The following is a 139,498-nucleotide window of genomic DNA, read 5'->3' on the forward strand; positions in this document are numbered from 1 at the left end:
CATTTTGCCCTATTTTCTGCATCTCCCCTTGTTAACCCCATTGCCCGCATTTCTTCTTCGACCACCTTTAGCCAAGTCTTTCTCGGTCTTCCCCGTCCTCTACTTCCTTCTACATTCATTTCCATCACTCTTCCCAACCAGTCACTTTCATCCTTCCTCAACACATGACCAAACCATCTCAACCTGTTTCTCTTCACAGCATCCATCACAGGCTCTATTCCCATCACCTTTCGCAAATCGTCATTTGTCTTCCTCTCTCTCAACGATACTCCACACATCCACCGAACCATTCGCATTTCCACCCTTTCCAGCCTTCGTTGCTGCTCTACGTTCATTACCCATGTCTCGCTCCCATAAATCATAACACTTCTCACACATGCAGCATACACCTTTCCCTTCAGCTTCAACGACACTCCCCTACTCGTCAGCACGCCACTCAGTTCCCGAAACTTCTTCCATGCACATCTCACTCTCGCAAACGTTGCCGAGTCTGATCCACCTTCTCCATTCAGCATGTCTCCTAGGTAACAAAATGTTTTCACACCTTCCAGCTTCACGCCCTCTCCAAGATCCAACTCAACATTTCCTCCATCTGCAGCTCCCTTTGTGCACACTTTACACTTGAATGTAGCTGCCACACTGGTTAATGACTCTCTCAAACCACTACATTTTTGATGAACCCACTCAGCGCACATTGTACATTGAATGGAATTCACTCCGACACCCTTCCTGCACACAGCACATGGCCACTTCCCAGTTCTTTCTACCTCACCACATGCTTTACCACTTGCCATCACCTTCGTTTTTCTGATAATCACCTTCAGACCTTTTGTCTCCATACATTCCTTCCACTTGTTCATCTTCTCCTTCAGTCCATCCATACTTTCTGCAATCAACACCAGATCATCTGCACACAACAACTCCCAAGGTAAACCCTCCTTTACGTTCCGAGCCAGCACCTCCATCACAGCTACAAATAGTAGTGGACTTACTACCGACCCCTGATGCACTCCCACCTTCACCTCAAGCTCACCACTGTTCCCGTCCTTCGTCCTTACAGCTGTGCGCGTCTTTTGTAGATTGCCATCACTACTCTGATCAACCATTCCTCCACTCCTAACATCCTCAATGCCCATGTCACTACTTCACGTGGAACCCTATCGAATGCTTTCTCCAGATCAACAAACCCAAGAAACAACTTCCTCCTATTCTCCATGTACTTCTCCTGCAACTCACAATAAAAAGTGCGTCTGTCGTTCTTCTTCCTGGCATAAATCCAAACTGCATTTCGTCAATCTTCACTTTCTTCCTTATCCTCCTCTCCAACACCCTTTCCAATACCTTCATTCCATGCTCCAATAACTTTATAGCTCGATACGAGCCACACTCCAGAGGGTCGCCTTTCCCCTTGTATAGAGGGACGAGGGTACTCAGTTCCCAATCCACTGGAATGCGGCCTTCTTTCACAACCAGATTGCAGGTCTCTGTCATTCTCTTCACACCCCAATTTCCCGCTGCCTTCAACATGTCTCCCACAACTTCCGTCGGCCCTCCCGCTTTTCTACTCTTCATTGCTTTTATCGCTTCCTCAACTTCCTTCTCGGTTATCTTCTCTGCCGGTCCTAAAACTGGGTTATTCTCTATGTTGCCATCCCATTCATTCTCTGCATTCAACAGTATTTCCATATATCTCTTCCATCTTCCTTTAATTCCATCTGGGTCCACAACGATTTGTCCCACTTCATCCTTCAAGCAACTCACCCCCATCACATCCCACCTCTCTTTCGCTATCTGCTTTGCAATCCTGAATACTGCTCTCTGACCCTCTTCCAAATCCAACCGTTCTCCGAACATTTTCCTACATGCCTCCTGCGCCTTTGCAACCTCTTTCTTTGCAGCCTTCTTGGCTGCCTCATAACTTTCATGCTCTGCCTTTTCTGCTGCCATACCCTTTGCCTTCTGCCACTCCTTGAACTTCTTCCTCTTCTCGTCAATCTTCTTTCCAACTTCATCATCCCACCACCACGTTTCCGAGTGCCTTGGTGGTCCTTTTGTCCATCCACATACCTCACCAACGGCTCCCAACAGATTATCTTTCAATGACATCCAACCACTTTCAAGCTCAACCACATCATCCTCTACCATACTCCGCCTCTCTTTTAATGCCTTCCTCACTGTCACCTCCTTCAACCTCCACACCTTCATTCTCGGTTGGTACTTCACCCGCCGAGCCCTCCTCGCACCTTTCACCCTTGTGTCGCAAACAACCAAGTGGTGCTGTGAAACAACCTCCTACCCCGGGATCACCTTTGTGTCCCGGAGGTGCCCCCTATCTCGCCTACGCACCATCAGGTAATCAACGGTTGTCGTCGACCCACCTGACGTGTATGTAACAAGCTTATTATCCTCTTTCTGGAACTGAGTATTACAAATCAACAAACCAGCTCCATCAGCAAACTTCAAAATCCTTTCACCTTCTCCATTTCTCACACCATATCCGTAACCCCCATGAAATCCGTAACCTTATATTTCACGTTTTCCATCAGCTTCTCTATAGCACATCAGAACTTGTCCCTCACTTCATCGCTCCGACCGACCTGCGGAGCATATCCCGAGATGACGTTCACCAAGAGCTTTCCAATCATCATTTTCACCATCATCAACCTTTCACTCACTCTTGTCACACTCACCACACTGTCTACAAACTCCTCAGAAAACAGGACTCCAACACCATTCACGCCCTCTGGGCACCCTTGCCACACAAACTTTTATTTCTGTCCCTGCCTACCCTTCACCATTCTCACACCACTTCCCTTCCATCTCATCTCCTGCACACAACATATGTCCACTCTTCTTCTGACTACAATATCGATTATGTACAATAATAGTTTACCAATATCGATTATGTACAATAATAAATTACCAATATCAATTGTGCACAATAATAGATTATCAATATCGATTATGTGCAATAATAGATTACCAATGTCGATTGTGCACAAGAATAGATTACCAATATCGATTATGTACAATAATAGATTACCAATATCGATTGTGCACAAGAATAGATTACCAATATCGATTGTGCACAATAATAGATTACCAATATCGATTATGTACAATAATAGTTTACCAATATCGATTATGTACAATAATAGATTACCAATATCGATTATGTACAATAATATATTACCAATATCGATTATGTACAATAATAGATTACCAATATCGATTACATACAATAATAGATTACCAATATCGATTATGTACAATAATAGTTTACCAATATCGATTATGTGCAATAATAGGTTACCAATATCGATTATGTACAATAATAGATTACCAATATCGATTGTGCACAAGAATAGATTACAAATATCGATTATGTGCAATAATAGATTACCAATAGATATTGTGCACAATAATAGATTATCAATATAGATTATGTACAATAAAAGATTACCAATATCGATTAGGTGCAATAATAGATTACCAATATCGATTGTGCACAAGAATAGATTACCAATATCGATTGTGCACAATAATAAATTACCAATATCGATTATGTACAATAACAGTTTACCAATATCGATTATGTACAATAATAGATTACCAATATCGATTATATACAATAATAGATTACCAATATCGATTATGTACAATAATAGATCACCAATATCGATTACGTACAATAATAGATTACCAATATCGATTATGTACAATAATAGTTTACCAATATCGATTATGTACAATAATAGTTTACCAATATCGATTATGTACAATAATAGATTACTAATATCGGTTGTGCACAAGAATAGATTGCCAATATCGATTATGTACAAGAATAGATTGCCAATATCGATTGTGCACAAGAATAGATTACCAATATCGATTATGTACAATAATAGATTACCAATATAGATTGTGCACAATAATAGATTACCAATATCGATTGTGCACAAGAATAGATTACCAATATCTTTTATCCACAATAATAGATTACCAATATCTATCAAATACATATTTGAGGTTCCAGGCAGTGGTGAGCTTCCATACTGCTGTGGTGTTTATTTTAACACTATTAAAGGTAAACACCTAAAGGTAACTTGACGTTCTCCTGACAGCTGCGTATATCTGAACATGACCAATTATGAAGCCACTTCCAACCAGTCATTGTGACAATGAGTGACACCCATGGGCCTTGGCCAATTAATAGCAGAACTTATTGTAATTACCTTTCTAATTATAAAATAACCCCAATAAAAGTGGGTGGGAGACCTTTTGGACTCCACTTCATCATGATGGCGGGTTTTAGAGTGGTAATGGCATCTCGGCTCGACTGCTTGTGATGGAAAAGTTTTGTTTCTAGATTACTCAAGTTGGGTTGCATCAAAGTGTTAGTGGTCCTTGAGGGTGTCTGGGGAAACAATAACACAACGAAGCCTGTGTTTGGGGGTCACCATGTTTATGGTGTTCGTAGGCAATACATCAACCTTAACAACCTGGCTGGTCGTAGTTGGAGGTGTGGGAGGGTTAGTTGGGGCTCGTTGAGGGGCAGAGGGGGAAATGGTTGATAGGGATATCCATGGATGAATTGCAGGCGTTATCCTGAGATGAAACATCATTTTGCTCGTTCTCGTGTTGTTAGGTAAGAGTACTCTCCCAGAATGTGGCAGCCAGCTTGCTAACCTGTGACATGTCCTCATAACCTATAACATGTCCACAGTCAAGTACATATGGGAGATGAGTTGAAGAGCTTGCTCGACGACATTGCTCATCATACATGTAAACTCATCATTTTGCCCTTACTCATATCTCTTACAAACCATTTTTTTTTTGTATACAACATCGAGGCTCGTGTAAGAGCTAACATCAATCACAAAAAACAACAACAAACGGACACACAAAACATACAAAAAAGGGAGCGGGAGAAAAGATGGGGAGAGAGAGGGAAGCACACAAGTACAACATTTGAGAGCAGGGACATCGGGAGATCTGTGGGAGGGAGAGGGCTTGGGGGGAGGAGGCACGGGAAGGGGGAGGGTCTGCTTTCTATCTCCTCGTCCTATCATCCTCCTTTTTCTCAATTATCATTTTTCTCAGTTTAGTCGTAAATTACCATCTTACATAAGAACTGAATATTTGTACTTGAATGGCCTGTCTTGCTTAACATTTTTTCGTTGCTCTATTTAATTATTCCTGCTCAATAATAATAAATCTTATTCAGTAAAAACATTAGTCATTGTCACATTTGCTCCTTTATAGGCATGCCTGTAATAATGATGTCCCTCGTAAGAGTTTGAACAAAGATTGATTGATATAAAATAGAAATGGCCATTGAAACCTACAACCAAGCATTTACTCGTATTTCTTCTTTCTAACCACAGATTAATAATAACCAGGTTCATGACTGCTTGGTCCCACAATACTTAATCTATACTTGGAATGGTTATGATTGTAAGATAAACGGTTTGCCATAAAATGGATACCGAAATATCTGGATGTCAATAAAGCTGATTTCTAAAAGTCATGTGATCGTGGGTAAACAATAATACATCATTGTAGCAATGGCAATGGACAGCAGAAGGCAAAGCATGTGAAAAAAGCAAAATACCAAAGAGTGGGTTTTGACAAGTCAAGCACACAAAGAAGTATTGGACCATGTAATCTTTTAGAGCTGGGCAATGCAGTCCACACCAGTCAGGCCATTGTGTAAGGCTACTAAAGGGATCACAAATCAGTGCAGTTCAATATGAGATGATGGCAGGGGAAAGTCACCTTGAAGGAATTCAGGCGAGGATCAGGAAGAACAGAGATAAGCAGGTGATTCAATAAAGATAATAAATGAGTGCAAAAGTGATGGGACACTTAGACTTATGAATATCTACTTAATTTTAACAAAGAGCGATTATGTATATGCAAGACTGCATGAAGTGGAATCTATACTATAAGGGAGCCGTTTGTCTGTGTGTCGCCATTTTCTCGGAGATGGCTAAACGGATCTTCATCAAACTTTCAGAGGTTCATCAGTGAGTGCCGGGGAGTGTTTTAGACCAATTTTTTTTTTAAGTTCGTTTTTCTTTTGGATTTTAAAAAATCGTTCCATAGTGCCTGAGCTTTTGTATCTATGTGAAAGGTAATATTAAATTATCCCCAATGTGTGTGTGTGTGTTTGTGTATTTGTGTGTGTATAATATTATAATATTAAATATATACTTTCCTTAGTGGGTGTGGGAAAGTGTTTTAGGCCCCCACAAAAAGATAGAAAAAACACACAAATTGATTTCTTCAAAATGCCAACTGGATAGAACATCACCGGGCAATGCCGGGTACCCCTACTAGTAGTAAATAAGAATTTAAAAGCAGGTGGCCATGCAAGACCAATGGATACTTGACACTATTTAAGCAGATCTGTATTTGCTTGAGTGGAAAAGTAGCAAGGTTATATCATTTGGTCACTGAAGGAAAGAGTATAACGATTATATGATTACTACTTTTACCTCTACTACTTCTAGGTACTTTTTAAATTGCATCGATTATAATAGTAAATATTCCCACCTTCTTGTGTGGCCAGCTGTGAGGGAAGTTTGGCCAAGTCTTTCACAAACCAACTGGCTGTTTTGGTGGGAATTTGTTATTTGGTCAGGGTGCGGGCGATAACTCAACTACTCTTCGTGAAAAACAATGTGCCATGTTTAACAACAAGAAAGACACCAAGAGATCTTTAAACTTTTCAACATCTATCGTTTTTGTCCATTAACGTAAAGGCCCTTGTGCACAAAGATTGATACTAAAATGGGAATTACTTGCGAGAGAATTGCACAGACAGATCATTTTACTATAATTGTATATGGACATTGCCTATTACTACTTTGTTTAATGGCCTCACCTTCTCGTGGGGTTGACCAGCAAACTTTTTTGGACTAGTCTTTCACGAAGATCTCACGTTCAATTGAAGATGATTTGGGCATGCATTTAGTAATTAGTTCAGGGTGCCGGAGTTAAGTTGCCTACTCCTTGCAAAGAGTAATTAGTTCAGGGTGCCGGAGTTAAGTTGCCTACTCCTTGCAAAGAGTAATTAGTTCAGGGTGCTGGAGTTAAGTTGCCTACTCCTTGCAAAGAGTAATTAGTTCAGGGTGCCGAAGTTAAGTTGCCCACTCCTTGCAAAGAGTAATTAGTTCAGGGTGCCGGAGTTAAGTTGTCTACTCCTTGCAAAGAGTAATTAGTTCAGGGTGCCAGAGTTAAGTTGCCTACTCCTTGCAAAGAGTAATTAGTTCAGGGTGCCGGAGTTAAGTTGCCCACTCCTTGCAAAGAGTAATTAGTTCAGGGTGCCGGAGTTAAGTTGCCTACTCCTTGCAAAGAGTAATTAGTTCAGGGTGCCGGAGTTAAGTTGCCTACTCCTTGCAAAGAGTAATTAGTTCAGGGTGCCGGAGTTAGTTGCCTACTCCTTGCAAAGAGTAATTAGTTCAGGGTGCCGGAGTTAAGTTGCCCACTCCTTGCAAAGAGTAATTAGTTCAGGGTGCCGGAGTTAAGTTGCCTACTCCTTGCAAAGAGTAATTAGTTCAGGGTGCCGGAGTTAAGTTGCCTACTCCTTGCAAAGAGTAATTAGTTCAGGGTGCCGGAGTTAAGTTGCCCACTCCTTGCAAAGAGTAATTAGTTCAGGGTGCCGGAGTTAAGTTGCCTACTCCTTGCAAAGAGTAATTAGTTCTGGGTGCCGGAGTTAAGTTGCCCACTCCTTGCAAAGAGTAATTAGTACAGGGTGCCGGAGTTAAGTTCCCACTCCTTGCAAAGAGTAATTAGTTCAGGGTGCCAGAGATAAGTTGCCTACTCCTTGCAAAGAGTAATTAGTTCAGGGTGCCGGAGTTAAGTTGCCCACTCCTTGCAAAGAGTAATTAGTTCAGGGTGCCAGAGTTAAGTTGCCTTCTCCTTGCAAAGAGTAATTAGTTCAGGGTGCCGGAGTTAAGTTGCCTACTCCTTGCAAAGAGTAATTAGTTCAGGGTGCCGGAGTTAAGTTGCCCACTCCTTGCAAAGAGTAATTAGTTCAGGGTGCTGGAGTTAAGTTGCCCACTCCTTGCAAAGAGTAATTAGTTCAGGGTGCCAGAGTTAAGTTGCCTTCTCCTTGCAAAGAGTAATTAGTTCAGGGTGCCGGAGTTAAGTTGCCCACTCCTTGCAAAGAGTAATTAGTTCAGGGTGCCGGAGTTAAGTTGCCCACTCCTTGCAAAGAGTAATTAGTTCAGGGTGGGGAAGTTAAGTTGCCCACTCCTTGCAAAGAGTAATTAGTTCAGGGTGCCGGAGTTAAGTTGCCCACTCCTTGCAAAGATTAATTAGTTCAGGGTGCCGGAGTTAAGTTGCCCACTCCATGCAAAGAGTAATTAGTTCAGGGTGCCGGAGTTAAGTTGCCCACTCCATGCAAAGAGTAATTAGTTCAGGGTGCCGGAGTTAAGTTGCCTACTCCTTGCAAAGAGTAATTAGTTCAGGGTGCCGGAGTTAAGTTGCCCACTCCTTGCAAAGAGTAATTAGTTCAGGGTGCCGGAGTTAAGTTGTCTACTCCTTGCAAAGAGTAATTAGTTCAGGGTGCCGGAGTTAAGTTGCCTACTCCTTGCAAAGAGTAATTAGTTCAGGGTGCCGGAGTTAAGTTGCCCACTCCTTGCAAAGAGTAATTAGTTCAGGGTGCCGGAGTTAAGTTGCCTACTCCTTGCAAAGAGTAATTAGTTCAGGGTGCCGGAGTTAAGTTGCCTACTCCTTGCAAAGAGTAATTAGTTCAGGGTGCCGGAGTTAAGTTGCCTACTCCTTGCAAAGAGTAATTAGTTCAGGGTGCCGGAGTTAAGTTGCCCACTCCTTGCAAAGAGTAATTAGTTCAGGGTGCCGGAGTTAATTTGCCTACTCCTTGCAAAGAGTAATTAGTTCAGGGTGCCGGAGTTAAGTTGCCTACTCCTTGCAAAGAGTAATTAGTTCAGGATGCCGGAGCTAAGTTGCCTACTCCTTGCAAAGAGTAATTAGTTCAGGGTGCCGGAGTTAAGTTGCCCACTCCTTGCAAAGAGTAATTAGTTCAGGGTGCCGGAGTTAAGTTGCCTACTCCTTGCAAAGAGTAATTAGTTCAGGGTGCCGGAGTTAAGTTGCCCACTCCTTGCAAAGAGTAATTAGTACAGGGTGCCGGAGTTAAGTTCCCACTCCTTGCAAAGAATAATTAGTTCAGGGTGCCGGAGATAAGTTGCCCACTCCTTGCAAAGAGTAATTAGTTCAGGGTGCCGGAGTTAAGTTGCCTACTCCTTGCAAAGAGTAATTAGTTCAGGGTGCCGGAGTTAAGTTGCCCACTCCTTGCAAAGGACACCGGGGGATCTTTAATGTCAACCAACTAAAGTGAGCAGACGGGACACCTGACTTAAGGACTGTTTGATTAATTCTGAGGGACGACGTACTTTGTGATGCAGCGCCCTTTCCGGGAAGCACCAATCCGAAGATTTATAGTCAGGTCTGGGATCAAACCCACGATATACATCTCAAATGTAATGCACTAGCTTCATACCATCTTATCGGACTGACAAATGGACTTTTGTTGATATAAAAAAAGGATGCTGGCTATCAAAAAATGACTGCAAGCTCCTGAAAACCATATGCATGTAGCACAACATGGCTCATGATGATTTGATCCCAGATTCAAATCTCATATGTTGCACTGCACGATCTGATTAATGTACAAGTTCCATTTGATAAGCCTTAAATAAAACCTTTCATGATAAAACTAAAACTAGACAATTTATCTCAAATTAGCTCATAGTTGATTGACTTTCTTTCAAACATCTCATTATTTTGCATTGTCATGATCTAATAGCTAACAAAGATGTTTACTATGAGCGTATGGGCCAAGATGTCCCTGACAAGTAAGTTGGGGCAAGCTGCCCATCTGGATGTAAAAACACATCCTCCCTAGTCCTCTTGTTCGGTATACCGAGCATTTTTCATTTTTTGATTGTCGTTATACCCTGATCCATATAAAGCCCTCTAGAGCAAACATTCAGGTTACTGGACATGTGACCAGGACCGAGGAGGCGAGGAGGGGTGAGACTTGCCTCATCTTACTCTATTGATTTCCAGTTAATGATGAGGTTCGTATTTTTTCCAATCTATGTATGTAGGACGTTGCATTATATTATATAGGAATGTATATATATATATATATTTACTCCCGCTAGGGAGTAATGCATTCGCTCGTGACCGTGTGTGTGTGTGTGTGTGCGTGTGTGTTCGTGTATTTGTGAACAAGATATCTGGAAAAGTTCTGAACGGATTAGAATGAAAGTTGGTGGGATGATTGCACTTGGGATAAGCAAGAATTGATTAGTTTTTGGTGAAGCTCAGGAAATTATTCCGGATCCAGGAAGTTTTTTGGGGAAGTTTTTGGGATTTTTTTTTTCTGTTTTCCTTTAAAAACCATTTTCTCTGCAATAATTGGACCGATTGAGAGCAAATTTTTACCATAGGAGGGACTCGGTCTGCAGAATATTTTAATGGTAATTATGACGTCACAGGTCACGTGGTTCGGCCGCCATATTGTTTTGAGTGAAAAACACTAAAATCCAATTTTCTCCAAAACGCCTGAACAGATCGAGGCCAAACTTTGCAGGCAGAATCGCATACCCATGATGAACAAAAAAGTCAGCGAGCATGACGTCATGCATCACATGGTTTCAGAGTTATTATGTTGTTAAGCACAAACATTTAAAACCTAGCTCCTCCCTCATTTGTGATCCAATCGAGGGGAAACTTCACAAATCTGTTCAGCATATCAGTCTACTAAAATGCATTTTTGGAATTTTCGATAGGTCACGTGGTTTGGCAGATATCGTTAATTAAACGCAAATAATAACATTTATATCCCTTGAACCCTTTATTGATCGACGTGAAACTTCATACTGTAGTAGAAGTCATGAAGAGTAACAAGTGTGCAAAATTTGAAGATGATTGGATGTACGGTCTGGAAGCTGGAAGTTGTTATTGCATGAAGAAGAAGAAGAGTCTTCGCCTGTGGACGATTAATTATTTATCACATGTACAGACTTGCAGGCATCGTTTGACACAATGTCCCGGGCTAATTTGAACCTCAAATAAAATTACAATTCCAGATTTGTCAATGGCTGAGGTATATTAACAAACGAATGAAACAGATTTGGCAAAATTCGAACTTTTAAAAAAAAGATCGCATATTCACCCAGGGTTAAGGGAGGCTGAAGAAGAAGAAACCCCACACGGGCTTCCCAGACCAAAAAATAATTCTGGGTCTGCGATTTTCAGGTTTATTTATCTATATATCTACATATCTGGGCAATGTCTGTTGTCACTGAACTACTCCCTGAAACTTTTGTTTCTGTGGTTGTCAAGTGTTTTTAATAACGTGGTGGTGGTTTTGAATCACGTGGTGGTGAGGTATTTTGAATTATGTGGTGGTGAGGTGTAAAATGACGTGGTGGTGAGGTGTTTTTAAATCACGTGGCTGAGGTGTTTTTAATTCCGTGGTTGTGAGGTGTTTTTAATTTCGTGTTTTGTGGCTGTGAGGTGTTTTTAATTTCGTGTTTTGTGGCTGTGAGGTGTTTTTAATTCCGTGGTTGTGAGGCGTTTTTAATTTCGTGTTTTGTGGTTGTGAGGTGTTTTTAATTTCGTGTTTTGTGGCTGTGAGGTGTTTTTAATTCCGTGGTTGTGAGGCGTTTTTAATTTCGTGTTTTGTGGTTGTGAGGTGTTTTTAATTTCGTGTTTTGTGGTTGTGAGGTGTTTTTAATTTCGTGTTTTGTGGCTGTGAGGTGTTTTTAATCTTCTATATATTCTGTGTGTATATATATATATATATATTCACGTGAAAAGGTATGTACACCCCATGTAAAGTTTTGTCTTTTTCAACATATTTCAACATACAGCTATTTGATCTTCATTTCAACAATATTGATAGATAAAGGTGATATAATATAACAAATATCATGAAACATTTACATTTTGTAATGTAAATTTGTAAGATTTATATATTTGCAAGACCCTGGTGTTGGGCTAGCGGCTAGGGTGTCGGCTTAGGATTAAACCTACGATCCTGGGTTCGAATCCCGGTCGATCACTGAACTTAACGACCAGGGGGGTTGACTCAGCCTGTCATCCTTCCGAGGTCGGCAAATTGAGTACCAGTTCACTGGTAATTCCCTGCTTGTCGTTAAAGGTGGCAAAAAGGGTTGGTGAAGGGTTGGTGAAGGGTTGGTGGCAGGAAGGGCATCCGGCTGTAAAACATTGCTTCAAAAAGGGGACCGAAAAACAACAACAACCACGGTTCCTGAAAAAGGCCAACCCCCACTTTGCGGGGAAAAATGGCCTCTAAAGGTGGCTATATTTACATTTTGTAGTCCATTGTATAATTTAAATAAACATAAATGCAAATTTCACATGTGGAAAAAGTAAGTACACCCCTACATTTATCACTACTTCAAATACATAAAATTAGAATCAGGTGCACCAGCTCAGGTGCAAATGATTAGAACATCGTTAGAGAGGATCTTGGAGGAACCTGGCTTATTTAAACCTCAGACATTTCGATTGGTTTGCTCTTTGTTGTTGAAGTGTGCGGCATCACCATGCCAAGATCAAAAGAGCTCTCTGAGTCAAAGGTAGAGCTATTTGGCCACAGTACCAGAAGACATGTTTGGCGTAAATCAAAGACAGCATTTGACCACTGGAACCTGATACCAACTGTAAAGCATGGTGGTGGAAATATTATGGTTTGTGGCAGCTTTGCTGCATCAGGGCCTGGGCAGCTCACCATCATAGAATCCACTATGAATTCTTCATTGTACCAGAGGGTGCTTGAGGATAATGTGAGGCCATCTGTCGGAAAGTTGAAGCTCAAGCGAAGGTGGACCTTACAACATGACAGTGACCCTAAACATACCAGTAAATCCACCAAGGAATGGCTGAAAAGAAAGAAATGGAGGGTTCTTGGAATGGCCAAGTCAAAGCCCGGGTCTAAATCCCATTGAGATGTTGTGGGGGGATTTGAAACGAGCTGTGCATGCAAGAAACCCCTCAAACATCGCACAGCTGAAATAATTCTGCATGGAGGAGTGGGCAAAAATTTATCCCAGTCGATGTCAGAGACTGGTAGACAGTTATAAGAAACGCCTACCTGAGGTTGTTTCTGCCAAAGGGGGCAATACCACCGATTAGAGCCAAGGGTGTACTTACTTTTTCCACATGCGAAATTTGCATTTATGTTTATTTAAATTATACAATGGACTACAAAATGTAAATGTTTCATGATATTTGTTATATTATATCACCTTTATCTATCAATATTGTTGAAATGAAGATCAAATAGCTGTATGTTGAAATGTGTTGAAAAAGTCAAAACTTTACATGGGGTGTACTTACTTTTTCACGTGACTTTATAATTATATGTATATATATATATATATCTATCTATCTGTGCAGTGTCTGTCTTGTGTTGTCTTGTCTTGTGTTGTCACTGAATTACTCCCTCAAACTTTTGTGAAATCGTACTATTCCAACTTGACCCACGGCGGGAGTATGCGCTCTACTGAGTGGCGTTCTAGTTATTTATTTATTTATATAGGAAGTATTTAAATAATAACAAGCATTCTGAGTATTGCGCTGCAATATATGTCCCCTACCAAAGTTCAAAGTGCCATAACTTTGTCAAAAATGATCGAATATGCAAATTTATGCACGGTTGATGCTTGTTTTCAAACTTGACGTGAGGTATGCTGAGACACATGTGTGTCACGCCTTGCCTCATTGATAAGCACGCAAGGTCGCTCCGTGGAGCGGCCTGCACGTATTACACTGTGTGAATTATATAATTACCAACTCACGGTCTGAGGTACTAGCGATTCAAGAGATATCCTTTTTTTTTTTTTTCCGTTTAATTAATCTGCCAAACCACGTGCCCTATCGCAAATTACAAAAGGACATTTTAGTAGACTGACATGCTGAACAGATCTGTGAAGTTTCCCCTCGGTTGGATCAAAAATGAGGGAGGAGCTCGGTTTTAAAGGTTCATGCTTAAAAACGTCATAACTCTGAAACCATGTGACGCATGACGTCATGCTCGCTGACTTTTTTGTTCGTCATGGGTATGCGATTCTGCCTGCAAAGTTTGGCCTCGATCTGTTCATCCGTTGCAGAGAAAAAGGGGTTTTCATGCTTTCACGAAAAACAATATGGCGGCCGAACCACGTGACGTGTGACGTCATAATTACCATTAAAATATTCTACAGACCGAGTCCCCCCGACGGTGAAAATTTGTCCTCAATCGGTCCTATTATTGCAGAGAAATTGGTTTTTAAAGGAAATTAAAACTTAAAATGACACTGAGTTAAGGATCATCAGAATTATCAGAATTCCCAAAGTTCAAAGTGCCATAACTTTGTCACAAATGATCGAAACGTCGTGAAGTTCGAACTTGATCTGTAACTTATCCTGAGGAAACCATGTACCAAGTTTGAAATCATTAGCATTAAGCGTTTAGAATAAAAAGTCCGGAAAGCTGTTCTTTGCGCGACGGACTGACGGCCTGACAGACGGAGGGACGGAGTGCAAACCTATAGTCCCCTCCGGTGTACACCGGTAGCGGACTAATAATAACAAGCATTCTGAGTATTGCGCTGCAATACACGTCCCCTACCGGCAGTCTGTCGTCCGGAATACTGTTGGGGAAATTCCCAAAGTTCAAAGTGCCATAACTTTGTCAAAAATGATCGAAACGTCGTGAAGTTCGAACCTGATCTGTAACTTATCATGAGGAAACCATGTGCCAAGTCTGAAATCATTAGCATTAAGAGTTTAGAAAAAAAGTCCGGAAAACTGTTCTTTGCGTGACGGACAGACAGACTGACAGACGGAGGGACGGAGTGCAAACCTATAGTCCCATCCGGTGAACACCGGTAGGGGACTAATAATATCCAAAGAACCTTACAACTACGAGAAACACCACAGTGGAATGTAAAACAGACATCTGTTACTAAAAGCACCTCATTTACCACCACTACCCCACCCCACACATATTCCACCACAATTCTGACTTGCCAAAGAGTATCAGTCTTATTAGTGTCCTCTTTCATTAGATTGTTCGAATTGCGGTAACTAGGGCATGCCCGTACTATATCTATATCTAAAATTATATCCCCCCCTCTATTTACATGAAATGGTTTGGTTCATGAAATGTTTTGGTTCATTCGCAACGCCAAAGCGAACGGCGAACGCTTTACATGAAATGGTTTGGTCCATGAAATGTTTTGGTTCATTCGCAACGCCAAAGCGAACGGCGAACGGCTTGCGAGTACAGTGACAATCCCCCCGGGGTTTTAATTAGTTTTAAAACATCGTTTAACGCCAACATAGCGCCAACATAGTTTGCCGACGGGAAATAAATGAATACGCTCTCAAATGTGCCATCCGAGGCAGAGTGTGTTCGCCACGTTCGGCACACGCGATAGCTCGCTGCTCTCTGATTGGTTGAATCGTTTTTTGGACATAGCTCGGTAAGTAATTGTCCGATTAATATGAAACCTTGAAAAGGCACATCCTCGGGTCCCCAGCAATATACCTGGCAAGTTTAAAGTATATCGGACCCGTGGTTGTCGAGAAACAGCGGTCACAGACAAACAAACAAACACACAGAGATTACTGGAATTATAGATAGACTAGGGCATGCCCGTACTATATATAAGCTAGGACGTGCCCGTACGTGGGTGCCCGTTCCTTGCCAAAAAAAAAAAAAAAAAAAAATTTGTGTAGGGGTGTGTGTGTGTAAACATCCTAGGGCGTGCCCGTACGTGGGTGCAAAAAAACATGCGTTCAAACAACAACAACAAAAAAAAACTTTGAAACCACGTGGCAGTAACGACCACAGAACCCCCCCCCCCCCTCTATTTACATGAATGGTTTGGTCCATTCGCAACGACCACAGAACCCCCCCCCTCTATTTACATGCAATGGTTTGGTCCATTCGCAACGCCAAAGCGAACGGCGAACGGCTAAATCGCCATAGCTCGGTAAGTACTTGTCCGATTAATTTCAAACCTTGAAAAGGCACATCCTCGGGTCCCCAGCAATATACCTGGCAAGTTTAAAGTATATCGGACCCGTGGTTGTCGAGAAACAGCGGTCACAGACAAACATACAAACACACATACACACATACACACATACACACATACACACATACACACAGAGATTAATGGAATTATAGATAGACTAGGGCATGCCCGTACTATATATATATCTAAAATTATATCCCCCCCCCTATTTACATGAAATGGTTTGGTCCAAAGCGAACGGCTTGCGAGTGGTGACAATCCCCCCCCTCTATTTACATGCAATGGTTCGGTCCAAAGCGAACGGCTTCCGGAGTTTGGTAAAGAAATCGCCATCGCGTACACAAACGCGCAGGAAAGCGAATGAATCGCAAATTCGTTTTTATTAGTTGTAAAACATAATGCCCAATTATTCAATTAGCGCCAACGTATTTTGGCTGTTTGCAATTTAATCGCAAGGCAAAGTAGAAAGAGAAGAGGGAAAAAAAGAAAAGCCTTGCCTTGCTGCAAACAGCTGCTGCAAACAACAACAACAGGGAAGGCTGCACTGTCCGGAAGTTGGCATATCGCAGTTACGATTATTTTAGTGTTAATGGCCAATTATTCAATTAGCGCCAACGTATTTTGGCTGTTTGCAATTTAATCGCAAGGAAAAGTAGAAAGAGAAGAGGGAAAAAAAGAAAAGCCTTGCATTAACGCATTAACGCTTGCATTGCATTAACGGTTCGGCACACGTGATAGCTCGCTGCTCTCTGATTGGTTGAAGCGTTTTTTGGACATAGCTCGGTAGGTACTTGTCCGATTAATTTCAAACCTTGAAAAGGCACATCCTCGGGTCCCCAGCAATATACCTGGCAAGTTTCAAGTATATCGGACCCGTGGTTGTCGAGAAACAGCGGTCACAGACAAACACACAGACACACAGACACACAGACACACAGACACACAGACACACAGACACACAGACACACAGACACACAGACACACAGAGATTACTGGAATTATAGATAGATGAATTCAAAATTATTCTCGATTGTTTGTTCTTTATTCTATATTGTACATTGTGTTTGTCCATAAACCCCCAAAGTCCAGACTTACTGAACACCTCCTTTGTTTCTCTTTACTCTTTCCATGTGTGGAACTGCATTCCTGAGGCAAAACAATCCCACTCTTCTCTCCAGTGCTTCAATATAGTCGTAGTGCACCCAATATCTTCTCTACCGGTGATCATTTCTGCCCCCATTGATCCTCCCCTATCCAAACTCTCATACTCACTCACATGTTATTATGTTCCTTCCCTCTCCTCTCTAATCTTTTCTTTCATAATTCATTCATTCCCTTGCTTGCTATATATATACCTGCTTGCCACTTTGCTTCCCTCTCACATTACTTTCCCACTCTTCCATGAGCCTCGACTTTGTATACCATTTTTATAATTATTCCTCTTAACGTGTGCAGGAATTGAAAATTATTGTCGGGCCTCACGTTTTCTGCAAGATGTTCATGTAGAAATTGAGGCTCCGCCCTCTATTTACCACCATAAGAAGGTACACACACTCGCATCTAAACTATCTAGCCTGGGTTCGAATCCCGGCCCAGCTATAAACTCTCATCCTGGTGTTTCACAGGCAGGGTGATTCATTAAACTGGGCGTCCTGTCTGCCAGCATTAGTTGGTGAAGGGTAGGCGAGCTATCGCCGGCACCATGAACAAATTACAAATTCCTGCGCTAACCTACAGAGGACACTGCATCAGTGGCACAGCCGTGCCCTCAGCCAATGATGCAACCCCGCAACCTTGTGTTGCATATGAACGACTAAAAACCATCATAAGACACACGTGGAGAATGATTGGTGAAAAATCCTTCTTTACCATTTCATAAAAAATGAGGTGTTGACATCTTGGCAAAGCATTAGCTATAGACTGTTGCAAATTATTTGTTATTGTAAACCATCTGCATTAGTTGAAAAGGTAGTTGAAACACATACGTCTGCTCAGAGCTGTTTCCTACATTAATTAATATGGGTTGGGATTTTAAAGTCCAGTAGGTCCCAGCCTGGTGTTGGCTTAGCAGTTGGGGTGCCGGCTTGGGATCCGAGGATCCTGGGCTCGAATCCTGGTTGATCACCGCAATAAACACCAGGTGGGTTGACTCAGCCTGTCATTCCTTCCGAGGTCGGCAAATTGAGTACCAGTTCACTGGGAATTCCCTGTGTGTCGCAAGAGGCGATCAACAGGGTTGGCAGCAGGAAGGGCATCCGGCCATAAAACATTGCTTCAAAAAGGGGACCACGGTGCCCGAAAAAGGCCAACCCCCGCTCTGCGGGGAAAAATGCCCTCCAAAGGTGGTTCTATTTTAAAGTACAGTAGGTAAACAAAGGGTTACAGACAAATTAAATAACAGAAAGCTGAACAAACTAATCGTGTTGGCATCATAACAAAGCTTCAAAGACTGGTGAATAAGACATTTTCATTTTTCAAAAGCCATTATTCAAAGTTTGAATTTTCAGTTTCAGTTAACTCAAGAAGGCCATTCAAATTAGCCAAAGCTGTATTTCCTTGATGTAATTCTTATACAGTACTTAATTTATTTTTCAAAAATATTCCACATCAATTGCAACTCTCAATCACTTATGACACTGTTCGTTAAATTATAATCCAAATCTAATGGCTGTAGCCCATAGTGATGGCAGGGCATTTATAAACAAATAACATAATAAAAACAAGAAAGAGCAATCAGAGATGGCAGACTCTCGCCAGGACATGTTTATGTGGTTTTGTGTGCTGTATTTTGTGTGGTGTTTGTTAGCTGCTATGTTTGTGTGGTGTATTGAAGAGGTAATTTTATGTTCAAACAGCACCCAAACAGACCTTTTCCGTTTTATTATATAGGATTATAGATTCACATTCAAATCATATGTATTTTATGGACGTACTCACATTCCAATCGTTTGTATTCTACAAATGTATGCACATTCTAATAGCACGTACCTAAATAAACGTACCCATAAACACAATGTACGTACCCTACAGATAAAAATACATTCCTAAGAGCACATAATTTATAGACATACAGTCACGTGAAAAAGTAAGTACACCCCATGTAAAGTTTTGACTTTTTCAACATATTTCAACACACAGCTATTTGATCTTCATTTCAACAATATTGATAGATAAAGGTGATATAATATAACAAATATCATGAAACATTTACATTTTGTAGTCCGTTGTATAATTTAAATAAACATAAATGCAAATTTCGCATGTGGAAAAAGTAAGTACACCCTTGGCTCTAATAGGTGGTATTGCCCCCTTTGGCAGAAACAACCTCAAGTAGGCATTTCTTATAACTGTCTACCAGTCTCTGACATCGACTGGGAGAAATTTTTGCCCACTCCATGCAGAATTATTTCAGCTGTGCGATGTTTGAGGGGTTTCTTGCATGCACAGCTCGTTTCAAATCCCCCCACAACATCTCGATGGGATTTAGATCCGGGCTTTGACTTGGCCATTCCAGAACCCTCCATTTCTTTCTTTTCAGCCATTCCTTGGTGGATTTGCTGGTATGTTTAGGGTCATTGTCATGTTGCAAGGTCCACCTACGGTTGAGCTTCAACTCTCTGACAGATGACCTCACATCATCCTCAAGCACCCTCTGGTACAATGAAGAATTAATAGTGGATTCTATGATGGTGAGCTGCCCAGGCCCTGATGCAGCAAAGCTGCCCCAAACCATAATATTTCCACCACCATGCTTTACAGTTGGTATCAGGTTCTTGTGGTCAAATTCTGTCTTTGGTTTTCGCCAAACATGTCTTCTGGTACTGTGGCCATATAGCTCTACCTTTGACTCATCTGTCCAGAGCACATTGTTCCAGAAGTGCTGGTCTTTGCCTGGGTGTTCATTGGCAAACTTTAGTCTTGCCCTGATGTTCTTTCTGGACAGCAAAGGTTTCCTCCTGGCACACCTCCCATGTAGATCAAATTTGTGCAGCCTCTTTCTAATGGTAGACTCGTGCACTTTGACATCAACCATGGCAAGAGCTACCTGTAGGTCCTGTGATGATATAATGGGGTTCTTAGAGACTTCTTTCAGCATCTAGCGGTCTGCTCTCAGGCTGAACTTGCTGGGGCGGCCTGGCCTGAACAAGTTGGCAGTTGTTTGGAATCTTCTCCACTTGTAGATGATCTTCCGGACAGTCGAATGATTTATTTCAAATTGTTTGGAGATCTTTTTAAATCCCTTCCCAGCCTCGTAGGCATCTATAACCTTCTTTCCGAAGGCCTCAGAGAGCTCTTTTGATCTAGGCATGGTGACGCCGCACACTTCAACAACAAAGAGCAAACCAAACTAAATGTCTGAGGTTTAAATAAGACAGGTTCCTCCAAGATCCTCTCCAACGATGTTCTAATCATTTGCACCTGAGCTGGTGCACCTGATTCTAATTTTAGGTATTTGAAGTAGTGATAAATGTAGGGGTGTACTTACTTTTTCCACATGCAAAATTTGCATTCATGTTTATTTAAATTATACAATGGACTACAAAATGTAAATGTTTCATGATATTTGTTATATTATATCACCTTTATCTATCAATATTGTTGAAATGAAGATCAAATAGCTGTATGTTGAAATGTGTTGAAAAAGTCAAAACTTTACATGGGGTGTACTTACTTTTCACGTGACTGTATTTACATTCGAAATAGATTTTGAATCACAACTTTGCGGAAAGAAAGTGGAACAAATGCATAGAGGATCTGGACTTGCAGCATTATTAATGATAACTGATAACTTCAGGAATTTCAAGTATTTTGAACTCGATTAAATACCAAGCAGCTCAAACTCCAATTCGGGGAGGAACATAATTATTCCCATTTAACTATGCACTAAAGTTTTGTAAACAATTTCGTTTTGATCATAGTAACGACTTAGCCTTGCAAAGTAGATAGAGGTGATAACGTGCACAATAACACAACGTGAGACCAAACGATTTTGGAAAACCTAGTTCGGTAGATCTGACTGTAAAAGATGATTAGTAAAGAACTTAGAGGTCGGTGCAATGTTTAGCTTATTTGGGATTGTATTGTTGGGTCACAAGTAATTCGACCAAAACACAGTTGAACAGAGCAGAATGGAAATCTGGTTAGAGATAAGTAAGTTTTGTGTTAGTTGAATACAAATCTGTTCAGAGATAACAGTATATATTAGGTTAACTTCAGTGATTGATTCCAAAACTTTATGGAAAGTGTTACGGATTCGTCACTTCCGTTGTGGTGGTTTTCATCCACTGTAAACATTTTTGATTCCATGTACTATTATTGTTTTCAAAAGGTTTATTGCTTATGAACTGTTTTCAAAAGGTGAAAAAGTTAGTGTTAAAATAAACTGGAAACCAGATCCGGAACCGGACGACGACGAAGAGGAAGAGGAGAAAAGAAGGCGGAGCGAGTGGAGTCGGACAAGAAGCATAGTTGCTTTGCGGTCCAGAGCGAACGTTGGCGAGCAAGAGTCGCGAGTGAACTTTGGGTTTCCCAGGAAAGGGATTCCTGCGACAGAGTTGTTATCGCTGTGACAGATCAACCTGCGTGTCAGGTTTTGTGGTGGATTCTGAAGAGAATCATCGTCATCATCCTCATGCCATTACGCCACAAGACCGGACCGTCGGCCATTTTGACTCGCGCGCTTTGCGCCTTGCGCAAGGTCTTTGCTTCGCGTATGCCATTCTCACCGCATTCAGATGTATCTGGTGTGTGTGTGTGCAATGCGGATTTTGAAGGTCAATCGGAGGTTCGCCGACTGTGAGCCGCGGAACGTCCATACCCGAGGGTGTGATTTCCCAGTCACCTGGAGGGCGCCTTCTGATTTCCCAGTCACCTGGAGGGCGCCTTTGCACAGCTTTGGCAGCAGGACTGTAACTGCCAACCCAACGGGATTCTGGTCTCAATTGGACATTGATCTGTCGATCGCTGGAGCGGATCGACTTTGGCTTGAAGCTGGGGATTAGAGACATTGGGGATGTTCTTGTTTCACTCACTTGGAGCACAGTGAGTTATATATTATAAAACTGATGGTACCATCATAGGATATTGATTGTACTTTTGATTCATATTATTGTTGTACTGTTATTCTTGTGTGATTTTAATACAATAGTTGTTTGTTGGTAACAATTGGTGTGGCTTCACCATTGATCTTTGACATACAGAATAACACATTTTTCTGCCGTGACTCCTCTCGGGGCTCGGAGGTACACCGTGACCAGGGGGTCGGGGAGGAGCACGTAACAAAAGTTAGAAGAACATTGGTTGGATCATAAATAGGATGATCAGTTTTGTAAACAGATGCCATAGATGGAAGACAACCAACACAGGACGATAAGGATCTCTGGACCTCATGTTGCACCGCATCGCTGACAGGTCAGTGGTCTCTCTGTCTTCCACCACCTCCATTTTGGTATTGCATTCTCTGCCATTGCCGTGCTCCATGGCCCCAAAGTTTCTCCAGCGCTCACACATTCAGCGAGGAAAACCACTTCTGGTGACATTCCCAAAATCCTGTTGGCTTGCTGCTCACCTCCACTCATTTCTTCCTCTCCAACAGGAACCTCCTTCCAGAGGGGTTTCCATCCAACCTATCCATTTAGCGCTTCATGCAGGCAGTGCACCGCCATCTCCTCATCCCACATCCCTTCCCACAATCTTTATCACCTCCATTAACCCTTCCTAACCCAATTCCCTCTTACTTTCAGTTTGCAGGATTTCCCTGTGTCCTCTCTCTCTTCTTTCTCTGTTCATGTATCCCTTGCTTATTGCGTTCAAGACTTGCATCCTTTGTCCCGCTATCAGTTTATCTCTTTAATCACCTTGCTCTGTCATGAGCCTCACTCAATCTTGTAAAGAAACGAAAATCAGAATTGAGACATTCAGGCTCATTTTTGGCAATGTCGTAACTGATGTTATCATTCATTTGAGATGATGTAGAAAAGTTCACACCTGGCGTTCATTATATTTAATACCCTAATATTTTTGATTAGGTACAGAAACCTTACATGTCACTGTTTCCTGCAATTGTGATGCGCACAGCTGTTGCAAAATTGATAAACTTCCCATGCCGTTCCACAAAACATTCAACAGTTAATGTCGAGTCAGTGTGAGAATCGGTCTTTGTGACAACGGTAGCACAAAGCAAAGAATGCCAAGGAGACAAATGCTCCACCACATGTTTTGACAGCTTAATTTGGCAGGTGCAGTGAAAATACCTTGATTTACGTTCGTTGGTATGAAAGACAGGTGTGGGTATGAAATTATTGTTCCACTCGGATTTCCTTATCTATATCCTCTAAACTAAACGTACAGTGCCAGGATGTTTTGTAAACTATCATATTTACCCTCGCCTGAGGAGAGAGTATTGCATTTGAGTCCGTTTGTTACTTGCCGGGATACATTCCGGCAAGTGTGTTTGTTGGTTGGTTTGTCTGTTTGTGCGCAGTACTACGTCTACATCGTTGCACATAGCATCGCCATACTTTACACACATATTTGCCTTGCCCTGGAATAGACTATGCCCAATTTTTAACTCTCTAGGCCCAAGGTCAAGGTCAAGGTCACCCAAAACGTGAAATCAGGGGGTCGAGTTTTCATTTAAAATATATTTCAAACCACTATAACTCTAAAGGTACAAGAGATATGCATACACTTACTGTTACTGACATATAGGAAGTCACATACGACATTTCATTTGGCACCATGACCTTTGACCTTGAGAGACCTTGAAAAATCAAACTCAAGGTCCAAATTTTTTTTTTACTAAAAAAAAAAAGTACATTCCGGCAAGTCCTCGGTCTCTGACCAATTTCTAGTCTGTCTGTCTGTTTGTCTGTCTGTCTGTCTGTCTGTTTGTGCGCAGTACTACATCTACATCGTTGCACATAGCATCGCCATACTTTACACACATATTTGCCTTGCCCTGGCATAGACTGTGTCCAATTTTTAACTCTCTAGGCCTAAGGTCAAGCTCAAGGTCACCAAAAACGTGAAATTAGGGGGGTCGAGTTTTCATTTAAAATATATTTCAAACCACTATAACTCTAAAAGTACAAGAGATATGCATGCACTTACTGTTACTGAAATATATGAAGTCACATACGACATTTCATTTGGCACCATGACCTTTGACCTTGAGAGACCTTGAAAAATCAAACTCAAGGTCCAATTTTTTTTTTTACAAAAAAAAAAAAGTACATTCCGGCAAGTCCTCGGTCTCTGACCAATTTCTAGTCTGTCTGTCTGTTTGTCTGTCTGTCTGTCTGTCTGTTTGTCTGTTTGTGCGCAGTACTACATCTACATCGTTGCACATAGCATCGCCATACTTTACACACATATTTGCCTTGCCCTGGAATAGACTGTGCCCAATTTTTAACTCTCTAGGCCCAAGGCCAAGCTCAAGATCATCCAAAACGTGAAAATCGTGACCGAAGCGTAAAGCCGGGGCAAGGCGGAGTGATACAGCAGAAGGATTCGACGGTTTAAATGAAGCCGCGATGAGGCGGATTTTCATTTGGACCTTCATCCTGATTTTGTTACCTCCACCACCAAAGGTAGATGGAGGTTATGTTTTCACCCTTATCTGTTTGTCCATTTATTTGTTACTTGCCGGAATAGATTCCAGCAAGTATGTTGGTTGGTTTGTTACTTGCCGGAATAGATTCGCCGGAATAGATTTTGGGTGGTAAGGGGGCTTGAAGTCAGATTTTAATCTTACAGCCGCCATGTTGGTGCTCGCCGTCACTGCGATGCGAAGCGAAAGACGCCTCAGAGCTGTCACATTCACAATCGCTATGTCTTATGTACTCCCGATACGTGTTTCCTTCATTGTAAAGCCTACCAAGTCAACAGTTAAAAGGATTTTGAGCCGATAGGTGTTACGGCCTTGGCAAGATCGATGGAGACAACGATCTGTTAGCTTATACACCGCCCAATAGCTATGTGGAATTCTCTCATGTCGAGATTAAACCCACGTCGTTTGAACTTTGGCAGAGGTCATTATTTACTTTTCATGATGTTTATATACGAATCAAAAAGAAGATAATTGATTTTGAGTCGTCCTTTCCGCATATCTCGTGGGATTGTGAGTTGAAGAGACGACCGTGATGGCGGGGAGAATGCAAACCCACTGGTTTGCATTCTCTCAAGCAAGGATTCAACCCATGTCCTTATGTATTATTATTTTGATCCAAAATGGCCGATAAAAAAGTACATTCCGGCAAGTCCTCGGTCTCCGAACGATTTTTCATCTGTCTGTCTGTTTGTGCACAGTACTACGTCTACATCGTTGCACGTAGCATCGCCATACTTTACCCACATATTTGCCTTGCCCTGGAATAGACTGTGCCCAATTTTTAACTCTCCAAGCCCAAGGTCAAGCTCAAGGTCATCCAAAACGTGAAATTGGGGGGGTCGAGTTTTCATTTAAAATATATTTCAAACTACTATAACTCTAAAAGTACAAGAGATATGCATACACTTACTGTTACTGATATATAGGAAGTCACATACGACATTTCATTTAGCACCATGACCTTTGACCTTGAGTGACCTTGAAAGGTCAAACTCAAGGTCAAAAATGACTTTTTTTTACTAATAATTCTGTCAAACATTATCCGATTCCCTTCTAACCAACACCAAAATGTTCATTATTCAATTCCCGAAATATAGCATGTGGCATAAAATGGTCAACAATGCTTAGTTTTAATTATTTTTGGGGTCAAAGTTCAGGGGGCCAAGTTTTCATTGAAAATATATTTCAAACCACTATAACTCTGAAAGGACAAGAGATATGCATACACTTACTCAGTTACCTTCCATTGCTTAGCGTATATATATGTATAGATTTCCTGCCATTTTGATCCAAAATGGCCTATAAAAAAGTACACTCCGGCAAGTCCTCGTTCTCTGACCGATTTTTCATTTGTGTTTGTCTGTTTGTTTGTCTGAACAGAAAAAATATGATTTTCTCTGCAACCGTTGGTCCGATTGACAGGAAATTTTCACCATAGGTGCAACTCCACCTGTGTAATTATTTTATCATAATTATGACGTCATAGGTCACGTGGTTTGGCCGCCATCTTGGAAAAACCGAAAACCTTTGCACCTCTATATCTCGGAAAACGCTGAATATAAAAAATTGAGACATGGCTCATTGTAAAGAAATCTCCATGGGGAATAAAATATGTTAATGCTGATGTCACAGGTGCCTCCATTATGACGTCATAATTCGACAAGTACAAAACCTCATCCAATCAAGATGAAATTTCTTGAGCGCGATGTCGGCATAAACTGGTGGAGAAAAAAATTAATGATGACGTCATCGGTCACGTGGTTCGGCCGCCATCATGGGAAAACCAAAAATTTTTGCACCTCTATATCTCCGAAAGCGCTGAATAGAAAAAATTGAGACATGGCTTATTGTAAAGAACTGTCCATGGGGAATAAAATATGTTAATGATGATGTCATAGTTGCCTCCATTATGACGTCATAATTCGACAAGTACAAACTTCATCCAATCAAGATGAAATTTATTGAGCGCCACGTCGGCATAAACTGGTGGAGAAAAAAATAATAATGATGATGTCATTGGCCACGTGGTTCGGCCGCCATATTTGTTTTAACACAAAAGCCTTAAAAACCACTGAAAATACATCCTGGTGAGGGTATGCCATCTCTGATTGCTGTTTTTCTTGTTTCTTAATTGTATAAGATATCAGTAGTTAGAACATTTCACATGCATATGATTTCCAGTTGGTCAGTCAAATTGTACCTTCAAAACAGTAGGCCATTGTGTGCCCATGCCCTCTCTTAAATCTTTGCTTTGGGTTAGCTGTATAATTATCAATACCATACTGTGTGAGAGTGCTTGATTGTCATTTGTAAGGTCTGTCAAATGGTCTTAGGCTGTATCTTAGACCAAAAAGATCCAGAACATCCATAAAGACCATAAAGTCCCTCAAGCATCCCTAAGACCATATAAAGACCCGTAAATATCCCTTAAGGCCCATCAGTCCCTTCAGATTTAGCAAGAAATAAAAGAAGAGGCATTACTTCCGTACCGACCCTCATATCTGTGATTGTAGGGGAAAGGAGATGATCATAAGTAAGGTGAAGTGGAATCCAACGATGAATCCTTTATAGTGGTGGGATTAAGACCCACATCAATGCTGATCCATAAGGAATTCAAACAATAATGGGATATTAACCATCAAATTACATGTTGGAATGTCAGATTTTGTGACCATGTTCGTTTCCTGAACTGCAATGGTCATTGCAATCGTTATGCAAGAGAGCAGAAGAACCACGAGGTATGTAACAAAATATATAAATTATACAAACAGCAGTATTCAACAAACATTTTCACAAGGTTGCACCTGATGGTGATCGATCACAGATAGATGATGATTGAATGATGGAAATATGTATTTTATACCATTATTGTCACCTCATCATTTGCATTCAGCTTGCAGCGGTGGAAGCACATTATAATCATGCAGACGTGGTGTGGTAATGAAAAGGAATTCCATGCAAAATGAATAGCATTATTGTTTTATCAATATATATGTATATAAACTAGACATAATGTAATAGCAATGGCTCTCCTATAATCTTTGCAATGATATCCGATGGCTGCCTTGTTCAAATATTAATCAAGGTTCTTGTTGACCTTCTTCAATGTCACATCAGAACTGGCTCACTCTCTATTCTCTCTAACATTCCATTTTTGAGATTGCACCTTCTTTATGGCTTGTATCAATTTCCCCTTTCTCCTGACACCTGCATAACTCATATAGCCATTGTCATTTGCTCTGGTTTCAACAGAAAACAATGTTGTTGTTGTTACTCTACTTCAAACTCATAAATGTATGGCTTATTCATACACCAGTACATTCATTCAGTCACTCATTATTCATCAAATGCTTATAGTTGTTTTGTCAAAAGATGCATGTTCCCATTGTTGAGGATTGACTCAATCGACTGGTTGTTGTTGTTGTTGTTAGCGAATGCATATTGGACTGGGATTTAATTATGAATTCAGTCTGCTGGTTTCATCATTACTGAGGATCTAGTGCCATTGATGTAGTGCCACTGCACATTTGCGCAGTAATTTGTAATTTGCTCAGGAGATAACTCAATTACTTCTTAATAGGGACACTTTGGGATCTTAAATGTCGACCAATTTAATGGTGGCAGATGGGACGCCCCATTTAACGTCTGATATGCCCACATATTGATGATGCCTTGCATGTGAAACACTAGGGTGACAGTATATAGCTGGGTCAGGATTCGTACCGAGGCTAGGGAGCTCAGATCTGAGTGTGCATTCCTCTAGACAATTCTGCAAAGCCTAATTCCTACTGGTCAAGTAAGGCAGTTGGTGCTGTTTGTTCCTCCATATTGAATCATAAAGTTATATTAAACAATGGCCAGTATTGCTAACTGATATGAAATTCCACAAATGTCAAGTTAAATTCAACCTCAGAATATTTGCATATATCATTATGCTACACTACTCAACACTAATATTGTATAAATCCCTTGGGAAATATTTACTTGCAAAAGCTTTCAATACACACCTCACATTCCCCTGTCACCACCTCCTCTTAACCACCTCTTCCTTTTAGTTTGATATGTCTTGCACTGCTGCCTATCCATCCACCCCACCCATTAATGTGCCCCCCACCCTCCCACTCCCCCCCCCACCCCTTCCCAGAAATTCGTGACGCATTCCGGGTGTTTGACCGCGATGGCAATGGATTCATCTCCAAGCAGGAGCTGGGCATGGCGATGCGCTCCCTTGGCTACATGCCTAGCGAGGTCGAACTTGCTATCATCATGCAACGCCTCGACATGGATGGTGAATAAATGACAATTAATAATAATGGCATTAAATAATAATAACAGTTGTAGTTGTAGTAGTAGTAGTAGTGGTAGTAGTAGTAGTAGTAGTAGTAGTAGTAGTAGTAGTAGTAGTAGTAGTAGTAGTAATAGTAGCAGTAATAATAAAATACAACAAGCGTTACGCCTCGGTCCCCCGTCGGTGAAGTGATGTGAGTTGACAAAGTGGAAGACGCAAGGCGGCCATCTTGGATTTTGACGTGTCGACCCAATTTTCAATAGCGTTCTTCCTTATGCGTAGATACACCCACACACCAGATTAGAAGCTAGTAGTTCGTTTATTTTTACTCCCGCCAGGGAGTAATGCATTCGCTCGTGTCTGTGTGTGTGTGCGTGTGTTTGTGAACAAGATATCTGGAAAAGTTCTGAACGATTTTGGCTGAAAGTTGGTGGGATGATTGCCCTTGGGAGAAGGAAGAATTGATTAGTTTTTGGTGAAGCTCAGGAAATTATTCCGGATCCAGGAATTTTTTGGGGATTTTTTTTTTCTGTTTTCCTTTAAAAACCATTTTCTCTGCAATAATTGGACCGATTGAGAGCAAATTTTTACCATAGGAGGGACTCGGTCTGCAGAATATTTTAATGGTAATTCTGACGTCACAGGTCACGTGGTTCGGCCGCCATATTGTTTTGAGTGAAAAACACTAAAATCCAATTTTCTCCAAAACGCCTGAACGGACCGAGGCCAAACTTTGCAGGCAGAATCGCATACCCATGACGAACAAAAAGGTCAGCGAGCATGACGTCATGCATCACATGGTTTCAGAGTTATTACGTTTTTAAGCACAAACATTTAAAACCTAGCTCCTCCCTCATTTGTGATCCAATCGAGGGGAAACTTCACAAATCTGTTCAGCATATCAGTCTACTAAAATGCCCTTTTGGAATTTGCGATAGGTCACGTGGTTTGGCAGATATCGTTAATTAAACGCAAATAATAAAAACATTTATATCTCTTGAACCACTTCATTGATCAATGTGAAACTTCATACTGTAGTAGAAGTCATGAAGAGTAACAAGTGTGCAAAATTTGAAGATGATTGGATGTACGGTCTGGAAGCTGGAAGTTGTTATTGCGTGAAGAAGAAGAGTCATCGCCTCTGAACGATTAATTATTTATCACATGTACAGACTTGCAAGCATCGTTTGACACAATGTCCCGGGTTAATTTGAACCTCAAATAAAATTATAATTCCAGATTTGTCAATGGCTGAGGTATATTAACAAACAAATAAAACAGATTTGGCAAATTTCGAACTTTAAAAAAAAAGATCGCATATTCACCCAGGGTTGTGAGAGGCTGAAGACGAAGAAACCCCGCAGGCTCTGCGATTTTCAGGTTTATTTATCTATATATCTACATATCTGGGCAGTGTCTGTTGTCACTGAACTACTCCCTGAAACTTTTGTTTCTGTGGTTGTGAAGTGTTTTTAATAACGTGCTGGTGGTTTTGAATCACGTGGTGGTGAGGTGTTTTTAAATCACGTGGCTGTGAGGTGTTTTTAATTAACATTGTGATATGAAAATAGTTTTCATATTTGTTGTAAATGTAGTTTAAACTCGTGGTTATGCGTTAGAGCGGTGTATTTTTTTTAGCAGCGTCGTCTTCAATGTTCATTTTTTTTCTAATAAAGACATATTCTGTCATTTTAAAACCACCAAAGTGTGTATTAGGTTTCCCCATTTCATAAAATGTATCGTTTGATACGTATAATGCTTTAAAACTGTTTTTTTTTGTTGTTTTTTGTTTTACCTCAGAAGAGATATTAAAGCGCGGCATTACGCGCGCTGCTTGTGAGCAAGGAGGAAGCGGACAAGCGGTAACATATAAACGTCTTTATTGTAAGAGCACACTGTAACACTCTACTGCTCCGGGCTGGTCGCCCGGTGTATATCATGAGGCCACGCCTACCCCTCGGGCGTGGCCACCGCCCACTTGGTGCGTGGAATGATGTCACCACGCCAGTGGGCTTTTGTGTCCGCCACACGCGCCCCCCCAGAATTCCCGCGCACCTGGAGGGCCAGTTTGCGGGGCATACGAATGACCCGGCCGAAGCGCCCCTTGGCAATCGGCGGCGTCCGGGGTGCAGGGATGCCAGGTGGGATGCCCCTGGCTGCCCCTGGGATGGGTGCAGGACCGGGGGGCGGCGTGGCGGCGGGGCTGGGCGGTGCCGGGGGTCCGCCCGCAGGAGGGCGGCCCCGACGTGGGGGTCGGGCCACTGGCGGTGGATGGTCCACATCGAGGTGGGCCGGCTTGAGGCGGTCTACCGAAACGCGGTCAGGAGTACCGCCGATGTCCAGGGTGAAGTGCTTCACCCCGGTTGCCAGCACGCGGAAAGGCCCGTCGTACGGGGGCCGCAGTGGTGTCCGATGGGCATCGTGGCGGACGAAGACGTACTCTGCCGTGCGAAGCTCCGGGGCGACGTGCGTCGGTGGGTGCCCGTGGCATGCCGTTGGCACCGGGGCGAACCTCTGGGCGGTCTCTTGCAGAGCGGAGCGCTGCTGCGCCGCGGACCATGGTGCCGTGGAGTCGGGGAGGAACTCGCCCGGCACCCGCAGCGGTTGCCCGAAGACCAACTCCGCCGCGGATGCGCGCAGGTCCTCCTTGGGCGCCGTCCGGAGGCCCAGCAGGACCCAGGGGAGCCTGTCGACCCAGCCGCCGTCGCGGAGGGTGGCCCGGAGCGTGGCCTTCAATGAGCGGTGAAATCGCTCACACAGGCCGTTAGCCTGGGGGTGGTAGGCCATGGTTCGGTGCAGCCGGACCCCGAGCCCCTGCGCAACCGCCTCCCAGAGCTCCGAGGTGAACTGGGGGCCGCGGTCGGATGAGATGTCTGAGGGGGCGCCGAACCGGGCGACCCAGGTGGCGATGAAAGCCTGCGCGACATCGGCCGCCATTGTCGCCGCCAAGGGCACGGCCTCCGGCCACCGGGTGGTGCGGTCCACCATGGTGAGGACGTAGGTGAAACCCCGCGAGGGGGGCAGAGGTCCCACCAGGTCCACGTGGACGTGGTCAAACCGGCGTTCCGGCACCGTGAACGGGGCCAACGGGGCCTGGGTGTGCCGGTGCACCTTGGCGCGCTGGCACGCGAGGCACGTCCTGGCCCAGCCACGGACGGCCTTCCGGAGGCCATGCCAGACGAACTTGTCAGCGATCAGCCTTTGGGAGGCCCTCGCGCCCGGGTGGGACAGGCCGTGGATGGCGTCAAACACCTGGCGCTGCCAGCCCGCGGGCACGATGGGGCGAGGACGCCTGAGGGAGACGTCGCACAAGAGGGCCGCGCCCGCGCCTTCGAACGGCACCTCGGTGATGCGGAGGCCCGTGACGGCGGTCCGCAAGGCCTGGACGTCGGGGTCAGCGGCCTGGTCCGCTGCCATCCGGGCATAGTCGATGCCGAGGTGGACTGCGTGGGCGATGGCCCGGGAAAGGCAATCCGCCACCGGGTTGTCCTTCCCCGCGACGTGCTGGATGTCCGTCGTGTACTCGGACACGGCCGAGAGGTGACGCTGCTGCCGGGCCGACCACGGCTCGGTGACTTTGCCCATCGCAAAGATCAGCGGCTTGTGGTCGACGAAGGCAGTGAACGCCCGGCCCTCGAGCAGATGGCGGAAGTGCCTGACCGCCAAGTGAAGTCCGAGCAACTCGCGGTCGAAGGTACTGTAACGGCGTTCGGGCGGGCGAAGCTGCCGGCTAAAGAACGCCAGCGGTTGCTAAGCTCCACGCACCCATTGCTCGTGCACCGCGCCCACCGCGTAGTCCGAGGCATCGGTGGTGAGGGCGATCGGTGCATCGGGCGCCGGGTGCGCGAGCATGGTGGCGTTAGCCAAGGCGAGCTTCGCGCCCGTGAACGCCGTGTCCATCTGCTCGGTCCAGGTAACGTCGCCTTTGCCCGGCTTACCTCGGAGAGCTTCGTGCAGGGGGCGCAGGAGCTGGGCGATACGGGGCAGGAACCGATGGTAAAAGTTCACCATGCCCAGGAACTCCTGCAGCCCTCTGATCGTGCGGGGGCGTGGAAACCCCTTCACCGCCTCCACCTTGGCCGGTAGGGGGTGGGCTCCGTGCCTGGTGACACGGTGCCCCAGAAAATCGATTGTGGCGGCGCCGAACCGGCACTTTGCGGGGTTCACAATCAGGCCATGCTGGCCCAGGCGTTCGAAGAGCGTGCGGAGGTGGCGTAGGTGCTCTTCGCGGGACGCGCTGGCGACGAGGATATCGTCCAGGTAGACGTAGACAAAATCCAAGTCACGCAGGACGCTGTCCATCAGTCGCTGGAACGCCTGAGCCGCATTCTTCAGACCGAAGGGCATGCGCAGGAACTCGAAGAGTCCGAATGGCGTGATGACCGCCGTCTTCGGGACGTCCTCCGGCCTGACGGGGACCTGATGGTAGCCGCGTATGAGGTCCACCTTCGAGAAGAAGGACCTGCCCGCCAAACGGGCGGAAAAGTCCTGAATGTGGGGGACGGGGTAGCGGTCGGGAGTCGTGGCGTCATTGAGACGGCGATAGTCCCCGCACGGTCGCCATCCCCCGCCGGGCTTCGGCACGATGTGCAGCGGCGACGCCCAAGCGCTCTCTGAGCGCCGAACGATGCCGAGTCGCTCCAGGGTAGCGAACCCCGCTTTTGCCACCGCCAGCTTCGTCGGCTCGAGGCGGCGTGCCCGGGCGTAGACCGGTGGCCCGACGGTGGGGATGTGATGGGCCACCCCGTGCTTGACGGCCCCCGCCGAGAAGGTGGGCCGCATGAGGGCCGGGAAGCCGGCGAGGAGGCGGGTGAATGCGTCCGCTGCCGGAAGCGTACAGACCAACGTGGCCGGAACTGAATCGTTCGGCAAGCCGCTTGGCAAGCCGCTCGTTGAGCTGGGCAACGCACAAGCGAGTGGGCTGAACGTCTCGGCCTGGACAAGCCGTCTGCGCTTGACGTCGACCAGGAGCCCATTAGCGCACAGGAAGTCCGCGCCAAGCAGTGCCATGGGCACGTCGGCGGTGACGAACGTCCATCGGAAAACCTGCCCTCCAAACCGCAGAGAGAGGCAGCGTTTTCCGTACGTACGGATGGGCGTCCCGTTCGCGGCAAGCAGCGCGGGGCCCCCACCCGCGGCGTGCTTGTCTGACGTGCCGGCGGGAATGACACTCACCTGCGCTCCCGTGTCGCACAGGTAACGGCGCCCGGAGAAGGTGTCCGTTATGAACAGCAGGCTGTTCGAACGGCCGGCGCTCATCGCCACTATTGAGCGCCGGCCCGGGCGTTTCCCGACCCGTTGAAGGAGCACGGCGGATGACACCGCCGAGCTTCGTGGCCGAACTTGGCGTGGAACCAGCACCAGGTGGTGGAGCTGGAGGAGCGCGGCTGGCTCCGCCAGGCCGGTGGAGTTGGCGGGTTTCCCCGCGGTGGCGGTTTTCGCCGCGGCGGTGGGCGGGGCGTGGCGGCGTTCACGAGGTGCGTATCAGCATGCTGCTGAACATCAGCGTGCTGTAGAAGCTGATGCTGTGGAACATGCTGCTGAACATCAGCGTCGAGGGCCGTGACGGCCACGCCGACGCTCGCCCGCGTGTCCGAAGCGGCGAAGTACCTGTCCGCCTCGGCTGCCAATGCTCGGGGTTCCGTTAGCTCGGTCCCGGCCAACGCGAGGCGAACCTGCGCTGGAAGTTGGCGCCGGAAAAGCGCCCGGAATAGCGAACCGGGGGCTTCGTCGCCCAACAGTGACAACATATGGTCCATTCGGACCGACGGGCGCGTCGCACCGAGCTTGGGGAGATCCAGGAGGCGGTCGGCCCGTGCGTCGTCCGTGAGGCCGAACGTGGCTAGGAGTAGCCGCTTGAGTGCCTCGTACTTGTGGCCGTCCGGTGGGTGGCGAAGGACGGACACAACTCGAGCGGCCATGCCGGGCCCGAGGGAGGCGACGACATGGCAGTAGCGCAGGTCGTCGTTGGTGAGGCGCCGAAGCTGAAATTGGGCTTCGGCTTGAACGAACCAGACTTCGGCCTGGGCCTCCCAAAATTCGGGAAGTTTAATCGCCATTGCCTTGTCGTTGGCCATTGCAATGGCGTCGTGTTCGGAAGGATCGCTACGGCAGATCCAACGTCGAGGGTCACCAGTAAAGCGCGGCGTTACGCGCGCTGCTTGTGAGCAAGGAGGAAGCGGACAAGCGGTAACATATAAACGTCTTTATTGTAAGAGCACACTGTAACACTCTACTGCTCCGGGCTGGTCGCCCGGTGTATATCATGAGGCCACGCCTACCCCTCGGGCGTGGCCACCGCCCACTTGGTGCATGGAATGATGTCACCACGCCAGTGGGCTTTTGTGTCCGCCACAATATCAACATTTACCTCAGCGAATGCCAATCGCGGTGTCAGTATTTGATGAACTTATAAAGACTTAGGTGACTTATAAGTGTGAGAAGCATGTGCACGGGATTCTTCCCAGAAGAATGAGTGGTCGCATTGACTTGTACGACTTAAAATGAGCGAGTTTTGTTTTCACGTTTGGGCCAGTTTTACATGTTGTATCCCAAAGGAATGAAACGAACGTTTTGCCTGGCTTACAATTTTATTTGAAGTCACACATGCCTCAAAATACACCCACTTATATGGAATTGAACGCTGAATCCGAAAATGTAAGTGAAATTGCCTTGTTTTTAAAAAAACTTTATCTTCTATATATTCTAAATATATATATATATCTGTGCAGTGTCTGTATTGTGTTGTCTTGTCTTGTGTTGTCACTGAACTACTCCATCAAACTTTTGTGAAATCGTACTATTCCAACTTGACCCACGGCGGGAGTATGCGCTCTACTGAGTGGCGTTCTAGTTCAAGATATTTCGCTCACAAGGTTCAGACATATATATGGTGGCGGCCATCTTGGATTTGGACGTGGCGACCCAATTTTCAAAAGCCTTCTTCCTTATGCCTAGATACACCCACACACCAGATTAGACGTTGGTACTTCGCTTATTAGTCCCCTACCGTTGTACACCGGAGGGGACTATAGGTTTGCATGCCGGCCCTCCATCCGTCAGTCCGTCAGTCCGTCACGCAAAGAACAGTTTTCCGGACTTTTTTTCCTAAACGCTTAATGCTAATGATTTTAAACTTGGCACATGGTTTCCTCATGATAAGGTACAGATCAAGCTGGAACTTCACGACGTTTCGATCATTTTTGACAAAGTTATGGCACTTTGAACTTTGGGAATTCTGATAATTCTGATGATCCTTAACTCAGTGCCATTTTAAGTTTTAATTTCCTTTAAAAACCAATTTCTCTGCAATAATTGGACTGATTGAGATAAAATTTTCACCATAGGAGGGACTCGGTCTGCAGAATATTTTAATGGTAATTATGACGTCACAGGTCACGTGATTCGGCCGCCATATTGTTTTTCGTGAAAACACGAAAACCCCTTTTTCGCTGCAACGGCTGAACAGATCGAGGCCAAATTTGAAGGTGGAATCACATACCCGTGACTAACAAAAAAAGTCAGCGAGCATGACGTCATGCGTCACATGGTTTAAGAGTTATGACGTTTTTAAGCATGCACCTTTAAAACCGAGCTCCTCCCTCATTTTTGATCCAATCGAGGGGAAACTTCACAGATCTGTTCAACACTAAAATGTCCTTTTGGAATTTGCGATAGGGCACGTGGTTTGGCGGATATCGTTAATTAAATGAAAATATTTTAAAAAATGGATATCTCATGTTTATTCCAGAGTTCTCCTCAAGCCGCACCGTGCGCCCTCAGCCTCGTCTGCGAACGTCAACAGTGCGACACAGCGCGCGGTTTCGGGAGGGGCGGAGCCAAGCCGAGCAACATATATATACACATCGATCATTGATCTTGAACCGGAAACTATAATAAATTACTGATATTTAGCGACTCGAAAGGTTCTTTATCAACAACTTATTTTGTCGTGCTTCTGCTGACCTGTCTGCAAGGTGTATAAATCGAAGTCCCGAGTGCGAATCACAGGTGAGTCTGTCCTGAGGTAATTTGCGATTGGGAACGATTCAGAACCTGTGGGTAAATAACCCTTGGTAATTTCCCCAACAGTTTTCCGGACGACAGACTGCCGGTAGGGGACATGTATTGCAGCACAATACTCAGAATGCTTGTTTTTCAAGATATTCCGCTCACAAGGTTCAGACATACATGGCGGCGGCCATCTTGGATTTTGACGTGGCGACCCAATTTTCAATAGCGTTCTTCCTTATGCGTAGATACACCCACACACCAGATGAGAAGTTAGTAGTTCGTTTATTTTTCAAGATATTTCGCTCAAGTTTCAGACATATATATGGTGGCGGCCATTTTGGATTTTGACGTGGCGACCTAATTTTCAATAGGGTTCTTCCATATGCCTAGTTGCACCCACACACCAAATTAGAATTCGGTCCTTCGCTTATGCACGCACGCACGCATGCATGTCCGCACGCACGGACGCACGCACGGACGGACGGACGCACACACGGACGGAGGGGAAAACCATAGTCCCCCTTTCGCTCCCCGGTGCGACGGGGGACAATAATAATATATACCGTAATTTAAAATCTGCATCGCAATTGTTTTCTAACTCTTACAGTTTTGGTCAATCGCGACCAAACTTGAGCATGCATACCAAGGAGGCCTGGAAGGTGGCGGGTGTTTTAAAGACATTGGTGTCACTATTCCCAAGGGAGGTGGGTGGTCATGAGGAATGTTCAAACTGTCACTGAAAGTCAAGAGGGTGTAATGCACAGCTGTAAAAAGTCTCTGAGTCACCAAGAGTTTAAACAACAGTCTGGGCAACTATTGGGGACACCACTTCATGGTGGTTGTACCCCTCAAGTCGGGGGGCCAAATCTTCCCCATCCTTTCCTGCTGCCCAGATTTGTCAGGGCAGTGCAGTCATGGTCAGAGTGCCAATTGGTAGGCTACCCAGGGACCAGCCCTTTCCCTCCTGTCTCTGTCATCTCCATCTATATCTCTTTCTCTATCTCTCTATCTCACTATATCTCTCTCTATCTATCTCTATATCTCTCTATCTCTCTATATATCTCTCTATCTATCTCTATATCTCTCACTATCTCTCTCTATCTATCTCTATCTATCTCTATCTCTCTCTATTTCTCTATATATCTCTCACTATCTCTCTCTCTCTCTCTCTCTCTATCTCTATATCTCTATATATCTCTCTCTATATCGCTCTCTCTATATCTCTCTCTCTATATCTCTCTCTATATATCTCTCTCTCTATATCTCTCTCTCTATATCTCTCTCTCTATATCTCTCTCTCTATATCTCTCTCTCTCTATATATCTCTCTCTCTATATATCTCTCTCTATATCTCTCTATATCTCTCTCTCTATATCTCTCTCTCTATATCTCTCTCTATATCTCTCTCTCTATATCTCTCTCTCTATATCTCTCTCTCTATATCTCTCTCTCTATATCTCTCTCTCTATATCTCTCTCTCTATATCTCTCTCTCTATATCTCTCTCTCTCTATATCTCTCTCTCTATATCTCTCTCTCTATATCTCTCTCTCTATATCTCTCTCTCTATATCTCTCTCTCTATATCTCTCTCTCTATATCTCTCTCTCTATATCTCTCTCTCTATATATCTCTCTCTATATCTCTCTCTCTATATCTCTCTCTCTATATCTCTCTCTCTATATCTCTCTCTCTATATCTCTCTCTCTATATCTCTCTCTCTCTATATCTCTCTCTCTATATCTCTCTCTCTATATCTCTCTCTCTATATCTCTATCTATATCTATCTCTATCTCTATCTATCTCTATCTCTATCTATCTCTATCTCTATCTATCTCTATCTCTATCTATCTCTATCTCTATCTCTATCTGTCTCTATCTCTATCTATCTCTATCTATCTCTATCTATCTCTATCTCTCTCTATTTCTCTATATATCTCTCACTATCTCTCACTCTCTCTCTCTCTCTCTCTCTCTCTCTCTCTCTCTCTCTCTCTCTCTCTCTCTCTCTCTCGTCACCGGCTGGCTGTTGGTGTGTTGGGTGCGGTGTCATGGCGGCTCTCCACTTCGTGTCTTGAGTGCTCTCCCCTCCCCTCCCCTTCCCACCCCTTCCCTCCCCTCCCCTTCCCACCCCTTCCCTCCCCTCCCCACCCCTCCCCCTTCTGGGAAAAGGCAAATCAGTGAAAACTCCATCACTGGAATTTAATGTGATAACAGGTTTGCCTTATTAGTGGAAAAGGATACCTCCACTAGTTCAACCATTACCAAGGAAAAAGTGGATTCTAATTTTCCAATCCCAGTGAGTGCTCCTGATCCCTCAGACAGTGTCATCTCACACGAGGACGTTCATTGTGCAGCTTCCTCCTGTCAATCGCAAGAGGAGGAAAAGCACTTAAAATCTCCCCCTAAAAAAGGAATAAATGAAGAAAATGAGGACACAGAGAGTATAAAAGAGGATAGTTTAAATCCACTAAAGGAGAGTGACATCCATGAACCGAGCACCGTGGTCATGTCACAAACAGGCTTGGAGTCCCCCACCTCGCATCCAGAAGAATCCTCAAATGTGACTCCGGCACAAAACGTTCCAGAAGAAGTTTCTTTTATTGAAACTGAGAAATCATGTGATGTGCGCCAATCAAGCCGAAACACCAATTGATTCCCCATATGAAGAATCTGATGGTGAGGATCAAGAGGAGTCCTCTCAGATTCTAAAGGCTGTAAACAGCCCTTCGGATGACGAGCTTCGGGACTTCTTGAGAGATTCCTATCGGAAAAGGAACATTGAACTGAAAGATCATTTCCTTGATCTTCAGGTGTTGATTTTTAAATTGAAGGAAATTGTGAATAACCCTGACACTCCAAATTTCACTGATGCTCAGAAGCACCGGCTAAGAAAAATGATCCAGAAAGCTCGGCAGGAGCTTCGTAAATGAGGTCCCTATGGGTTTTTTGATCTATTTAGTTATTTATCTTCTTTCTTTTTCCGAAAGAATGAGTGTTAGTTTTGGCAGTCTAAACATTAACGGTGGTGCTAGTTTAGATCGCAAAGTTCAGGTAAAAGATCTGACCCGGCGTTTGCACCTGGATGTCTTGTTACTGCAAGAAACGCATGAAGATCTGAATGCCCAAGCCCAGTGGAGAAGGTTAATGAAGGGCCAGTGGTTCTTTGGTGATATCAATTGTCTCACTGCTGGAATTGCTTTCTTTGTCTCTTCCTCATTAACACGCTCACAAGTTCAATATAATGAATTAATTCCCGGACATCTGGCTTGTCTTCAATTCACTGCCAATAATCAAACCTTTGTTTTTGTACACATTTATGCTCCCAGTAAGAATGCTGAAAGGCACAACTTCTTTCTAAAACTAGAGGATTTTCTTAGTACAATTGACTTAAATGGCTCTTTTATAATGAGTGGCGACTTCAACTGCACTCTTGACCCTGTTTTAGACAGAAACAGTGCGGAGCCACATCCTAGATCTGCCAAACCCTTGGAGAAAATCATTAAGATGAAGGGATTAATAGATGTCTGGTGTATTCAGCACCCTATGCAACGTCAGTTTACTTGGGCTAGATGTACGTCTCTGATACACACTCCAGCCAGGTTAGACAGAATTTATGTCAATACTGTAATGCTTGACAAGATATTGAAATCTGATATCGTGCCTTCTCTTTTCTCTGATCACCTGGCTGTAACTTTGTCCTTTAAGCTTGCTCTGCAGCAACATGGCAGTCCATATTGGAAGTTCAATGTCATGTTACTGGAAAATGCTGCTTTTTGTGAAGCTTTCAAAGTGTTTTGGATTAGCCTCAAAGAAAGAAAGAATAATTTTGATAACCCGATATTATGGTGGGACTACGCTAAGGCACAGATCGCTGTCTTTTGCCAACAGTTTAATTATTTCTCATCTTTTAGTATAAAAAGGGAGAGGTTCGCACTAGAAAAGGAAATAATGAGGTTACAAACTGATGTGGCAAATAACCCCAATAGAACAAATAATAGTTTGATTATGGAAATGAAGACTCTACTAAACAACCTAGTCGAATACCAAGCAAAAGGTGCAATGGTCCGTCTACGGATGGATCAGCTATATACAGACTTGGCATTTAATATGGAATATATTTTTTTTCTTGACTTGGGTTTACTTTCTTAACTCAGTGTATCAATCTGGTGAGTTTATTTTACACTTTGGTGATTTATTTGTTAAAAGAACCATGTCACTGTCTGTCGCAGCAAGAAGTCAACAACAGGATTATATCACAGGTGGCGTGGCAAAATGTACGGACAGGTGCATTTGATGATTGGCTTCACAGTCGGGTATACAAGGGTTGTTGCGTTCTGTATTAGTGGAAAACAACTGCTGCACGTCTCCAAAAGTTATTGCCGCTTCCTCTGGAGATGGTCCGTCAACTCGACAATGCTGTTCGTCATGGAGTGGTGGCTTTACGAAATTATGGCATGAAACAGCGTGCTATTGCTCGGCAGTATGGCATCACTCAAGGTCAGGTGTCAAAGATCCTCAAACGAAATGCTCAGAGGGGTGTCCCTACTCCAATACCGAGGCCAGGACGTCCCCGCAGAACCACAAGGAGGGATGATCGCCAGCTGCACCGGTTAGTCCGCAATGGCCATACCAAGTCAGCTAATCGGCTTAGGGCTGAGTGGCAGCAACTGACAAATGTGCCTGTATCCAGAAGGCTAGTCAACCAACGACTGGTTCAAGCAGGCTATCGTGCCAGGCGTCCCCTGAGAAAGCCACGCCTGACCAGACAACACCGCCAGCGCCGATTGCAGTGGGCCAGAGAGCACCATCAATGGCAGCCAGGATACTGGAATCACGTGATCTTCAGTGACGAGTCTAGATTTCTGGTCTATCGTCAAGATGGCCACGTCCGAGTGCGCAGACAAGTGCATGAAGCCTACAACAAAGATTGTATAGTGCCAAGAGTCCAAGCTGGAGGTGGTGGGGTGACTGTTTGGGCTGCTTTTCATGCAGGGGGCAAAACTGACCTGGTTGTTCTGAATGGAAACCTGAACCAGTTCAAGTACAGGGCCTTTCTGGAAGAAACATTGCTTCCATTTGCTCGTGCAGCCTTTCGAGGAACATTTGTCTTCCAAGATGACAATGCACGGCCTCATCGTGCTCGCATGATCCAACACTTTCTTGCTGACCGTGGTGTAGAGCATATGGAGTGGCCTGCCATGTCCCCGGATATGAATCCGATAGAGAACTTGTGGGCAGAATTAACGTGTCAAATCGACCACTTGGACCAGCAGCTGACCTCTGTGCGTGAATTGCAGCACGCTATTTTCACTGCATGGCAAGCGATTCCTGTCCAAACCTTGGCAAATCTCGTGAACAGCATGCCTAAATGTGTACGTCCTCTCCTGAATGCTCGTGTGGGTTACACGAAGTACTGAACTGTAATTTTACTGTCCGTAATCCCAGTCGTAATTTAACTTTTGTTTTTGTTAAAAAAAATTTGGGCTAATGTGCAAAATAAAGAGATACTTCTGGAAAACGTACAGAAGTTTAACACAGTACTGTCCATGAAATGAGTTCGATATCAGTTTACATCACTTTCAAGGATCAATTTATTTGTTTCGAAATGTCAAATGTGGTTTTTGCTTCTTTTAAAGGTCACATTAACAAAATCTAGAATAATTTCAACATAATTCCAATGAACTTTTGGTTCTAAGACATCTTGAAAAGTAAGTTCACCCCCACAAAAAAAAAATTCCATATTAAATGCCAAGTCTGTAATTTAGATGCACCGACCAAATTTTTCTTCCATTTTGATAAAAAGACTACCAATCAAGGGCAAATTGAAACCTTAAAGCTCTCAACTGGTAACACTGTGACATCACAAGATAATATAAAGAGGGAGGTTTATAACTTCTTTTCAGGCTTGTTTATGGCAAATGATGTTGACGATGACTCAATAAGTTATTTCACATCTGACTTTTTCCATGCTAAGTGCTGCTCAAAGGGATCAGCTTGGCTCCTTACTTTCCTTGGAAGAGCTTACACTTTTCCTTGCTTCTTTACCTACTAGTAAATCTCCTGGATTGGACGACCTTCCAATAGAGTTTTATAAATCCTTTTGACCCTTATTAGGCCCAGAACTATTGGAGGTCTTTCCTAGTTCATTACGTTGTGGTGACTTGCCGATGAGCTGCCGTAGAGCAGTAATTATTTTATTATCTAAGAAAGGAGACCCTCAGCTCATTGATAAATTGGTGTCCAATCTCTCTTCTAAGTTCAGATTATAAAATATTTTCTGAAGTTTAAGCTCGACGCATCGCCCCACTTCTAGAGTCGTTGATTCAAAGTGATCAGTCTTATTGTATCCCTAACCGACAGATACACAACAACATATTTTTATTAAGAGATCTTTGGGATGTGTGCAAAATAAAAAATTAAAATCTTGGTTTGATTGTGCTTGACCAAGAGAAGGCTTTTGACCGTGTAAGTCATCTATATCTTTTCAAGGTCCTAGAGTGTTTTGGACTTGGTCCTGTTTTTCTCTCCGTGGTAAAACTGCTCTATAATGGCATTTCCTCAATACTCAGAGTAAACTCTGAACTGACTTCACCTGTAAAGGTTGGAAGGGGTATCCGTCAGGGATGTCCTTTATCTGGTATTCTGTACTCTTTAACCATTGAGCCTCTTTTTATCAAAGTCCGCAGCATCTTAACCGGATGCAGAAATTTGCTCACAAGACCTGTGAAAGTCTCTGCTTATGCTGACGATATGTGTGTCATCGTACATAATAGCGATGAGATCAAGAAACTGGTGGACTGCTTGGACTATTATGGTTTAGCTTCTTCAGCTTTGGTAAACTGGAACAAGTGCCAGGCGATGTGGATGGGCCCATGCCATCTGCCTATGCCTGTCCTTCCAAAACACCTCACCTGGTCCCTCAACGGAATGAAGTACCTTGATGTTTCCATCGGTGATGCAGCAACGCAAGTGAAAATTTGGGAGGGTCTCGCTGACTCGAACAAAAGCTGCGAAAATGGAAAGGCTTGCTGGCCCTGCTTTCATACCGGGGACGAGTCCTGGTCATCAACAATCTAGCAGCATCTGTACTGTGGCACAGAATCAAAGCCATTCCGCCTCCTGAACACTTTCTGCTGAATATACAGAAGACAATAATAAACTTCTTCTGGAGTGGAAAACACTGGCTTCGTCCAGAGATCCTGAATCTTCCCTTCGAGGAAGGTGGTCATGGTCTTGTGGACATCGTATGCAGGGCAATGGCATTTGGCATCGCCTCAATCTGGCGGCTTCTCTATGGTCCATCAGACCTAGCATGGAGGTCCACTGCTCTCCTCCTCCTCCGTCAAGCCGGCATACTAGACTATTCATCTGGTCTATTTCTAATGAACATGAAATGTATTGATTTGTCCTTGCTTCCACCATTTTATAATATAATTTTAAATGCTTGGCGTGTTTTCATGGTCGACCGTGATTATGTTTCCTACGCCAAAGAGATGTTTTTTTAGTGAACCTCTTTTCTACAACTCTCTTTTCAAAAGAATAAGAACGGAATGCTCCTTTGTTGATTATTTTGTTCAGAACGGTGTCCATCGCGTTGCTGATGTAATGATTGACAACAAGAGATGGTTAAGTGCTGCAGCACTTGCGAATAAAGTTGGCATGCGGTCTAACCGCATAATATCTTCTTTACTATGTGAAATACTTGACGTGTACCGCAGAGTTAAGGTGCACTGGGAGCAATCTTCTCACACTGGTGATGGCCCAATTGTTTGTGAACCAAACCTCTGTTTCCCAAATTTAGAACTCACCCCCACTGTAATGAATTCTGGTACAATAATAAAATATTTACCAAAAATACGTTTTGGATCTGCAGGTCTGGAAAATCGGGTGATATACCAGGCCTGCGTCAAAGCAATCCGGCCCTCCTTAGGAACTTGGTAGTTGAAGAAGTGGCACAATTGCTTGCCTACAGAATACCCCTTCCAACCTAACTGGAAAGCCTATTATCATGTACTTATTCCGAAGAAAACTGCCGACCTGTCGTGGAGGTTGGCACATTGGATATTACCCACCAATAAGCTCTTACATATTTTTCTCCTGAAATATCTGACCATTGTCCCTTCTGTGGTGCTCTTGAGACCTTGTCACATGCTTATGTTGAATGTGCAATGTGCATGCTTGATTCCTTTATTTGTTTTGCTTCATGAAATGTGCACTAAGCTTTCTTTAAACTTTACTTTTGAATTCTTTTATTTTTGGCTTTGTCTCCAACACACACCCAATAGAAGTGGTTCTAGTGAACTTTCTCATTGACACTGCAAAGAAATCAATATATCCCACGAGAAAAATGCAAATTGAAAATCCTTTAAAATGTGCAGATAACCTTCCGGCCTGTTTTAAAGGACTTGTATTTGCCCGTATTAAAATGGAATTTTGTTTCTATACGTCTATGGATAAAGTATTGATCTATAAAAGTATTTGGGCATTAAATAATGCGCTTTGCTCTGTGCAAAATGGTGTGTTGATCACAGATTGATCACTCCTTGAACATAATATGAATTTTTGTGAGGAACAAAACACTTTATTATTTTCTTTTTTTTCTTTTCTTGATGTATTAATGGTCTTTATGTAAATGTTCCCTTTAAAATGGTTTTGCTTGTTGTTTACATTTGATTTGTGAAATGGTTTTATTTATACTTCAAAAAATATATACTTTTTGATATTTTTGTAATAAAAGGAGGTAAAAGTCAAAGTCAAAGTCAGTCTCTCTGTCTTTGTGTGTGTGTCTCTCTCTCTCTCTCTCTCTCTCTCTCTCTCTCTCTCTCTGTGTCTCTCTGTCTCTCTCTGTCTCTCTCTCTCTCTCTCTCTCTCTCTCTGTCGCCACCTGTTGGTGCGTTGGGTGTGGCGTCATGGCGGCTGTGAGCAACTGCTCTGTGTTCTGGTGAGCCCGTTGCGTTTTTTCCCCCCCTCCCCTGCCCCCCTCCCTCTCCTTTTCCATCCTGGGTGTTTCGGCATTGTGTTTTCATCCGTTCTGCACCCTTGTCTTCGAGAGAGAGAGGATTGAGAGCGGGCCCTTTTTGGGTGCGGCCTATTGGCTTTGACGGCGCTTTGTAAGCCATTTTTGTGCTTATAACGCACGTTTATTATTTACTTTAGTTAGATTATTTAGGTTGGATACCTTCTTGTTGGTGTTCGACAAACATTGGGTTCTCCCGGTTCTTGGCTACGAACTTGTCTTTGGTCGAGTTAGAATGGCGGGCGAACGTTTCCGCATTGATACGTACTGTTCGACAAACATTGGGTTCTCCCGGTTCTTGGCTACGAACTTGTCTTTGGTCGAGTTAGAATGGGGGGCGAACGTTTCCGCATTGATACGTAAGAATCGCTAACTCGTAAACACGGGCTAGCTTGTGTTCCTCCCAACGAGGTGGAAATTAACGATGTGCTTTCCGCCATTGGAAACATCGTTGGTGCACACAGTATTCGCGCTGCCTCTCGTATGAATAAGAAATTCGTCGTATTTTTGTCCGAGGAGCACATGGTAGCGAGCGTAGTTGAGCAAGGCTTGTTCATTGAACCGAACACGTTCCTCTCTGTGTTCACTTTACAAGCCCCGACGGTAAAGATTAACATCAGTAATATCCCGCCATTTATTAGAAATGAGGAGTTACGTGAACAATTAAACAAGTTCGGTAAGGTCGTATCGAGGATTTCGATGGTGCCGATGCGAAATGTTTGCGATCGATTATAACATGTCATGTCCTTCAAGAGAGTGGTGTACATGATACTGCCTGCAGATGTAAAAACGCTCAATGTCGTGTTGAATGTGAAAATCAACGGCTTTGAATACAAAATGTATGCCTCCGCGGAGGCTATGACGTGTTTCGGGTGTGGGGCTTACGGGCATGTGAGGAGTGCCTGCCCCAATGCGGTTACACCGCAGGAAAGCGGAGGATTGGGGAGGAGCGACTCCTCTTCACCGCACACTGAGGAGGAGGAGGCGGATCGAGACTCGAGTGGTTAATCTACCCACCGCACCTACTGCAGTAAGCGAAGCGCCAGACCCGACCACTCCGACCGGGGGGGTGGGGGAGGAAGTGATAGATTTAGAACGTGAGGTGACTAACCCCGCTTCCCCCCCGCCCCCCACCTAAGGTGGGAATGAAAGTGGTTGAACCCTCTCCCATTTCGTCCACTGTACACGACAGTGCGGACGATACCATGGAAGTATCGGTGGCGGACACCAGGAAAAAAGGTCAGAAGCGTTCAAGTGATGAATCCTGTGATTCCAAAGAGAAACAAAATAAGATTCAGATCGTGTCAGGCTCGCAGGACCTCCAGGGTGAGGCCTACACCGGAAACTCCTTGGTAGTAACGGAAATGGTACCGGGATTGTGTGTACGTGAGGAAGATTCGCTTGCACAACTTGCCGAGATTGAGCATGACCCGGAAAATAGTCGATCCTCTCAGGATGTGGTAAGTCCTTGTCCTGATAACCAAACTCCCTCAGACGAGTTAGCAGCTGGATCTGCTAGTGAGGAAAAAATAGATAAAGGGGAAAGTCCTTACGACTGTGAGGATAACGTTAACCCTTCCCTGACAGATGAAAATGAAAGGGATGATGAGGTGGGGGACATACTTATAGCCACAGGGGATATGGTAAATCTGGAAGGGTCTGCAAAGAGCACGGAGGTCCTTGACCCTGTAGAATTGCTGTTTCCAAAACAAAGTGCTCAACAAAAAGTAGGAAAAGGTGCAGATCAAGATGAAGCACTTGATTCTGATGAAACCTCTTCTACTCCACTCTTTAGTGCTTCAAGTGCTCAAGAGAGTGAGGCGGGTGATGACAACACCATCACCATGGTTTCTCAAGAAAATGTTATTAAGTTCCTTGATGAAACATTCAGGAAAAGAAATGTAAAAATCAAAGACTACTTTCCGAATCTGCATGATTTTATTTTGACTGCAAAGAACATGATTCGTGAACCCTATCAGGTTAACATGTCAGAACCTCAATTCCAGAGGCTAAGAAAATGTGTAACTCGAGCGGGTAAGGAACTTCATGAATAGTTAACAGAATGGAGATAAAAGTAGCATCCTTAAACATCAACGGTGGTCGCAGTTGTGTGCGTCGCCTCCAGGTGTTTCAAATGTTTCAGAATGAAAAAATTGATGTGCTGATGTTACAAGAGACGCACGCAAATCAGTCTTCTGAGGTTGAGTGGCGTAAAATCTTTAAAGGTTGTCACTTTTTCTCCAGTGCTTTCGTTGATGCCAAGGCTGGTGTGGCAGTAGTTACATCCTAGACTCCAGCCGTTGGAGATCAGATGTAGGGAAATTTGCAAGGGCCATTTACTATCTGTGGAGTTTGTCAGTGGTAACCAAAAGATTTGCACGACTAATGTATTGTTACTGATCGCGGTTTAGATGTTATGATGGGCCGAGCAGATGGTCCAACCGCGACCGTTACAGGATCCCCGACTCACCCGATTCCACCCAAACGTTGGCCGGATCGCACCGCAGCTATTCAATAGGGAAAAGACAAAGGCGACACGGATGTGAAGAAGAAGAAGAAGAAGACAAAAAGGTTGGAAATACTACTAAATTTATTCCTACTATTTACATGCTCAAAGTAACCAAGGAGAAGGAAAGATAATAAAATAATATACAGAAGGATCAGAGACACAGTGCAATTATTAGCTTACCTACAGACTTAATTAAATACCCAGGGACAGAACAAACAAAACAAACTCACGTACACAAGAAGGGTGGAAAGGCAGGAGGTGGATGGCTGGAGGGAGAGGGAGGTCCAAGGGGGTCCTGCAGCTCAACCGGCGCGTTTAGCAGCCGCCGTTCCTTTACGGCCCTGCTCCAAACCGCTGTTCAGGCCCCCAAGCTGCTGCTGTTGTGGCTGCTGTGGACGTCGCGTGCTTTGCCAGGCCTTGTCCGACTCGTCTGGTCCAAACCCTCAACTCGTTCTTGGTCCACTCACTCTTTACCACCGACTCCTCACCTCAACCAACGCAACCAACTGACCACCACCACCGACTCCTCACCGCAACCAACTGACCACCGACTCCACTGACTGACTCCTCACGACTCTCTTTCTTGACGACCAACTCACGACTCACTTGCGTGCGCGCCTTTTATAGCGCCTCCGGCGATTAAGCCGCCGGCCTTTTGGACATGCCCATCGGGGTGCTCACCTCGGCCCTGGTTGGTCGCGCGACCCTCGGGCTCCGCCCTTGATGACGACGGGTGGGCAGGCCCCTCTTCCCCTCTATGACGAGGTGGAGACACGCCTTTCTTCCCCGACTCGAGCACATGGTCAATGGTGGTTTTGGAGGGGATGTAATATGGGCAATCGAGGCTCGGCAATGACGAGAGGGGATGTAATATGGGCAATCGAGGCTCGGCAATGATGAGAGGGGATGTGAAGGAAATGGGGATTTTGGGGATGGGAATGAAAGGGGATCTATTCTCTTTCACTGGTGCAATGGAGTACTTCAATTAATGGGAGACACAGCCTTACCCTAAAACACAGAATAAGAGATAACTATCAACAGGGGTATTCTATTACTTGGCTGATGTGTATGCTTGTGGACTAATTATGGGATGCCCTTTCACCTTTACACAGCTCCGGAGGTAGGGGGGCGCAGAATAAACAATAATAATAATAATACAGCACACAATAAAAAAAATACAGTCCTCATCTCCGCAGCACTGCACCCTCCTCCTCTTAGGCACGTCCCGGGCCTACAACTTTTATTTAGTGTGACACGTAGGTGTAGTTCCCTCTACTTTTAACCTGACCCTGAGTGCGACAGTTTTTAAAACATAAATAAATGTGTCCCGCTGCTCCATTGCACCCTGCCTAACAGACTTACGCCCACAGTTAACCGAATTGCGGAATGGTCTTCAAACTATACACTGACGGTGGGGAGCATTATTTACAATGACGCTATTTTTATTTACAAAACTAACCCAGGACCTGTGATTGTTCTTTCTGGGGGGGAGACAGTCTGCTCTGCATCAATGCACCATTAAAGCACCTAAAAACGCACCAATACACACCCAAGCACCAATCGGTGCAGTCACCATAGTTCATCAAAATAAAAACAACAACCCCTAACCCTGCAGGTGTCTCTTGCTCTTCGGCTCCCTCTGCTGGTTATTATTATTTGGTCTTCCAGATGTTGTCATTCTTTCATTTTCTTACTGGCGGCCTATTTGAACTGAAAAATGCACCCAATGTGTCCTTTTTATTTGATTTTATTTATAGCCCACAGGGCCGACTAGTGTGGTTCACCTGTGGGGCATCGGTGCCCTGTGGCCAAGGTCCGCCAGCAAGATTTCGGGCCCTCATGGCCGGTTCCAGCAGAGGGGCCATGCCCCAACCCATGGGGTCCATAAGTGGTGCTCGGCCACAGACATGTGGTCCATAATGTGGTGCATCAATGCAGACAGCTGGTTCTGGGAATTTCGGGCGCACAATGGTTCATTCAATGGCCGACCCACGCACGCTCCCCTCGGCACCCAATGGCGCACAGGTCATGTGGGAGACAAAAGGGGAAAGACAATTGAGCGAGGGGTAAGGTCACAAGGGTACACATCAATAAGGCAATGCAAGGCGAAATGCGTACGGAGGGCGAAGTGAGAAAGCTCGTCCCTACCGTACGTCACCCCCCTGTCACCTACCCTACCCTTGCCCTTACCCCATATGTACAAAAATCTACACATTTACAAATTCGTCACTACTGTCACGTCTTCCCCATATTTCCCCTATACCAAATTCGTCTCCACAATCCCTCTACTTCAAAATTTGCCATCACCAAATTCATCATCAATCCTCATAAGGAGGCAGAGATGGAACATCAAAGCACAATGTCACACCCACGTCATGATGCGTCTCACAATCCAAACATTTGCATCACTGAAAAATAATAAAACATGGCATGGTGTGGAGTTCCTGTCACCTCAGGTGAGTGGATGCAGATGGTGCGAGGAGACTTCATCCTAACTACTTTCTAAATGACATTAACACACTTTACACTACCCGGGGTCTTTCCCTGCCAATCCATTGGCCACTTACACTATGGGTTCTAAAAACCAATTCCCATTGACCAAACTGTGGTGCTTCTCAATTTGGGGTCTCACTCCCCCGATTCATCTCCCGGTGCCCTCGCACAATTTCTGGGCTGCGACGTGTAGCTCTCCCAGCAGGTCTACCCACCTGCACACCTCCACCACTGCAGTTGCCACCCGAGCTTACCTAGCTCCTCACCCTAACCTAACTAACTGGGGAAGGCCCTCTCCTGGCTCTGTCACCCCTTGGTGCCCTCTGGCACTGGGCTACCCGGGTCCGTCCTCCGGATCCTCGGGCCCCATCCACAACTACCGGCTCCCAGAGCCCACCTGCGGCCTCACCTGGCCGACATCCTCACAGTGGTGGAGCGCCCAACCAACTACACACACTAACAGGCTACACGCCCAGCCATTTCCACAACACTAATGCACCCATCCAAAGACCATTCTTTCACCCGCACCACAGATGCCAATATCCAACCACTATTTACCTGCACCCTCTACCTAACACTTACACTACCCGCCCCGGGTATCCGTGATGGGGGTCCACTCTTCCCCCATTCACACCTTCGCACCATCCACTCCACTCCACAATTTCCACCATACTCACTCCACGACCATCTATTCCAATACTCCATTTATTCCACACTACCATTCTCCATACCTGCTGTTGCACACCTGTGCCCTCACACCTGGTGCCACCTGCACCCTCCTTTCTTCCTGGACCATTTGGTCATCACAATACCCATCATCATCACTCACTCATACACTGCTCCATTCACCTGTTCAGTTGCACACCTGTGCAATCACACCTGTTCAATCCTCAAACACACGGCATCATCTCATCTAACTACTCCCCTCTGAAACTTGCGCTTCCCAGTCGTCCCTTTAAACTATTGCGCTCCCACGTCATTATCATCCACACTAAACTACCTGCGTCCCCACTACAGGTATCAGTCACTAACTAACCTTAACGTTACCTAATGTCATCTTCGCTAGATCCCTACACACGATATATCCTAACCCTCCCGGGCTAGTTTTCACTGCCATACACCCCATAAGCTATAGCGCATTTGCCCCCCACCTGTGAGGGATGGTGGATTTGCCATCCCTCCACATCGGGGAGGTCCTACTATCAATTTTGCACATCCAAATTCCACAAATCAAAAATTTTCCATTTACTGCCAATTCTACCCACTATTATAAATTTCGTATCAAATCACTACTATCATCATCACAGTCCACTATATCCTAGCCTCGGTGCGTCGTGACATCATTAAACTCGGTTCGTAAAGCCGAGCAATGAATTCGGGTGGTTTGGTCGCCTGCAGGTTGAATCCGTCCGGCTTTCGGTTCAAGGGAGGTGGTTTGGTTGGACCGAGGTTCCATGCACCATCTCGGCGCGGCACCTTGTGGTCCCGGGCCCGATGGCTCAATCTCCCCCGGTCGGAACCCCATCCCCACGAGGGGGCACCGTCCGCTTCCTCCCACTCGCCCTTGAACCGGACCGGTCGCCTGGCCCGACAAGGCCCAGACTCGACCGTGCGGGGCGGGGCCAAGCCCGAATCGGCAACGACGCTTCGAAGAGAAGCGACGCAGCATCGATCCGCGCCGGGCCTCGCACCCAACAAAGCACCCCGAGCGCTCGCCTCGGCTATCCGTCGCCCTAACCGCTAACCCGGTTACCGTCGATGCTTCACTTGCATGCTCACGCGCATACGCTACCCCTTTCACCCTCACAAAACCTGGCGTTCCAACGCCGTCCGTACATTTCACCAACGCTCTCCCTGTTACACACCACACCTCTCGCGCACACTCTTGCACACACTTTGGTCCACACCTCTCCTCCGTTACGTCCTCCGTAACACTCACCATGGGCGTGCACTCTTGCATCCACCCACTAACGCGCTCACATGGGCTCTCCCACACCCGCGCTACCACCAATTCAGGTGTGCTTTCTCGCACACGTTCCACCACCACCTTACTCTCCGTGTCACACTCACCCTCGCACGTACACTCCGTATTGCTCTCACTCCCTGTGTCACACCCCGTACACACCGACGTGCATTCTCGCTCGCACTCGGTTTCACTCCCACACTTTATAACACACCCACTCGCCGACGCACACTTTTTCCTCCCACGCATGCCATTTCCACTCACACGGGACCCTTCACCAACGCCCGGATGCTTCCTCGATCCCAAGCGCGCGAAAATTCTTTTGTCGCCAAACATCCTTTTACAAAATCTCCCAGCACAATATACAGCACGACTCACCTGGGGGATCCTTTTCTCCACGCCAACCTGCAAACTTCCATTCGGGTTAAGCACAGCATCGTGATGTGAGCAGGGACTTTGTACATTTTCCATTTCTCCCTGCAATTCCCGGGCTACCTCCGTCATCTCTTCAATTTCAATGCCCACTTCCGCTTTTTCTTTACTCACCTCGACGACCGTTGGCTTTAATAAAACACCCTCCTCTACCTCAGCGGTCGCCGGCTTTTCCAAACCCCGTGTCGCGATTTCTACCCCCGTCATTGTACCCGTGCTTTCCTCCGCTTCGCTCAACCAGCGCTTTTCGACCCGCTTTACCTCGTCGTGCACCCGTGGGACCCTTTCGCCCAACTTGCGGTCTCTGTCCCTCTGCTCCCTTGCCTCCCTATCGGCCCTCATTCCGTTCGTCATTACTTCCATTTTTGCCATCATTTCAATCATAAAGACTCGCACGTACTCTGGCATCTCTGGCTCGGCTGCCGCGACCATGGGCGTGGCTAAATTTGGTGCCGCTGTAACCACGTGCGCGAGAGCGCCATTTTGTGCACCTGATACCCCCTCAACCACACCTTCTTTACTCTCCTCCACCCTTTCCTCCACATACATTTCCCCGAGGTCCTGGGTCGATTCTACCCCGTCTATCTCTCCCACCGACATCCGATCGCCTTGACCAGCCATGGCGCGATTTCAAAGTTCAGGTTTTGTAAAACAAAACAAATTTCGGCCGCTCCAAATTTTGACCAAATTTTTTTTTTTTAGATGTTTTAAAAATTTGGTTCGGGCCCCGAATCTCACTCCCAGACACCAATTGTTACTGATCGCGGTTTAGATGTTATGATGGGCCGAGCGGATGGTCCAACCGCGACCGTTACAGGATCCCCGACTCACCCGATTCCACCCAAACGTTGGCCGGATCGCACCGCAGCTATTCAATAGGGAAAAGACAAAGGCGACACGGATGTGAAGAAGAAGAAGAAGACAAAAAGGTTGGAAATACTACTAAATTTATTCCTACTATTTACATGCTCAAAGTAACCAAGGAGAAGGAAAGATAATAAAATAATATACAGAAGGATCAGAGACACAGTGCAATTATTAGCTTACCTACAGACTTAATTAAATACCCAGGGACAGAACAAACAAAACAAACTCACGTACACAAGAAGGGTGGAAAGGCAGGAGGTGGATGGCTGGAGGGAGAGGGAGGTCCAAGGGGGTCCTGCAGCTCAACCGGCGCGTTTAGCAGCCGCCGTTCCTTTACGGCCCTGCTCCAAACCGCCGTTCAGGCCCCCAAGCTGCTGTTGTGGCTGCTGTGGACGTCGCGTGCTTTGCCAGGCCTTGTCCGACTCGTCTGGTCCAAACCCTCAACTCGTTCTTGGTCCACTCACTCTTTACCACCGACTCCTCACCGCAACCAATGCAACCAACTGACCACCACCACCGACTCCTCACCGCAACCAACGCAACCAACTGACCACCGACTCCACTGACTGACTCCTCACGACTCTCTTTCTTGACGACCAACTCACGACTCACTTGCGTGCGCGCCTTTTATAGCGCCTCCGGCGATTAAGCCGCCGGCCTTTTGGACACGCCCATCGGGGTGCTCACCTCGGCCCTGGTTGGTCGCGCGACCCTCGGGCTCCGCCCTTGATGACGACGGGCGGGCACGCCCCTCTTCCCCTCTATGACGAGGTGGAGACACGCCTTTCTTCCCCGACTCGAGCACATGGTCAATGGTGGTTTTGGAGGGGATGTAATATGGGCAATCGAGGCTCGGCAATGACGAGAGGGGATGTAATATGGGCAATCGAGGCTCGGCAATGACGAGAGGGGATGTGAAGGAAATGGGGATTTTGGGGATGGGAATGAAAGGGGATCTATTCTCTTTCACTGGTGCAATGGAGTACTTCAATTAATGGGAGACACAGCCTTACCCTAAAACACAGAATAAGAGATAACTATCAACAGGGGTATTCTATTACTTGGCTGACGTGTATGCTTGTGGACTAATTATGGGATGCCCTTTCACCTTTACACAGCTCCGGAGGTAGGGGGGCGCAGAATAAACAATAATAATAATAATACAGCACACAATAAAAAAAATACAGTCCTCATCTCCGCAACAGTATACTGCCCTAGTGCTAACTCTGCAAGAAGTGCTTTTCTTCACAAGTTAGCGGGTTTTTTAAGCACTATTGACCTGTCCATGTTGGTTTGTCTGGGGGGAGACTACAACTGTACCCTCAACCCACAACTTGATAGAAACACTCCTGAGCCTCATCCACCGAGTGCAAGGCCTTTGGCACAGCTCATTAAAAAATTTCAACTTGTGGATGTGTGGCGGGTACAGAACCCTAACATCCGGCAGTACACGTGGGTTTGTGCCGCAAGAAATCTTTTGACAATGGCTCGTTTGGATAGAATTTATGTTAACCATGATGAGGTAAATCTTGTTAAGAATTCTTATATAAGGCCATCTGGTTTTTCTGATCATCACATGGTTGTTGTTGTATGTGGCTTACCTCATCACGTTTGTAGAAGTGCATATTGGACTTTCAATGTCAAACTTTTACAAAGTGAGCATTTCAAAGAAGCATTCAGAATGGTATGGAAGGAATGTGAAATGCAAAAGTTTTCCTACCTAAATTTAAGGCAATGGTGGGATTGCACAAAATCCCAAATTAAGTGCTTTTGCCAGCAATACTGTCGTTATAATACCTGTAACACACTCGGTGTGATAACTGCCTTAAAAAACGATATACTTTATTGTGAGCAGAAATCTGGAATGTCCAACGAAAATGTCCAGCAGTTGTCAGAGAAAAGAACACTACTGGCTGAAATGGTGAAAGAGCGTGCATCTGGAGCTTTCGTCCGACTGCGAATGGACAATATCCAACTTGACAAACCAAACAAAGACTTTTTCAACTTGGAAAAGACAGCCAAGATCCCTCAACAAATTCACGCTTTGCGCTCTTCTGCCGGTGCGCTTCTGTCTTCTCAAAGTGACATCAAGGATGAATTACGAAACTTTTATTCAAAGCTGTTTGCCTTGAGAACTGTGAACCAGGAAAACAGAAACGGGATGTTTGAACTGCTCCCATCTCTGTCTGAAGACCAGCAACAACAACTGGAGCCTGGCATCTCTCTCGGAGAACTTACTGCTGCTCTTAAAGGAATCCAAGATGGGAAAGCCCCTGGACTTGATGGCCTCCCAGTTGAATTTTACAAGGCCTTTTGGGACATTCTAGGCCCTACTCTACTTGACATCTTTCATGATAGCCTTGAACAAGGTGAATTGCCACTAAGTTGCCGGAGGTCAGTTTTGTGTCTCCTTCCAAAAAAAGGAAACTTGCAAGATGTCACAAATTGGTGGCCTGTGTCACTCCTAAATACAGACTATAAAATATTGTCGAAGGCGCTCACGATACGTCTAAAGGAAGTCATCCCCCTTTTGATTGATATTGATCAGTCTTATTGTGTTCCTGAGCGTTCTATTTACGATAACATTTTTTTGGTGAGAGACTTGATCAGTCTCGGTCGTACTACATCTCATGGTTTTGGTTTGGTTCTTTTAGATCAAGAAAAAGCTTTTGACAGTGTTGACCATTCTTTTTTGTTTGCTGTACTAAGGAGAGCTGGTTTTGGACAAAATTTTGTTTCCTATGTTAAGTTGTTGTATGAAAATGCACCCTGTCTGTTAAAGGTAAACAACAGCTTATGTCGCCCTTTTCCCTTTCAGCGAGGCATCCGTCAGGGCTGCCCGCTTTCAGGAATGCTACACAGTCTCTCGGTCGAACCTTTACTAGCTTTGCTCCGAAACTCAGTGGAAGGAGTCTCCTTAACAAAAAACCACAAAATGGTTACTTCAGCTTATGCGGATGACATTTGTGTTGCTGTTTCCAGCCAAAATGATGTGGGTGAGGTCTCTCGATGTCTGTCCCAGTTTGAGCTCGCCTCCACGGCAAAAGTAAATTGGAACAAAAGTGTTGCCTTATGGGTGGGCCCCTGTCCACCTTCCTCAGCCCTGCCTGTGTTACCAGGAGGAATGCAGTGGAACAAAGAGGGGTTATTTAGGGTTATTTCTCGGAGTCCAAGCATATGAACAAAAAAATTGGGAGGGCTTCTTGGAAAGAATTAAGCAGAAACTGGCTAGATGGAAACGGTTGCACCACCTTCTATCGCTTAAGACAAGGGTGACAATAATAAATAACCTGGTGGTTCCTTTTATTTGGCATAAAGTTATCCCCCTCCAACCTCCGAGATACTTGGTCACAGGCATTCAGAGGGTTCTAACTCAGTTTTTCTGGGGAGGCCACCATTGGCTTGGACCAGACATGGTGTGCAGACCCCGAAATGCAGGTGGCCAAAGCTTGATACATGTTCCGAGTCGGATAATGGCTTTCCGCATGTTGACGATAAAGCGTTTATTGTATGGTGAGTGTGTCCCGTGGTGGCCTCTCACAAATGCTTGGCTGCAGGAAGCAGATGGGTTGAAGTATGACCGAGAGCTCTTCCTCATGGACCTGCAGCATGTCAACACGACTCTGCTCCCCGAGTTTCATCAGAGCCTTCTGAATGCCTGGCAAGTCCTTGGAATACAACGATTAGAGGTGTCCTACGATGCCAAAAAATATATGCATGAGCCATTGGTTCTGAATCCTTTATTCCCTGAAATTTCAACCTCCAGGTCATTTATGCATTGCTTCACCTGTAATGGAATAAACAGAGTGCGAGACCTGATGAAGCCTTCCCTAAATGGATGGGTATCCACCGGTTCTCTCACATCAGAAGTGGGGGTTCGGTCATCTAGAATGGTGGACAAAGTTTTGAGAGTTCTGATTAAAACTTTCAGGGAATTAAATATCGGGTGGACTGGGGCAGATGAAGTGGTGGACTCTCGTCTCTATTTCCCCGAGCTCCAAGTCACCTCAAAAAAACAACAGTGTGTCTTCTCAAAGTCAGATGGTTGCGGTGTGTTTCATGTGATGGGGAAAAAAGTTATTTATGGGATATGCCAAGAGGTGCTTATACCGGGTTTCACAAAACCTTAAAAAAATCGGTGGGATGAGATCATTCCGGCTAGTTCGTTCCTATCTCCAGTGTGGAAAGAGATGTATAGGTCTCCAACTTTAGGTCGAACCGGAGACTTAAATTGGAGACTAGTTCATCAGGCCCTGGTCACCAAGTACTTACTTAATAAGTTTGATCCTTCTGTACAGAATGTTTGTCCTTTTTGTGAAGAGGCTGAAAATGTGACCCATGCTTTCGTGAAATGCAAGAGATTGGTACCCCTTTTTTGTTTCCTCCAACAGTTATTTTATAAATTTAAGTTTGTTTTTTCTGTTGCAATTTTTGTGTATGGCATTGAAAGGAGCACCAAGAGCAAGACAGCGGTCCCTTTCTTGAATTTTCTGTGCGGAATTGCTAAACTTGCAATATATAAAACGAGGAAGATCAAATTGAGCGGCAGAGATGAAAATGTGCTGTTTTGCTTTAAAGGAATAGTGTCGGCCCGGATAAGTTTCGGCAGTGTGAATGACGATTTTTTTTACAGATGAGGTGTTGTTTGTTTTTGTAAATTGTACTTACGCTCAATGTCCACATATACATGTATATACATCCTTTTTGCTTGTACAACTTTCTTTTCTTGTAAAAAAATTTGTGGTGTTTTTCCATGTGTGTTTTGATACTTTTATAATAAAAGCACATAAAAGTCTCTCTCTCTCTCTCTCTCACTCTCTCTCTCTCTCGCCCCCTGCTGGCCGTTTGTGTGTTGGGCGTGGCAATACGGCAGCTGTGCATGTGTGGTGAGGTGCGAGCTGCTCCGGCTTTCGATCTTTCTGCACCTCCCCACTTTTTTTGGTCGTTGTTCTCACCTTTTCCTTTCCATTTTTGCTTATTTTCACATTGTGTATTCTCTGTCTCCCCCCACTACTCCATTTTCATCAAACCCAGTACCACAACCCTCATCCTCCCTTCCCATTTTTCCTCCCCCCACCTCCCAGTTCCACGCCCGTTCCACCCGCTCGGTCTTCCCTTCCTCCGACCGTTCCTCCCCCTTCCCACCCCCCCCCCACTCGTTCTCCTCACCCCACTCGTTCCCCTCACCCCCCTCCCCGCCTCCATTGCATTCCTCGCTTGTGTTGCTATCTCTATTTTTACTTTTTTCCACTTTCGTTTCTTCCCCTGAGATACAGAGAGAGAGAGAGAGAGAGAGAGATCCCACACCTTTCGGTGAGATCGAGGGGTGAGTCCATCAGCACTCTGACGGGTTGTCGTGATTTCTCGACGCTTTCCTCATTGAGAGGTGTGTTTTCCTCGCAATACTTTCACTCGTGCTGGTGTATGCCGAGTAGCGCTTTTCCCTTCCCCCCCCCCCCCCTACTTGTACAGAAAGCTGTCCACTCTCCCCAAATCCATCTCGGCTTAGGCCGAGGGTTTTCCGATCGTCGTAATGTCGGCACGTTCCCGCTACGCTTCCTTTGAGGGCTTGACGTGGAAACATGGCATGGTTTGCGTTCCAGGTTCCTCCTAACGAGGTCACCGTGGAAGACATCGTTATTGCGGTGGGTAACATAATCGGGCTTGAGAAAATCCGTGCAGCTTCACGGATGAACAAACGCCTGGTAATATTCGTAGCCGAAGAGCAGCTTGTACATGAAATTGTGGCGACCGGTTTGTCTACCGAGAATGGACATTTTGTCCTGGTCTCCCCACTGGACACCCCAGCCGTGAAAGTCTTGATATCAAATTGTCCCCCATTCCTGAAAAACGATTTAATTTTAAAAGAGCTTTCTCGGTATGGTACAGTGGTGTCAGAGATCACGATGTTATCTCTGGGGTGTCGCAACGAGCATGCTAAACACATCATGTCCTTCCGGCGGCAGGCGTACATTGTGTTTCCTGCATCCAATGTGGACAAGGTGCTCAACGTGGTATTTACGTTTCGTGTGGATAATCACGAGTACCAGGTATATGCGTCCACGAAAACTTTAAAATGTTTCGGCTGTGAGAACTTTGGGCATCTAAAACGGTTTTGTCCACAAATTGCCCCCACAGTAGCCGAGCAGACAACACCCCCTGTTACTGTGACAGAAAACGTACCACCGACATCGAAAACCTCTGAAAATGAAAACGTTTGGGATGGTTTTACACTCGTCTCCTCTTAGAAAAAGAGGAAAACACCTCGGAATGTCCCTCCAACCCATAAGGAAAAGAAGGTGGTGTTAGACTCTGATGCATTGGATTCAGTACCACCTGATAAAACTTCGATGAGTAATCGATATGAAGTATTGCTAAATGTGAATGCATATCCTCTGCCTGCTGCCGATATGGACCCTCAGCCTAATGTGGAGGAGTTGCATGTGCTACCTCCAGATGAGGTTGGAGTGCAAACCACGTTAAATCCTTGTGCGGATTATGACAAGTCGGGTCGAGACTCGACTGGGGGGCAAAAATAGCAAATTTCGACCCCTCAGTGTTCCAACGCACCTGGCAGCGATATTTCAAATCAAATAGTCGTTGTACCGGCTCATTTAGAAAATGTACCTGAGCACAATGATTGTCCCGAGGAAGAACCTCAAATTGTGCAACAGGTAGCAGAATCGCCCCTCCCCCCACATTACCCGGGGTTCTGGTGGAATCTTTCCCTCAACCTGTTCCTACAGAAACAGGGCAGGATGACACCTGCACCCCACAGAGTATTCTGGTGTCTCAAGAGCCGGGGGTCCCAGATAGTGCTTCTGACATGTCTGAGGAGGAATCCTATGACATTGAGGAATTCCCCACATACAGTGATTCCAACGTCTTACCATCGCAAATACTCAAGTTTCTGAACCTGACTTTTAGGAAAATATACAGTGCGTATCAAAAAAAAGGTAATGCCAATTCAAGGGGTTAATATCCAAAGGTTATTAATTTTGACAATTTACATGTGGTTTCCTAATTAAGAGGAGATCCTCAGCTTTCCATTGATACCTTCCATGCATCATTGTTGTCACACATGACCGAGTACATGTTCATTGAAAATGATAAGTTGAAATCGCATTTTTACAAGTTTGGCTAATCGATGCAAGTCAGGATAATTGGTGCAAAATGAACGTCAGATGTGAACTTTTCTCAGTAATGATTGGCCTTTATGCACCCACACCTTCAACATGTCCACCTCCCCTTTCAACACAAAGCTCACAGTGGCGGAGCATGCCCTGAACTGCTCATCTCACCATAGCCGGGTCATTGCGCAAAGCATCCACTTCATGTCGAATATGGCCCTGCAATTCGTCAAGATCATGGGGAGGAGTTACGAACACCTTGTTCTTTAAATGTCCGCAAAGGAAATAATCACATGATGTGAGGTCAGGTGATCTTGGCGGCCATTCCACTGCATGGTTGAGGGCGATGGCTCGGTCTCCAAAGAGTTCCCTCAGTCGATCTCGGACAGCGATAAGACGATGTGCTGGGGCGCCGTCTTGGGCCCACCAGAGATATCTGAAGAAACCACGAACCTGTCGCTCAAAGTTCTCCTCCAGCTGCGGTAAAACTTCATCATTGATCATCTGCAGATACCTGTTACCATTGACATTCCTTTGAAAGAAAAATGGTCCGATCACCTGACCACTTCCACAAAGTCCCAACCAAACAGTCCACTTTTGTCGATTCATGTTAGTGTCAAAATTAAATTCCGGGGGTTGTCCTGTCGGTGCATATTCAAGAACATTATGGGTATTGACCTTGCCATCCAAAGCCTTGCCTTGCGAAAGCAGCTTCGTCGCCGATAACGAGATACCGCAGGAAATTGACATCTGCTTCGAAACGTGCTATCAACCATCTGGCAAGCACCAGCCTCCTGGCAAAATCCCCTGGCGTAAGTTGATGCCGGATGTGAATTCGATATGGATGTTGGTGGAGGTCCAGTCTTGTGATTCAGTTGAATGTTGCCGAAGGCAATCCCGTCCCATTTCGTCTTGCGCTGGTATCCCTCGGATGCTCCAAAACGTGCTGCCTTACTGCTGCAATGTTCATTTCCGATCGCCCAGTGCGCCTCCTACCAGAATTCTCCTTGTTGCGGTTGAGGCTAGTTGATATATAAGATTTGATGCTCTTGGTATTTTCTAACATTCGCCCAGATGGTTTTGACCTCTGGAGGCTCCCGTTCTGGGAAACGTTCCCTGAACGCATCACGAGTTCGCTGCAAACTTCCAGGTTGGTGAAAGGTTGTAACCACGAAGGTCCGCTGTTCAGTTGTAAATTGAACCATCTTTTCAATGACTCAGACTGTCTCCAAACCCATACACTGTAGGCCCATCTTAAATACCGATCTTAAACAAAGGATGACGCAACCGACGATTACCAGACCAGCTTAACAATTTTATATAATCAACTTGGCAGTCGACAAGTAATGTGTCCATTTCAAACTGTCTTGCACCGATTAGCCAAGCTTGTAAAAATGCGATTTGAACTTGTCATTTTCAATGAACATGTACTCGGTCATGTGTGACAGCAATGATGCATGAAAGGCATCAATGGAAAGCTGAGGATCTCCTCATAATTGGTAAACCACATGTAAATTGTCAAAATTAATAACCTTTGCATAACCCTTGAAAATTAATAACCCTTGAATTCGGATTACCTTTTTTTTGATACGCTCTGTGTATGTGTATATATATATATATTAAACTTGATGTTGCGTCGTGTCTGCTTACATTAGTTGGTGGACGTTGACGATCCCACGGTGTCTCTGCTGAAGAGTAAGCGAGTTACCTAAAGCACCCTGAACAAATTACAAATTCCTGCCTCTATTGTAGGTCGCAAGTGCTCTGGTCTTGTTTGAAATTCCTTGTAACGTTCTTTGAAGGAAGTTATTTTTATTTTGACCGTTACACCCCTTGCTGTGTGGTTGTGGTTGCTTGTGTGTGGTTGTTGTCTGGCCAGTATCTCCAACTACGAAGGGTATCGACTAAGAAGGGCAATCAATTCCAACAGTCGGTCCAACTAACAGTCGGAAATGGGCCAACTAACTAAGATTAGGGTCTTTTGAACTACGTGGCTAAAATGTGTAAACACGGATGTTCTCATCCTGTTAGCCAACTCATTATGGAGAATTGTGGAAAAGTCGAAACACTTTCCAGCTCTGTTTTATTACTGATATAAAACTGAATTTGCCACTGTTTGTACGGCTTGGAATATTCCTGCCAAACCACTGTTCTGTATTTATGTTCAACTAACACGATTTAATTTTCGTCCTAACCTTAGTGGTTTAATGAGATTTTTGAAATAAATCTGACCAAATTATTTTCCAGGCCAAAATATAAGATTTGATGTTCCAACTTGGCAGAAATTTGTGGTAAATTGCTTTGTAAACATCATACTGTTGTGATATGGTAAAAAGCTATTATAATAATGTCTTTTTTTTTATAAGTCATAATAATTCGAGCTTTCATTTTTGCCAAAATTTATTAGATATTGTGATAATAAAAATATAACATGATACGTGCGTAACGGTTAATGTCGACTTTTCATTTGAGAAAATCTAAAGTACAAGGAGGTTGATGAAGCTATTTATTGAGGCATTCTCCAGTTACGCATTATTCATTTTCTCTGGTTACGCATACACACAAAACGATGTGGTTAATTTTTTAAAATGAATTAATGTATTTCTTTTTCATTTTACATATGTACACAAATATTGCACACACATACACACACACACACACACGCACACACAACGGAGGTGGATACTTTGAGACCTGGTAGGTCTCCAATCCCTCTCCTGAAACCCACCCAAGTGTGAAGATAGCGACCAACAGCAACTTGCATGCACACACAGACACTTACACATATATACGTGCACACACTCATATATGTATACACACACACACGATGGTGGACACTTTTAGATCTGGGAGGGCTGGTAATCTTGAATACAAATACATAAATGCCCACATGGGCTTCTTACGCTGGTTTGGAAGAAAAATACATTTAAAAAAACAAGGCAATGCACACCAAAATGCATCCCGTGGCTGCAAATCCTCCATCTTCCACAAAAGACAAGGGATCACTTTAAATCTATCTTCTTCATATCCCCATCTGTTCCTCTCCTTCTCACTCACTCACCCTCTCCCTCCATTTCGGTGTCACGGCCTTTCTATTGTGGATGAGAATAACCACATCTATTTTTGCAGGAGATGGCCAGGTGAACTTTGAAGAGTTCATGACATTGCTTGGCCCAAAGCTGTCTATGACCGATTCACCAGACCAATCGCTGGGTAACGAGTTCGACACCATATTTTGGAAGGTGGGTGAGCAAGTGCTGGAGTTTACTCCGAGATGGTTTAAGTGTGTGTTGACTCGCAGTTATCACAGAAAACCACAATGAAGTGAAGATATTCGCACAACTTTACCACTGGAGTAGTTTGTGTATGAGCATAAGTATATAACTTTTTTTTTTAAATACATCTTTTGTTATAGGTGTCAATATTAACAATATTGTATGAAGATGTCTATGTTAGAGGTAGTTGCAGATTTGAAGTGTGGGTGGTGTAATTGTGTATTTTATTTGTTGTGGGATTGAGACGAAAAAATGACAAAAATGACCTTGTTTGGTTGTTTTTTTGGGATTCCATCTCGACATGCTTTTTCATTTGAAAAAAATGTTGTTTTCTTGTTTAACTCATTTTTTGCCAATGACGTCAGTTTGTCAGTGTGGCTCCTTTCGTTTAATCTACGACATATGATGAACCACATCCTTTTTACAGAGCATTAGTGCTACCAAAGCATTTTATTGGCAAGGGTTAAACTAGGTGGTTTGCCATTGCCTTCCCAGCATTGTTTGTCCATGCACTATCCTTTCAAAGTATGAACGTCAAGCAAGGAAGCAGCATATACCATTTTAAAGTTTTTGGTATGACTCCCGATGGGGTTTGTACCACCGACCTATCAGACTCAGGGCGGAACAATTACATGGCAGCTACATACATGTCAACTGGTGCTTGGTTGTCTGTCTGAATATCTAGAACCACCTTTGGAGGCCATTTTTCCCCGCAGAGCAGGGGTTGGCCTTTTTCGGACACCGTGGTCCCCTTTTTCGGGCACCGTGGTCCCCTTTTTCGGGCTCCGTGGTCCCCTTTTTCGGGCTCCGTGGTCCCCTTTTACGGGCACCATGGTCCCCTTTTTCGGGCACCGTGGTCCCCTTTTTCGGGCTCCGTGGTCCCCTTTTTCGGGCTCCGTGGTCTCCTTTTTCGGGCACCGTGGTCCCCTTTTTTGGGCACCGTGGTCCCCTTTTTTGGGCACCGTGGTCCCCTTTTTCGGGCACCGTGGTCCCCTTTTTGAAGCAATGTTTTACGGCCGGATGCCCTTCCTGCCGCCAACCCTGTTAGTCGCCTCTTGCGACACACAGGGAATTACCAGTGAACTGGTACTTAATTTTCCGACCTCGGAAGGATGAACAGGCTGTCTGAATATCTAGGTAGGAACGAAATTAAAGAAACACAATTTTTTAATGTAGAGCGGGGATTACTTTGGCATCGTAGTACACGGAATATTAGAGGGTAAGTACGCAACGTCTGCGATGTCAACTTTTCGCACTGATTTTAACAACTGGGTCAGGATTGTGGGAGTGAAGAGGGTGGATTAAAGGAGGATGGATGAACGCGGAGGAGGATTTTGTTGTGCAGATGAGCTTGATGGGAAGATTGATAAAAAGCCGGATGCAGTGGGCTGGTCATGTGGTGTTGATGGAGGAAGAGAGAATGGTATAAAGAGTGGATAGGTTGAGGGAGCAAGGTGGGAGGAAATGAGGTAGGCCGTGGTTGAAATGGGAAGAATGTGTGAGGAGTGATATCAATAAGGTGAGAGTGGTTAGAGAATGGAGAGTGGTGGATGAGGACAGAGGAAAGTGGAGGATTTTCATAGGCAAGGCGGGGCAGAAGCTTTCTTGGTACCATTGGACCTCACCCCTTTATAAACGGAAGAGGAGGAAGACAAAGAATAAAAGCGATAAATCACCTTATTTGTTCAGTCCATCATTGCTTAACACTTGGTTCCTTCGGAAAACGATAATAGCTGAAAGTATGACTCTCCGATTGCTCATTACAATCTGGAATGAAACACTCTACCATCCTCACAAAGCTACAGCGGCCATATACTACGACAACCAGGCCGTGCGTAGTCATGCCAACATGACATCATCGCTCTGGAGCTCTTTTGTGGTGTATTTTTTTTAAAATCAGATTTAAAAAGAAAAAATTTGGTACAGGTGCAATACACAAGAGCATGTCGCTTCCTTCCATTGTAATAATGGTAATTGCTTGATCCGTAATTGTGCTGGGTAGGATGACTTTTATAACCACTTCTGAAGATGAACAATTTGGCGATTTTGCGATCTCTCGTAGTATTTTAGCGATGCACTCTGGCGTTTTTTTTCATTCTTGTTAGTTGTTGAAACATTCGAGAATATAAGGTATGGCTTTTAAATGCTTATTATGACTTCACTCTATAGTAGTGTTATGAATTTGGGTGGAGGAATATCTAGAGCCAGATAGATCTGTATAGGTAGGTATCCGACTGTTGTGATAGGGAATCTACCTGTAATAGGTTCTATGTTTAGCCCGGTTTGTCGGTATAAGCTGTATTGGTGTCCCCGCCACGAGGGGGCGGGGCGTGCTAAATAGTGCAGGGATTATGGGTAAAATTCCCTCGTTCGTCATTCCCTCTGTCGCCAATCCAGTGTCCATTATGGCAACGCACTCATATAAACACTTAGATAGGTCCTTAGTGCACACATTAAATAATTCCCCTCCCTTACCACAATGACTTTGGGAAACAGGCAGGAAGCCAGATCGGGGCACCGCCGCATGGGCCGCAGCCAGCCACACCACCAGCTGGCCTAGCAACGAGCCTCGTGGCAGGCTGTAGCCACACCCAGGAGGACTGTGATTGGTCTGTGGAAAGGACAGATAACTGCCCCGTGATTGGAGGGAAGGGAAGGACTGGTGGTTGGCCACGAGGGTGGCGTGACATGGTGGGCGGGAAGCACTCGGCCAATGGGAGGAAGCCAGCCTCCCATTGGCCGATTCTGGAAGATGAGTGGGGAAGATTCTGGAAGATGAAGCGTCACTGCGCTGGTTGGAGAGGAAAAGAACTGACATCAGAGGGCGAGTAATAAAACTGCTGACTCGCTGGCGTTTTGCCCTCTTCCCTCCTCCCGCGCTCTTCCCTGGCCCTTTCCGTTCCTGTCTCTCTCTGTGCTTCCCTGAAGTTCTCTTCGTGCCTCGTGTTGGAGATCGGCTTTGTGTTGGAGATCGGCTTCGTGTGGAGATTGCTAGCCCTGCGTTGGACCTTTGGTGCTTTTGGTTCATCGTGGTGCTCGGTGCTTTCGGTGCTGCGAGCGGACGGGACCTCGGGTGCGACTCACAAGGACCTTTCAGCGAGGCACTTGGTGAGGCCTGACGGCGTGCGAACAGGCGCGCATCGAGGCCCGTTTCCCGCCGACATCGAAGCCGCGGCGGGCTTGTGCGCTTGGAGCCGACGATCCCTTGACTGCAGACATAAGCTCGCACCGATAGATGCACATAACGAACATTTATTTTGGTGATTCCTCCTTTGTCTTGTATTTGAAATCTGGTGCGGGGACGTCCCAATTTAGAATTAGGTTTTATCATCGCGTTCCTTGTTCTCGGGTTCCGAAATAAACCTGTTATTTTTGTACATTTTACCCCGGATTCCCGTTTGAGTTCATTCCCTCTACAGGTATGTGCTTGCGCTTCTTCCCCTTCATTCTTCCTCCCGTGCTTTTATAGCCGAATCCGTGTTTGATCATCGCCTCCATTAAAGCTGTTCGGTCATCCGCGAGCCCTGGTATTAACCGAAGGGATCGCGCGACAATTGGTATTCAGGAGTGGGATTTCAACCCTGTTATAAATTTGGTGTCAAGGAGTGTGGAGAATTTGGACGCAAAAATTTTTTAGTCAGAGGCGATAAATTGGAATAGTCGATTGGTGTGCGAGATGCGAACAGCGCGTCATTAAATTTAATTTGATTCTGAGATCAAATACATGCGGGGAAGCTACCTCTTCTTTATAGATGGAAGAGGTACGCAATATGGAGGAAAGGATGGGAGATGCGGGGAGCCTTGGAAGTGGATCGGAGGTAGTTAGGGGGTTTGAGCATAGTAATGGAACTACCCCCGCCGTAGGGACGTAGACAACGTCTATGTCTCGAGGGACATAGACAACCAGGCCTTAATGAAATGTTTGAGGGGATTAATAAACAAAAAACTGGGAGGATTAAACGATAAAATGGATGCTCAGAGTGAGCAGATAGGCTGATAGGGGGATTGAATCATAAAATGAATGCTCAGAGTGAGCAGATAGGGGAATTGGGAAAACAAAATGGATGCTCGGAGTGAGCGAATGGAAAACAAAATTGATGAATGGATGAGTGAGTTGGAGGAGGAACGAAAGAATGGTGCCGATGGGGCACAGGAGAAGGGAATTTCACCGGGAATGGCAATTGAAGGAAATGGGGAATGTGGAAATTTTAATGGGGAATGTTTGTTTCATGGTGACCTGGAGGTTTATCGGGGCTGGGTGGATGCCCCAACACATCAACAGGGGGATGGATTTGGATCCTTGCTGTGCCAGGGCGGTGGTTCAGAGCAAGAGGGGATAACAATAGGGGGGGGTCCGAGTAATGGAGCCGGTCCGGGTATTTATTGGGGAAGGCCTGTCAGAGCCAGAATTGATGGGTAACGATGATGAAAATGATGTGACCCAGCGGCTGGGGACCTGGGACAGTCCCATGGAGGTAGGGTTTGACCAGGCCCAATGGAGTTTGGGGGAGGAGGTGAGTCGGTCCGAGGAGGAGGTTGAGATGACCGAGGGTACCCTCACCATGCACTACAATTTGGTAATGGAGGCTCCGAAATTGCATGACCAGTTGGGTGAGTGTTTTGGCTCCGAGCTGGATTTGGACCTTGGAGAGTCAAGAGATAGAGCCTCTGGAAATTTGGTCCCCGTAGGGAATGTGGACCAGCTGCAAGGAGAGGCAGAACAACCTGTGGTAAGGGTTGTTACCTGCAGCTGCGGTGATTGGACACCTGGGGCCAAAATTTTTAAAAGGAAATCTAAAATAAAATTAAAATGGGAATGTGATTTGGAGCAGCCATGGAGGGAGTTGTTCCCCGGGCTGTGGAATGTGGACCAGGAGAGGTCATTGGGGGTGGCCTTGGGCAAAAGTTGCCCCTTTCGAAATTTGGTAATGCCAGCCAGCTGGGGGGCTGTGCTGGCGAGATTTGGACGTGTGGTCCAGCCATGGGTGTCGTGGTACGACCTGGGGCACACGGGGGATCTGGTGGAGTGTGGCATCCCTTGTCCATCGGGGCGCCGCCCGAGCGGGTGGCTCGGGTCGGCAGGGTCACCGGACCCTGGTGGGGGTTAAGACCTCCAGGGGGTCCGAGGTGGTTCCTCACAGGCCTGGGATGGCGTATATTGAGGACCACTAGGGGGAGGTGTTGTGGGTCGCGCTTTGGTGGTGGCATCGTAGACGGCCAACATCGGCCTGATGTGGTGAATCCATGTTTGATCGTCGCCTCCATTAAAGCTGTTCGGTCATCCGCGAGCCCCGGTATTAACCGAAGGGATCGCGAGACAAAAAAAATAATTTTGGTACAGGTGCAATACACAAGAGCATGTCGCTTCCTTCCATTGGAATAATGGTAATTGCTTGATCCGTAATTGTGCTGGGCAGGATGACTTTTATAATCACTTCTGAAGATGAACAATTTGATGATTTTGTGATCTCTCATAGTCAATCAATCAATCAATCATGGTTTTATTATCAATTCGTCGCAGCCAAAGCTGAATTGTGAATGATTTACAACATAACATAAAATACGAGATCATGAAATAAATAAGTCAATAATTTGCAATCACTATAACATACAAATAATTAAAATGAATAAAAAAAAATTACTACACTACAACTCCATATTCAGGCATTAATAACGTGAAAAATAAGCATCGTTTAAGGTACACACATTATTGTGAAATACACCCATTGTCATAAAATACACACCTATGAAATACACATGTATAAAAATACACACTGTTAAAATAGCTGCAATAATAAGTACCACGTTCCAAGATAAAAATTTCCTTGAAATATAAAACTAGGGAAAGAAAAGGTAAATCTGTTATGAATCTCACTTGGAGACTATGTGTTAAGAGATTAATCTTACTTAGAACACATTCATGGTATTTAAAAGTCTAATTATATAAGGCATTGCACTCTTTCTGTAACGTTCAGTCCTGCACATAATTTCTATAAGCTTATTGCTGTGACATAATTGTCTAAGTGACGATTGTTTGTTTGCTAACCAGTCTGGGAATCTACTATACAAAGAAGATGCAAAGTTACTACAAAGTAGTTCACGACGTTCGTGCAGTGAATTCAGCTGGCAGGTACTCAAAGCATTGTGGTAGGAATCATAATCGCCAGCAAAAATAATTCTCAATGCTCTTCTTTGTATCGATTCAATCAATGCATGCTGTTGTTGTGTCAATGAGGAATGCCATACGGGACAGCAATATTCTAACATAGGTCTGATGTAAGAACACAGTCATAAGATCTTCTATCGGAATATGGAACTTCCTCAAAGATCGAAGCATATACAGCTTTCTCGACGCTTTCAAAACGATGAGGTTTACATGATCTGCCCACTTGAGATCATTGCTGACAACAACTCCCAACAGTTTGACCTGCTGACTTTCCTCCAGTCTAACGTTGTTAAGTTGGATTAGCAGTGGTGGCAGCTGGCTGTGAGTAAACGACACTCGCATTATCTGGCACTTAACTGGGTTGAGCTTCATCTTGGAATCTGTACACCACTGTTCAAATTCTGAAAGGGCTGTTGATAGGGTAGAAGGAGAGTGTTGACGTGACTCTGCCAAAGTTAAGTCATCCACATATTTCCACCTCTTAATATCAGATAACTGGAGAGCGTCATTGATGAGGGCCAAGAAGATGAGTGGGCCCAGTCGCGTTCCTTGTGGGACTCCACCAGTTGTTGAGAGAGGCATAGAAAGTTCTCCCTTATAACGAATTTGCTGGATGCGGTTTGCGAGGAAGCTGCATACCCACTGAATTAAGGAAGGTCTTGCTCCCATCACGTACAGTTTGTTGATGGCTACCGTGTGATCCACTGAGTCAAAAGCCTTCGAAAAGTCAGTCAAAACAATAGTCGAAATTGTACCAGGTCTGTCAGCTCCACCATACAGGAAATCCATCAGTTGTATGAGATAGTGGGTGGAGGACATACCTGCACGGTTCCCAAACTGTTGAGGGTCGATGTTAGCACAAAAGTCGGACATGAGCCATCGATACACGAATAGCTCCGCAAGCTTTGCGAAATGGTCAGTTAATGCAATCTGTCTCAGTTTGTCCAGTGTCGGTGGTGATTGTTTAGGTAGAGGAACAACTATTGATTTCTTGCATTGACTGGGAACAACACCTTGTTTATATGAAGCATTGATAATGTCACAGAGAGGAATACTTAGTTCCAAGGCGAACTCTCATATAAGTCTAGGAGAGATGCCATCCGGCCCACAACTCTTCCCCACTTTGGTCTTTAATAGTTCTTTATAGACCATCGTAGGTTGCACCATGGGAACACTATTTGGTGGAAAAGGGAAAAAAGCTGGAATATTGTCCTTGTGTAATGGGGATGTACTACTCATAATTGAAACAAAGTAAGAATTAATGGCGTTTGAAATTGCTAAGGAGTCGCTGCTCGGAATGCCTGGCAAGTTGATAATCAGCTCCTGTTGGGTGTTGGACGTCATGAGTTTCATGTAACGATACCATGAGCTTGGGTTGTCACATTTCAATCGTTGAACTCGGTTACCATAGAAGTCTTGCTTTGCTTCATTGATTTTCCGTTGAACCTTATTTCGGAGGTTTTTCCAGCTGGGGGATCCTCTATGAAATGCTGCTTGTCATTTATGAATCAGCACTTTCACTTCCGATGTTATCCATGGTGTATTTGCCACATGGAGTCTAATGATCTTAGACGGGAAGTGCATGTTAATTGCAGAATTCAACTCGGTATAGAATTGTGTGCACTTGTCTTCAACGTCACATTTGCTAATAACATCTGTCCAGTCATGATGTGTTATCCATTCACCAAAAGCACGAATGTCTGATTTCTGCATTGGGCGGATAATTTTGCGCTTCGTATCATTATTGGAAGAGAAATGTTGTTTCGGGTACCACATTACCCCGCTGTGATCGCTCTGTCCGATTGGAGCAGCAAGTTGAACAGAACTGTAGAGGTTTTTCATATTTGTCACACTTTTGTCCAGTACTACATTATTTCTTGTCGACTGGTCTACAACCTGCTTAAGATTGTGGCCGATAAGAAGTGCAGTCAGATCGAGGTGATTGACATCTCCCATTATAATAATACCGGCACCTGGATGGCGAGAGAGGATGTCATCAACTGCGAACGTAAGGTATTGAACAAACAAGATGGCGTTGTCGTTGTTTGGAGGCGAGTAGACAGAGGCAACAAATATGGAGGATACCACTCTTGGTAGTCTGTTCGGACGTAATTGAGCCCAAACAATCTCATGTTCTTCAGGCACTGCAATGTCAATAGAAGAAGCATTCAGGATAGATTTGACATATAGGGCAACGTCACCTCCACGACGATTATTTCTATTCTTTGTCAGCAACGAGTAATTTGGTATGCTATGTATGTAGGGTAGGTGGGGGTAATATGGACCCCCTAAGCCAAAGTCCCGATAGAGGCTATACAAATAGACAAGGAAAATTTCCAAATAATGGTTTATTTAGACAACCAGACAGACTACATCCCCGTGCAGTTTGGGTTGAATAAAATCAAAGACATATGATTGAGGGGACAAATAAAAATATGCCATCAGTGTCCATATTCCAAGCAACGTGGGGAATATGGACCCCCCATTGGGGTAATATGGACCTCGGGTCCATATTACCTCAATGTGGTAACTCCAGTTTCTTTTTGACAAATGTTCCCTTGGACAAATGTTACTTTCCGATTTTTCAGTGAACAACAACCTTAGCGACACTCGTCACAGACGAAAGCACCTATACCCTCATAGTCAGTTTCGTTTTCGTGGGCCAATTGCTTGCATTCACTGCATTGGATCCAAGAAAATTCAGGTGGATCAACAAATAACTCATTGCAATATATGCAGTAGACATTACTCATGCAGTTTTCAGGTCCTTTTCTGTGTTGCTTAGCAGACTTGGTAACCTGCTTTCGAACTGGAGGACCGCGCTTTGTTCGTGGTCTGTTGCCTTTTTTCACTTTCAAATTAGTTGGGGATATAGGATTCTGCTTCTCGCATGTTGGCCCTTTCTTCAATGCCCTTCCCTCTTGTTCTTGATGTTCCACAATCAAACGTCTTTTAGAAGGAGAGGATGTGATGATTTCGCTTTTTCGGGGAGAGTTAAATCTCCGACAGTGCATCGTCACTGTCGGATTTTTATACAGAATCAAGTGTACATGTTATCGGGTGTTAACAAACAGCCAATACTTGACGGCTACTTGGACCATGCCTAGTTTTGCTTAGTCACATATTTCGGTGCAGAAAAATTTATTTGATTCAAATTTTGACAGTGAACATGCTGTTTTGTGGACTTATTCTATTATCTTCCTGTGTGGGGAATATGGACATCGACCGCGGGGAATATGGACATGGGTCCATATTAGACACGACCAAATGGTCCATATTCCCCACACCATGCCTCTCGATCATGTCAGCATGCCCAGTACATATGGGCTGGGATGGAGTTTTCTACACACAGTGGTGCTGGACACAGCTTTCACGTGTACTCAGCCAGGGACACCACTCATCAAACAAGCTAGTGACTACATGTACATACACAGTACTGCTTGCTTATGAATTGTAAAATTTGAGATGAAAACTTTTGGAAGTTTGCACTTACCGTCATTAAAGAGTTTGAATCAACTGCAGTTGTTCACTTGCTGGTCGGCCATACTTGTTTATCCCGTGATATGGAGACGAGGCTTGATGCATCATGGGAAATTCAGTGGGGTCCATATTCCCCTGGGGTCCATATTCCCCCGGGGTCAATATTACCCCCACCCACTATATCTATTTGTAGTATTTTAGCGATGCACTCTGGCGTTTTTTTCATTGTTGTTAGTTGTGGAAACATTTGAGAATATAAGGTATGGCTTTTAAATGCTTATTATGACTTCACTCTATAGTAGTTTTAAGCATGTAATTTTGTACACATTTCAATGGGCGGCCATTTTTTTTACCCGTGCCATCGCTACATATGGAGTACTATTGTACTCCATGATATTTTCCTGTGCCACCAACGGTTAAGTTTCCACCCCTATTTGTCTGCCTGTCTGTCTGTGGGCAGGATATCTCAAAACGTTATGGACAGATTCAGACAAAACTTGGTGGACAGGTTGGGTGTGTGCCAATGACAAATTGATTCAATTTTCGTGAAGATCCATATCCGGATACGAGAATGTTTTAAGTTTTAAGTGATTCATCACCATTGAATGATAGGGCCAAAACGATATTGTTATAGCTGCGGGTCTGTTCCGGTTGCCCAGTTCGAATCCTGCGGGTCATGTTAAAATGCCTGCAACCGCCAGCCAAGTCCATGGTCCTGATTTGCCACGCTACAATGCTCATGGGACCATGGAATTAACCGGGTGAAGTGCCAAGAGACACCCATGACATGATCTAATTTGGCCAAGAAAACTGTTGGTCATGAGTGCGGTCTAAATAAGTTTGAACCACACCAACTAACGACACTACAACCAGCTTAAACCACCAAACAAAGGAGCCATAACAAACGGAATTCACCTCGAGACCAAGTGTATTCGTTAAAGCAAAGGGCTTGGTGAAGGAAACAAGAATGAAGCAATAAGAATGAAACAATCACAATAAAATTAATGATGCAGCCAACAATTAAATCATCCATAACTCTTACTGATATGAGACCTCGATACAAACCAAACAAACAAATGGGTGATCTTGTGTAACGAACTTATAAAGGCTTTCATGCACATTGCACACCACAGAAGACAGACATAAAGTTTGACAAGACAACAAAGAGAGTTGGTCAGGCAAATCAGAGGTAGAGCTGTGCAGGAGTCTGGTGTCAGTTCAATCCCAAGGCAGGGAAATCATTACGGGGCCAGAGAGGGAAGTTAAACAGCCTGACAGTCACAAAATGAAACTGAGCCTTCTCTCTCAGATCGTTTGCATCATCCTCTTTTATCACTTCTGGCTCGTGTCCTCCTCTCTCTGTTCTATTGGTGGTGAATAGACGAATGGGTGTGATAATTTGGCCATTGCAGTTACATTTTGAGCCATAATGGTTTCCCACATGCCGTCTGAGATCAATCAGGCACCTTTTGACGGCTCTGGGTAGAGTTCCCTCAAACCTCATGCTGCAAGATTTTGCAAGTGCTTTAAAAAGAAAAGATTTAAACAGATTACACAGGAAAGGACATTAAATGTGTTGAAAGCCCATAGAATCTTGTTTCTCACATTCTGAGAGTCCATTAGGTGCTTTTTTTTGCAAACTCCAAGCAGGCTTTCATGTGTCCTTCACTGAGGAGAGGCCTCCGTCTGGCCACTCTGCCATAAAGCCCAGATCGCTGGAGTGTTGCAGTGATGGTTTGGCCTTCTGGAAGTTTCTCCCATCTCCACACAAGATCTCTGGAGCTCAGAGTGACCATCGGGTTATTGGTCACCTCTCTTACCAAGGCCCTTCTCCCCCGATTGCTCAGTTTAGCCGGGCGCCCAGCTCTAGGAAGAGTCCTGGTTGTTCCAAACTTCTTCCATTTAAGAATTATGGAGGCCACTGTGCTCTTGGGAACCTTCAATGCAGCCTAATTTTTTTTGTAGGCTTCCCCAGATCTGTGCCTCGACACAATCCTGTCTCTGAGCTCTGCAGGCAGTTCCTTCGACCTCATGCCTGGGTTTTTGCTCTGATATGCATTGTCAGCTGTGAGACCTTATATAGACAGGTGTGTGCCTTTCCAAATCATGTCCAATCAATTGAATTTACCACAGGTGGACTCCAATCAAGGTGTAGAAACATCTCAAAGATGATCAAGAGAAATGGGAGGCACCTGAGCTAAATTTGAAGTGTCATAGCAAAGGGTCTGAATACTTATGTCAATGTGATATTTCAGTTTTTTCTTATTAATAAATTTGCAAAACTTTCTAAAAGCCTGTTTTGTCTTTGTCATTATGGGATATAGATTGATGAGGGAAAAAATGAATTTAAACGATTTCAGCACAAGGCTGCAACATAACAAAATGTGAAAAAAGTGAAGGGGTCTGAATACTTTCTGAATGCACTGTAATTGTAGAAACAAACCCTACAACAGAAATAAGCCTTCCTCTATCCAATAGGGGGAGGCTTAAATACAGGAGTGAGGGGAGGTGAATGAAGGTACAGGTAGGTTGCACATGAAGGAGGGGAGAGGGCAGGAGAAGGCAGGGAGGAGTGGCTTCAAAAACTCCATACTATTCTTGTCTTACACAGAGGATTCTACTTAAGTACATTTGACCGAAGGCGGATGGAGGTGATGGTTCACCCCTGTCTGTCTGTTTGTGAGCAGGATATCTCAAAACGTTGTGGAGGGATTTGGACGAAATTTGGTGGAGAGGTAGCATGTGTGACAATGATGAAATGATTAGATTTTGGTGAAGATCAGGATGCGGATCGGGATACTAGATTTTTAAAGTGATTCTTCATCATTGAGTGATGGGACAAAAAAACGATATATAGCAGGACATCTCAAAAAGTTGTGGACGGATTTGGACAAAACTTGGTGGACAGGTTGGGTGTGTGACAAGGACGAATCAGGTCGATTATGGTGAAGGTTCAAATATCTGGATCCAGATACGAGAATTCTTTATTTAATTTTTGAAAGTGATTCTTCACCATTGAGAGACGGGGCAAAAACAATCTGTAACATGATATTTTCGAAATTTGGTGGATGAGTTGGTTAGGTGGCAATAACAAGCCAATTCGATTTTGGGTCGCATCCGGATCCACATCAAACCTATCAGTGGATACAAAACAAACTGTATCCATGGAAATCTCCACGCATGGCTGGCGGACTTCCTCTCTCGTCGTAGTCAACGTGTGGCCCTGAATGGGGTTCTCTCATCTCCTCTTCCTGTTCAGGCTGGAGTTCCCCAAGGCAGTGTTCTGGGCCCTGTGCTTTTTCTGGTCTTCATCAATGATCTCTGTGACTCTCTGGAAAATCCTCTCTATCTCTTTGCTGATGACTCCACTCTCTGCCGCTCCATTCCTCAACTCTCAGATCGGCAGTCTGCAGCCTCCTCACTCTCTGCAGACCTGGACAAAATCACAGACTGGGCAAACAAGTGGAACATGTCTTTCAATCCCGACAAATCTCACACTCTTACGATGTCTCTCCGAAAAGACCAACTGGACAACCCTCCCATCTACTTTCTCAACAATCCTCTCCATGAAGTTCTGTCGCTCAATCTTTTGGGTCTCACTATCTGCCATGATCTTCCCTGGGAAAAAACACATTTCCAATCTGGCCTCCAAAGCCAGTCGCCGACTGGGCATCCTCCGTCATGCAGAGTCCTTCCTTGGCACACCTGAGCTCCTCACCACATACAAGGCTTTCATCCGCAGCTCAATGGAATACTGTTCCCCCCTCTGGGCCGGTGCTCCTGCCTCACACCTAGCTCGGCTTCACGCTGTTGAAACCAAAGCTTTCAGAATCATTGGAATCTCCTGCGATGAAGCTATCTCCGAGGGCCTTTCACTTACTCGCCGCAGGCAGGTTCGTGGTCTTTCCGTCTTCTACCGACTCCTCTCCAGCCTTGCTCCCCCAGCTCTCTCTGGGCTCTGCCCCCAAATATTCCTGCAGGTCGCACAAGATCTGCCTGCAACCCTCTTATGGTTAAACTGCCAAAATCAAGACTCTCTGCTCACCTTCACTTCAGAAAATATCGATCGTATCACTGCCCTCTCTTGGATCAAATCATACCTCTCTGACAGACGCCAGTTCATCTCCATCAATAACTGCAAACCCCCCCCTGCACCCCTCCCCCAAGGTGTCCCCCACGGTTCAGTTAATGGGCCCCTCCTCTTCATCCTGTACCTGTCCCCCCTTGGTCACTGAATCCGCCGTCATGGTCTCCAATTCCACTGCTTCGCCGATGACATCCAGCTTTTCATCTCCACCAAGTCCATCTCCACCGCCACCCACTCTATCCTGACAAACTGCATCACTGAAATAAAATCCTGGCTTCAAATCAACTTCCTCAAACTTAACTATGATAAATCTGAAATAATCATCATTGGCCCAAAAACGCTCACCAAATCCACCCATAACTTTGCCCTCAACATCGACGGTTTCCCAGTATCCACCTCCCCTCACATCCAGAATCTTGGCATCATCTTTGACCAAACCCTCTCCTTCAACAAATACACTAAACAGATCACAAAGACAGCCTTCTTTCACCTGAAAAACATCGCCCGTCTCCGTCCATCCCTCTCCTCCACGGCTGCAGAAACCCTCATCCACGCCTTCATCACCTCCCGTCTGGACTACTGCAACAGCCTCCTCTATGGTTCACCCTCAATAATCACCAATAAACTCCAATACATTCAGAACTCCGCTGCCAGTCTACTCACCCATTCCCGGACCCGTGACCACATCGCCCCCGTCCTTTACAAGCTTCACTGGCTCCCCATCCCCCAGAGAATCCAGTACAAAATCCTCCTCTTGACCGACAAAGCCCTCCATAACCTGGCCCCATCCTACCTGACTGACCTCCTCTCCAGACACACTCCCACCCGCAACCTCCGCTCTGCTGGTACCAACCTCCTGACCCCCCCCCAATCCGGACCAAATTCAGATCCTGGGGGGACAGGGCCTTCTCCATCGCTGTTCCCACCCTCTGGAACTCACTACCTCACACCATCAGAGACTCCTCCTCACTCATCACATTCAAAACATCACTCAAGACCCACCTGTTCAACACTGCATTCAACATTTAACCCACAGCATTTAACCCCTGACTATCTCTTCTCCTTCTCCTTCCTTTTGCTTTGATTTACCTATTGATTTTTGTCTTTTTGCACTTGTTTTACGTACTCTGTCAAAGCGCCTTTGGGCTTCTTGAAAAGCGCTATATAAAATAAATGTATTATTATTATTATTATTATTATTATTATTATAGAGATCTCCCCCAGGCACAGTAACTGATTACTGCTGGTGGATTCACTGAAGAATTAAAGGCACAGTCGAGCATACATGGAGATATCTCCCAATTGTCAGCTAATCATGAAGAAGCCGACACTCGTTTGATCCTACATGGCCTCCATGCTGCTGATGCGGGCTTTGGTAGACTCCAGGTGATATGTGGGGATACAGATGTGCTTCCCATGCTCCTTCACTTCTTTGTCTCCAGGGACGTGGAAGTATGGATGATTGGTGGATCAGCAAAAGACCTGAAATGCTGTCCAGTCCACCAAATCGTCAAGAAGTTATCTCAACCAGTCATTGAAAATATACTTGGTTTTCACGCTGTCACTGGTTGCGACACCTGTTCGTCGTTTACGGGTGTCGGGAAGAAGGCCGCATGGAAAGTGTATGTTGAATATGCACACCTGCTCAAAGGACTTGGTCGAGATCGGGGCTTTAAACAGACGGAAGAGTTTGTTTGTCCCTTGTACAATGTGCCAGATCCATCTGGTGGCGTGAATAAGGGCAGGCATGATGTATTTTCCAAAGGTAAGAAATCTCTGGAAATGCTTCCACCAACAGAAGACTCGTTCCAACTACACTGGGAACGGTCCAACTACCAAGCCAAGATTTGGCTGCAAGCAAGCGTTCCAGTTGCCATAGCCGAGGATCCATCTGCATGTGGTGGATGGTCAACAGGTCCGACTGGGTTGACTATTGTGTGGACTGGAATCCCATCAATCCCAAAGGGCTGCATCGAGATCATCTCCTGTGGATGTCAAACGAAATGCCGCCGGGCTAACTGCAAGTGCTATGGATCGAGACAGGTGTGCACTCCAGCACGTGGCTGTAATGCAGAGAACTGCTGCAATCCGTCCGATCAAACCATGGACTAAATAACCATAAACATTCATGGACTGTGACATGGAAATAAAATTTTGAGACGTGTGTTTCTATGCGAACAGATTCGTCTATAAGAACTATGCTATTCATGAACAAAGTTCGCTAGTAGAAGTTGCATCCACTGCATCAATCAATATTTCATTTATATGGATATGAATACATGTGAATATAGTATATTAATATAAATGAAGAACTCTAAAAGGACTAAATGGAAGTATTTTCATTGTATTGTTGGTTGATTCACAATATCAATTGTGAAACCGATATTGTACCAACATTGATCGAGCATTGCGCTTTGCGATTTGGGATATCAAATCCATTTCGGGGCCAATTTCATTGCCAGTTAAGAATAATTTAATTAGAAATAGTAGAATATGTATGTTATCAAACAGTTTGGATGATCAAGTTTAATAAATCATTCAAGTTTGGCAAAACGGTTTCTTTATTTTTTTCGTTCCAGGCCTGTTTTTACAATTTCGAGAAAAACGTGTTTTTTGTGTCGAGAATCTGTTAGTAATTCAATATAATTTCAAGGATTTATAAGCCTACCAAACTTTTATAAACTACTCTACATCCTTAAATGATACCGTTTTGGAAAGCCCTTGTCTTATAGATGAAAATAAAGCAGTATTTGAAAAATGGTAATTTGGGTCACCAGTGGTCAGTTTTGACCAGTATGGCCGAAACAATGCGATTTTGAGCTTGGCATCCACCCCTATGTTGTAGAGCAAGGTCTTGTGAACACATGCAGCATGGATGCCAGCTTCTAACAAAAAATACCGACGGAACTTTTTAAAAGCACTTTTTTGCCGGTTGGCCAGCCGCCAACCTCCTCCCCTTCCCACGCCTCCTCTCCCCCCATGTGTCCGTTTGTTTGTTTTTGTCATTAATTTTAGCTCTTGCACGAGCCTCGATCTTGTATACAAAAAATAATAAATAAATAAAACTGTTCATGTGGCAGAGGTTTTCTATCTACTGAGCACCGCTCTAGTTTCACTTCTTTCAGGCATTATATCATGGACAAAGCAACATAGAAACGTTGTTCTGCCTCGAGTTGAGAACATATAGCCCTGTTTAATTCACACAAACATTATAATAGGCCACGGTTAAGATAAGACTTGTCTGGGTTTAGCTGGCTTGGCATATCTCGGTTTGGTCCCAAGCTGGTGTCAGAGATATCCATGCGTGCTCCTGACATCTTGTCCCAAATGTGACACGTCGCTCCAACGAAGCTGCCCTTTTGCACTCAGAATTATCACCCAGACAGTTTGTCTGGTCCATTCCTTTATTCATTCGCAATCTTCACATAAGACACTAGTTATATGTCAGTGTGCCAATGGTATGTAGTGAGCTAACGTATAGAGTGTACATGACAATGAAATGCAATGTTGGGCCTGGTGGCGGGTTCCCTCTGCTTGTCTCGTTGAGGATGCAATGTCTGCATGTATGATGTGTGTACAGTTCAACGTGCAGCAGATGAGCTTGGATGAGCTGAAACACGTGATATTTGGCGCTTTCCAGGAGCAGGTAACCATGAAGGACATTGAGGCAATCATCACGAACGAGGAGGAAAGCAATGTAGGAAACCTACAGGATTATTCTGCTCAGGTTGATGGTGAGGACCTTTTCTAAGCATTTCACAGGTTCAGCAGTGCATTTTATCAGTCATAGCTGCGATGATCAAATGCTTCACTAATCTGATACATAGCTATATCCTCAGACAAGCAGGTTGACTCAATCTTTAGCCGTGTATCTGTGTTTCTGATATTTATTCAACTAATAATACCCACTTCAAAATGGAGTCGACCTGCTTGTCTGATGTCAATACCCCCTCGCTCAAGGCAGGGATAAATGGTAAAACCACTTACACTATTTCACATGTACAGGTGAAAATTGCAAGTCGTCTCTCCGCCCTCACGGGCAAAAAATTAATAATTTCGTCGAAAGGTAAAAAAGTCAAAGGTCAGCGTCACATAAGATCATCAATTTTCATCCAATTGACCTGAAATTTAAATTTACCATTTGAGTTTTGTCATCAAATTTTCAACAAAGCTTTATTATGAGAATATGGAGAAAACGAATTAATAATTTCGTCAAAAGGTAAAAAAGTCAAAGGTCAGCGTCACATAAAATTGTCAATTTTCATCCAGTTGACCTGAAATTTTAAGAATTTGCATATTGAGCCACCGAATTGGTTCACCAATCAAAAGGTAGAAGTTGATTGTTTTTTTTAGATCAAAAGGTAAAGATCAAGGTTGCAAAAAATCACCAATTTTCACCTGCTTGACCTGAAATTTAAAGAATTTGCATATCGGCTCACTGAATTCGTTCACTAATCAAAAGGTAGGAGTCAATTGTTTTTTTTTAGATCAAAAAGTCAAAGGTCAGCGTAACATAAAATTGTAAATTTTCATCTAATTGACCTGAAATTTTAAGAATTTGCATATCCGGTCACCGAATTGGTTCAATCAAACACTAGAAGCTGATTCTTTTTTTTTTTTAGATCTAAAGCTCAAAGGTCAAGGCTGCATTAAAATATTCAATTTTCTTTTGTATTTATTTTTAAGCCGTTTTCGTTATTTTGAGCATGCGGAAGAAGAAGAAGATGTCTGAACAGAAGAATATGTCTAAAGACAATCAGACGTGGTCGGGCGTTGCATTTTCAGATGCTTTCTAGTTTTATATTGTAGGATAGGATGACATGATGGCGGTACATAGCAATTATATACAATTATATTTAATTTTTTGTGGTGTACGGAGCTAAGTTTCCTACAAACCGAAGCCGGCATAATGTTCTTTTAGAATGTGAGCTCCAAGCCTATCTTTTGCACATCAATGACCTTTTACTCTTCGAGCAAAATGAAAACCATGCCATTCTGGAGCCGATCATAAGTTTCCTTCCACTACCAACTGAATCTTCACCCTCCATTAATTCCCTAAATCATAAAGTGTGGATGAAAGTCGAAAGCTAATCTACAATTTGGGTTCATGATAATAGGATCACATATTCAAGAGGCCACTTGTAAGACAAAAATATAATAATCTTAGCTGCTCAAGCAAAGCCGTGTTAGTGCATTTGTAGGATTGTGCATGTATGTGGGACATGAAATGAAATGTAATCATTTTTAATAAGGTCATCCAGGTGGTCACGTGCTCTCGTTTGAGCATTCCAACGCCATCCTGGTGCTGCAGAGAAATGGCTTGGAGACGCAGTTCTTAGTACATTAAGCTGGCTTCACCGTTTGAGGACACAAAGACCCCATGGTATGAAGTATATGTTTGGATAGGTGCCATGTACAGATTTAAAATACTAACCACATACACACCCAACAAGCAGCTTACAACAACTCCTCCAACCAGGGACTTGTAGGACCTCTTTCAGGGACCTTCTCATCATAGTCAGGTCGGTGACACCCAATGAAAGAAAGCATGCCCCATTGGACAGCGACTAGATAAACAGATTCATAGAGTGAACCACATTGAACCCAGTGCATGACAATGATAGTACAGACGTGGAACACAACCAATTGTGGATAAGAGATGTCGCAACTAGAAAATAAACAAATAAATAGATAAACAAGAAAGATGTTGTGCAGAGCACGATACTTGCAGAGTCCACCCACCCCTCCAAAAGAAAGTGGCCATGGATACATCAAATTGTCCATTTCATTAAGATTAAAATTGACAATCTTAATCAAAGCTCGGGTCAATTGGATGTAATTCGATTATTTTTTCCAGATGAAAATTGATGATTTTACAAGTTTGACCTTAAGTTGAGCTTTGACCATTTGACCTCAAAAATAGTTGCTTTCCCAATTCAGTGACGCACTGTGCAATTGCTGTTTAATTTTCAAGTTAATAGGATGAAAATGCACAATTTTCAGATGAAAATTGATGCTTTTAGAAGTTAGTCCTTGAGTTGACTTTTGACCCCAAAAATAGTTGGTTTACCAATTTCCTGATTGACTATGAAATTACTCTATAATTTTCAGGTTAATTGGATGAAAATTGACAATTTATCAGGTGAAAATTGATGATTATATAAGTTTGACCTTGAGTTGATCTTTGAACTTTTGTCCTTAAAATATTTGGTTTCCAAATTCAGTGAAGCACTATGCAATTGCTGTTTAACTTTCAAGTCAATCGGATGAAAATTGAAGATTTTTCAGATGAAAAATGATGATTTTGGGAGTTTGACCTTGAATTGACCTTTGAACTTTTGACCTCAAAAATAGTTGGTTTCCCAATCTAGTGACTCAATTTGCAAATGCTGTTCAACTTTCAAGTCAATCGTATGAAACACAACAGTTTTAGAAATTACACTTCAAGATGACCTTTGACCCCAAAATCAATAGGCTTATTCCTTATGACCAACTGCACCATTTGGTGAAGTTTCGTGAAGATCGGTTTAAAATTGTGACCTGTAGGGACTGACATACAGACGGACAAACAGAATAACACACAAGATCAACCAATATACTTTAAAAATCTTCGATTTTGCAAGTAATAAACTCGGGCAGGTTCACCGAAGGTGGTACTTACTGTTTAACGAATACTACATTGATACATACAAGGGTATATGAATTAAAATATTGATAATGATGTAGTAGTTATGAGTTTTGTAATGACATTACCATTTCACTTGTGTACAGTACACATGAAAGTGGCACAGACCTCGTTGATGATTCACTCGTGTATGAATGAACAATGATTCACTCGTTTATGAATGAACAATGATTCACTTGTGTATGAATGAACAATGATTCACTCGTTTATGAATGAACAATGATTCACTCGTGTATGAATGAATGATGATTCACTTGTGTATGAATGAATGATGATTCACTCGTGTATGAATGAACGATGATTCACTTGTGTATGAATGAACGATGATTCACTCGTGTATGAATGGACGATGGTTCACTCTTGTATGAATAAACGATGATTCACTCATGTATGAATGAACGATGATTCACTCATGTATGAATGAACAATGATTCACTCGTGTATGAACGATGATTCACTGATTGATTGATTGATTCACTGACACTGACTGACATTGACACGATGATTCACTGACATGATTCACTCATGTATGAATGAACAATGATTCACTCGTGTTTGAACGATGATTCACTTGTGTATGAATGAACAATGATTCACTCGTGTATGAATGAATGAATGATGATTCGTTTTTTTTTTTTGGGGGGGATACAAGATCGAGGCTCATGAAAGAGCTAACATTAATCACACAGAAAGACAAACCGACACATAAAACATATAACATGGGGAGCGGTAGACAAGATGGGGCGAGAGGGGGAGGAACACAAACACAACATCTGAGAGCAGGGACATCGAGAGATCTGTGGGAGGGAGAGGGCTTTGGGGGTGGGGGTGGGGGGGGGGGAAGGTATAAAACATATGGACACTGCCAGGACTTCCAGGAAAGAAGTTGGAATTTCAAACAAGGTGGATCTGGGGTGAATTAGTGGGGGTAGAAAAGATCAAGGTTTTGGATGGGGAAAGATAAGAGATGGTGGTGAACAGCTGTTTTAAAGACCTGGAGGGAGGAGTGGGTTTGAAGGGAGTGTGGGAGTTTGTTCCAGAGGCGGGAGAAAAGAGGAATGAAAGAGTGAAGGTGAGCAGAGAGCTGAGATTTCGGCAGTTTAACCATCAGAGGGTTGCGATCTTGTGTGACCTGTAGGAATATTTGGGGGACAAAGCACAGAGAGAGCTGGGGGAGCAAGGCCGGAGAGGAGTCGGTAGAAGACAGAAAGACCACCAACCTGTCTGCGTTGAGTGAGTGAAAGGCCCTCGGAGATAGCTTCATCACGGGAGATTCCAATGATTCTGGAAGCTTTGGTTTCAACAGCGTGAAGCCGAGCAAGGTGTGAGGCAGGAGCACCGGCCCATAGGGGAGAACAGTATTCCATTGAGCTGCGGATGAAAGCCTTGTATGTGGTGAGGAGCTCAGGTGTGCCGAGGAAGGACTTCGCACGACGGAGGATGCCCAGTCGGCGACTGGCTTTGGAGGCCAGCTTGGAAATGTGGTTTTCCCAAGAAAGATCATGGCAGATAGTGAGACCCAAAAGCTTGGGCGACAGAACTTCTTGGAGAGGATTGTTGAGAAAGTAGATGGGAGGGTTGTCCAGTCGATCTTTTCGGAGAGACATAGTAAGAGTGTGAGATTTGTCAGGATTGAAAGACATGTTCCACTTGTTTGACCAGTCTGTGATTTTGTCCAGGTCTTCAGAGAGTGAGGAGGCTGCAGACTGCTGATCTGAAGGAAGAGGAATGGAGCGGCAGAGAGTGGAGTCATCAGCAAAGACACAGAGAGGATTTTCCAGAGAGTCGGAGAGATCATTGATAAAGATCAGAAAAAGCACAGGGCCCAGAACACTGCCTTGGGGAACTCCAGCCTGAACAGGAAGGGGAGATGAGAGAAATCCATTCAGGGCCACACGTTGACTACGACCAGAGAGGAAGTCCGCAAGCCATGCATGGAGATTTCCATGGATACCATTGGAGGAGAGTTTGGTGAGCAGAGCTGGGTTCAGACCGTATCGGAGGCACGTGATATGTCAAGGGAGACGGCTCTGATATCCTGTTTGGCATTGAGGACCTCCATCCATTGTTGAGACAGCAGAAGCAGCATGTCCAGAGTAGAATAATCTGGTCTGAATCCAAATTGATGATCGGAGATCAAGCCATTGGAGAAGAGGAAGGATTTGATATCCGAAGCAATGATGGAATTCCATGACTTTGCTGATAATTGGAAGCAGGCTGATTGGTCTGTCGTTGCAAGGTTCTGTTTTTGCACCTTTTTTGTGTAAAGCGGTCATGTTTGCTGATTTCCAAGATGCTGGCAGATGACCTTGAGCAAAAGAGAGGGTGAAAAGAACAGAGAGAGGGTGAGATAGAGCGGCAGAGCAGGATTTTAGGACCCGTGGGCTGATGCCGTCTGGTCCAGTTGCAGAATCAGAGTCGAGGTTTGACAAAAACTTCTCCACCTTGTCAGGAGAGAAGGACACAGAGTCCAGGAGCAGTTGGGTTCGACTGGGAAAGGTGGGAACAGAGAGACATGGGTTTGGGACACAAGATTTTGAGGCAAACACAGAGTTGAGGCATTCGGCTTTGTCACGTGCGGTGTCAACTGTGTAGCCATTTGAGGTAAGGGCGGGGATGGAGGGGGAACAAACACCAGAAACGGATTTGACCAGACGCCACCAGGATTTGGAGGAAGGAGGTGTGAATGAATGAACTTGTGTATTCATACTTGTGTATGAATGAACGATGATTCACTTGTGTATGAATGAACGATGATTCACTCGTGTATGAATGAACGATGATTCACTCGTGTATGAATGAACAATGATTCACTCGTGTATGAATGAATGATGATTCACTTGTGTATGAATGAACAATGATTCACTTGTGTATGAATGAACGATGATTCACTCGTGTATGAATGAACGATTATTCACTCGTGTATGAATGAACGATGACTCACTCATGTATGAATGAACAATTATTCACTCGTGTCTGAATGAACAATTATTCACACGTGTATGAATGAACAATTATTCACTCGTGTATGAATGAACGATGATTCACTCGTGTATGAATGAACGATGATTCACTCGTGTATGAATGAACGATGATTCACTCGTGTATGAATGAACAATTATTCACTCATGTACGAATGAACGATGATTCACTCGTGTATGAATGAACAATTATTCACGCGTGTATGAATGAACGATGATTCCCTTGTGTATGAATGAACAATGATTCACTTGTGTATGAATGAATGATTCACTCGTGTATGAATGAACGATGATTCACTCGTGTATGAATGAACGATGATTCACTCGTGTATGAATGAACGACGATTCACTCGTGTATGAATGAACAATTATTCACTCGTGTATGAATGAACGATGATTCACTCGTGTATGAATGAACGATGATTCACTCGTGTATGAATGAACGATGATTCACTCGTGTATGAATGAACGATTATTCACTCGTGTATGAATGAACGATGATTCACTCGTGTATGAATGAACGATTATTCACTCGTGTATGAATGAACGATTATTCACTCGTGTATGAATGAACGATGATTCACTCGTGTATGAATGAACAATGATTCACTCGTGTATGAATGAACAATGATTCACTCGTGTGTGAATGAACGATGATTCACTCGTGTATGAATGAACGATGATTCACTCGTGTATGAATGAACAATTATTCACTCGTGTATGAATGAACGATGATTCACTTGTGTATGAATGAACGATTTACTTGTGTATGAATGAACGATGATTCACTCGTGTATGAATGAATTCACTGAATTCAATGAATTCACTGTGTTCAACATTTCATTTCACTTGTGTATGAATGAACAATGATTCACTTGTGTATGAATGAATGATGATTCACTCGTGTATGAATGAACGATGATTCACTCGTGTATGAATGAACGATGATTTACTCGTGTATGAATGAACAATTATTCACTCGTGTATGAATGAACGATGATTCACTCGTGTATGAATGAACAATGATTCACTCGTGTATGAATGAACAATGATTCACTCGTGTATGAATGAACAATGATTCACTCGTGTATGAATGAACGATGATTCACTCGTCCATGTAATTAATGAATAAAAAGCTCATCCATCTGATGAACCTTTAATGCTTTTTTACCATTTCTAATCCTCAACTGTGTTCAACATTTCATGCGTGTACAAGTAGAAGTCATCACCATTTCGTAAACAGCCTGTGGCTTCTGCTTGCATCATTGCTGGGAGTGCAACTGTGTGGCTGATGCAGTGCCCCCTGTGGACTCGAGCATGAATCTGCCTACAGGGGGCACTGGGTATAAATTAAAATAGAGATTATGGCCAAGGGGCCGGCGATCGCTCACCTACTCTGTGCGAATGACACCGCTGGTAGACGGGACGCCCAGTTTAACGTCCATTCGAGGGATGGCACACACATTGATTGATACCTCGCCTTACATGCGAGACACCAAGTTAACATGCAGTTTATTACTGGGCCGACATTCAAAACCAGGCTGCTGTGCATACCTCTAGGCCCTTGGCCATCCTGCTAACCCACAGATAAGGGTGTAAAGTTGTCATTGTGGGTAATGTATTGTTTATTGCATTGTTCATAACACGGACCCAAACTTTGTAACATTTCAGGTACTCACTATAAAATCATTAACACTAAAACACAATTAAATTATTGTTTCATGTCTCCCAGGGAAAAATGGCCACACAAGTATATTTGATGGTCCATTTGTTGACTTGTCATGTAAATAATACAGAAATCAATAGGTAAAGGTTACGTAGCTGTGTCTGAATGATTCGCTCTGTAATTGGAGTTGTAGATAACTCGGGTATGTAATTGGAGTTGTAGATAACTTGGGTATGTAATTATTGGAGTAGTGGAATACCTAGGTATGTAATTGGAGTTGTGGATAACCTGGGTATGTAACTGGCGTTGTAGATAACTTGGGTATGTAATTATTGGAGTAGTGGAATACCTAGGTATGTAATTGGAGTTGTGGATAACCTGGGTATGTAACTGGAGTTGTAGATAACTTGGGTATGTAATTATTGTAGTGGAATACCTAGGTATGTAATTGGAGTTGTGGATAACCTGGGTATGTAACTGGAGTTGTAGATAACTTGGGCATGTAATTATTGGAGTAGTGGAATACCTAGGTATGTATTTTTTATTTTTTTTTGTATACTGAATCGAGGCTCGTGAAAGAGCTGACATTTATTTCACAAACAAATCAACCAGACAAACAAAATATATAAAAAGAGGGAGCGGAAGACAAGAGAAGGGGGAAGCACACAAACACTTGAGGGCACACAACATTTAAGAGCAGGGAGATGTGTGGGAGGGAGAGGGCTTGGGGGGAGGGGGGTGGCAGAAGTATCAAACACAAGGACACCAAGGACTTCCAGGACAGAAGTTGGTATTTCAAAAAAGTGGATTGGGGTGAAATTAGCGGGGATAGAAATGATCAATGTTTTGGATGGGGGAAGATAAGAGATGGTGTTAAACAGCTGTTTTAAAGACCTGGAGGGTGGAGTGGGATTGAAGAGAGTGAGGGAGTTTGTTCCAGAGGCGGGAGAAAAGAGGAATGAAGGAGTGAAGGTGAGCAGAGAGTCTTGATTTTGGCAGTTTAACCATAAGAGGGTTGTAGGCAGATATTGTGCGACCTGTAGGAATATTTGCGGGACAGAGCCCAGAGAGAGCTGGGGGGGGCAAGGCCAGAGAGGGTCGGTAGAAGACGGAAAGACCACCAACCTGCCTGCGGTGAGTGAGTGAGAGGCCCTTGGAGATAGCTTCATCGCGGGAGATTCCAATGATTCTGAATGCTTTGGTTTCAACAGCGTGAAGACGAGCTAGGTGTGAGGCAGGTGCACCAGCCCAGAGGGGAGAGCAGTATTCCATTGAGCTGCGGATGAAAGCCTTGTATGTGGTGAGGAGCTCAGGTGTGCCAAGGAAGGACTTCGCACGACGGAGGATGCCCAGTCGGCGACTGGCTTTGGAGGCCAGATTTGAAATGTGGTTTTCCCAGGAAAGATCATGGCAGATAGTGAGACCCAAAAGCTTGAGTGACAGAACTTCTTCGAGAGGATTATTCAGAAAGTGGATGGGAGGGTTGTCCAGTCGGTCTTTTCGGAGAGACATCGTAAGAGTGTGAGATTTGTCAGGATTGAAAGACATGTTCCACTCGTATGCCCAGTCTGTGATTTTGTCCAGGTCTGCAGAGAGTGAGGAGGCTGCAGACTGCCGATCTGAGGGATGAAGAATGGAGCGACAGAGAGTGGAGTCATCAGCAAAGTGATAGAGAGGATTTTCAAGAGAGTCAGAGAGATCATTGATGAAGACCAGAAAAAGCACAGGGCCCAGAACACTGCCTTGGGGAACTCCAGCCTGAACAGGAAGACGAGATGAGAGAAACCCATTCAGGGCCACACGTTGACTACGACTAGAGAGGAAGTCCGCCAGCCATGCGTGGAGATTTCCATGGATACCAAAAGAGGAGAGTTTGGTGAGCAGAGCGGGGTGCCAGACCGTATCGAAGGCACGTGATATGTCAAGGGAGACTGCTCTAATTTCCTGTTCTAAAAGCTAAAAAAAAAAAAAAAAAGAAAAAAAAAAGTGATTTCCTGAGTCATGCCCGAGTTATCCATAAATTGGAGTGGTGGATAACTCAGCTGTGTAATTATTCGAGTTATAGATGACCTGGGTATGTAATTGGAGGTGTGGATAACTTGGGCATGTTATTATTGAAGTTTTGGATACCATGGGTATGTAATTTGAGTTGTGGATAACTCAGGCACGTAATTATTTGAGTTGTGGATAACTCGGGCATGTTATTATTAGAGTTGTGGATAACTTGGGTATGTAATTGGAATTGTGGATAATCTAGCTATGTAATTGTCATTGTGAATAACTTGGGTATGCTATTGGCCGCGTTGTGGATAACTCGGGTATGTAAATGGAGTTGTGAATAACTCGGGTATGCAATTGGAGTTGTGGATAACTCGGGCATGTTATTATTAGAGTTCTGGATAACTTGGGTATGTAATTGTCATTGTGAATAACTTGGGTATGCTATTGGCCACGTTGTGGATAACTCGGGTATACAATTGGAGTTGTGAATAACTCGGGTATGCAATTGGAGTTGTGGATAACTCGGGCATGTTATTATTAGAGTTCTGGATAACTTGGGTATGTAATTGTCATTGTGAATAACTTGGGTATGCTATTGGCCACGTTGTGGATAACTCGGGTATACAATTGGAGTTGTGAATAACTCAGGCATGCAATGGTTGTTGTGAATAACTGAGGTATGTAATTGTAGTTGTGAATAACTGAGGTATGTAATTGTAGTTGTGAATAACTCGGGTATGTAATTGTTGTTGTGAATAACTCGGCTATGTAATTGGAGTTGTGGATTTTCTTTAATGATGGAATGAGTTGTCGTGGCTTCAGTGATTATTTAAATTACCCTTGTTAGAAGTGTTTGCTTTTCTTTCATACGAAACTGCCTGATAATCAGAGCAAGCAGAATTTATTAGCGAAGGAGAGAAAATGTAAGATGTTCGGTTTAAATTGAACGACCTTGCAAAGAGCAAGAACGTTACTCAGGTGAACATTTATGTGGCACAAGCAGTCCATACATCACAGAATATTGGCCGAAGTGCAATATTGCCAATGGATGATTTGCATATTTTAACACATGGTTGTGGAGGACAACAGAAGCTTGAGCATACAACACGTCAGCATCACATGGTACACTTACAAGTGGCTCTAGACTCTAGAGCATGTGCAGTGGACTAATGATGGTGTAAAACCGGTGACTGCTTGATAACTTTGTTTTATAGAAACACGAGCAGAATACCCATCCCCTAGGTAGTTTGAGTTTGCACATCACTTGCTGAAAAAAGTATAGTTTGTGTTTTGCAAGAAGATCATTGGGGGGTTTTGGGAGTCTTAATGGTCTTCGGGGTGTTTAGGGGTCTTAAGATTCTGGAGGGCTTTAAGGGTCTCCCCCTGATAAACTCCTTGGTTGTGTTGGCAGTGTGCTAATTAACTCCGCCATCAAAGGTGGATGGAGGTAATGTTTTCACCCCTGTCCGTTTGTCTGTCTGTCCGTTTGTGACCAAAATATCTCAAAAAGTTATGGAAGGATTCGGACGAAATTTGTCAGAGATGTAGCATATGTGACGAGGACGAAATGATTAGATTTTGGTGAAGATCCGGATCCGGATCCGGCTCGTAGAATTTTTAAAGTGATTCTTCACCTTTGGGAGAGAGGGCCAAAAACGATACATAGCAGGATATCTCAAAAAGTTGTGGATGGGTTTGGACGAAACTCGTTGGACAGGTTGTGTGTGTGACAAGGAGGAATCGATTCGATTTTGGTGAAGATCCGGATCCGGATCCAGCCAGTAGAATTTTAAAGTGATTCTTCACCATTGAGTGATTCGGCCAACCAGGCAGAGGTATGCTCTCTCCTGAGTAACGTTCTAGTTACCTTCGCCTGAGGAGAGGGTATTGCATTTGAGTCCGTTTATCTGTCTGTTTGTTTGTCCGCACAGAATAAATATGATTTTCTCTGCAACCGTTGGTCCGATCGACAGGAATTTTTCACCATTTGATTGGGCACAGCATAATATACCTTTGATTTACGCACGATAGCACACCTTTTACTGGACACACCATAATGCACCTTCGATTGTACACAGCATAATGCACCTTCGATTGTACACAGCATAATGTACCTTCGATTGGACAAAGCATAATATACCTTTGATTGGACAAAGCATAATATACCTTCGATTGGACAAAGCATAATATACCTTTGATTGGACAAAGCATAATATACCTTCGATTGGACAAAGCATAATATACCTTTGATTGGACAAAGCATAATATATCTTTGATTGGACACAGCATAATATATCTTTGATTGGACATAGCATAATATACCTTTGATTGGATAAAGCATAATATATCTTTGATTGGATAAAGCATAATATATCTTTGATTGGACATAGCATAATATACCTTTGATTGGATAAAGCATAATATATCTTTGATTGGACATAGCATAATATACCTTTGATTGGATAAAGCATAATATATCTTTGATTGGACATAGCATAATATATCTTTGATTGGACACAGCATAATATACCTTCGATTGGACAAAGCATAATATACCTTCGATTGGACAAAGCATAATATACCTTTGATTGGACAAAGCATAATATATCTTTGATTGTACACAGCATAATATATCTTTGATTGGACATAGCATAATATACCTTTGATTGTACACAGCATAATATATCTTTAATTGTACACAGCATAATATATCTTTGATTGGACATAGCATAATATACCTTTGATTGGACACAGCATAATATATCTTTGATTGTACACAGCATAATATATCTTTAATTGTACACAGCATAATATATCTTTGATTGTACACAGCATAATATATCTTTGATTGTACACAGCATAATATATCTTTGATTGTACACAGCATAATATATCTTTGATTGTACACAGCATAATATATCTTTGATTGTACACAGCATAATATATCTTTGATTGTACACAGCATAATATACCTTTGATTGGACACAGCATAATATATCTTTGATTGTACACAGCATAATATATCTTTGATTGTACACAGCATAATATATCTTTGATTGGTCACAGCATAATATATCTTTGATTGGACACAGCATGATATATCTTTTATTGTACATAGCATAATATACCTTTGATTGTACATAGCATAATATACCTTTGATTGGACACAGCATAATATACCTTTGATTGGACACAGCATAATATATCTTTGATTGGACACAGCATAATATATATTTGATTGGACACAACATAATATACCTTTGATTGGACACAGCATAATATATCTTTGATTGGACACAGCATAATATATCTTTGATTGGACACAGCATAATATATCTTTTATTGTACACAGCATAATGTACCTTTGATTGGACACAACATAATATATTGTTGCGGTTTTAGAACCCACACTTTTGTAAATAATAATCACTTGTAAATATGACAGTAAAGGTTAAAGGTAACACCCTTAGTTAGTCTACAAGCAACACGTAGGCCACCATAGGAACTCAGTTATTTCCTTATTATGTGTTTTCGATAAGGCCGTGTTTCCAATAGTTGAATCTGCATTGCATCAATCAAATAAGGAGTAGGCCCTTTTGTTCATTTTGCGACCTCTCTCCAAATTCTGTTATGCGCCTTGGTTAGCGCTCGCTCAAGCGCCGCCATTGACCATGCGGTCGGCTCGAGGAAGAAGGGGGCGGAACGCGAGGAACAAGGTGTGGCCTGTCAACTAGTCATCAAAGGCGTGGCCGGTAAACTCCCACCAGCCAACCAGGGCTGATGAAATATCACTGGTGGGCGTGGCTTGATGAAGCGCGGAGTGATCTTGAAGCGCGATATATAAGCGCGAGCGCAAAGCCCTTTCACAGGACTGCGCGGAGGCGGCTGATTGTAAAGGACTTGTTGGAGGCACGCCTATTGTGTGGGACTGCTTTTGATACGGAGCGCACATTGGAAAAGGGGGGACTCACTCGCTGGCGCTGAATGAGAATTGGAGAGAGAGAGGGAGCGTTTAGCACGACCGTCCATCTGTGACACGCTAAAGGACACAAGCCTTTCCCCCCGCCATATGTAAGGTCCGCTCGCGTCGAACGATACGCGCGAAGCTGCCTGCCGGGTTTTCGCCCACGGAACCGGAGCCTCACCTGGAGCCTGGACCCCATCGCCTGGACCATCTACCTGGACCTTCCACCCTACCAGCTACAGTCCTGTGTGAGTGTGTATGTTGTCTGGGGTCATAAGTTAAGACTGTGTAGTTAAGCCTGCCCTGTGTCCTTCTCCTTCTTCTTCTTCTTGTACATTCTTTCCTTTCCTCTTCTTTTTTTGGTTGTAAATAAATTCACCTTGTTCTTTCTTGGTTTTTTCCTACTCCGATCGCATCCGTCCTTTCTTTCAATTGAGTACCTGTGGCACGATTTCGGAACCGCTAGAATCGGGTTTAGTCTCTTGGTTAATGGCTCGGGCCGCGGATTGCTAACCGCTCGGCATTATCCATCATATCCGTGGTTCGAGCGGGAGTTATTCCTTCGTTTCCGGTGGGCGTTAGTACTTAGGTCGCAGCGAACCCATAGGCCGAGCAAACCCTACCTAACGCCGTGCCGGGAAGGACGTTATAGCTTCCCAGGACTCGGGACGGCCAGCTTAAAGGACAAGGGGATTAATCCCCCCTTGATAAGGGGAGCGCCGACCCCCGAGATCCGCAACAATATATTTGATTGGACATAGCATAATATACCTTTGATTGGACACAGCATAATATATCTTTGATTGGACACAGCATAATATATCTTTGATTGGACACAGTATAATATATTGTTGCGGAAACGGAGTACGGCTCTTCCCCTTAGCAAGAGGGGGGTTAATCCCCCTTTTATTTTCACTGGCCGCCTCCGCTCCTGAAGCTGCCCAGCTCCCTCCACGAGGCAGGTGAGCAACCTCGTTCGAGACCGCGGACAAGATGTTATTTTGCCGAGCGGATTAGCAGCCCGCGGCTCGAACCATTAGCAATACTAAACCCGATCCTAAACGTTGGCCAAATCGTGCCACAGGTATTCAATGGGGAAATCACAAAGACGATCGGATGTGAAGGAAAGAAGGCAGAGTAAGGAAGAACAGGATTTATTACTAATTACTATTTACACAATCAAAGGAACCAAGGAGGAGGAAAGAAAACGAAAGCAATTTACAGAAGAGGGAGACACAGTGCAATTTCTAGCTTATCTATACAGGCTTAACTTATACCCAGGACAATACAGACAGAACGAACTCACTCACACGAATAGGGAATTGCAGATTGGATTGGCTGGAGGGAGAGGAAGGTGGGACCACAAGGCTGGAAGGTTTGGCAGGGCGGCACAGCAAGCAGGTCCTCTCCGGGCTGGAAGCGAGCAAGGTGGCGGCAGGCACACGTATTTCGTTGACACGCCTCTGGCTCCCTCGGTTATCTGCTTGTGGGGGCTTCCCCCCCACGGGTTATATAGCCACGCCGACCAAGCCATGGCCACACCTTACCAAGCCGTGCCCACCGAGTCCTGGTTGGGCGCAAGGGCTTCCTGGCTCCACCTCCTGAAGACGATGGGCCGGCCACGCCCTTCTCCCCCGAGTTGACCGCGTGCGCAATGGAGTTTGGAGTGAAGAAAACCGCCCAATGCAACGGCGGCGAAAACCGCCCAATGCAACGGTGGCGAACGCCGCAGAAAACCGCCCAATGTTACTGGCACTTTTGAAGAGATGATTTGGGGGAAACTTGAGTAGGGAACTATCTTCTTCGATTCGGTGCAATGCAGAGTCAACTAATGGGAAACAGAGCCTTATACTGACATGGAATAAGAAATAACTATTTAGAAGGGTATATGATTTTCTACGTGCATGCGATGGATTAACTAAGGGGACGACCTTTGATCTTTACACACAAAACGGAGGTATTTACAAGAATTATTACTAGAGGGTCATATTTACAAACACAGGATTCTCAAATCCGCAACACTGCACCCTCATCCTCCAGGCACGTCCCGGGCCTATAAAACTTTAACTTAGTGTGGCACGTAGGTGTAATTCCCTCTACAATTAATCTGACCCTGAGTGTGACAGTTTTAAAACACAAATAAGTATGTCCCTCTGCTGCATTGCACCCTGCCTAACAGATTCACGCCCACAGGATAACCGAATTGCGGAATTGATTCGCAAACTAAACGTGTACGGTGGGGAGCATTATTTACAAGTGACGCTAATTGTATTTACAAAGCTGCAACCCAGGACCTGTGATTTTTCCCTTGGGGGAACAAAAAGAAAATCCTGTGGGAGGGGAGGAGACAGCATGCACTGCATCGACGCACCAGCACCAATAAAGAGCAGCAAAACACCAAAGCACCACAAAGCACCATCACCTCAGTTCCATAAACTGAGTTCCGTTTCCGGTCCGGTCGTGAGAGGACGCTGGCGTCACTTGCTCGCCGCTTCTCTGACTGGACCATTGTCCGTATCTTGCTTTCCTGGTGGTCGTGGCGGATTTTTGGCCATTGAGTCTTCCTCTGCACGGTCCCGGCTCTGCTCTGCTGCTCCTGGCTTCACCTGCTCGGCTCCTTCGCTGTTTCCTCGGGCTCACTCTCGTGGGTTGTGCCGCCCATTGTTTGCAGCGGCGGTGGTGGCGGTTTGCCGCCGTGATCTTGATTAGCGGCGGCGGTCGTTTGCCGCTGCATTTGCCGCTTTGCCTCCTCAACCTTGGCCTCGTGCTCGTCTCTTCGCTCCTGTCTGCCCTCTGCATGGTCCCGGCTCTGCTCCTGGCTTCACCTGCTCGGCTCCTTCGCTGTTTCCTCGGGCCCACTCCTGTGGGTTGTGTCGATTGTTTCTCCTCCTCACCCTTGGCCTCGTGCTCGTCCCTTCGCTCCTGCTGGCATGGCTCTGCGGTACTCCGCCGCAAGGCTTCTCCTGCTTAAAACCCGCTCCACCCCATCATGCATCTCTGCAATCAAATCGAATGGACTCCTGCGTCGACCCAGGTACATTCACCGTGGCTCCGGTCGTAAGTTTGTTTATTTACAATCAGGTCACTCCATCCCCATCCTCTGGTCGGCTCAGCGCACTCCCACTCATCGTCCCAACACACCTGGTCACAACAACGCACAAAATCGCACCTCCTGTCTGCGAACCCTGGCCAAATCACCTGGATTCATACCCGCCGTACAAAACAACATCAAGCTCACCCTGTTCAATACCCGGTCCCTCAACAACAAATGCCTCATCCTGAACGACTACATCCTGGAAAATAAACTGGACTTTCTCTGTCTCACTGAGACCTGGCAACAACCACTGGACTACTACACGCTCAACCTCACCACACCCAATGGATATTCTTACATCAATAAACCACGCTCGGAGGGCCGAGGTGGTGGAATTGCCGTTATTCACCGACAAGACATCAAGACAAACCTCATCTCCATCTCATCTGCTCCATCATTTGAACACCTGGCTTTTAAACTCTCTGGTCACACACAGTCAGTCATGGCTGTTGTCTACCACCCTCCCAAACCACACCCATCATTCCTGTCTGACTTCTCCTACTTTCTGACCCAGCTATGTTCCCTCTCCCCCTCAATCCTCCTCCTTGGTGATTTCAATATCCACATGGACTCCACTGACTCCACGCTAACCACTGACTTCACTGATTTACTCACCTGCTTTAACCTCACTCAACATGTCAACTTTCCTACCCATAACCGTGGTCACATTTTGGACCTTGTCTGCTCTACTGGACTAATTTTGCACCATCTCTCTGGCTCCGACCTCACTCTCTCTGACCACCTAGCCATCACTCTGACCATCAACATCCCCACCCCAGCACCAAGGCATTATCGCACTATCAACTTCCGTAAGCTAAACGCTCTTTCACCTGCCTCATTCTCATCGACCCTCTCTGAAAAAATGTCCACTTCTCCCTTCGTTGACCTCCACACCCCTTCTGACCTCACTGACTACTACAACCACACTCTCTCCTCCTGCCTTGACCAACTTGCGCCTATAAAAACCAAAACAGTTTCTTTCACCCATTCTGCTCCCTGGTTTACCCCTGAACTCCGCCTGATGAAAACTCGTGCTCGCCAACTTGAAAGACTCCGCAATAAAACAGGTCTCACAGTTCACTCCCAGGCCTACAAGGACCACATACAACACTATAAAGATGCCCTCTCCTGCGCCCGCTCCGCCTACTACTCTCAAATTATCCACTCTGGCTCCGGAAACCCAAAAGCACTCTTCTCTACAATAAACAAACTCCTCAGCCCCCTGAACACCACCACCCAGTCATTCACAATAGACAACTGCATCTCCTTCCTTTCATTCTTCCAACGCAAAATTGAAAACATCTACAACAGCTTGACCACCGCCGCACCCGCTCCCCCTCAAACCACCTGCCCCCCCTTATCCTGCCATCCCCTGTCTCAATTCTCCCCAGTCTCCCCTACTGACCTCTCTGAACTCCTCATCGGAATGAAAACTGCCACCTGCACTCTTGACCCCATCCCCTCCAGCTTTGTCAAGGCCTCCCTTCCTGCTCTCTCTCCACTTATCATTGCAACAATAAACTCCTCCCTGTCTACAGGCATCGTCCCACCATCCCTCAAAATTGCTGCTGTTACCCCCATTCTGAAAAAACCTGGACTAAACCCTGACACCCTAAATAACTTCAGACCCATCTCCAACCTACCTTTTCTGTCAAAGGTTTTGGAACGCGCTGTAGCCACTCAACTCAAACATCACCTCTCTGCCAATAACCTGTATGAAACATTCCAATCCCGATTCCGCTCCAACCACAGTACTGAAACTGCTCTCCTCAAAATCACCAACGACCTTCTCCTCTCCTCTGACGCTGGCAACCTCAACATTCTCATCCTCCTCGACCTCAGCGCCGCCTTTGACACCATCGATCACACCATCCTCCTCACCCGACTTGAAACCACCTTTAACATTACCGGCACTGCCCTCTCTTGGATTAAATCATACCTCTCTGACAGACGTCAGTTCATCTCCATCAATAACTGCAAATCCCCCACTGCTCCCCTCCCCCAAGGTGTCCCCCAAGGTTCAGTTCTTGGCCCCCTCCTCTTCATCCTTTACCTGTCCCCCCTCGGTCACTTAATCCGCCGTCATGGTCTCCAATTCCACTGCTTCGCCGATGACATCCAGCTTTTCATCTCCACCAAGTCCATCTCCACCGCCACCCACTCTATCCTGACAAACTGCATCACTGAAATAAAATCCTGGCTTCAAATCAACTTCCTCAAACTTAACTGTGATAAATCTGAAATAATCATCATTGGCCCAAAAACGCTCACCAAGTCCACCCATAACTTTGCCCTCAACATCGACGGTTTCCCAGTATCCACCTCCCCTCACATCCGGAATCTTGGCATCATCTTTGACCAAACCCTCTCCTTCGACAAATACACTAAACAGATCACAAAGACAGCCTTCTTTCACCTGAAAAACATCGCCCGTCTCCGTCCATCCCTCTCCTCCGTGGCTGCAGAAACCCTCATCCACGCCTTCATCACTTCCCATCTGGACTACTGCAATAGCCTCCTTTATGGTTCACCCTCAACAATCACCAATAAACTCCAATACATTCAGAACTCCGCTGCCCGTCTACTCACCCATTCCCGGACCCGTGACCACATCACCCCCGTCCTTTACAAGCTTCACTGGCTCCCCATCTCCCAGAGAATCCAGTACAAAATCCTCCTCTTGACCTACAAAGCCCTCCATAACCTGGCCCCATCCTACCTGGCTGACCTCCTCTCCAGACACACTCCCACCCGCAACCTCCGCTCTGCTGGTACCAACCTCCTGACCCCCCCCATCCGGACCAAATTTAGATCCTGGGGGGACAGGGCCTTCTCCATCGCTGCTCCCACCCTCTGGAACTCGCTACCTCACACCATCAGAGACTCCTCCTCACTCACCACATTCAAAACATCACTCAAGACCCACCTGTTCAACACTGCATTCAACATTTAACCCACAGCATCTAACCCCTGACTATCTCCTCTCCTTCTCCCTCCTTTGTGCTTTGAATATTTCCCTATTGATTCTTCTTTTTTTGCAATTGTCTTTATGTTTTGCTATGCATTATGTTTTGCACTCTGTCAAAGCTTCTTTGGGCTTCCTGAAAAGCGCTATATAAAATAAATGCATTATTATTATTATTATTATAAAACAAACACACTGTTGGTGGTCTTGCTCTTCGGCTCCCTCTGCTGGCCGATGTTCTTCAAGATGTTGTCATTCTTCGTGTCGTGCTTTGCTTGCGGCCTATTTGGTGGAAATAAAACAAAAGCACAACCGTGTCCACTGTTTTTATTTATGGCCCACAGGGGCCGACTATGGGTGGTTCAACTGTGGGCTTGGTGCCACCTCACCGGGTCTGCAAGCAAGATCTTGGGCCATCGTGGCTGGTCCCAGCAGAGGGGCCATGCCCCAACCCGTGGGGTCCATGAGTGGTGCTCAGCCACAGACATGTGGTTCATAAGTGGTGCGTGGATGCAGGCAGCTGGTTGCGGGGATTCGGGCACACAATGGCGGACTCCCCCGCACGCTCCCCTCAGTGCCCAGAGAGCACGATCCATGGGTCGGGGAAGGAAGACAGATAAGACAGGTGAGTGAGGGGTAAGGGCGCAAGGGTACACATCAAACAAGGCAATGCAGAATGAGGGGCGCATGGGAGAGAGCTGAGAAAGGTTCGTCCCTACATACGCCCCCCACATGTGACCTACACTGCCCCCCTTGCCCCTCCCCGTATTTACAAAAGCCTACACATTTACAAATCCGTCACTGCATCTCGTCCTCCCCATATCTCCCCTAATACCAAATTCATCCACAATCCCAATTTCTAACCAAATTTGCCATCACCCAATTCATCATCAATCCTCATAAGGAGGGAGAGATGGAACATCAGCACAATGTCACACCCACGTCAAGATGTGTCTTACATCCTCAAAACATTTGCACAAAAATAATAAAAACATGGCATGGTGTGGAGTTGCGTCCCCTCAGGTGAGTGGATGTAGATGGTGCGAGGAGATTTCAATCCTAACTATCCTCTAAATGACTTTAATACACTTTACACTACCCGGGGTCTTTCCCTGCCAATCCATTGGCCATATTACTCTATGCGGTTTTAAGAACCAAATTCCCATTGACCAAACTGTGGTGCTTCATCAATTTGGGGTCTCACTCCCCCGGTTCAACTCCCTGTGCCTTTGCACAATTTCAGGACTGGGTCATGTGGCTCTCCCAGCAGGTCTACCCACCTGCACACCTCCACCACTGCAGTTGCCTCCGAGCTTACCTACTCCTTACCCTAACCTATCTACCTGGGGAAGGCCCTCCTTGGCGCTTACCCCACTCGGTGCCCTCTCTGGCACTGGGCTACCCGGGTCCGTCCTCCGGATCCTCGGGCCCCATCCACAACTCTAACGGCTCCCAGAGCCCACCTGCGGCCTCACCTGGCCAACATCCTCACAGTGGCGGAGTGCCCATTTAACTACACACACTAACAGGCCACACGCCCAGCCATTTCCACGTCACTAATGCACCCATCCAAGCACCATTCTTCCACCACGCACCACAGATGCCAATATCCAACCACAATTTACCTACTCCCTCGACCTAACTCTTAAACTACCCTCCCCGGGTATTCGTGATAGGGGTCCACTTTTCCCCCATTCACACCTTCGCACCATCCACTCCACTCCACAGTTTCCACCATACTCCCTCCACACCATCCATTCCATACTCCATGTATTCCACACACCTGTTCATTTGCACACCTGTGCAATCACACCTGGTGCCACCTGTACCCTCCTTCCTCCCAAGCTTCTTCAATCATTCAATACAATGCACAACCACAATTGTTCCTCATACACTGCTCCATACACTTTCAACACAAACACACGGCACCATTCACGAGCATTGCCTCATTTGCTCAACATGCTCACCGGCAAAGATTCTCACACACACGGCATCATCTAAGCTACTGCTATTGTAGCACTCATAGAGGTATCTATCTATCAGCAGCTACTGCTATTATAGCACTCATAGATGTATCTATATATCAGCAGCTACTGCTATTGTAGCACTCATAGAGGTATCTGACTACTCCCTTCTGAAACTTGCGCTTCCCAGTCGCCCCTTATACTATTGCGCTCCCTCGTTGTTTTAATCTAAACTAATCTACCTACGTCCCCACTACCTGTATAATGTCGCTACTTAAATTTCCAGTTACCTATGGTCAATCTTCTCTAGATCCCTATCATTTTATCCTAACCCTCCCGGGCTAGTTTTCACTGCCAAACCCCATAAAACTATAGCTCATGTGCCCCGTATGTGAGGGATGGCAGAGTTGCCATCCCACCACATCGGGTATCTCCCACTATCAATTTTGCCCATCAAATTCCAGCCAATCAAAAATTTGCCAATGATCTGCCAATCAGTTTACCAATCATTTGCCAATCAAATTTTGCCAATCACAAATTCCCTATCCCTACCAAATGTCCATTAACTTGAGCCTCGGTGCATCTTTACATTTCCAAAGCTCGGCTTCGCCAAGCCGAGCAATGAATGCGGGTGGTTCGTTGCCGGCGGTTGGGTCCATCCGGCATTCGGTGCAGGGAAGGAGGCTTCCTCGGGCCGAGATTCCACGCACCATCTCGGCACAGAACCGTCCGATGCCCCAATCTCGGCCGGCCGGAACGCTGCAACCACAAGGGGTCGCCGTGCCGACTCTTCCTACCGGCCCTTGAACCGGGCCGCCTGCTCCGCTTAGCGGAGCACGGACGTGACCGTGCAGAGTGAGGCCCAGCATGGATCGCGCACGGCGGTTCTTTTGAAACCACCGTGGTTACGATCCCCGCTGGTTCCTTCGGCACCCAAAGCCCGGCACGAACCGAGGGCTCGCTTCGGCTAACCGTCGGTCTAACTGCTAACCCGGTTAACGTCGATGCTTCACCTGCAGACTCGCACGCATACGCGATCCCTTTCACACTCACCGAGCTCGGCGCTCCAACGCCGCCCGTACACCCCACGTACTTCGTTATTGCACTTGTTCTTGTTCCGCTTACAGACTTCGTAACACACCCGACCACCGCACACCTTGGCACACACTCGTCGTTCACACACCTCACCAACACACCTCTTCGCGCCCACTCCTCGGTCACATCCTCTGTGACAACCACGGGTGTGCACTCTTCCGCACACCCAATCACGTGCTTCACTACCAACTCAAGTGTGCATTCTGTTACGTGGTCCTCCCGGTAACTACCTGGTCTCGGTGACCCCCGGACCGTGGGAGGCACCCCGCCAGAAAGATATATGATTTATACGCTTTCGTAACGCAATCAATATGAATTCCAGTTAAAAAGAAACCCCACACCAAGGATCCGGAGTAATCAATAATATATTCTCCCAAGGAATCAACAACCATCAACAATCAACAATCAATCACTAAGATGGCCATCTTACATATGTGTCCCCCCCTGTCCCCACTCACGACCACTTGGGCCACTGTCCCTCACAATGTGTCTCTTCTCCGCACACGGGCGGTGGAACGAACCCCGGGCGGACGTGCTCCAAACATGCACGTCTCGTACCGGGGACAGCTGCTGCAGCGCACACCTCCTTGCCAAGCAACGGGGCAAAACCAAGCGCGGCTTGCAACGCGCGCGAGGCCCAAGGTGCGACCCGTACGCGTCCTTGTAGACGGTGAGGCGAACTGTGCCGGACGCTTGGTTCCGTGCACGAACCCACGGCAACTTGACGTGTCAAGGGGTAATTACCCCGCGCAGGTAACTCCTTTTGTCAGACGGGCTTTCAAACGCAGCGTCCTCCACGCTGCTCAATATCGATACCAACTCTCGTCGGAGCTCGGCGAGGAAGAGGAAGAAGATCGTCGCTTCTCCAGGACCTCGTGTCTTTTCTTCTTCCGTTTCCGGTCTCCTTTTTCCCAGAAGGGCTCCTGACCCTTTAATCACAACAACCTTTAATCAACTACACATTGATAAGCAAAGACCTGAATAGTAATTCACATAAATTCACATCAATCCGTAACACTCCCCCCCTTCAAGAAAGAAAGTTTGAACCCAGCGAAAACTTTCTTTGCCGGCCAACTTGGATAAACAAACCAGATAACTCACCCCCCCCCCCCCCCCCAAATCATCAGTTCCCCCTGGGCACAGTCATCACTTAAAAATAAAGCAACAAAATTTCACACAATCCCCTAGATTAATTCCCTCTGGACCAAGCGTCAACCACTTCTAGTTTCTCTTGAATGACGGTTAAGAGGTGGTGACCAAAGCCCCCAAATTTAAACCTCTCTATAGCACTTTTTTGGGAGGCCCAGCGGAGTATTCCCTACATGGACGCCTTAAGGAATGTGGAGTTCACGGTTAGTCCGGGGAGGAAAGTTCATTACATGGCCGCCTTTAAGAACGTGGAGTTCACGGTTAGTCCGTGCAGGAAAGTTCACTACCTGGACGCCTTTAAGAACGTGGCGTTCACGGTTAGTCCGTGTAGGAGCCCCGGCTCGGCGGCTCCACCGTATATAGGGCTTCAACTTCTCCAGACTCCTAACAGTTACGGTGGGACCCCTTGTCCCAGCCGTTACCTGACTGGCGGTCTCCTTCTCGGCCAGTGCTCTGACATTCATTCTTTCGGGAGGTGCCGTAACTCTGGGAGCCTCCATAGTAATATCGGCTGCTGCCCACACCAAAACTACCACCAAGCGGTCCTCTTCTGTAGACCTCTCGACGCCTACGAAATGCCTTCCCTACTGTTATGGTCCGACCTTCCAAATCCTTACCATTCCAATTCTTCTCTGCCTCCCTGGCGTCTCTTGTGCTTGCAAACGTGACAAAGCCGAACCCTCTTGACCGTTGCGTTTCCCTGTCTTTTACCACCCGCAATTCCACCAGCGGCCCATATCTGTTGAAGACAGAATTCATATTGATTGCGTTACGAAAGCGTATAAATCATATATCATTCTGTTACGTGGTCCTCCCGGTAACTACCTGGTCTCGGTGACCCCCGGACCGTGGGAGGCACCCCGCCAGAAAGATATATGATTTATACGCTTTCGTAACGCAATCAATATGAATTCCAGTTCATAAGAAACCCCACACCAAGGATCCGGAGTAATCAATAATATATTCCCCCAAGGAATCAACAACCATCAACAATCAACAATCAATCACTAAGATGGCCATCTTACATATGTGTCCCCCCCTGTCCCCACTCACGACCACTTGGGCCACTGTCCCTCACAATGTCTCTCTTCTCCGCACACGGGCGGTGGAACGAACCCCGGGCGGACGTGCTCCAAACATGCACATCTCGTACCGGGGACAGCTGCTGCAGCGCACACCTCCTTGCCAAGCAACGGGGCAAAACCAAGCGCGGCTTGCAACGCGCGCGAGGCCCAAGGTGCGACCCGTACGCGTCCTTGTAGACGGTGAGGCGAACTGTGCCGGACGCTTGGTTCCGTGCACGAACCCACGGCAACTTGACGTGTCAAGGGGTAATTACCCCGCGCAGGTAACTCCTTTTGTCAGACGGGCTTTCAAACGCAGCGTCCTCCACGCTGCTCAATATCGATACCAACTCTCGTCGGAGCTCGGCGAGGAAGAGGAAGAAGATCGTCGCTTCTCCAGGACCTCGTGTCTTTTCTTCTTCCGTTTCCGGTCTCCTTTTCCCCAGAAGATCTCCTGACCCTTTAATCACAACAACCTTTAATCGACTACACATTGATAAGCAAAGACCTGAATAGTAATTCACATAAATTCACATAAATCCGTAACAATTCCCACACGCGCTCGACCATTCCAGGTGTGCATCCTCGCACCCGCTCCTCGGTCCATCCTCTGTGACAACCATGGGTGTGCACTTTTTTGCACACCCGATCACGCTCTTCGGTGCGCCCTCCCGCACACGCGCCACCACTAACTCAGGTGTACACTCTCGCACATGTTCCACCACCACCTTACTCTCCGTGTCACACTCCGTACATTCCGACATGCATTCTCACTCGCACTCGGTTTCACACTCGCGCTCCGATGTGCCCTCTCGCACCTGCGCCACCACCAACTCACTCTCCGTGTCACACTCCGTACACTCCGATGTGCATTCTCGCTCGCACTCGGTTTCACACTCACGCTCCGATGTGCCCCCTCGCACCTGCGCCACCACCAACTCACTCTCCGACCTCCGTGTCACACTCCGACGTGCATTCTCGCTCGCACTCGGTTTCACACTCGCGCTCCGATGTGCCCTCTCACACCTGCGCCACCACCTCCTCACTCTCCGTGTCACACTCCGTACACTCCGACATGCATTCTCGCTCGCACTCGGTTTCACACTCGCGCTCCAATGTGCCCCCTCGCACCTGCGCCACCACCAACTCACTCTCCGTGTCACACTCCGTACATTCCGACGTGCATTCTCGCTCGCACTCGGTTTCACACTCGCGCTCCGATGTGCCCTCTCGCACCTGCACCACCACCAACTCACTCTCCGTGTCACACTCCGTACACTCCGACGTGCATTCTTTCTCCGACGCACACTCTTTCCTCACAAGCGCGCCATTTCCACTCACAGGGGACCCTTCACCAACGCCCGGATGCTTTCTCGATCCCAAGCGCGCGAAAATTCTTTTGTCGCCAAACATCCTTCTACAAAATCTTCCCGCACAATATACAGCACGACTCACCTTCGGGGTTCTTCTTCCTCCCTGCACCAACACCTGCAAATCTTTATAAGGATTAAGTACGGCATCAAGGTGTGAGCACGGACTTTGCACATTATCCATTCCTTCCTCCAACTGTTGCTCTTCTACGTCTGTCGTCTCTACAATTTCAATTTCAACTTTTTCTTTTTCTTTGATGACCGCTGGCTTTATATAAATTCCTTCTACTTCAGCGGTTGCTGGCTGCCCCAAACCCCGGGTCGCGATCTCTATGCCCATCATTTTACCCCGCGCTTTTCTCCGCCTCGCTCAACCAGCGCTTCTCGACCCGCTTTACCTCGTCGCGTACCCCTGGGACCTGCTCACTCAACCTGCGGTCAACCTCCCTCTCGGCTTCCCTCACCTCATATGCGGCTTGCCCCCTCGCCAACCCCTCATTAATTTCTTTGGCTTGGATAATTATGCCCCTCAATTTGTCCCCTAATCTGCTTCCGACCCTCCAATTTGCTTCCGAGTCCCTCCAATTTGCTTTCTAAGTTATTGGTGTTGGTCCTTACTTCTTCCCTCATTGGCATTGCATCCATCTTTTCCACCTCCTTACTCAATCCCCCGAATTTGGTTTTCCCATTATTTCCCATTTGCTCTCCATCGGCCCTCATTTCTGCCCTTGATTTGTCCCCCTTTATTCTATTACAACACCCTTCAATTAGATTTCCCAGCCCCCTGTTCTTTTCCATCTCCTCATCCGCCTTGACCATGAAGGCCAGCATTTGCAGCATGAGTAGGTCCCAGTTCATCGGCGCCGCGGGCGCGGCTGCCGCAACCACGTGCGAGCCGCCATTTTGTGCGCCCCCCACCTCATGCGAGGAGCCGCCATTTTGTGCGCCTGAAACCTCGTGCGCGAGGGCGCCATCTTGTGCACCTGCAACCCCCGCAACCACATCCTCATTGCTCTCCTCCTCTCTCTCCCCCATATACATTTCCCTGGGGTCCTGGGTCAGTTCTACCCCTTCTAACTCTACCCCCACCGGCATCCAGTCGCCTTGATTATCCATGGCACTATTTAAATTTAGGATGTTAAAATAAAATTTCGACCACTCGTAATTTTGAGTGCGCTAAGCGCACTTCAGGTCCGAATCTCACTCCTGACACCAATTGTTGCGGCCAATAGTACAATTGGTGTCCAAAATTTGGGCTAAATAAATTTAGTCCCAGGTTCGAATCCCAACTCCTGACTACCAATTGTTGCGGAAACGGAGTACGGCTCTTCCCCTTAGCAAGAGGGGGGTTAATCCCCCTTTTATTTTCACTGGCCGTTTCTGCTTCTGAAGCTGCCCAGCTCCCTCCAGAGAGGCAGGTGAGCAACCTCGTTCGAGACCGCGGACAAGATGTTATTTGCCGAGCGGATTAGCAGCCTGCGGCTCGAACCATTAACAAAAACTAGACCCGATTCTAAACGTTGGCCAAATCGTGCCACAGGTGTTCAATGGGGAAATCACAAAGACGAATGGATGTGAAGAAAGGAAAGCAAAGGTAGGAAGAACAGGGATTTATTATTAATTACTATTTACACAATCAAAGGAACCAAGGAGGAGGAAAGAAAACGAAAGCAATTTACAGAAGAGGGAGACACAGTGCAATTTCTAGCTTATCTATACAGGCTTAACTTATACCCAGGACAATACAGACAGAACGAACTCACTCACACGAATAGGGAATTGCAGATTGGATTGGCTGGAGGGAGAGGAAGGTGGGACCACAAGGTTGGAAGGTTTGGCAGGGCGGCACAGCAAGCAGGTCCTCTCCGGGCTGGAAGCAAGCAAGGCGGTGGCAGGCACACGTATTTCGTTGACACGCCTCTGGCTCCCTCGGTCATCTGCTGGTGGGGGCTTCCCCCCCACGGGTTATATAGCCACGCCCTACCAAGCCATGGCCACACCTTACCAAGCCGTGCCCACCGAGTCCTGGTTGGGTGCAAGGGCTTCCTAGCTCCACCTCCTGAAGACGATGGGCCGGCCACGCCCTTCTCCCCCGAGTTGACCGTGTGCGCAATGGAGTTTGGAGTGAAGAAAACCGCCCAATGCAACGGCGGCGAACGCCGCAGAAAACCGCCCAATGTTACTGGCACTTTTGAAGAGATGATTTGGGGGAAACTTGAGAAGGGAACTATCTTATTCGATTCGGTGCAATGCAGAGTCAACTAATGGGAAACAGAGCCTTATCCCTCTCCGGGCAGGCATTGCAAATTTGCAACAGCTAATTGCCAATTAGTTAATTGCCAGTATTTGCATTTTTTTTAGTGTTTCTAAACGTTTAGGTGCCAGTGCGGGACTTTGTTGTAGGATTGCAACTGACAGCTTCCAGGCAACTCGCCAGGTGGCTGGTCTGTCTTACATTGAATATGTCGGCCACCATACTTGCCGGATCGGTGATTTTGTAGGCTTCTGTTTCAGGTAAGTTTCATAAGAATCATCTGCATTATTGAACGCAATACTGTATAAGAGAAATCTTGAATATGTATAGATAAAGTAGATGTGAGTTTAAGAAATATAATATCAGTTGGTTATATTCCTAGGGGTTGGTGTATTTTGATGTTGCAAATATGCAACATTTGCCCATACAGGTAACAATTGATGTCATGTGTTTATTGTTTTGGATTGCATGTGTTGTGTATTACAATGTATTATATGGTGGTTTTCTTTTCCCCTATGTTTGATAATTACTAAAGGGAATTATTCAGGGCATAATCTCTATAAAATTATTATTCTGGGCATAATTTTCCAACCCCCCCGCTTATTCCAACCCCCCCCCCCCCCCGGCAATTCGGTACCCAAGAGTATTCATTCCGGGCAGTGTTTCTGACATTGTTGTTTGTTCTTGCAGGCTTTATAATTGGTATCATGGCTGGCCGACGAAGATATACGATGGATGAGGTGATTGAGATGGTTTGTCTTCCTGATGGTGCCATTTCTGACGATGAATCCTTGCCAGACGATGAAGATGCTGATCGTGATTTCGACGAAAATGGCGAAACAGACAACTCAGAAGCTAGCATTGATGACGAAACATTGGAACAAATGGCAAGAGCTGATCCGAGTCATCTAGATATTGAAATCCATCAAGTCCACCGAGTCAGAGTCAATGACAATGAAGATAATGAAGAAGAACTCCAGCCAGTACCAGCTCGAGTCAACAAAGAATTTATCTGGAGGCAAAGGAAACCCCCAGAGGCTGATGTAGATTCAACATTCCGGGGACACGCATTTTCTCCTCCGCCAGACGAAATACCCAGTCCATAGTGGTATTTTGACCATTTCATGGACGAATCTGTATTTGAATTTATAGCTGAACAATCCAACCTGTATGCAGTTATGAAGAATGCCCCAGAACTGAAAAGTACTCCTGCTGAAATGGAGCAATTTATTGGCATGCACATTATGATGACTGTAGTACATATGCCGTCTTATCGCATGTACTGGCGAAAAATGTACTGGCGAAATACCCAGTCCAAAGTGGTATTTTGACCATTTCATGGACGAATCTGTATTTGAATTTATAGCTGAACAATCCAACCTGTATGCAGTTATGAAGAATGCCCCAGAACTGAAAAGTACTCCTGCTGAAATGGAGCAATTTATTGGCATGCACATTATGATGACTGTAGTACATATGCCGTCTTATCGCATGTACTGGCGAAAAACTTCATAACTAGCGTTATGAAGCAGTCGCAGGAGTTATGAGCAGAAAAAGATTTGACCACCTTAGAACCTATATCCATATGAACGACAATACCAATTTGAAAAAAAAAGGTGACCCTCGTTACGATCCGTTGTTCAAGGTTCGTCCAGTACTCGAGAAGGTTTGTGCAAACTGTTTGAAAGTGGAACCAGAAGAAAACAACTCAATCGACGAACAAATGATCCCTTTCAAAGGCAGAAGTAGCATGAAATAATACATAAAAAACAAGCCGCACAAATGGGGGATAAAGGTTTTCACTAGGGCAGGTGTGAGTGGAATAAACTATGACTTTGAAATCTATACTGGCAAAGGGACTGTGGCGAATGAAGGTGGATTAGGTGTGGGTGGAGAAGTAGTACTGCGTCTTCTGGCAGAGATACCAAAAGGACTGAACTACAAGTGTTTTTTCGACAACTGGTTTACTTCACCTGAACTACTTGTGGAATTGAAGAAAATGGGGATTCTAGCAGTTGCTACTATAAACCGCAACCGCTTGTGTGGATGTGTCCTCAAAACTGACAAGGAACTGGGTAAAGCTGGGCGTGGCTCGTTTGACGTCAAATATGAAACAACCACAGGATTGACCATTGTCAAGTGGTTTGACAATAAGGCAGTATTGCTGATATCATCCTACATTGGGCCGGATCCCGTGGATAAATGCAGAAGGTGGTCAAAAGTAAAGAAGGACTTTGTTGAGGTGGACAGACCCCACCTTGTCAAGGTCTACAATGCCAACATGGGTGGGGTGGACTTGGCAGACATGCTCATGGTGCTTTATCTTGGTATTCACCCACGCCGTTGGTATCTGCGTATTTTGTACTATTTGATTGACCTATCTCTGGTCAATGGCTGGCTCCTCTACCGGCGTCACCTCAACCAGAAACAGCAGAAGTATATGCCACTTTTCGACTTCCGTGCCGAAGTGGCAGACGCACTTATCAAAGTAGGGAAACACGCTGACGGGAGCAGTAGAAAAAGAGGAAGACCCTCTTTGGAAGATGGAAGTCCTCCACCCACCCCGCCTCTACCACCACAGCAGAGAAACGTCGCACCTTCTGCTGATGTCAGGCTCGATCGACTCGATCACTTTCCTACCCATGCTGAAAAACGTGGACGATGCAGGCTGTGCAGCAAGGCTTACACACAAATGGCCTGCCAAAAGTGCAAAGTGCTGTTGTGCTTTACAAAGGACAAAAACTGTTACTTAGAGTATCACACGAAAAAGTAAATTTCAGGGCATGACTGAACTTTTGATTTTGCTTTCTTATTATGTTATTGATCCATAATACAGACTTAACTACTGTCCTGAACATGTAAAAGACCGTTTCACTGAATATGATGACCACACTTTTAAGAAATTCAAACTTCATAGGACCTGTTTTATTCATTGTAAAATTCCCAATCGGACCAATGTTGCAAATATGCAACATCCCATAATGCACTGCATGTAACGGTCACATTAAAAATTTCCATAAAATCGTAAATAACCTTCCCATTGGATCATTTTCCTCAAATATAAGATTTTTCCTACAGTTATTATTAATTTGGTCCTGAGAGGGTTAAACTGACATGGAATAAGAAATAACTATTTAGAAGGGTATATGATTTTATACTGCATGCGATGGATTAACTAAGGGGACGACCTTTGATCTTTACACACAAAACGGAGGTATTTACAATAATTATTACAAGAGGGTCATATTTACAAACACAGGATTCTCAAATCCACAACAATATCTTTGATTGGACAGAGCATAATATATCTTTGATTGGACACAGCATAATATATCTTTGATTGGACACAGCATAATATATCTTTGATTGGACACAGAATAATATATCTTTGATTGGACACAGCATAATATATCTTTGATTGGACACAGCATAATATACCTTTGATTGGACACAGCATAATATATCTTTGATTGGACACAGCATAATATATCTTTGATTGGACACAACATAATATATCTTTGATTGGACACAGCATAATATATCTTTGATTGGACATCGCATAATATACCTTTGATTGGACACAGCATAATATATCTTTGATTGGACACAGCATAATATATCTGATTGTACACAGCATAATATATCTTTGATTGGACATCGCATAATATACCTTTGATTGGACACAGCATAATATATCTTTGATTGTACACAGCATAATATATCTTTAATTGTACACAGCATAATATATCTTTGATTGGACACAGCATAATATATCTTTGATTGTACACAGCATAATATATCTTTGATTGGACATCGCACAATATACCTTTGATTGGACACAGCATAATATATCTTTGATTGTACACAGCATAATATATCTTTAATTGTACACAGCATAATTTATCTTTGATTGGACACAGCATAATATACCATTGATTGGACACAGCATAATATATCTTTGATTGTACACAGCATAATATATCTTTAATTGTACACAGCATAATATATCTTTGATTGTACAGAGCATAATATATCTTTGATTGGACATCGCATAATATACCATTGATTGGACACAGCATAATATATCTTTGATTGTACACAGCATAATATATCTTTAATTGTACACAGCATAATATATCTTTGATTGTACACAGCATAATATATCTTTGATTGGACATCGCATAATATACCTTTGATTGGACACAGCATAATATATCTTTGATTGTACACAGCATAATATATCTTTAATTGTACACAGCATGATATATCTTTGATTGTACACAGCATAATATATCTTTGATTGGACACAGCATAATATATCTTTGATTGGACACAGCATAATATATCTTTGATTGTACACAGCATAATATATCTTTGATTGGACACAGCATAATATATCTTTGATTGTACACAGCATAATATATCTTTGATTGTACACAGCATAATATATCTTTGATTGTACACAGCATAATATATCTTTGATTGGACACAGCATAATATATCTTTGATTGGACACAGCATAATATATCTTTGATTGTACACAGCATCATATATCTTTGATTGGACACAGCATAATATATCTTTGATTGTACACAGCATCATATATCTTTGATTGTACACAGCATAATATATTGTTACGGATCTCAGAGATGGCACTCCCCTTAGCAAGGGGGGTTTAATCCCCTTGGCCTGTTGAGCCGGCCGTCTCTGGTCCTGGTACTTGTAACGCTCCTTTGCGAGGTGGGATTGATCAGGGTTATTGGTCAAGGTGTTCTCCCGAATACCTTCACCAATCCCTCTGCAAAACAGGGAGACAAGTACCGCTCGAAACCACGGACAAGATGGTATTTGCCGAGCGGGTTAGCAGTCCGCGGTTCGAGCCGTTAGCAAAGACTAACCCGATTCATAAAGCGTTGGCCGAAATCGCACCACAGGAACTCAATGGGGAAATCACTAAAGCGATCGGACGAGAAAGAAACGAAACGGGTAAGAAATAACAGGTTTATTAATTATTTACACAAAACCCCAAACCAAGGAAGAAACGAAGGTAATTTACAGGACGAAGAAGAAGAAGATACACAGTGCAATTCTTAGCTTATACAGGCTTAACTTATACCCCAGGGACAGAACGAACAGAACAAACTCACGTACACAAAGGGAGAATTGAAGGCAGGAATGAATGGCTGGAAGGAGAAGAAGGGCAGACGGTCCAAAGAGCGGGCAGCCGGGAGGTCCGGGGGATCGCGGCACGACGTCCAGGTCCGCGTGCACGCACTTGTTCTTGTTCAGAGTGTGAAAAACCCCGGTCGTCAGCCTCTTCACGCGTCTTTCTTTTGTTCAGCTGGATCACACCTTTCTCTGTTCTCAGCTGGATCACGCATCTCTCCTCGAATAGGCTTGCGCGTGCGCTTATATTGTGCCTGGTGCGATCAAGCCGCCTGCCTTTTGGAAAACGCCCACCGGTGAGCTCGCCTCGGCCTTGGTTGGTCGCGATGGCTCACCGGTCCCTCCCCTTGATGAGGCGTTGGCAGAGCCACGCCTTGTTCCTGGCGCTTGGCTGACTCCTCCCCCGTTCTTCTCCGAGATGACCTCGTGTTCAATGGAGTTTAGGGCGATGATGATGCCAATAACAACCACCCAATGCAACGGGGGCGAACGCCGCCGTACTGGCGCTTTGGAGGCCACGGCGATATTGTAGGGGATCTATCTTATTTGATTGATGCAACGTAAGATCAACTAGTGGGAACATAGCCTTAACTGAAACACAGACTCATGAAATAACTATTGAGAAGGTCCTATGGTGGCCTACGTGGTGTTCATGGACTAACTAAGGTGTACTCATTTCAATTAACAGCCAATTAAAGGGGAAATGTACACAGGGGTTATTTATCAGGAATTTTAATACTAAATTTGATAAAGTGAAGGTTCTAAAAACTGCAACAATATCTTTGATTGTACACAGCATAATATATCTTTGATTGTACACAGCATAATATATCTTTGATTGGACACAGCATCATATATCTTTGATTGGACACAGCATAATATATCTTTGATTGTACATCGCATAATATATCTTTGATTGTACACAGCATAATATATCTTTGATTGTACACAGCATAATATACCTTTGATTTACGCACAATAACACACCTTTTACTGTACACACAATAACACACCTTTAATTGTTCACTCTATAATGTACTTTTTGCCAATGATTGTACGTACCATCCATAGGGATTTGTCAGCATATATCTTCATCGTTCACATCCTGGATCCATTGGTTTTTTTTGTAAGGTTGTACTGATCCGTGTGACGTCATCTACCTTGCAGTGTATGCTGGGAAACAAAACCGGCAGACGTGCGTGCGCAAGAGCCTCATCTGCGCCTTCGCCGTGGCTTTCATCATCAGCGTCCTCCTGATTGCAGCGAATCAGATCCTGCGCAGCGGCATGCAGTAGTGTAGTGAACGCCTTTGCCTGTTAAATGATCTGTGAGAGCAAGGAAGATCGAGAATGTCCACTGGCTCCTTGGTCTAGTGTTGTATTTCCTTAACTCTCGAGGAAGACCTTTGGGTCGCTATGGAGGACCCACTGATACAAACACCATCAGCATCGACCCAGAAGCACCACGAGCATGATCTGCTGTGCCAACCGATGAGAAACAAAATCATTGCACCTGAACAGTTTTACAGATAAGAGAGCGATGTCGACCAATCCGCATCGTGTTCCATCTTGGCCACAGGAAGACCTTCGGGTGCACACAACAGGATGCGGTAGATTCCACCGGAGCTGGATTCTGACCTCTCGGTTGTTCACAGTTTCTCAGTGCTCGACTTCAACCGTACATCCATCACTGTTGCCACCTCCATCCGGCCGGGATGTGACACTCAAGGTATATGCAATGCACAAATAGCATTCTATCTGTCGGGCACCTTTTCCTATCATCTTTTTATTATATCCAGACAACCAGCGGCAGTAATAGCAACTAGATGTGCCAAAAACACTTGCCTTCGTAAAAACAAAATAATTTGAGAAGCTTGGACAACAAGTGAATCCTCTTGGATTGCGCTGAGGTTCGGGCATGGAATTTCGAGCCTCGATCATGGTTCGAGCCTCGATCTTGTATACAATAAAAATAATAATAATAATAATAAGAACCTTGGGCCGAATCTCGCGCTTCACCAGTGCGCGTGCGCGAATTTACGTCACGTCGGCAGCGAGAAGGGGTTCCCCAACACGAACCAATCAGGAACTGCCACGTCACACTTATATGATCTCAGAATTCCTGTGACAGGAATTCGCGTTACACTGGCTGGAAGTCATTCGCTAGAGGCGCTTCCTCAGCGCTAATAAACAACTGAAATAATTAAAGAAATAAACCACCAATCACTTTGCTAATGGCATGCAAGGCAACTGGGGTCCGCCCCTTGCATGACGTCATAGAAATGTTTGCTTCCATTGGTGCAGGGTTTTGTTGTTGTTGTACTGGTGTTGTTTTAAGTCATTAATGTCAAAGAGAGTGGCTTGAGGTTTTCCATGCGGGAACAGAGAGTGCTAGAATGAAGAGAGTAACTCCGATAGATCCTCCGTGACCGATTCTCACCTTCATGGCTGCGGAATATTAACATGATAAAGTTGCAGCGCAAAACACTACTCGTGCCACCTTCTGCTCGCCTCCTCCCAGGTTATGGGCACATTTTTTGCCAATTGCAGTGACTTCCGCCCCCCCAACCCAAATGAAGGAGCGCACAATTATAGCTCTTCCATAATCACAAGATGTGGTTCATTATATTTTTGTAATAAAAGGCACCATGCATCACCTTATCCACCTGTATGTAGAACTAGATCTCCGGGCACGAACGAGCAGCGTTCGTCTTTGTTTGTGTAGTTCCAAAGCTCCCAATTGTAGAATAGGATGGCAAGGCCTCGAGTGGAAACATCTCCAACAAATTTCTCAACCAGACATCAAACGGCAGCCGATTGGAACCTGTGTGATCCCAACACACCACAAGCAATTCCAACATGGCGTCCTTCATGTTCGCAGTCATAAGAGAATATCATCCACACCACGTGACTGCATTCCCTTAGGTCTTAGGTGAATGGATTTTACTTAACGCTGAATGTAAATCTGCAATCTTACTGTTCAAAAAATTAGATTAGAGTATTTTATTTAAGGGCTAAATATGTACACTTTAAAACTGAAGGCTGTGCAATGTGTAACTAAATACAATGAAATAAATTGGATTATAACGTTATTTCAGGTGTTGTGATGTGTGCAGTGCGATCATCGTTGGACTTGTTCATAATAAAAAAAAAAGATTCGTTTTTCCATTTGGTGGATTTGGGACCATCTGGTTTTTAGGTGCAGATGGAATGGCTGGATACATGTGGTGCGTACAAGATGGAGGCGGAAATGTCAACGATTCCACATTTGCATCCATAATAAAGAGAGATGGTCCCTTGGAGTCTGCAATCTAATCCCCTTTGGTGGACCCTTTTATTTATATGGTGGACCCTTTTATTTATATGGTGGACCCTTTTATTTATATGGTGGACCCTTTTATTTATATGGTGGACCCTTTTATTTATATGGTGGACCCTTTTATTTATATGGTGGACCCTTTTATTTATATGGTGGACCCTTTTATTTAAATGGTGGACCCTTTTATTTATATGGTGGACCCTTTTATTTATATGGTGGACCCTTTTATTTATAAGCATCTCAAAGGTAATGCATTCACACATTCCGAAGACCTTGTCTGTTTTTTGTTATGGTGTAAAAAACGGACTCCAACAACTTCACTTAAGTTAACTCATCGAGATGTTTATTAATCAACTCGTAATACAAATATGGCGTCTCTCTTCTTGCGGTTAAGACAGGCAGGTTGCAGCCTCTTCTCTGTCTTCAGACCTTGACAAAATAACAAGATGGTCAAACACTTGGAATTTGTCTTTCATCCTGACAAATCTCACACTCTCACTATCTCTTTCTCCAAAAGGACCACCCGGCAACCTTCCCTCCTGTCTACTTTCTTAATAATCCTCTTGAGGAAGTTCAGTCATTCAAACTTCTGGGTCTCACTATCAGCCATGATCTTTCTTGGGCAAACCACGGATCCCCAAGTTGGCCTCCACAGCCAGCTGCTGACTCGGCATCCTCCATCATACGATGCCCTTCCTTGGCACTCCTCAACTCCTGTGCACCTACAAGGCCTTCATCCGCAGCTTGATGCCGTGGAAACCAAGACTTTCAAGATTATTGGAATCTCCCACAATGTCGCTGTGTCTATGGGCCTATCACGTCGTCATCGCGGACAGGTCGGTGGTCTCTCTGTCTTCCACCGCCTCCTTTCTGGTGTTGCACCCGCTGCTCTTTCCGGGCTTTGTCACCCCCAGGTTTCTGCAAAGCTCACATGGTCCACCATCACCATCAATCCCCTTCTGGTGAAACTACCTACATCCACGACCACTCCTTCGTTCATCCCCTTTTTTCCCCACCTCTGGAACAAATTTCCACATTCTCTTTAATGTCATTCTTCCCTCCAGGTCTTCATATCAATGCAGCTGTTCACCACCATCTCAGATCGTCCCAAATCCAAAACCATTATCTTTTCTACCCTTGTTAGCCTACCCCTCCAAATCCCTCATACTTCCAAATATCCAGTTTTCCATCCTGACAGTTTCCTTTCGTATCCATCTTGTCCACCCTATACATCCTCTCCTGCCCCTCCTTCCTCTCCACACCCATTGCACCCACACTTAATAAATAAATTAATCTCATATCCGAATCCATATTTAGATCTTCACCAAAATTGAATAGATTCTTCCTCGTCACACACACAACGGGTCCACCAAGTTTCATCCAAACCCATCCATAACTTTTTCAGATTTCCTGCTATGTATCGTTTTTGGCCCCGTCTCCCAATGGTGACGAATACTTTAAAATTCTGGTAGCCGGATCCGGATCTTCACCAAAATCTAATCATTTCGTCCTTGTCACACATGCTGCCTCTCTGCCAAATTTTGTCCGAATTCGTCCACAACTTTTTGAGATATCTTGTTCACAAACAGACAGACAAACAGGGTTGAAAACATAACCTCCAACCAACTTTGGTGCCGGAGGTAACTAGAGAGTTCACGGAACACATTATCCTGCGCAGACTCGTTGTTTTGAAAAACAAGACATGGGCGGAGTCTATGAGCAGCAGAAAGTTTGATTGGTCGTGATGACGTAAAATGCCATAATATTTTGTCCAAATACCGCTAAATGCAAGAGTTTTGAAAATGCCAAAAAGACGATTTGGGTTCTGCAGTGCTCAAGTATGTATATAATTACTGTATATTGAAATAAAGATAAGGATTCCAGAAAACCATTTTTTCAGAAGTCATATTTTACACCACCTTATTTAACCCTTAAAAGCACAATAAGGTATCAGGGTTAAAGAGAAGAAAAAAGGAGAACACGAAGGTACCAGGACAAACAGGAGAACCTGGGACTTAAAAGGTAACCTGGGACAATAAGGCATCGGATTCTGAAGGCACTTTCTTTCCAAACAGACAATAAGGTATCCATTTGTCCTGGTGGGACAACGACATCCACTTGGCTGTGTGTGCTCGGGCATCTCGCCGTCTATTCTCCTCATTTTCAAGTGTTGCTTTGCGTTTCCGAGCACGATCCATGTGCGTCTTGTTCATGAACCTTGCATAACAAGCAGGATGGTAACCGTACAAAGCCAATGGGTCAAATGGAACAGTCCAGAGCTGTCGATGCCTTTTTTGTCGCCATCGAAGTTTATCCATGCCTTGGCGCAATTTCTGCTAAATCCTGTCGGAAAAAAATGACGAGTTTGGAACAATGTTTGAGAAAGATGCTCATAACAAATAGGTTGAAGCACCGCCATATTCTTCAAAATAAAGAAGCTCAAACAGTAGAGCAAGTAGTTATGCTGCCCTCAGGGCATGAGGCAGGATGAGTGCAGATCCGCACAGTGATGGCTAATCTGCCCTCAGGGCATGAGGCAGGATGAATGCAGATCCGCACAGTGATGGCTAATCTGCCCTCAGGGCATGAGGCAGGATGAATGCAGATCTGCACAGTGATGGATAATCTGCCCTCAGGGCATGAGGCAGGATGAATGCAGATCCGCACAGTGATGGCTAATCTGCCCTCAGGGCATGAGGCAGGATGAATGCAGATCCGCACAGTGATGGCTAATCTGCCCTCAGGGCATGAGGCAGGATGAATGCAGATCCGCACAGTGATGGCTAATCTGCCCTCAGGGCATGAGGCAGGATGAGTGCAGATCCGCACAGTGATGGCTAATCTGCCCTCAGGGCATGAGGCAGGATGAATGCAGATCCGCACAGTGATGGCTAATCTGCCCTCAGGGCATGAGGCAGGATGAATGCAGATCTGCACAGTGATGGATAATCTGCCCTCAGGGCATGAGGCAGGATGAATGCAGATCCGCACAGTGATGGCTAATCTGCCCTCAGGGCATGAGGCAGGATGAATGCAGATCCGCACAGTGATGGCTAATCTGCCCTCAGGGCATGAGGCAGGATGAATGCAGATCTGCATAGTGATGGCTAATCTGCCCTCAGGGCATGAGGCAGGATGAATGCAGATCCGCACAGTGATGGCTAATCTGCCCTCAGGGCATGAGGCAGGATGAATGCAGATCTGCATAGTGATGGCTAATCTGCCCTCAGGGCATGAGGCAGGATGAATGCAGATCCGCACAGTGATGGCTAATCTGCCCTCAGGGCATGAGGCAGGATGAATGCAGATCTGCATAGTGATGGCTAATCTGCCCTCAGGGCATGAGGCAGGATGAATGCAGATCCGCACAGTGATGGCTAATCTGCCCTCAGGGCATGAGGCAGGATGAATGCAGATCCGCACAGTGATGGCTAATCTGCCCTCAGGGCATGAGGCAGGATGAATGCAGATCTGCACAGTGATGGATAATCTGCCCTCAGGGCATGAGGCAGGATGAATGCAGATCCGCACAGTGATGGCTAATCTGCCCTCAGGGCATGAGGCAGGATGAATGCAGATCCGCACAGTGATGGCTAATCTGCCCTCAGGGCATGAGGCAGGATGAATGCAGATCCGCACAGTGATGGCTAATCTGCCCTCAGGGCATGAGGCAGGATGAATGCAGATCTGCATAGTGATGGCTAATCTGCCCTCAGGGCATGAGGCAGGATGAATGCAGATCCGCACAGTGATGGCTAATCTGCCCTCAGGGCATGAGGCAGGATGAATGCAGATCCGCACAGTGATGGCTAATCTGCCCTCAGAGCATGAATATTTTTTTGAAGTACGTATTGCTGAACGGAAGGGTTTTAAATGGTAAAAGGCGATTTGTGTTTGAGTGTTCAAGTGTATAATTGAACTCGATTGAAACTAAAACCTCCGCCTGGTTGGCCATATCACGCAATGGTGAAGAATCACTTTTAGAATTATACTAGCTGTATCCGGATCCGGATCTTCACCAAAATCGAATCTATTTGTCCTTGTCAGACACCCAACCGGTCCACCAAGTTTCGTCCAAATCCATCCATAAACTTTGAGATATCCTGCTATGTATCATTTTTGGCCCTATCTCCCAATGGTGAAGAATCACTTGAAAATTAAATAATCATCATATCCGAATCCATATTCAGATCTTCACCAAAATCGAATCTATTTGTCCTTGTCAGACACCCAACCGGTCCACCAAGTTTCGTCCAAATCCATCCATAACTTTTTGAGATATTCTGCCATGTATCGTTTTTGGCCCTATCTCCCATTGGTGAAGAATCACTTTAAAAATTCTAGTAGCCGGATCCGAATCCGGATCCGGATCTTCATCAAAATCGAATAATTTCGTCCTGGTCACACATGCTACCTCTCTGCCAAATTTCGTACAAATCCGTCCACAACTTTGAGATATTTTGTTCACAAACGGACAGACAAACAGACAGACAGGGGTGAAAACATTACCTCCATCCACCTTTGGTGGTGGAGGTAAAAAAACAAGCATTCTGAGTATTGCGCTGCAATACATGTCCCCTACCGGCAGTCTGTCGTCCGGAAAACTGTTGGGAAAATTATCAAAGTTCAAAGTGCCGTAACTTTGTCAAAAATGATCGAAACGTCGTGAAGTTCGAACTTGATCTGTAACTTATCATGAGGAAACCATGTACCAAGTTTGAAATCATTAGCATTAAGAGTTTAGAAAAAAAAGTCCGGAAAACTGTTCTTTGCGTGACGGACGGACAGACGGACAGACGGAGGGATGGAGTGCAAACCGATAGTCCCCTCAGGTGTACACCGGTAGGGGACTAATAAAGTGTTTAAAAATCCTATGAATCAATTAATTCCAAAAGTTTGCTTCCGTTGTACCGCCGTTGACGTAGCGTCTATTATATCACCATAATTAACTGTCCAAGTACTGATGTGTGTTCACTTACCAAGCAGCTTCCTAGCGCTTGCCAAGCCAGCCATTCCTCATCAACGGTTTTGAATGCAGTGCTTGCTTGAGTGCTTAAGCCACTTGGCAAGCGCTCTACAAGAAATTTGGTAACTGAACACACTTCAGCAAACCTGGAGGTTCTTAGAAGTTTTATGAAGCCGATTTGTGTGGACGTATGATGAAATAAAGGTTTAAAGGTGTATAAATAAAGCAATTCTGGGGTTTACTGCCGTTTCCCAAGCTTCTATTACACCACCCTATCTAACATGTTACATTAATTTATTCGTGTTTGTTGTTTTTGTCCTTTATAACGTCCATAAAAACAGTGAGGTTTGCGTTTGGAATTATTTTCAATTTTGTTTGACTACCGGACAGGCAGACAGAGTAAAAAATATTATCTTACTCCTCTCCGCACATGTGCGATTGGGACAAATTCAGAGACAAATCCTCACAAACATACAATTCAGATACCGACTTCTTTCCTGGAAGTACTAGCAGTGTCCACGTGATTTTTTTTTTTACCTCTCCCACATCCCCTCCCTTCCCATGCCTCCTCCCCCCAAGCCCTCTCCCGCCCACAGTTCTCCCAATGTCCCTGCTCTCCATCTTGTTCTCCCGCTCCCTTTATCATATGTTTCATGTGTAAGTTTGACTTTTTGTGATCATTGTTAGCTCTTACATGAGCCTCGACCTTGTATACAAAAAAAAAAAAGTACTGAAAACGGTACACTTGTCTGTTTCTTGCTCAAAATATAACATTAAACTTAAACAAGCGTTACGCCTAGGTCCCCCGTCGGTGAAGTGATGTGAGTTGACAAAGTCGAAGATGCAGGAAACATGGAAGAGTCGATAATATTTGCGAGTGGGTTGGAGACAAACCCAAACACCAGATTAGAAGTTAGTAGTTCGTTTATTTTTCAAGATATTCCACTCACAAGGTTCAGACATATATATGGTGGCGGCCATCTTGGATTTTGACGTGGCGACCCAATTTTCAATAGCGTGCTTCCTTATGCCTCGATACACCCACACACCAAATTAGAAGTTAGTAGTTCATTTATTTTTCAAGATATTCCGCTCACAAGGTTCAGACATTTACTTTTCAAGATATCGCGCTCACAAGGTTTAGATATGGTGACAGCCATCTTGGATTTTGACGTGGCGACCTAATTTTCAATAGGGTTCTTCCATATGCCTAGTTGCACCCACACACCAAATTGGAATTCGGTCCTTCGCTTATGCATGCACGCACGGACGGACGGACGCACACATGGACGGAGGGGAAAACCATAGTCCCCCTTTCGCTCCGCGGAGCGACGGGGGGAAATAAAGGGATAAGATCAATAACGACTTACACGTTCGATGTATTTTCACATGAAACGTGTATATTCTGACGCACCTCTTTCCAGGAATTCAATAAATGTAATAGATAAGGATTTCAAAATTATAAAACACCATATGCTCAATCATATTATGTATGTGTCATTTCAGTTCAGCCATGGACGAGGGATGTGTATTTAAATCACGCCACGGAGAAGCATGTGACAACAAGTCTCCTTGGATAACCAACTCAGGACCGGCCAGAATACAATCAATCATCCAAGCAAACAGAATATACAAAGACAAGTTATGGCAAGGCCTCGAAAGTCAGCTTGCAGCAAACCCAAGTTTATCTATTCAATATCACAAGAACTGTGTATCAAATACACATCCAAGTCTAACTTGGCGACCATTCTCCGTCGTGCATCAACAAGTACCGAAAACACAACTGAAACTGTTCCAGCAGCAAAGCGTTTACGTTGCTCGTCAGCGCCTTTTGACTTCTTACAACACTGTTTGTATTGTGCAGACACATGTAATGTCACCAAGGACGAGAAACATCCTGAACGGTGGCGTCCAGCATATATGTGCAGATCAACACATTCAGACCAAAGAGACAAACCTTACAAGCTTTACTTGATTGAGAAATGTGATACCCGATGGGACAGGTGGGGAGAAGATGTGAAGCATCGTGTACAGGGTGCCCTAAGTGACCTACACGCAGTGGAAGCACGATATCACAGAGACTGTATGAGTCGATTCTTCGCAGAAGCTTAGTTCGTGAAAACAATGACACGTCGACAACAGACGATGGTACCCGTCCAGATTTAGCACTTGATATTATTATCAATGTGCTGTGCGATGGCAAAAACCGCATTTGGAACTCGATTGAGTTGCATCAGGAGTACCTTAATCACAGAGGTACTGTCTTGAGTAGAGCCCGCCTTGTTTCTGTCCACCGTCATTTCTCTGGAGATCTGCTTGTTCTCTCCTCGCCAGGATTTGCAAGTATTATTACCTTCCGAGCTAACACTGCTGTTATTCTGAAGCTCGGCAAGGATGACGACGAGGACGACGTTCCGACATGCATCGGTAAAGTAGGCAAGCAAATAGCAAAAGAGTGTGCAGCCATTGAACGTAGAGCAGCAACGAAGGCTGGAAAGGGTGGAAATGCGAATGGTTCGGTGGATGTGCGGAGTATCGTTGAGAGAGAGGAAGCCAAATGATGAATTGTGAAAGATGATGGGAATAGAGCCTGTGATGGATGCTGTGAGGAGGAACAAGTTGAGATGGTTTGGTCATGTGTTGAGGAAGGATGAAAGTGACTGGTTGAGAAGTGATGGAAATGAATGTAGAAGGAAGTAGAGGACGGGGAAGACCGAGAAAGACTTGGCTAAAGATGGTGGAAGAAGAAATGCGGGCAAGGGGGTTAACAAGGAGAGATGCAGAAAATAGGGCAAAATGGAGAAGATTGTCATGGGGACCGCAAGGCTAACCCCCGCTCTTGCAGGGAAAATGGCCTTAAAATGCCTGTTGTTGTTGTTGTTGTTGTTGTGCAGCCATTGTTTGGGACAAATCGTCTTACAACACACATATTGATGTAAACACTGCAGCAGAATCTGTATCGAGTACCCTGTTAACATTACTGACAGCAATATCACCGAAACTTACCAACTCCTTACCAGCTATGCTGATCGGAAGTATAATCACAAGCATGGTGACCAACGGACCGACGGATCTCCAGGTGGCACTCGGGGTGCTGATGTGGGACTCAAAACAACTAATAGCTCACATGTATGACTATCGTGTTACCTGCAGCTATGAAGAAGTCCTCCGATTCAAGAAATCAGCTGCAGTCGCTACAGCTCGCGACCTATGTCAACAGGGAATCATAGACGCGAAAGAAGGCCTAGTTCAAGTGATCTGTGATAACTTTGACACAGACATATCATCGCCAAATGGAAAATCATCAACCCATTCTCTGGCAATGATCATCACACAACCAACAACCAGTGATGAGACGGATGTGCAAGACACAATCAGACGACTCAAAAAAGAAGATTTAAGTAAGGCAATCGTTGAAGATGTTGAGGAACAGGGACTTTCTTACGATTGCCAAAGGAATCCCCCCATGCCGCAAAAACCTACTACATCAATTTCTGCTGCATTCCGAGCACACCAAGATGTGTCTCGAAGGCGAGCTGAAGAGAACGATTTTGCTTTCTTCCAAGATATGACCACACACAATTGTCCAGAATATAACGGCTATAACACGAAGACGTCTCGAGAGCACGGACACACTTTGAAACCGAAGACTAAAGTAGTATATCTACCTTTGATTGACCTGCCTCCCGCTGACCCATCTACGATGATGCTTGCAATGAAGAAAGCCCAGAAGGTGTCTGAAGAAGTAGAACAAGAATATGTGATATTCACAGCTGACCAGCAACTATTACTTAGGCAGTTAAGACCGAAAAATAGGGCGTATCGTTCATTTTTTCAGGAAAGCACCAAATTCGGCACAGATGTAGTATGGACCTATACAATTGTTTTCCTGAGGGGCGCCCAAAAATTCAGAACCCCTGGTGGCCGCCATATTGAATTTCAACATGACCGCCCTCTGTGACCTATTTCCCTCAATAACCTCTATACTATGAGTGATAACACCACAGTTCCAGTGTCTTACCCCATGTTTTCATGGTCTCTGAATCCAATGGGATCAATTGCATAAAGATTGGCATCCATCATCTTTAATTTAAAGATGGCCGCCATGGTGTTTCCATTTTCCTTAAATCTCTCATAGTATTTTAGGTAAAATTTCAATTCCAAGTGATACACATTGTTTTATTGGTCTCTGATAACAATGAAATGGTATTAATTAATCAAAGTTACACACAGTTGCAGTTTTAACTTAAAATATTGTGGGCACTTGAAAGGTGGAGGCTCTTGCACAGACGCGTAGTACTACAAGCACTGTCCATAGCAGTCACACAGTGATGTGCAGGGCAGATTTGCCCTGGAACATTTACAGTTGCCTTTACAGGCCGACTTACAATGGCAGCTTGTAAACTCTGAACATGCCTCCTGTATCAGTGGTATTGTGGTCCAAATTGGTGTCCAAGAAGTCCCTGTTTTCATCCAGCCCCAATCAGCTGGTGATGGAAGTTCTGGGTAGGGCACAAGTGCCTGACTCCATACGTGTCCAGCCTGAAAACATGCACGTTTTAGGTGTTGTTCGAAGGCGTCTGCTGTTGGGGCAATGTGATCAATTGTTCTTGCCTTCTTCGTGAACAAGTGTCGGCGCATGTCATTCACTGTCTTTATCTCGGTAGTCCGGTCATAGAGGATGGCAACATGTCTTTCTATGCTCTGTAGTTCCATAGTAATAGCGTCCACAGATGGCCTATAAGCGAGAGCATGAAAGGTCTGCGTGATGCTGGGGTATGCCTCCCAAGCTGTCTTTTTCCCAATTTGGGCAAAAACTGACACTTGTGTCGCAGCCAGTGAAGGCATGAAATAATGGCCAAGACTCGGACTTCCTGCGGCCAAGGCCGGTGGCAATTTTATGGATGGCAAGGTTGCGGTAGCTTTTACCAGTGCCAATGGCAATCCAGAGTTCCTCCACACCGTGTGACTGGTAGGTAAAGTAGTGTGCTATTGCCAAGACCACAATATCAGAATCTACAGTTCGAATCAATACCCGTTTTCTCCCCTTTTTCATGGCATCCAGGACATTTTTTTGGATTTTTTGAATTTTCAGAATTTTTGGGCGCCCCTCAGGAAAACAATTGTATAGGTCCGTACTACATCTGTGCCAAATTTGGTGCTTTCCTGAAAAAATGAACGATGCTTCCTCTTAACTGCCTAACTATATACCGAATAGCACTTCATGAGGCACAACTGGGCAACGTCTATCTGAGACTTGGTGGCATGTACCTGCTCATGAGCTACTGTGGTTGTGTGGGTACATTAATGGCTGAAAGTGGTATAGTAGAAATTCTAAGCACTGCATTCGGTGGCGTATTGAAAATGTTGAGCGGCAAGAAATATCCCCAAAACATCAGATCCCTCAGAATGCTTGTTGAAGAACTTCTCCGTCCACTGTTTGCCAAGTTCCAGCTGGAGAGCATGGCTGACCTTCTCCAAACACTGGAGGACATAAGTTCACAGAGCAGAACTGGAAGGTTATGGGTGGACTGTCTCATCATGCCCATATTCACAATGCTGAGATACATTCGAGCGGAACATGAAGCAGATTGGGCTCTGCATCTCGATAGCGTGAAGGAAATGATCCCTCTGTTTTTTGCGGCGGGACATATTCACTATGCCAGATATGCCCTCTACTATTTGCGCTCAATACAAAACTTACCAGTTGATATCCAAGAGCATTTTGTTGGTGGCAAACACACTGCATCACAAGGCTGGTATATTCAACGGCATTTGGACGGACATGGCCATAGAAACTACCTTCATGAGATATGGACATGGGCCAAGTGGCATAATTGGCGTCACCATCTTGTTTTTTCTTTACTTTTTCGTGATATTGATCTCCTGTCGGACTCCTCGTGTCTGAAAACATATAAAAAGATGTTTTAATGACGTTTCTATGTCAATTAGTAACCATAATATGGAGAAAAGAAGATTTTACGAATTTTATGGTGGCCATCTTGGATTTTGTCATTTTCTTCAATTTCCCCAAGGGTAAGTAGTGGGGCGGCTTAGCCCAAATATTCAAAAGAATTGTGCATTTTGTGATACAAGCACCAAATTTGGCACAAATGTACATTAATATGTTGCGAACATTTTCAGATATTGGGCCACTTGAAATTCCGTAATTTTTTTTTTCTAATTTTTTCAAATTTCGTAATTTCAAATTTTTCGGGTGACACCGTCACAATTTCGGTCTTCGAGGCCGGCCGATAGGCAAAGTGTGACCGGAAGGGACGAGGTTCTCCTGACCACGTGGCCCTCGATCTGGGAAGCGAGAGGCGTTCCATTAGTGGACGCGCCCCTCACGCCCGACTTTTGGGCGGCCCCGGCAGGCCGTTTGTTTTGACGTTCCGTGACAGGCCCCGCACCCCCACCTCCGGGCCGACCGGAAGCTTGTGCTGAGTACATCATACCTGAACAACTCAGTGAGGCAGAACACAGCAGTGCACACCAGGGTGACCCCTTCAGTGCATAAACCAATTAACCTGTCCACTGCAGGGCATATAGAAATGAAGTTATTTTCTGCATATAATAATAATATAAGTTCAGTTCTATATAACAATTTCTGTTATCACCACTACCACTACAACTACCACTACTACAAGCTTTGTCTGGAATTTTGTGGACTAACAGACAAACAGACATACAGACAAGCTGGGATCAAAACATTACCTCCTTCCACCATTGAGTGTAGAGGTAAACATCATGGAAATTATATCATGCCCTAGATTTAATTCATGCTTACCCGTGTATTTGCTTCACTGGTTCACAAGGTCTTTTGCATACATGTAATTCAGACTCTCGTCTTCATTGCTGACCACACAATGTTCGCAACATATTAATGTACATTTGTGCCAAATTTGGTGCTTGTATCACAAAATGCACAATTCTTTTGAATATTTGGGCTAAGCCGCCCCACTATATCGGCCGGCCTCGAAGACCGAAATTGTGACGGTGTCACCCGAAAAATTTGAAATTACGAAATTTGAAAAAATTTGAAAAAAAAAATTACGGAATTTCAAGTGGCCCAATATCTGAAAATGTTCGCAACATATTAATGTACATTTGTGCCAAATTTGGTGCTTGTATCACAAAATGCACAACAGGTTTGCTATGCTGCTACACTAAAGGGGTCTACACCCACCTGGATCTTATTATATAAACCCTTGAGAGTAATAATCAACATTAAAAAAAACTTTATCCAGCAAGAAGGGGTTGGGTGAGAAATGGTCGTTTCACTGCTGGACTACTAAGGCCCAATGAGCTGTCCTGTTGAAAAATGATATCGGGTTGCAGGTCTTCAATCTGTGGGAAGGCGAATCCTTACAACATGTTCATATAAATTGTTGAGGTTACTGTATCCTCTGTAAAGAAAAACAAACCCAACAAGCAGTCACGGGGAAGGCCATACCACACATTGACATTTGGACTGTCGTGTATGTGTTCAATGACCACGTGGGGGTTTTAAGAGCCCCAGATCCTCACATTGTGCCGGTTGACCTTCCCCAATACATGAAAACAAGCTTCATCTGTGAACATGACCTTATTCAGGTAATCCTCAATGTGACTGAGCATTTCCAAACAAACGCCTTGTGTTTAGATCCATCATTTGGTTTTGATTTCCTGCAGAATCAGCACCTTGTAGGCATATAGCTTCAGTCTTTTATGCAAAATCCTGTGTACAGCAGTGGTTGGTAGTCCCAGTTCTCGGAATGCGCATTGGATAAATTTTCTAGGACTTTGGTGAAATGATTCACGCACTCATTCAACGTCTGGTACTTTTCTGTTTCTGACAACCTCCAGTCCCCTTAACCTCTTGTACCACTCTCGGATACTAGTCCATGATGGCAGATTCCTTTCATACCTTGCACAGAAATTACGCTGAACGTGCGTATCGGATCTCGTCTCGATGAACCATTCAACGCACTTAGCTTTCTCCTGTGGAGTCACCATTTTCTTTTACATTAAACCAGCAGACTTGAAAATAAAGAAAACTTTGAGTTTCTGTATCATATAAAACAAAGGGTATCGTTGTATAATTTATGGCACTAAATATATTAACAACCAAAGTTGTCCGTGTCTTTTTGTAACACCCTGTATAACTGGATGCACGAGTCATGTACTTATATCAACTTGTTTATAGTGGATGTTTGATTCGGAGCCGACTATAAACTGTCACTCTGGTGTATCACAGACAGGGTGAGAGATCAATGTGTGTGCTGTCCCTCGGATGGATGGACCTTACGTTGTGCGATCCATCCACATGCATTACTTCGTGGACGTTAAAGATCCAAAGTGACAATAATGATTACTTTGACAACAAGAAAGAGCAATCAGAGATTGCAGACCCTCGCCAGGACGTGTTTTTAGTGCTTTTTAAGGCTTTTGTGTTAAAATTACTTTGGCGGCCGAACCACATAACCGACGACGTCATTTTTTTTTTCACCACCAATTTATCCCTAGATGACGCTCAACAAATTTCATGTTGATCGGATGAAGTTTTGTACTTGTCGAATTATGACATCATTAACATCTTTTATTCCTCATGGAGAGTTTTTTTAATAATGAGCCATGTATCCGTTTTTTCTGTACAGCGCTTTCAGAGATATAGAGGTGCAAAGTTTTTCGGGTTTTCCAAGATAGCACCTGTACCACGTGACCTATGACGTCATATTTATCATGAAAAAATTATACAGGTGGAGGTACACCTATGGTGAAAATTTATTGTCAATCGGAGAAATAATATTTGCAGACAGACAATGCAATATTTGCAATATTTGCAGGTTGCAGAGAAAATAATATTTATTCTGTGCGGACAACAAACAGACAGACCAACTGACTCAAATACAATACCCTCTCCTCTGGCGAGGGTAATAATAGTACCCAAACAGAGGCTCACTTTTGATGGAAAGATGACATGGCATCCTTAAGGTGCACATTATTGCAGATTTGCTACCTCTGCTACTGAAGGTAGACAGCTTGGTTGTCTGTCTGTCTGTGAGCTGGATATCTCAAAAAGTTATGGACAGATTCGGCCGAAACTTGGTGGACAGGTTGGGTGTGACAAGGAAGACTTAATGAGATTTTGGTGAAGATCCGAATACGGATCCAGATACAAGAATTATTATTTTTGTTTTTAAAGTTGATTCTTCACCATTGAGTGATAGGACCAAAAACGATAAATAGCATGATATATATTGTTGTGAATATGAGAATGTTTTTTTATTTTGTGGTGGTGGTAAAATGTTGTAAAAGGTTGTTGTAAAAGGTTGTTGTAAAATATCACCCCTCCTCCCTCCGTTGTGGTTGTATAAAGGTCAAAGGGCGTTCCCGTAGTTAGTCCATAAAAAACATACATGCAGGACACGATATATCTTTTCTTTTGATAGTTATCTCTTATTCTGTGTTTTAGGATAAGGCTGTGTCTCCCATTAATTAAAAGTACTCCATTGCACCAGTGAAAGAGAATAGACCCCCTTTCCTTCCCATCCCCAAAAATCTCCCTTTCCCTCCCCTCCAAAACCTCCAATGACCTAATATTACATCCCCTCTCGTCATTGCTGAGCCCTCGATTCCCAATCACCTCCCCTCCAATAACCACCATTGACCACGAGGCTCGGGTCGGAGAAGAAAGGCGTGTCGCACCTCGTCAGAGGGGAGGAGGGGCGCGCCGCCCGTCGTCATCCAGGGCGGAGCCCGAGGGTCGTGCGACCAGCCAGGGCCGAGGTGAGCGCCCCGATGGGCGTGTCCAAAGCGCCGGGGGCGTGATCGCTGGGGGCGCTATAAAAGGGCGCAACCGGAAGTGGACCAAGAGAAGAAGAAAGAGAGATGCACTCTGGGTTGGTCTGGGTCGGTTGAGAGAAAGAGAGGAGGAGTTGGTTGCAAGGAGTTGGTGACAGTCGGTTGCCAGAGAAAGGAGTCGGTGGTCAGTTGGTTGCGGTGGTGAGGAGTCGGTGGTGACGAGTGAGACAAGGCCTGGCAAGGCAAGTGCAGGCGGCCGCAGCAGCGCCACCCAACCGCCAAAGGGGGCCTGAACGGCGGTTCGGAGCAGGGCCGAAACGGACCGGCGGCTGCTGAACGCGCCGGTTGTGCTGCGGGACCCCCCTTGGACCTTTCCTCTCCCTCCAGCCATCCACCTTCTGCCATCCCTGGCATCCCCCGCGTGAGTCAGCGTTCTGTTTGTTCTGTCCTGGGATATAAGTTAAGTCTGTAGGTAAGCTAAATTTGCACTGTGTCACCTGCGTCTTGTGCTTGTAAATAAACGTGACATCTGTCTTTTTGCTTGTGTGTAAATAGTAGGAATAAATGTAGTAGTATTTCAAACCTTTTTTTGTCTCCGTTTTCCTCTTGCATTGCGTCGCTTTTGTCTTTTCCCTCATTGAGCAGCTAGGGTGCGATACAACCAACGTTCGGGTGGAATCGGGTGAGTTTTGTTAGGTCGCGGTTTTAAACCACCGCTCGGTCTATAACATCCTAACCGCGATCAGCAACAATTGGTGTCGGGGAGTGAGATCGACCCGGAGCGCGCTTCACGCGCTCAAAATTATAAAATACCGAAATTTGTTTTGTTTTAAAGGAAAAGCCCGAATTTTGAAATCGCGCCATGGCTGTCCAAGGCGACGGGATGCCGGTGGGAGAGATAGAGGGGTTAGAAGTAACCCAGGACTTCGGGGAAGAAAGGGAGGAGGAAAATGGCAATGTGGTTGCGGGAATTTCAGGTGCACAAAATGGCGCTCTCGCGCACGTGATTACAGCGGCGCCAAATTTAGCCACGCCCATGGTCGCGGTAGTCGAACAGGAGATGCCAATGGATTTGAACCTTTTTTTTATACAAATGAAGGCCCTTATGGCCCAGAATAGTGAGCGATTGGAGGGCCAAATGGGGGTAATGGGGAACCGGATGGATGCTCAGAGTGAGCAATTGGGGGTAATGGGAAACCAAATGGGGGTAATGAGGGACGAAGTGAGGGGTACCGGTGAGGGATTAGACAAGAAATTTGGGAAGTTAGACAATAATTTTGAGGAGTTAGACAAGAAATTTGGGAAGTTAGACAATAATTTTGAGGGGTTAGACAACGGGATAAAAGAGGTAAAGAATGGGTTAACGGGGGTAGAAAATAGAATGGCTGCCCAGGAGAATCAGATAGAGGGAGTGAAAAATGGGTTAATGGGGTTAGAAAATAGGATGGAGGACAAATTGCGGGAAATAGGGGAACAATCCGCCCGGGAAATCGAACAGATGGGGAACCAGATGGAGGAAATACGACGAGGGGTGAGTGAGGAGGTCTCGGGGCTACGCGAGGAGGTAAAGCGAGGCGAAAAGCGTATAGAGAAAGAGGTGAGAAATAATACGGCAAAGTTACAGGGGGGAATAGAAGATCTGACGAAAGGAGTAGAACAGCTGACAGTCGGACAAAAGGAACTAGCGGACCAAGTGGAAAAGAACACAGCAATCATCGGGGGTTTAAAAGCAACACAAAAAGAAATTAAAAACGAATTAATAGCGACGCAGAGGCAATGTCAAATGGTACGGGAGGAACTGACAATGAGGGTGGACGAGGTGACAGAGATAATGGAGACAAAGGACCAACAGGTGAGGACGCACGTAGAGACGGTCACGGTAGCCTTAGAGGACGAACTTGCAGAGACGCACCGAGAAATAGAAGAGGTTAAGGAAAAATTAGAGGAGGTGGAAGAGGGGGTGAGTGAAATTAAGAAGAGACGGAGGGAAACTAAGAGGGAGATAAAGGAGGAAGTCATGGAATATGTACAAGGTCTGTGTTCAAATCATGATGTGATGCTCACTGACCAAATAAAAAGTTTGCAGGTGGCAAAGGAGGTGCGGAGACGAGGTGCCAAGGTGAGTGGCAATGTACATGATGTGAGGAAAGCTTCAGTCGGCTTGGGGATTGGTTTGGATCCGGGTGTTCGTGAAAGGCCGTTGGTGAAGTGTGTGACAGGTCAGGTGTGCGAAAAAAGAGGTGTGCGAGAATGTCCGACCATGGGGTGTGTGAGGAAAAAGTGCACGCCGAGGAGTGAGTGTGCCGTCAAGAGTGAGTTGGTCGAAGCGCGTGTGCGAGGGGGTACATGGAAGCGCGGTGTGGTGAGTGTTACGGAGGAAGTAACGAGAGAGTGTACACCTGTGGTGAGTGTTACAGAGGATGTAACGAGAGAGTGTAGACCTGTGGTGAGTGTTACAGAGGATGTAACGAGGAAGTGCATGCCTGTGGTGAGTGTTACAGAGGGTGTAACGGGAGAGTGTGCGCGAGAAAGGTGTGTAACGGACGGGTGCATGAGGAAAGAGTGTGCCGTCGAGAGTAAGGGTGAGTGCGCTGTCAAGAGTGGAGGTGAGAGTAGTGAGAGTGAAACGGAGCGTGAGTTGGTTATGACAGGTGAGCGAGGATGTACACCTGGAATGGAAGGATGCACACCTGGTATGGTAGAGCGTGTGTGGGAAGGCACATTTGAGTTGGTGGTGAGGCACGTGGTTGGGTGTGCGAATGAGAGCACACCTGTGATTGTCACGGAGGAAGTGACCGAGGAGGGGGCGCGAAGAGGTGTATTGGTGAGGTGTGCGACCAACGAATGTGTGCCAAAGTGTTCGGTGGTCGGGTGTGTGACCAAGGCTGGGAGAGGAATGAGTGTACCGAGGTGTGTAAGGAACGGTACGACGAGGAGCATGGAAACAGCTGCATGTATGAGCAAGAAAGGGGTAGCGTATGCTTGTAAGAATCCAGGTGAAGCGTCGACGGTAACCAGGCTAGAGGTTAGAACGACTTATAGCCGACTCGGGCCCTCGGTGCGCGTCGGGCAGCTTCGCGTGCCGCGAGAACCAGCGGGGATCCGAGCCACGGCGGGTTCGAAAGGACCGCCGTGCGCGATCCACGCTGGGCCTCGCTTGGAACGGCCGCGTCCGTGCTCCACTAGGCGGAGCGGGCAGCCCGATAGGAAGGGTCGTCATGGCGACCATTTTCTATTGAGACGTGCCGGCAGGTCGAGATCGGGACATTGGATGGCTCCACGCCGAGGTGGTGCGTGGGATCTCGGCCCAGGTAAGCCCCCGTCCCTGCCCCGAGTGGGGCGGGACGTATCCAGCCGCTGGCACCAAACAACCCGCATTCATGGCTTGGCTTTACGAAGCCGAGCTGTAGATGTGAATTGGCGCACCGAGAGGACCTAATAAGTAGACGGACTGTGATGATGATAGTAGTGATTTGGTACGAAATTTATAAAAGTGGGTAGAATTGGCCGTAAATGGAAAGCTTTTGATTTGCTGGATTTGGACGAACAAAATTTATAGTGAGAGACCCCCAATGTGGTGGGATGGCAAATCCATCATCCCTCACATTGTGGGGCAAATGCGCAATAGTTTATGGGGTGGCTATGACAACCGAGCCAGGGAGGGCTTGGATAATGATAGGGATCTAGAAGAGATTGACATTAGGTAACGTTAAGTTTAGTTAGTGACTGATACCTGTAGTGGGGACGCAGGTAGATTAGTGTGGATTATAATGACGTGGGAGCGCAATAGTTTAAAGGGACGACTGGGAAGCGCAAGTTTCAGAGGGGAGTAGTTAGCTGAGATGATGCCGTGTGTGTGAGAATTGAACAGGTGTGATTGCACAGGTGTGCAACTGAACAGGTGAATGGAGCAGTGTATGAGGGAGTAGTGGTGATTGCGTGTTGTGCTGACCAAATGGTCCAGGAAGAAAGGAGGGTGCAGGTGGCACCAGGTATGATTGCACAGGTGTGCAACGACAGGTGAATGGAGGACAGGTGTGTGGAATAAATGGTAGTGTGGAATAAATGGAGTATTGGAATGGATGGTAGTGGAGTGAGAATGGTGGAAATTGTGGAGTGGAGTGGATGGTGCGAAGGTGTGAATGGGGGAAGAGTGGACCCCCATCACGGATACCCGGGGCGGGTAGTGTAAGTGTTAGGTAGAGGGTACAGGTAAATTGTGGTTGGATATTGGCATCTGTGGTGCGGTTGGAAGAATGATGTTTGGATGGGTGCATTAGTGTTGTGGAAATGGCTGGGCGTGTAGCCTGTTAGTGTGTGTAGTTGGTTTGGGCACTCCACCACTGTAAGGATGTCGGCCAGGTGAGGCCGCAGGTGGGCTCTGGGAGCCGGTAGTAGTTGTTATGGATGGGGCCCGAGGATCCGGAGGACGGACCCGGGTAGCCCAGTGCCAGAGGGCACCATGGGGTGACAGAGCCAGGAGAGGGGCTGCCCCCAGTTAGATAGGTTAGGGTGAGGAGCTAGGTAAGCTCGGGTGGCAACTACAGTGGTGGAGGTGTGCAGGTGGGTAGACCTGTTGGGAGAGCTACACATCGCGGCCCAGAAATTGTGCGAGGGCACCAGGAGATGAATCGGGGGAGTGAGACCCCAAATTGAAAAGCACCACAGTTTGGCCAATGGGAATTGGTTTTTAGAACCCATAGTGTAAGAGGGCCAATGGTTTGGCCGGAGAAAGACCCCGGGTAGTGTAAAGTGTGTTAAAATCATTTAGAGGATAGTTAGGATGAAGGATCTCCTCGCACCATCTGCATCCACTCACCTGAGGTGACAGGTACTCCACACCATGCCATGTTTAATTATTTTTACTGTGCAAATGTTTGGAATGTGAGACGCAGCATCATGACGTGGGTGTGACATTGTGCTTTGATGTTCCATCTCTGCCTCCTTATGAGGATTGATGATGAATTGATGATGGCAAATTTTTGAAGTAGAGGGATTGTGGTGACGAATTTGATATAGGGGAAATATGGGGAAGACGTGACAGTAGTGACGAATTGGTAATGTGTAGGTTTTGTACATATGGGGTAAGGGCAAGGGTGGGCTAGGTAACAGGGGGGTGACGTACGGTAGGGACGAGCTTTCTCACTTCGCCCTCCGTACGCATTTCGCCTTGCATTGCCTTTTTGATGTGTACCCTTGAGACCTTACCCCTCGCTCATCTGTCTTGTCCCCCCTTTTTGTCTCCCACATGAGGACCTGAGCGCCGTTGGGCGCCGAGGGGAGCGTGCGTGGGTCGGCCATTGTGCGCCCGAAATTCCCAGAACCAGCTGTCTGCATCGATGCACCACATTATGGACCACATGTTAGTGGCCGAGCACCACTTATGGACCCCATGGGTTGGGGCAAGGCCCCTCTGCTGGAACCGGCCATGAGGGCCCGAAATCTTGCTGGCGGACCTTGGCCACAGGGCACCGATGCCCCACAGGTGAACCACACGTAGTCGGCCCTGTGGGCCATAAATAAAGATAAATAAAATGGACACGTTTGGGCAAGCTTTATTGCAAATAGGCCGCCAGTAAGCAAAGCAAATG

The 139,498-nt window shown here is 45.2% G+C and overlaps 1 protein-coding gene across 1 annotated transcript; it reads left to right on the forward strand.

Annotated features, from left to right (window-relative positions):
• Positions 1-28,552: 28,552 nt before the first annotated feature.
• Positions 28,553-118,926, forward strand: LOC137430165 (calcium-binding protein 8-like). The gene is made up of 5 exons (XM_078781060.1): positions 28,553-28,559; positions 28,844-28,987; positions 64,541-64,653; positions 82,000-82,153; positions 117,005-118,926. The coding sequence occupies exons 1-5, from the start codon at positions 28,553-28,555 to the stop codon at positions 117,130-117,132; spliced, it is 546 nt and encodes a 181-aa protein (XP_078637186.1). The 3' UTR covers positions 117,133-118,926.
• The last annotated feature ends 20,572 nt before the right edge of the window (positions 118,927-139,498 follow it).

The sequence above is a fragment of the Myxine glutinosa genome, chromosome 6, assembly GCF_964187855.1.
Source record: "Myxine glutinosa chromosome 6, kmMyxGlut1.1, whole genome shotgun sequence".
Lineage (NCBI taxonomy): Eukaryota > Metazoa > Chordata > Myxini > Myxiniformes > Myxinidae > Myxine > Myxine glutinosa.

Coding starts and splice junctions, on each gene's coding strand:
- LOC137430165 (XM_078781060.1), top strand. Junction 64,654..81,999: donor TCGACACCATATTTTGGAAG/GTGGGTGAGCAA, acceptor ATGTGTGTACAG/TTCAACGTGCAGCAGATGAG. Junction 82,154..117,004: donor TTATTCTGCTCAGGTTGATG/GTGAGGACCTTT, acceptor TCTACCTTGCAG/TGTATGCTGGGAAACAAAAC.